We start from the raw sequence: 144,179 nt of genomic DNA, 5'->3' as shown, positions 1-144,179 counted from the left end.
CAGAAGAAGCATTGGCGCTAGGCCAAGACATTAAAACACTCGAAGTTAGGTCCGCCATTAAGGCCCTAAAAGACAACAAGGCCCCAGGACCAGACGGATACACAGCACCATTCTACAAATCCTTCTAAGACCAGCTAGCACCGGTCTTAACAAAAGTTTTTAATCACTGCGGGAGGGAAGGAGAAGTAACAGAGATGATGTCATAGGCCAACATCGTAGTCATCCCCAAGGAGGGTAAAGACCCACAATGGCCGGAAAACTACTGGCTAATATCACTCATAAACCTAGACTGCAAAATATACGCCAAAATCCGAGCAACAAGACTCAACAGAATGCTCCCACAGCTAATAGGGAACACACAGGTAGTATACATGAAAACTCGAATGTCAAGTGACAACACAAGACTCCTCTGTCAAGTCATCGAACACTGCTCGAATTCGTACAACGCGGCAGTCACAATCACGCTTGATGCAGAAAAGGCCTTCGACAGAGTCTCCTGGCACTTCCTAGAGAAGTGCATGCAGGCATACAACCTGGGAGACAATTTCACAAAGAAGGTCATGGCCCTTTACAAAAACCCCAAAGCACAGATTGCTATCAACGGAACGACTTCGACCCCTTTTAACCTCCAAAGAGGGACTAGACAAGGCTGCCCACTATCCGCCACTGTTATTCCTACTAGCACTAGAACCACTGATCAGGGACATCCTAGCAAACAAGAACATAGCTGGCATAACCATTAATAACGCCACAGCTAAACTAGCTGCCTACATGGATGACTTACTAATTACAACAGAAGATCCTGTCAAGTCCATACCGGCTCTCATGCACACCATTGACACTTACGCATCTCACTCCGGTTACAAACTAAACAGAGATAAATTAGAGTGTATGCCACTGAATATACACACAACTAAAGAGGTATTGGGAGACTCAGGTCTAGCTTGGCAAACAGGATCTGTCAAATACCTAGGAATCACTTTCGGGAGGAACCTAAGATCCACCCTCGAGCAAAATGAGAAGAACACCCTAGACAAGATAAAAGGGCTGCTGGAAAACTGGTCACCCAAATGTATCACCTGGTGGGGCAGAATAGACACAGTTACAATGATGATCACCCCAATAGTTAACTACCTAGTTAGCATGCTTCCCCTAGCACTAACGGACGACTTCCACAAGAAAATAGACCAAATACTTAACAAATTCATCTGGAGAGACAAAAAGCCGAGAATAAGCCTCCTGAAACTGAGATTGAAGAAAGAACAAGGTGGCCTCAATGTAGCAGACCTGAGAACCTTCCAGACAGCCTTTGTGGCCAGACAGGGGATGCACTGGGTACTCCAAAATCAGCAATACACTCCTACCTGGCTATTACTAGAGAGGGCCATCCTTGACAGCACAGACCCATTAGCCCTCCTCACCACCAACAAACAGACACTAAAAGGGAACCCGATATTCAAGATAACAAAACATGCTCTTCTCAAGGTAGACCAAAAGTTAGAGGTAAGCATCAAAAACTCACTGTGGGTAGCACTCCGGGCAAACCCCAAAATCAAATACAGAGGCAGACCACTAGACATAATATTGTGGGAACAATTAGGCCTCTCGCACCCAGCTCAGCTGGAGGAGAAAGGTATGCCCCTCACGTTCAACAACATGAAGGAAAAGCATGCCCTCCCAGACTTAGAGCTATACAATTTTCTGGCTATCAAATCAGCCATCACAAAAGCGAGACTTAACAAGCTGACTCCCTCAATCTTCCAATACATGGAAAACATAAACAAAACTGGTCACCAAGTATCCCACCTGTACAAACTCCTCCGCCCAGCATCCTCAAAGCTCAACGCTAAAAGTACAGACTACTGGGAAACACAGATAGGCTCCAAACTCACAGAACAAGAATTACATACCATGTGGAGGTCCCCAACATGTAACATGATATCACCGGTACTAGCCCAAACAAAATTCTGGCTGCTGCATCAAGCATACTGAACACCAGTTCGACTAGCGAAGCTAGGTCTGAGAGAGAGCAACCGCTTCTGGAACTGTGATAGAGACCTAGCTCACCTCATCTTCTATTGCAGCAAGGTCAGCAAATTCTGGAGGAAGGTGTTCGACTTTACTAACAAGGCCCTAGGCTGCACCCTAAAACAAGAATTCGGCACTATAATCACAGCACACTTCAATACAGACGTTACCTCACAACAAGACAGAAACCTTCTCGACTTCCTCCTGACAAGTGCAACAAAAACAGTGCTGACCAAATGGAAAGACACCACAAGGGCCACTTTCAAGGGGTGGCTTAATTGGGTGACGTACCTAAGAGGGGCCGACATCACCGCACTAAGATACACAACCTAGAGAAAGCCCAATAGAGAGATATGGTCATCTTTAGATAGTTTCCTAGACCCGTACAAACCGCCTTAAAGAGCTGCGGGCAGGCAAAATAGCGAGAATCATCCACAGTGTTTGACGGTCGATCCACAACCAGCTGCCAAACGCCTTTGTGTTATATATTTACGTTATATGTTAAAACCAGGTACAGGGCCGAAAGACAAGGGGTGCTTTGCAACCAAGCCATAAAGGCCGCAAGCTTACCGGTACAGACATTCTAACAGCCACTCAACAACCACCTACCAAACGCTTTTTTTAAATTTGTGTATGCTAAATGAAACAACGAACAGTGTTAATTGTTATATGTATGTGTTTATCTTGTTAAAGAAAAACAATAAAAATATATTTTTCAAAAAAAAGAAAGTTGCCCTCTCGGGGTATTGCCTATATCCTGCCCCCAGGAGGACAGAAAGCCCAGTTCACACCAGGTATTTCAAAATGGCACCAAAACAAAAAAGGAGCTGGGGCATTCAACCTTGGCATTGGGCCAAGCCCCCATCCCAAAAGGGGGGGGAGAACGTCTTTCTGCCCACCAGGGTGCATATAGGAGGGTTTCTCTGATTGGGGTATTGGCTCTAATCTGCTTCCTGTGGAGTAGAAAGTCCATTAGATAGCAGAAATCTTATTTTAAAGAAAGGGGTGGGGCAGCCTACTTTGGTATAGTGCAACGCCGGGACTCCAAATGGGGCAATACAGTTTCTACACACACCCAGGAGACAGTCTGGGATTCTGTTCCACCTCTGGTGAGGGTTGAAAAGCTCACTAACACCAGGAATTTTACACTCCCCCAAACAAAATGTGCGGGTGACCCATCTGGCACCGGGCCATACCCCCAACCGCTGAAGGGGCAAAGAGGTCTTTCTGCCTCCCATGGGCATATAGGATGTTGGGATGTTGACCTTGATTGGGTGATTTCCCGTGATCTGTCTCTTGGGGAGTTCAAAGGCCCACTAGACACCAGGTATTTTACACTGAGCCCAATGTCAGGTGGGGTGACCCACCTGATATTGGGCTATGCTCCACACCCAGAAAGAGCAATACAGCTTTTCTGCCTCTGAGAGGCATATTGGCTGTGCTCCCCACCAATCTGCTCACCTGTGGGGATAGAAACCCCACTAGAAACCAGGGATTTCAAATTCTGCCCCACCCAAGGAGGTAGAAAGCCTACCAGACTCCAGGGATTGGCCATGCTGCAAATCTGTTGTGTGTGTCAGATAAGCTAATACTTCTGCCCAGCTGTCTGGTTTGCCAACATCATCTTAGGGACATTCAGAAAGCTTCCCTGGGTATGCATTCCACCCATTGGCTTTGCAGTTTGTTATTTACATTTGCTTACTTTCTATTTGCTTCTTTACACAGGACAGTGGTCCCTAGACAAAAGGATATTCTGCAAAATAAATATAGACTAAATAGCAACTATATTCATTGTCCAGCCGGACAGTATTTAATTTCTGATAAGTAAAATGTAAACAGAGTATAGTGTAATACTAGCAGGACACCAGCTGATGCCCAACTGACACACTTAAGGAAAGGACAAACAAGAATTTACAGGCAATTCAGGTAGTCTGTGTATCAAAATTCACAGACAGACAATACAGTTAGCACACTATTGTTTGCGTACATTAGCATAATTCATATACATATAGTGTGACAAGGTCGACGACGTTTCGAACCCTATACATATTCAAGGTTCATCTTCAGGACAAACAATGCATGCCTTCTTATTGGAAAGTCAAGATTAACTTTTTTAGCCCATACTACGGGCACCAATTGCCACAGCATATATTAATACAAAAGCAAGAAGAAAGGGAGGGAAAAGAAAAGAATGAAACAAATTAGGGCATTTTACAAAAGATCACACACTTAAAAAACAATTGTATGTTGATTACAAGCCATAAAGGAAATGTGCCAGCCGTCTAGAACCACAAACACGCATTCAAGTATGCCAAGATGAATAAGGGTTCCAGGTACCGTCGTTAGAAAGGGTTTAACCAGAGAGAGTTAGTGAGTGAAGTGACATAGCAACAAGAATAAAAAACAAAATGACTATATCCCAGGTGAAATTAAACTAACACCAGTGCTGTGATAAACAAAAGCTGCGTGCCAGCGTGTGTTAATTGCACGCAAAAGAGTGTGACGAACCATGTGACAAATGCACTTGACTAGTAAAGACGCCATGCGAAGCACTCTTTGGCAAGTGCCCTAAACTAATTAAGGGGATACAGAGTACTCGGTAATAAGGTGAGGAATACCTGCAGGGCTAGTATGGAGAGCCCAAAGCCAGAATAATACAGTGGTAGTCCGCCTAAAACAGGCACAAATGTAACCATTAGTTGGAAACATAGCGTATAACCGATCTACCAAAAGCAGAATAGAATTGCATGCTTACCGGATATATAGACGGGCAGCAATCAACCGTGATAGGGGCAGTACTGAAAGAAAATAGGCGAACAATACTGTAAATTAAGGGAGGTCCAAGGATCACGGCGATCAAGGCAGATTACTGTCTTAATCAAACAAGATTCTTACCGGTAAGAATCTTGTTTGATTAAGCTTTTGGTAGATCGGTTATACGCTATGTTTCCAACTAATGGTTACATTTGTGTGGAATTAACACGCGCTGGCACGCAGCTTTTGTTAAGTGTGTGATCTTTTGTAAAATGCCCTAATTTGTTTCATTCTTTTCTTTTCCCTCCCTTTCTTCTTGCTTTTGTATTAATATATGCTGTGGCAATTGGTGCCCATAGTATGGGCTCAAAAAGTTAATCTTGACTTTCCAATAAGAAGGCATGCATTGTTTGTCCTGATGATGAACCTTGAATATGTATAGGGTTCGAAACGTCGTCGACCTTGTTACACTATATGTATATGAATTATGCTAATGTACGCAAACAATAGTGTGCTAACTGTATTGTCTGACTGTGAATTGTGATACACAGACTACCTGAATTGCCTGTAAATTCTTGTTTGTCCTTTCCTTAAGTGTGTCAGTTTAACTGAAGATGTGTTGTTTGTAATGGCAGGTCACACCATGCACATTCCACTGTGCGCCAGTGCACTTTACTCTGCAATACTCCACTCTATGCCACTTCACCCTAAGCCTCTCTATTCCACATCACTCTATGCTATGCCAGTGCACTGTACCCCACACTACTGTACAATACTCCACTGCACTCTATACAACTCCACTCTGCACCACTCCACTCTAGGTACTCTACTCCGCAACACTACACTCTATGCAACTGCACTCTACACCAATGCACTCTACTCTCTACCACTGCACTCTGCATCAGTGCACTCTATGCCAATCTACTCTACACTACTCAAATATAATCTACACTCTACACCACCACACTCTACCATGACCTACTACACTTTACTCTGAAACAATCTATTCTATGCCACTTCACTCAGTGCCACTGCACTCGACGCCATTGCACTCAGTGCCACTCCGCTCTGCACCATTCCACTCAACTCTGTGCCACTCCACTCTACTATGTGCCACTGCACTCTACTCTTCATCACTGCACTCTATCCCAACACACTCTACACCACTTTACTCAAAAGCAATGAACTCTATGCTACTGCACTCATCACCAATCTACTGTACTCTGCAACACTTTACGCCATTACACTCTGTGCCATTGTACTCTGTCACTGCACTCTAAATCACTCTAGTCTACTCTGCACCAATGTATTCTACACCACTGCTTTCTATGACACTCAACACTGCACCACTCTACACCACTGCACTCCACACAATGCACTCTATGCAACACTGCTATACACCACTGCACTTTACAACTGCTCTACTCTGCAACACTGCACTCTCTGCCACTAAACTCTACGCCACTTCACTCTACGGTGTGCCACTCTACTCTATGCCATTGCCCGCTACACCCCTCTACTGTAAACTACAACACTGTAATCCAACACACTAAACACCACTTTACTCAAAATGATGCACGCTCCACCACTGCAGTCTTTGCCAATTACTCTGCACCACAGCACTTTACGCCACTATACTCTACTCTACTCTACTCCACTCTGCAACACTCTATACCACTGCATGCTACACCAGTGCATGCTAAGCCATTCTATTCTACTCTGCACCACTGTACTCTACGTCACTGCTCTCTGCACCACTCTACATCACCCTACTTTGTGCCACTGCACTACTCTACATCACTGCACTCCATGCCAGTGCACTCTACACCACTTTACTCAAATCCAATGCACTCTACACCACTGCACTCTTCACCAGTCTACTCTGCACCACTGCACTCTATGCACTATACTCTACTCTGCAACACTTTACACGCCTGCACTCTACGCCATTTTACTCTACGTCACTGCACTCTATGCCACTCTATTCTACTCTGCATTACTATACTCAAAACAAATTCACTCTATGCCACTATACTCTATGCCTCTATACTCTACTCTGCAATACTCCATGGCACTGCATTCTATGCTACTGCATGCTAAGCCACTATGTTCTACTCTGCACCACTGTACTGTATACTACTGCTCTCTAGGCCACTCAACTTTGCACCACTCCATGCCAATGCACTCTATGCCACTCTACTATACACAACTGCACTTTACGGTCATTCTACGCTGCAACACTGCCCTCTCTGCCACTAAACTCTATGCCATTCACTCTACGCTGTGGTACTCTACTCTACTCTGCACCACTCAACTCTACCCCATTGCCCTCTATGCCACCCTTCTCTAAACCACTGCACTGTATGCCAATGCAATAAACACCACTTTACTCAAAACCAATGCACTCTACACCACTGTCCTCTATGGCAATTACTCTGCACCAGTGCTCTCTATGCCACTACACGCTACCCCACTATACTTTACTCTCCAATATTCTACGCCACTGCATGCTTCACCACTGCATGCTAAGCCACTCTATTCTACTCTGCACCACTGTACTCTATGCCACATGCTCTCTGTGCCACTCTACGTCACTCTACTCTGGGCCGCTGCACTGTACTCTGCATCACTGCACTCTACACCAATGCCCACTACACCACTTTACTCAAAATGAATGCAATTTATGCCACTGCACTCTACACCAGTTTACTCTGCACCACTGCATTCTACACTTCTATAAACTCCCCTGCAACAATTTACACCACTGCACTCTATGCCATTGTACTCTACATCACTGCACTCTACGCCACTGCTTTCTATGCCGTTTAACTTTGCACCACTCTATGCCACTGCACTCTACGTGAATGCACTTTACAACACTCTACTGTACACCACTGCAATCTAAGACAGTCTACTCTGCAAAACTGCCCTCTCTAACACTGAAGTCAACTCTGCACCATTCTATGCAACTTTACTCTACTCTATTCTACTCTACCCCACTGCCCTCTATGCCACTTTAGTCTAAACCACTGCACTACATGCAAAGCACTAAACATCGCTTTATGCAAACCAATGCACTCTATGCCACTATACTCTACTCTGCAACACTCTATGGCACTGCACTCTTCATCACTGCATGCTAAGCCACTCTATTCTACTCTGTGCCACTGTAATCTATGCCACTGCTCTCTGTACCACTCAATGCCACTCTTCTCTGCACCACTCTGCTTTGCGCCACTGCAATTTATGACACTCTACTGTGCGAGACTGCACTCTCTGCCACTGAACTCTGCCTCTCTGCTTTGCACCACTGGACTCTAAGCCTCTGCATGCTACGGCACCCTATACCATTGTGCTATGTCACTGCACTCTACGCCACTCTATTCTACTCTGCGCCACTATTCTCTGCACCATTCTACTCTGTGCCACTCTACTCTGTACCACTCTACTCAACTTCAATCTATGCCACTGCACTCTACTCTGCAAGACTGCACTCTCTGCCACTGAACTCAACATTACTCTACTTTAACCCACTGCACTTTATGTCAATGCACTAACTACCCTCTGCCTCAAAAACAATGCACTCTACACCAATTACTCAGCAACACTGCACTCTATGCCTCTATATTCCACTCTGCAACACTCTACTCCACTGCACACTATGTCAAACTAAGCCACTCTATTCTACTCTGCACCACTGTACTCTACACCACTGATCTGTGCACCACTCTGCGTCTCTCTGCTCGGCACCACTGCACTCCACCTGCATCACTACACTCTACACCAATGCACATTACACCACTTTACCCAACACCAATGCACATTATGCCACTGCACTCTACACCAATCTACTCTGCACTCTATACCAGTATGTTCTACTTTGCAACACTTTACGCCACTCTTTAAGTCACTGCACTCTAGGCCACTCTATTCTACTCTGCACCACAGTACTCTACACCACTGCTCTCTATGCCGCTCAACTTTGCACTACTCTATGCCACTGAACTCTGCACCAATGCACTCCACACCACTCTACTATACACCAGTAAACTCTAAGACAGTCTACTCTACAACACTGCACTCGCGGCCATTGAGTGCTACACTGCACAACTCTATGTTGCTCTGATCTACCCCACTCCACTCTATGCCACTGCCTTCTATACCCCTCTACTTAAAACCACTACAGTCTACATCAAATAACTAAACACCACTTTACTCTAAACCAATGCACTCTGCGCCAATTACTCTGCACAACTGCACTCCACTCCACACCACTATACTATACTCTGCAACACTCTACACCAGTGCACTCTACTCCACTACATGACAAGCCATTCTATTCTACTCTGCATCACTGTACTCTATGCCACTGCTCTCTGCAGTACTCTACACCACTCTACTCTATGGTACTGCACTCTTCAACACTTTACTTTTTGAAATTGCACTCTCCACCATTGAACTCAATGCCTCTCTACTCTGCACCACAGCACTCTAAGCCATTGCACGCTACAGCACTGCGCACTAAGCCACTCTACACCATTGTGCTCTTTCACTGCACTCTATGCCACCCTATTGTACTCAGCGCCACTGTTCTCTACGCCACTGCTCTCTACAGCACTCTACTCTGCGCCACTCTACTCTGCACCACTCTACTCTGCGCCACTCTACTGTGCCCCATTCTACTCTATGCCACTGCACTCTATGACACTGCACTCTACTCTACAAGACTGCACTCTCCGCCACTGAACTCAAGGCCACCCTACTCTACATCACTGCATTCTATGAAACTGCAAGCTACGCCACTCTACATCATTGTACAATACGTCACTCTACTCTACGCCACTCTATTTTACACTGACCACTGTATTCTATTCCACTGCACTCTCTACCACTCTACTCTGCACCACTCTACTCTATGCCACTGCACTCTATGCCACTGGACTCTACTCCATTGCACTCTTCTCTGCACCATTCAACTATACTTCACTCTAATGCACTCCAGGCCAATGCACCCTATGCCACTACAATCTGCATCATTCCGCAAAACTCTAATCTATTCTGCACCACTGCACTCCTTGCCACGGCACTCTACATCACTCTACTCTATCCTAGTGCACTCTACGCCACTTCACTGTAATCTGAAACAATCTACTCTATGCCACTGCAATCTACTCCACTGCAATCTACTCAGCACCACTCGACTCTACGCTGCTACACTGTACGCCACTCTGCTCTATGTCACTGCTCTCCACGCCATTGCACTCTACACCACTTTACTCAAAACCAATGCACTCTACGCCCGTCTACTCTGCTTCACTGTACTTTATGCCACATTACTCTAGGCCTCTCTACTCCACTTTATGACACTACACTCTATGACACTCTACTCCATTAAACTGAACCTCACTCAATGACACTCTATCCACTCTTTGCCACTCCACTCTACAACACTCTATGCCACGCTACAACACAATTCCACTCTATGACACTCAGTGCAACTCCGTCTAAGCCATTCCATGACACTTTACTTCACTCTATTCTATGACACACTACTCCACCCTGCTCCACTCCACTCCACTCTATGACACTCCGTTCTATGACACTCAACTCTACAACACTCTACTTCCCTCTAAGCCAATCCACTCTCCTACTCTACTCCTCTCTGTTACTCCATGTCAATCTACTCTGCTCTAAGCCATTCTCCAACACTCTACAACACACTCTATGCCACGCTTCTCTGCTCTAGACCATTCCATTACACTCTATGCCACGCCACTCTACAACACTCTACTCCACTCTACACCCTTACACTCTACAACACTCTACTCCCTCACGCCACTCCATGACACTCCACACCACTCAACTCTTCTCTACACTACTCTATGCCACTACATGCCACTCCATAACAGTCCACTCTACTCCACTTTATGACACAACACTCAACACTACTCTCCGTTACCCATTAACTTTTAGCCATGCTAAACAGCAGCCATGCTGGTGTACAACATAGCTAAAATATAGTTGCAAACCAAATAGCTCTTGCATAGGCGAGACCTATTGGCTTTGACAATGCTAGTTAATCCTTGTGGTGGTTATGTAACAATGGAGAAACGTAAATGAAGAAATAACATAAAGATAAAATTAATTGAAGAAAACTGAAAATTGCAATTTAAGGTAAAAACAAAGTAATTGCTTGGACAACGTGAACATTTTAGCCATTATTACATTAAATAATGTGGCATTCGTTAAAATCGGCAAGAGTCAGAGATAGTGTTTTGGTTCGTTTTTGGCTTAGTGTTAAGTTTTCGTTACGGTAAGTGAGGGTTAGGGTAGTTAATATTCATTAACATTTTAAGGAAATTATCAATAAAGGTTACCTCATTGTAGACAATTGAATAGTTGATAATTATTGGTTTGTCATCATTATGGATTATTTCTCTTTGATATTTCTTTATGGTATTCTTCAGTACACACGTGTGTGTGTGAGTGTGTGTGTGTGAGTGTGAGTGTGTGTTTTTGTGAGTCAGTCATGACACGCTCTTATGCTTATGACTGTGTTGTAAATGCCCCTTGTATGAAAATAATCTTTTATTTCTGCTGCCTGGACTATTCCACACTTTACAAAGTCCTAACCACTGGCGTTACTAGATCTTGTTATTATTTGTTCAGACTTAAAGTAAGAATAACATTTATTTAACGTACGCTAAAGACCAGTATATTGGGGTTGATGTGACAGGGTTTTAGTTTGTAAATAGAACGCCTTTCATTGTGCTCTGTATTTCTGGTTTTTTCTGTATCAAAATGTTACATTTTCCCTCAACAATTTTATTTTCGCTGTCGGCTAACGGCACGGCTCAGTTCGGCCTGTGCTGCCAAAAGACCAATTAGGGCAGTTTGACCCGGAGGTGCCTTGAAGATCATTTTCTGCTATCTCGGCTTCACCTCCGTGGGTTAGAAGCGGTTGTTTAGATTATGGCCAGAGATTGGGGACAGCCCCTTTCCAAAATAACTGGGAAATGTCAAGGGGTCGGCTGTGTCTGATTCTCCCCCAGGAGCCTGCTAGGAATGCGCATCTTTATCAGGATGCAGTCAGGGGCCGTAAAAAATGGAAGCGTCGAGGAAGGCGCTGTACGTGCGGCCTCCTAATGGTGATCGTCTGTCAAGCCGGAGATAGCCGCCTCTTCACGCCAGCCTCTCAGGACTGTCACAGGCAGACGAAGAACCTCTTACGCTGTTCGCTCTGAAACCCTAACTTCTCATGTGACGATACCCGAACGTCAATGATTTTATAAATCGATTTTTTAAAAGTAGTCGCAGATCCCATGTCATTACAAAAACTGTTTTGCACTGTTGTGAAGTTTTTTTTTTTAAAGGAGGCAATGTGAAATTGCTGAAAGGGCAACATTTTCATACATGCACATCATAATTATGTTAAAGAGTGCCTAAAAAAACTCAGCTTTATTTTCAGCTTCTGCTTCCTAACTCCCCTTTGACGTCATGAAATAGGTTTAAAAAATTGAGATCTGAGCAAAATTATGTAGCCTAATCAAGCCGACAACAAATCCATCCAAAGTATATAGATGACGAAAATAAAATACAGAAAAACAAAATTTTATTGTGATTAAGATAACCATATTGGCCTAAATCAGGACTATGCACAAAACAAAATGGAGTCATGTCTGTCAGCCTGCATCTTCTTGCTAACGCTCTTCTCACCTTTAACACAAGTCTCTGGAGACCTCAGCACTGGCCAGGTAACTAGGCAGAGGAATCACCCAGTGACGTTGAAGAAATGTTATGTTATGTTATTGTAGTTACTAACCTAATATAGTTGAGCTTTTATGTCAAACAATCTATCTTTGAAACGAAATCTACAAGCATCCCTTCGACAGCGTTGCGTCTTGATTGGATAGCATGCTTTCAACCAAGGGCCTCACCCTCATGCGATTCCATCAAGTCTTCCCCATCAGGTATTACGAGTTTATGGGCTTGAAATAGGGGAAACATGTGGGTCTTGTAGATCCCTGAATCGGAGCCCCATACAGTGCACAGTTTCTACCTACTTCTAGCAGGTTGAAAATATGCAGAGTAATGCAGTGATTTTACCTAGTGCATTCCTGCACCCAGTAAAGGTTGCAATTGGGTGAGGTGCTATCCCTCAGGGGGACACTGCTCCACCCGAAATAATAAGTCCTAAATATTAACTTTTGAAGTTAATGAATGGGAAATAGTGTTTTTTTTAAATCTATAGTCTTTATATATTTTTTTGTTTTTGTTTGTTTTCTTGTTTCTTGAACATCCTGGTAAGAAGGTATTTCAACCCCCTTCTGGAGGTTAACATCAAGGTAAACAAATGTAAAACATTTTGCAGATAGTGATTTAGGCCTAACTAAGATTAAAGAATATAATAGAAACTATGTATAACATTTTCTGGCAGGTTTGCTGGTGTTTAGAGATCAGCTTTGGACAACAATAGAGTCCCATCTGACAAAAGTATTACTGCTGTTAGTTAACTGTGAAGTTACTTATTCTAGCAAAGACACTGATAAGCCCATTATCTCAATCCCATATGTGATAGCATGTCAGCAATTAGTGGTGATATTGAGTTAAACTATTCGTTTTCTGATTCAGGGACAGATTTTACTCCTATTCCAATTATAGCTGCAGGTCTCTGCTTTTTATAGTATTTCGTCAGCTCTACTCTCGCCGTCGTTTTCTAGATGGAAACCCCAAGAGTATTTTCCTTTACATTGGTTTACTTTGATTTACATAGTATTTTTGTAATATGTGCATGTTCTTATTTGAAGATCCGTTTTGCTACTTTTACTTCACCGGCCATACATTGTGGGAGTTACATCAGGAGTCAATACATTGGAGGTAAATTGTACTACTGTTAATTTGCAGGTTTTTACTTTGCAGCTACATTACTTAATTAAAGCTTTGAAAACCCGAAAATTATATAAGTGTTTGTACATGTGTGTGTGTTTGACTATATCTATGTGTATGACTACACATATACACACACATTGTTTAGGCTGTGTGCATTTATTTAATCAGTTATAATGGTATTAACTAAATTTAGTACATTTATGAGTTTAAAAAAGCATAGTACAAATATTCAAATTTAGTTTAGGGAATATTAGAAATAGATTACATTAAAATATAGAATTATTGATTCTTGTTAAAAACAGCTATTTAGAAAATGAATTTACATATAATTAAATAGTATTTTATTTCAAATTAAAGTGTACATATATTTATGTATATGTTTTGGGGTTTATTTTTAAGAATTGCACCCACATGCATCAAGTGATTTTGGAGTCGCAAACGGTGCGATTCGGAAAAATCGGCCGTTTGCGATTCCAAAATCACATTTTGGTATGCATTAAACATTTCCACAAAATTCGTAATTGTTTGCCATTCCTAAAAATGCGATTGCATTTAAGGAATCGCATTTGTGCGATTCCTTAAATGCAATGCATGATTTTTTTTTTTATTGCGAATTTGGAAATAGTAGGTGCAAATTAACACGAGGTTGACCCTTGTGTTAATTTGCGAATTCTTTCAAAAATGCATTTTTGAAAGTGTCATGTTACACACACACATGTCCTTTGGACATGTGTGTGTGAAACTTGCACTTAAAAAAACATTTCAAGGGTGCAGGGGGGGGGGGTCCTTTGGACCCCCCTCAGCACCCTTGCAATGCATCAACAAAATTGCGAATTGCAAAAAAACAAAATGCAAAACGGTATTGATTCCTATGGGCCTCTAGGCCCATAGGAATCAATGTAATGCCATTCCTTAATTGCAATTCGCAATTAAGGAATCGCAAATTCCGAAAATTAAGAAATCCTAAAATCTTTTAAGATTTCTTGATGCATAGGATTTTGCAATTCCTAAATTGCGATTCCTTAATTTTCGCAATTTAGGAATTGCAAAATCCTACAATGATGCATGTGGCCGTAAGTGTCTTTAGGGTTCATAAATAGGTAGATATCTGGGGTGGTAAGGATTTTGTAAGGTTCAAGGGTTAGCAGTCTTGGGGGTGAAGGCGTTTTTAGGGTTTAGGTCTGGGTAGCTTTTTAGGGATTGGCCAATATTTTGGGGTAGAGAGGGGTTTTAGGGTTCCGAGTTTTTTAGATTTTTTGGAGTTTTCAAACTCAACACTGGTTCTGCAAAAAAAGAGATGGTTTGCAAAAGATTCAAGGCAACTGTCTGAGAGCTTCTTTGTAACCAAAGAGGTGAAAACATGTTAGAAAGACAATATGGATCGTAGTCTGAAAGAAGGAGTACACACAATGCCTATTTGGCAGCTAATAGTGATCTGAATCCAGAAACTAAAAATACTGCCACAAGCAAAACAAGATCTCCAGGAAATTATATTAGAAAGAGAAATTGTAAATAAGTAAACTATGTTTCAAAAGTCATTTGACGAAGATAGCAAAATAGGCAAATATAACGTAGATAGCTAACCAAATTAGTAAATTAATAATTACCCTAAATGTACAAAGTGACACTGAGAAGACTGTACTCGTTCTTATTGCTTTTTCCAAGATGTATATTAGACCATCTGAATTAAAGATTAAAGAGGCTTTAAATAAATTACAATAAAAAAAATTACGGAGGAGGAATTTAAATCTCTATCTTTTCATGATGGAAGAAATGCTATTAACAGTCAGGTCCCTCTCTTCCGTCAAAGCTCCTAGGATGGATGGCTTACCGGATGAGATGTATAAGATCTATGCATACCTACTCGTACCTACACAGACCATACTTTTCAAAGTTATATTTCACACACTGAATTTTCGAATTATTTATAAATCCAGAAATATATCGTTTTACTCTAGTATTTAAATATCTGGACGGTGGTGGGGGTGTCCGTCAATCAGTGCGAACAGTGATGTCCCAGGGTTGCCTGAATCTGTCTGAGCTGATATTGACCTGGATACGGAAGCCAATGTCGGAAAAAGGATCCAGCAGTGGAATCCAGCAGTGGAATCAGCGAGCAAGACCATGGAAAGCAGGCTCGTGGATGTCCGAGGTGAATTCTCCCCCCACAGCCGTCCATACTAAACTTATTATTGCCGGGCATCAGCTACCAGATATGCCACGGGCACACCTTCCCCTGTTCTACCAATGGCAGGCCCTCCTTATGTACACGGATGATCATTGACCTACCCAGTACTATCGTGGCTTTACCCAGCGCATATTCTGCTTGACAAGTTCAGCAGGCATTCTTCTCAAGCAACACACCCTTTTGTCCTGATGATGATCCACTATCCGCTATGGGATCGAAACGCCATCAAATTTAGCACCTTGACACAAAATTGTTGAATATAGCTACTGCAAATTGGTGCTATGGTGCTCTCACTATGTTTTTTAGCCTAACTAATGATTATGTCTTGGCAATGTTTGTTTGCTTTTGCCTGAGTTCTTTTAACCCTATTTCTAGACACTACTCCACTTTCTTTTGTGTTTTTTCCATGTTTTTATGATATAAAATAAAATGTTTTTTCTCTCACAAGAATTATATTACACAGTCATTATTATATCACTGTGTTGATTTGTTCTACTTATATGTGTTGCAAGAGACCACTGTTCCTTTGTAATTACTCGTACCCAATGTCCCTCTCAGATCCATTGGGTTCTAGTTCTTGAAAACACACATTATTGAGAGACTGACAAGAGGACCTGTAGACCTGTAGACCTGTAGAACTAAGCTATAATGACAGGGTCACATACACTGGGAGAGTCAGGAAAAACATGGGCACTGAAACATGAAAGCATAGCTAACAAGGCTGCAGCCCAAACCATACAGCTAAATAATAAAGCCCTAACAATGACCATTACTCATTCTCTCAGTTCTGTAGGGCAATAGCTTAGGACAGGAGGGTCCTATGGACCTGAGTCTGCAGCATGCAATCTAAAGTGCTTCTGAAATAATGTTGTCTATTCCACACTTATTCATTCACTTTCTGATGCTTATTGAGACGTACCATTGCGTCAACATCAGCCAATCTAGTTATAGTAACCATCTGCTTCAAAACTGCTGAGAGTTGTATGCAAATGTATAATGGGAAAAATCTAACAAAAGCACGAAATCTAAAGAGCAGAAATCACAACAGGCAACCTTAAGGTAACCTTTATGACATAGGGCCAGTTGTCAGCTTCAAGCATCCACAGATTCTTGGGCAGAATGCCAATAAATATATTTTCGCCCGCCGCTAATTGATAGTAACGTCATCTCATCAAAAAGTGTTGCAGCGCTGCTGTGACATGCAAATGTCCAATAAGAGCATGGAAACACTATTATGATGATTTTTCGTGGTTTCACAAGGGCGCTGGAGTCAAGCCATAAATATCTTCCTAATCCTTTTCCATGCTTACATTAATTTAGAACAATTATGAAAAATAATGTTTTATGTGGAGCTTTTCATGAATGTTCATGTGTTTTTGTGCTTATTGTTATTCACTAGGAACATGAAGGCAATTTGTTTATTTTAACTCAGCATTTTCGAATGTGCTGTTTCGGTGCCTTGCGTTTACATATTTAATAATTTCGCTTTGTCTTGGTGTGAGCTACACATAGCCAGCTACAGCTGCACAGTACTCGCAACAGGTACACTTACTAAATAAATACATAAGGTCAAGAGTAGGAAGGTCATGGGGTTCGATCCCAGTAATGTCAGCCAAGAGCGCTCTGGCCTAATGGGAGGTCTCGTCTGCTCCCTTACTTCTCATTACCCATGCCATATATGTAATAAGAGCTGACTATCTTGGTTACTGACCCCAGGTCCATGTAGCAGTAGTAAACTAATACAATGATATCACTGCGACATAACCCCGTCTCTCCCCTCCCCCGTACACGTCTAAAAGCCACTCTCTCGACTAGTCAAAGATGTCCGCTTCCCAGCGTTCCAGCTGCGCGCGCCACAAATGAACCCCGGAAGGGCTTCTTGATTCTACCACCAACCCTCTATTGGTTTTTGCATGGATGGAGATTTACGCAACCGGATTCTATGTCTCTGTCAGAGGTCATGGCCAGAAATAATGGGGGTTCATAAAGCAACGTGTAGCTCGGTGGGACGCCCCGGAGAGGGGATTAGTGTTTCTGTTTACAATATCATGGCCGAGCAACGGGGGATTGGTCCTGGGAGCTCGAGGGCAGAGGCTCAGCTTAACCCAATAAAAGGCACCACACCAGCAGTGAACCCGCTGTTTGACTGAGCGACTGGCAATCCCATTTTAATGATCACCGACACCTCTATTAAAAACCTTAGCGCCCAAAGTCAAAGCTTTGCAGGAAGAAAAGCAAACAGAAATGAGTTAAAAGGAGAGGCGAGTTCACATGCACGGCACATTCGGTTCCCAGCAGAGGAAGGCATGTTTCTTGCAAAGTCTGCTCAGGCAGTGAAGGGGGCATTCACATTTGAATAATAACGTTTTGAATACAAAATAATAGTATTAACCATACTAGTGCAATTGACAATAACAGCAACAACAATAAGAATAATAACAAAGTAATAATAATAATCCCCTTCACCTCTTCTTACCCATTTTTTCTCCTACTAATAATACAAAACATTCCCGTTCATAATCTTCACTGCACTTAGCACTCAGTCGAATCTTTATCAAGGAGCTTTACGCCGGAATGAAGGCAAAAGCAAAACCTCTGATTCAGGTGAAGCAAGTGCACATGGTACCTGTAAAATGACACAGGCACCCAAAATGAAACCAAACCTAAAATAGTAACTAGATGAGATCCTATCGTGCAGATAGAATCTCTGCGCAGAGAAACTGGCAGCTTTTGTAAAAATAAACCATCAACACCCCATTTCCTTGTACTGGTATACAATGTGGGTTTGTTGCAGTAATTCTGCCGGATTTCTTAGTTCTTTGTGTGTGGGCATTCTACTACTTGTATTCCTATTTATCCTCTGGTACATTTAGTACCACAATAAAGTAGTTAAAACAAACCAGGACCACATGAGACACTCATGCGTAGAATCAGGAAACCTAAGAAATTCGATGTCAGGTAGGCACTGTTGGTGTTGCATGTGAAACCATACAAAACATAGGACTGGTCCATAAAAGTAAATAAAGTGTTTACTTTCTCTTCCAGGCTTGCATTATTTGCACCCTGGTCAGTAGTGTATCTTGATGGAGGCCACACATTTGCAATGCATATTCTAGGGGTGACAGCCAGGTCCAGGGACTTAACTCCTCCCAAGCGGCAAGTCACCTCCCCCGCCCTTCAATCTTTCCTTCCAACTGCATCCCTCTTAACCTCTGACATACACCAGTGACCACGTGCTTGGTGCCTTAAAAGGTCGCAGTTTATTATAACATAACATTTATAAATATTGCTAATTTCCTGGGCCATTGTTTACCCGGTGTTAGGCTTCAACTTGCTACCGCTTTGGTGGGTGTCCGTCAGGACCAGCCCAGACTGCAAGTACTGTCCCGCTTGCCTTCGACCCCATTCTTGGCCTCTCCCTGCTCTTCCGGGTCCCTGCCAGTGGCATTCCAAGGACCCTGTGTGAGCACTTCATCTATTCAGCTGGTGCTGAGTTCTGATATCTCGCTCCTACTGGTACCCCTGCCGTAAGGCATTCCAAGGGCCCAGGGGGAGCCTCACCTCTACTCTGTCTGTGGCTGATTGCCACCACTGTCTCCCTCAGTGCACCTGCTATGAGGCATCCCAAGGACACTGTGAGCACTTCATCTATTCAGCCTGGTACTGAGTTCTGCCATCTTGCTCCTTCTGGTACCCCTGCCGTGAGGCATCCCAAGGGCCCAGCGGGAGCATCTCATCTACTCTGTCTATGGCTGATTGCCACCACTGGCTCCCTCAGTTACCCTGCTGTGAGGCATCCCAAGGACACTCTGTGAGCCTTTCATCTACCTCTATCAATGTATCTCCTTCCTACTATCATTCTAGGGTTTTCTCCGCCTCACCTCTATCCCTGCGGTTGTGACACTCGCCTTTCATCTGGAGTGAGTGGGTGGGATTCATGTTTCTTTATCTTCAGCGAGGGGGAGTATGGGCTCAAGGTGACCTTTCGCCCCCTTCTTAAACTCCCTCATGCCGGCTTGCTATAGCGCCCCCTGATTGGGGGGGGTCGTCACCACCCTTGGGCGACCAATACTGGTCACTCCTGGGGTGGGGGGGGTTTGCTGCCTCCGGGCGGAGTTTGTTCCGGACACCATTGGGTCTGGGTTCGCCTTCCCCGACCCGGGCTCTAGAATAAGTTCTTGTAGTGTCTGTGATAGAGTTTCAACAGGGATCAGCAGGGATCACTACATAGGCGCATATACCAGAACTTTGTATAGCTTGTTTAGACCAATCCCTACGCCCTCTCCCCCATACCACAAGGCATGAGAAAATAAAAGAAAGATGAATGCATAAAAAGTACTTGTAGTTCAGTAAACAAGATATGACAGAACAATTCAGATTTAAAATCTGCTTTTTACTCTTCCTACTTTCACTTGCTTGCTTTTTGATGAGCTATTTGGAGGTTCACTTACACACAATGTCATATCTTTGCTGTAATGGAAATGGGATAGAAGTAGAAATATGAATGATCTTCTGTATAGACTGTAGTTCTTCAGTTTTGTTGGGAAAGATAAAGAGGTTGAATATGCGAGCAGAAAAATACACTATTTTTTTTTAATTGTTTTTATGGAGGGCTAGGAAGGGTGCTTAGATCCATTCATATAAGCTCCTCTAAAGCAAGGAATCTCACACCATTACTTTCAGACCTCTGTTTGGTAAATGTGAATTTTTCACTTTTTTTTACTTCTTAAAAATAATAGCAGCCAAGTGGACTTCATTTGGCGTCATCAGACATTACTAGTCTTTGACCGAATTGCTCTTTAGGTCTGTTGTTAGCCAAGACCTTTTGATTTTACTAAACTATTTATAATACACTTTCATATAGGGGCTTTCAGCCACCTCTCTTCATCCATTGGTCTGTTATTGTGTCAGTTGCTTCCGCAGCATATAATATGGGGCAGTGGGTCAGCCTACTTAAGCCTCTAGTTGGATTCACTTTGAGAGACTGCATTTTGTTCTCTAACAATGAGCACATCCACACACAAGCTAGTTCCCTTCAGTACTAGTGTTTTGTTTGTACTTTATAATTACTTTAGTGTAATGTTTCTGTTTAGAGCCTGATGTGATAGCAGGATGCTTCTGAAGCACATTCCTTAAGCATATCCCATCTCCTGTCAATGCTGTTGTAAATTATTTTTGGAGTGTTTTGCTCTTCTGGCTGCTGTTATTCAACAGCATACCAGATTGTTTCCATTTGAAACTGTTATGAACTAAGTAATCTTTAAAAAAAAAACTTTTTTAGGTCAAAGCCTAAAGATTTCTGGACATTCTGAAAGCTTTCATGGGAATGCATTCCACCCATTGCTTACCATTGGCTTTGTGGTTTTTACCTCACATTTTCTGGCTTTCTATTTGCTGGCTTTATTTGTTTTAGGCTCTTCAGTATGTATTAATTCCTTCCAATGAGCATATCCTGTGCACCATGGCTCCTTGTATTCTTCCATAAGTGGTAGCTTTTGGTATACAGCCTTTACATTTTATTCTTATCTTGTCACATTTGCCATGCCTTCAAAGACAGAGGTCGAATGTCAGGCTCTGTATTCCGAGGAGCTTGGTGTTTACTTTTCTTTTGCTGACTTCAAATTGAGAGGAGTTGCTTGACAATCTTGCTGGGTACTGTGAACTAGCACAAAACAGAATTTAAATATCTGTAAATTAACTATGCTAATATTTCAGAATATATCAGAATTCGGAAAGCACAAATGAAGCATATGTGTTTGTAATTTTAAAATGTGGTGGACACTTATATTTTAATACAATCAAAACAAAACAGTACACTAAGTGATGCCAGCTCCACACCTTATCGTTTGTGTGCAGTATAGTTTTATCAGTAAAACTCTATATACAAAAATAATGGTAATTTCAATTGAAAATCTGTTGTCTATGATGGCACTGCGCTAACGCACCATGCACTCCACTGTATGCCACTCTGCTCTATGACACTCTACTCCATTCCCTCACACCCTACTATAGAACACTCTACTTCACTCTACAACACTCCACTCTACTCCACGACACTCCGCTCCAAGACACGCCACTCCACTCTAAGCCACTCCACTCTACTCCACTCAACTTTAGGCCATTCTAATCCACTCTATGAAACTCCATGCCACTCCTCTCTACGCCACTTCACTCTACATCATTCTGCTCTACGCCACTTTACTCTACATCACTCCACTCTATGACACAACTCTCTACGACACTCAGTGGCATTTTACTCCACTTAATGCCACTCCACACAACTCCACTTCACTCTGTGAAACTTTACTTCACTCTATGCTAGTCCACTCTACTCTACACCACTCCAGTCCCCTCCACGGAACTCCGCTCTACCTCACTCCTCGCTACTGCACTCTGCACCCCTCCACTCTATGCCGCTCCACTCTTTGCACCTCCACTCTATGACACTCTCCTTTACTCTGCTCGACTCCGCTCTACAAAACTCCACTCTACTCCACTGTATGCAACTTTACTCTACACCAGTCCATTCTACTATGCTCCACTTATTACACTCCACAATACGCAACTCCATTTTACACCCCTCCACTCTACGCCCTGACATTCCACAACATGACTCTCTACTCCACTCCTCGCCACTCCACTCTATGATATTCCATGCCACTCTCCTCTACGCCACTAACTTTCAGCCAAGTTGAACAGCAACCACACTGGTGAACAACATGGCTAAAAGCATTGGTGAAAGCCAATAGATCTTGCATAGGAGAGACCTATTGGCTTTGCAAATGCTAGTTTCTTTCTTTTTTTTTATTTCTGTAATTTTTTTATTGTATAAAAAATATATATTTACATGGAGCATAGAATATACATGGGTGGAGGGAAAAAGGAAAAGAAAGGAAAAAAGGGGGGTGAGAAGAGAAAAGAAGAAAACGCCCGGGGGGGCTGGGGGGGGAGTTGAAGTTCGCTACCTGCTTCCAGTCTTATTGGGGTTAGTACGATTGCCAGTCTTTCAAGTTCTGCTTGTCGATGTCGTCCTCCGCCCCTTTGCTTGCTTGGTTGACGTCCTTGGTCCCACGCCCCGGAGGATAGAAAGGATAGAGAAAGGTCGAAGAAGAAAACAGAAAGGAGCGTTGCAGGTTACATTCCTGTTGTGTGCACAGAGACCGGCGAGGTGTACCGCTTCGCTGATTGCCTAGCTTCGCCACCTATGGGGGTTTATGCGATGATAGGTAGTTGTCTAGGGAACCCCACATATTCGACTGCCTGTGTGTTTTCGGTGAGTGTATCGCTGTAATGTTGTCAGCCCCTCGTAGGAAGGTGATCCAGTTAAGCCATGCTTTAGGCGTGGCTTTCGCTGTGTCTTTCCAGTTGCTTAGGACTGTTTTGACTGCCGCAGTCAGCAGTAGGTCGATGAGGTCGCGGTCTTCTATGGTTGTGATTGATGGGGATGTGAAACCCAGGACCAGGCTGTGGAAGTCTATGTGTATGGTTACCCCTGAGATATCGTTAATTAGTGTTCCAATTTTGTTCCAGAATTCCCTAACCTTAGAACAGCTTAAGAGTAGGTGTTCCAGGTCTCCCTTCCCCTTGTCACAGGTCCAGCAAGAATCGCTCTCTCAGATTCCCATGGATGCTAGGCGGGCTGGTGTCCAGTATGCCTTATGTACTAGCCAGAATTTGGTCTGGTTTAGAGTTGCCGTTACCTTTTTCCTGGAGGTGGATCTCCATATCTCGGCTCTCTCGTCCTCACTTAGCACCCTACCCGCTATTGTTCCCCAAAAATTTGTGACTTTGTCGTTGAGTTTGGTAGATTTGGGGCGCAGGGCTTTGTAAAGGTGTGCCACTTGGTGTCCCAGAATGTTGAGGTTGGCGGCGTGTTGTATGAGTGATGGTGTTAGACCGTTAAGGTTTGCCTTTCTTATTGCTACATTGATCTTCAGAAAGTTGTACAGTTCAATGCTCTGTAGGTTGTGCTTTTCCTTAAGGGTGTCAAAAGTTAGGTGCGTGCCTTGTTTCTGAAGGTCGTTGGCAGTGGAGATGCCGTGTCTATACCATGAATGCATGTTCAGAGTCTTATCCCTGTATTTTATTGTGGGGTTGTGCCAAATGGACTCGAATTGACTTTTCCTTATGCTCGTTCCCATTAGTTTGTCAACACTTAGGAGCGCAGTTCTTGTGTTCTTTAGGACGGGGTTGTCCTTGATTGCTGGGTGTCGGGTGGCGGTGAGAAGGGTGACGGGGTTCATACCTTTTAGTAGTCCCCGCTCAAGTGTCAGCCATGCGGGGGTGTATTCCGGTCTCGGGTCGAGCCAGTGGAGCCCTTGTCTGGCTAAGCATGCCTTCTGGAATCTTTTGAAATTGGTTAGGTTAAGGCCTCCCAGGTCTTTTGACAGTCTAAGCTTGTGTAGGCTAATTCTGGGCTTTTTCTCCCTCCACAGAAAGTTATTCAGCATTTTGTCAAGTCTCTTGTGGAAGTCTTCTGTGTTTATTAGTGGCAGCATGCTCAGCATGTAATTAATCATTGGTGTGAGCATCATTTTAATCGCTTCCACTCTCCCCCACCACGTTGTGAATTTGGGAGACCACCCTTCTACTCTATCCTTAATTTTCTGGAGAGTGGCTTGCTCATTGTGTTCCAGTGTGGCTCTTAGGTCCCTCTCGAAGAGAAGGCCTAAATATTTTATGGGTTTCTGTTGCCATGTTAGGCCTGACGTGCCTAACACCGTTTTTGTTGTGTGGACGTTCAGCGGTTTGCATTCGGATTTGTCCCTGTTAAGTTTGTACCCCGAGACCTGGGCATATTGTTCTATCGTATCCATCAGTGCTTTGATGGATCTCTCTGGGTCTTCTGTGACTATTATTACGTCGTCCGCATATGCCGCTAACTTGAAAGTTTCTCCCTCTACAGGTATTCCTGCTATGTCTTTGTTGGTTCTGATCATGGTTAGGAGTGGTTCTATCGCTAGTAGGAATAGGGCTGGTGATAGCGGGCACCCTTGTCTGGTCCCCCGTCCTAGGTGAAGTATTTCAGATGTACCGCCGTTTACTACCACCCGTGCTTTAGGGTCGTTTTAGAGGGCCATTACCATCTTCCTATAGTTGGGTCCTAGCCCACATTTTCCCATGCATTGGTCAAGGAATGGCCATGACACTCTATCAAAAGCCTTCCCAGCATCCAAGGCTATCATGACTGCTGCGTTGCTACTTTTGGAGGAGTGGTTAATTATGTGGCATAGCAGCCTTGTGTTGTCGTGAGACATACGGTTTTTAAGGTAGCCTACTTGGGAGCTGTGTATAAGCTTAGGTAGGTATGCATTGAGTCTGGTTGCTAGTATTTTTGCGTAGATTTTACAATCTACGTTTATGAGTGAGATTGGTCTAAAGTTCTTTGCCTGGTTTGTGTCCTTCCCTTCCTTTGGTATTACTATTATGTTTGCTTCCGCCATTGATGTGTCATGCGTCCATTCTGGACACACTTCGTGAAGACTTCTTTCATGGTGGGTTTGAGAATGTGCAGGTACTGCTTGTAAAATCCGGCCGTGAAGCCGTCTGGCCCTGGTGCCTTGTTGTCTTTCAGGCTTGCCGTTGCTCTCCCTATTTCGTCCTCCGTTATGGTTAGTTCGAGGATGTCTCGTTCCTTGTCTGTTAGCGTCGGTGTGGATATGCTTCCTAATAGTTCTTTGCCTCCATCATCTTTTAGTGTTCCGTCTCTCGTATATAGACCCTCGTAGAAGTCTCTGAAGACCTCCAAAATGTCTTTGTTTGCAGTCTGGGACTTGTTATGTCTGTCTTTGATGGCCCCTATCGAGTGCTGTTTCTGTTTCCCCTTTAGGTAGGATGCTAGGTTTTTCCCTGCTTTGTTTGCGGTGCACAGGTTAATAGATTTGTATTTATTAATCCAGGTCCCTGCTCTCTCACTCAGTATTCTGTTGAGTTCATACTTCCGTTTAGTTAGGCTAGTGAGGGTGTTCTTATCTTCTAGGTTGGCTATGTGGCCGTTCTCAAGGTTTTTAATTTCTTTTTCTAGGTCTGCAATTTTTTTGTTTCTTTCTTTGTTCAGCCTGCCCTTGATTGTCATAGCGGTCCCCCTGATGGTGGCTTTTAAGGCATCCCATAGCAGTTCTCTGTCTGTCTCTGGGGTGTCGTTAATTGTCAAGTACTCTTTTATTGCCGCTTTTATCTCTGCTTTCGCTGAGATGTTGGTGAGCAGATTGTCATCAAAACGCCATCTCCGAGTTGGCTTTTCGTTGTGCTTCCCTGATAGGGTTAGGCTTATATGTGAATGGTCTGAAATTGTCCGAGGCCCAATTTCCGTGTGGTCTATGAGGTGGGTGTGTGTTTCTGACATGAGGATGTAGTCTATTCGGCTGTAGGAGTTGTGTGGGTTGGAGTAAAAGGTATATTCTCTGGTGTCTGGGTTGCTTAGGCGCCATGGGTCCTTCAGGCTGAGTTTGGTGCATAGGTTCTTCAGGATGTTGCTTTTGTGTGTCGCTTGGCTCGGTCTGTGTGGGTGCTTATCAATCGCTGGGTCTAGAACCTGGTTCATGTCGCCAGCGACGACAAGTAGGTCACCTAGTGGTAGTGTGTGTAGTTGTGCTCCCACCCCATCCCAGAAGGGTCTGTCGTCAGTGTTCGGGCCATATATGTTGGCCACGTGGAATGTTTCCCCGGCTCTTCTTAGGCTAGTCACAGGAGTTCTCCCCTGGGTGTCTGCCTGTGAGTCTACCACTATTAGCTTGGAGTTTTTGCTAGTTATTATCACCACCCCATTTTTCTTGTTCTGTGCTGGTGACCCTATAACATCGCCTACCCAGCTGGCTCTGAGGCGCTTTATGTCCTCGGCTTCTAGTCTTGTCTCTTGGAGTACGTATATATCGCTCTTCAGTTTCCTGAGGTGTTCGAGCACTTTCCTCCTTTTCACCGGACTGTTGAGACCTTTGACGTTCAGGGATACTATCTTAATGTCAGTTGAGAGGTTTGTCTGGTTGTTGTGTGTCATTTGTGTTGCTTTGCATCTCGCGGTCTGTGTGGCCTTGCTCTGTGTGGATTGCTGTGTCCCCCTATCTCTGGTCCTTGGGTTATTTGTCGGTGCCTGTGCTTATGCCTGCGTTTGTTGCTCCTAGATGTAAGTGTGGAAGTTATAGAGAAAGAGTAGTAGAAGAAGAGATAGTGAAAGAAAGTAACCCCATGTATGTGCTCCCCGCTCCCTCCTCCCTCCCCTGCCCCCCTGCCCTCCCCTCCCCTCCCACCCCCCTCCCTCCCTTACTTGCTGAGTGGGTGTGCGACGACAAAGTTCCTTTGCACCGCATCGTCCCTGAGGTAGAGTTTGTGTTCTTTATTTAGTAGAGCCTTGAAAGTGGAAAAGGCACAGTCTGTCTCGGTCATTCTTGCTAGGTCAATTGTTCCGGTTGGTTTCAGACTTTCCTTTCGCGGTCCTTCACCGTGCTGAGGTGGGTTTGAACGAGCTCATAAGCGTGGCTTTGCTCCTCAGTTCTGCACTCCGCCACCCTGCTCGTATGTCCGAGCTGAGGTAGATTTTCCAAGCCTGTGAGGCTATTCCTTTCTCTTGGTGGTCAAGGATCATTTTCGTATGTCACTTGGTTGTTGTCACTTGGTTGTTTGAGGTAGATGTGTTGTCTGTTGCTTGTGGTGCTCTTTACTCCAATTGTCCGGTCACGTCAGGGGAGGCGCTTCTTTTCGCTGCACCGGGGCTTTTTGTTTCCTCCATCTCCTCTGCCGGTGAGCCTTGCAGATACTGTCTCAAATCTCCTGGGCTTTCGAACACCATTGTTCTCCATTTGTCCGTGACCTTGAAGCGAGCCGGGCCAACGAAACTGAAGCTGGCGCCTCTTTTCCGCAGTGTATCTCTGAGGGCTAGAAACCCTTTCCTGGTCTCGACCGTTGGTTTTGAATAATCTTGGGTCAGCACGATCTTGCAGCCTGCCCATGTCAGGTTCTGATTTTTTCTGGCGAAAGCAAAAATGGCGTCAGTTTGGCTCGCTCTCAGCGGATTGCATATTATTGGTCTTGTTCCTTTGCCCGTCGTTGGTTTCCCTGCCGGCACTCTGTAGGCCTTTTGCACCTCGAACCGCCTTTCGTAGTTGATGTCTGTGAGTTTGGGGATCATCTCCTCAAGCATGGCTGCACACGAGCCTGCTTTATCCTCTGCCCCCTCCGGTACGCCCAGGATCCTTACGTTGCCTCTCCTGGCCCTGTCATCCTGCTCAGCTAGTTGTCTCTGTATGGCCTTCGTGGCCTTCTGACATTCTGCTATGGCCTTAGTATTCTCCTTGGTTGCATCCTCCACAGAGCTGATTCGACCTTCTGCTGCTTCCCTTCTTATGTTGGTTTTGTGGAGATCAGCTCTTATTGCCGCCAACTCAAGTTGCATGTTCTCCACTTTTAGTTTTGTTTCTTTCGCCACCTCATTCCCTTCATTGATTCTCCTTAGGATGGTCTCTAGGGTGGCTGTTTCGCCTTTGGTTTTCACTGGGGATCCTTGATTGTCTATTTTTGGCTTCTTTTGGTCTCCTACCGTTTTCCCCTCATTGCTTGCCATAGTTCCGATGCCTCTTCGCGACAGAATGTTTCCTATGCGCCCTCCCTTTTGGGCCGCTGCTGGGGTGCCTGCTAGGGTTGCTTTTGATGTTAAGGCACAAGATCCTTGAGATCTGTATCTGCTTGGCTCTCTAATGTGCCTTGTTCTGGTCTTGGCTTTGGGACCTGCCAGCGTGTGCTTTGTCTCGTTTGCGGCTTATGTGCCTTCCGCTTTCCGAAGCTGTGAGTGGGTGTGTGGCGTGTGTTGCTCTAGGTGTTGTCCTCGGGCCCCTCTGGTGTCTTGTTATCCTTATTAGACACCTACTGCTCGCAGGTAATGGGGCCCACGTAGTTGCCTTAGCGGTCTTTATTCGCAAAACTTGAGGGCTCAAAGATTGAGCTGGTTAGCGCTTTCTTCTTGCGGCCATGTGAAGTGTGGCTATGTGCTTCCGCTTTGCCTCCGCTTTCCCCCTCGCCGTAGGTGGGTTGATGTTGCCGAGAGGTGCAGGTTGGCCGCTTCTGTTCCCCTGCTTGTGTGCGTGCTCGTGTGCTCTCGCGTCTCCCTTTGCCTTCCTGCGCACCTGCCTGTGGGGTCTCGGCGTTTGTGCTCTCGTGCGTTTCCCCTTGCGTTCTTGCCGCTATTCCGCACTTGTGCACTCACGTGGGCAGTTGTGGAGATCTTTGAGCCCGCCCCGCCTTCGTGCCTCAGCTCCTCTGTGCCCCCGCATTGGCCAGCCGCCGCTCTCGAGTATTGTCGCGGTGAGCCCCGCTCTACCTGCACACCTTCCGCTACTTAGTGTAGCCTCGTAGCTTGGGTCTCTGATCGTGGTCGCGGTGTTTGCTTTTGGTGCGTCCTACTGGGCGTTCACCACTTCCGGCGTTTGTTGTTTACTCCCAGCTCCGCTTCCGGTGATGGCGGCCCCCATGAGCGGTGATGGTTTCGTTTTCGTTACCGGTCTTCGTTGTTATGGGGTGTTTTCGGTAAGTGTCAGAAATTGCTGCCGTTTGCCACCGTTAGCCGCTTTACTGCTTGCCGACTCGCTCTGCGGACCCCTCCGTTTGTTTACCGTTGCGCCCGTCCTCTTTATGCCCTGCAGCCGCTCCGCTCCGCATCGCCCCACTCCCCCGCTCACCTCCGGTTTCTCTGCTACTGCACCCACTGGTCGCTGTGCCAGGGAGCCTGCTGGGGGTGTTCGTGCGCGGCTCACCTCCTTTCCTTCTTCCGCGACTTCTCCGTTTGGGCTGCAGTGGCTTCTCCTCCTCCTTACTCGCTGGGCGCCATTTTGGGGTCTGCACCTTGGCTGGGTCCCGGGAGCCTCGAGGTCCGATATCTTCGTTTTGCACCGATTCTGTCTGGCAATTCCTCGACTCGCTTGTAGCCTTGCTCTTCCCCTACATGAAACTTGTTCACTGGGGCTGCACAAACTTGTTTGGCGGGTAGTTATGGCCTTAGTTTGCCTCAGGGATGCGGAGCTAGTGGACTCAGATGACCGTCCACATTGCCGTCCAAGCCACGCCCCCTGCTTCTTTCTTTTCTAATTTCTTACCTTTCTTTCTCTCTCTTATTTCTTTTAGTTTCTTTCCTAATTTCTTTCTTTCTTTCCTTCCTTCTTACTTTCTTTCTTTCCTTCTTTCTTTTTCTTTCTTTCCTTCTTTCTTTTGTACCTTCTTTCATTTTTGCCATCTTTCATTGTTTTTCTCTCTTTCCTTCTCTTTGTTTCTTCTTTTTTGTTCTTTCTTTGTTTCTTAGGTTGTTTCTTTTTTCTCCTTTATTCTTATCTTCTTACCTTTCTTTGTATTTTATTCATTTCTCTTTCTTTTGCTCTTTCTTTCCTTTCCTTCTCTTCCCTTCTCTCCTTCCTTGTTTCTTTCCTTCTATCCTCCCCTTTCTTTCTTTCTTTCTTTCTTTCTTTCTTTCTTTCTTTCTTTCTTTCTTTCTTTCTTTCTTCTTTTCTTTCCTTTTTCCTTTCTCTTTCCTTATTTTTCTTTCTTTCTTCATTGAAGGCGAGAAGTTTGCAACCAATGCCAGAGTGATTAACTTTTCTAGTTCTTTGTTATCCAAGACCTTTTGACTTTACATAAATTAGGGTTATAGCGTATTTGCATATAGGGGTTTCAGCCAGACTTCATCTATTAGTCTGTGGTTGATGTCATTCACATTTTTCTTTCACCTACTTCGGCAAGTATTAAGGGGCACTCTATCAGCCCACTTCAGCCATTGGCAGACTTCACTATGAGTAATGGTTTGTCGCCCTTTCACAATGAACACATCAATACACAAAGTAGTCCTTCAATCCCAGGGAATACTATGGTAATGTGTGTGATTTTTAGACCAAAAAATGTTGTTGCCAGTAACAAACATTTTGTTTTATTAGAATAATGAGGGCCTTGCATATTCCCAATCAACAAAGTCTTGCAAAAAACACGACAAAACAAAACAATAATTACCTGATGGCTAACACCAGACTTATTGGCTTTCCCAAGGCTTGTTTTGTAGTGGTACCTAAAAGCCAATATTTTTAATGTAAAAAGAGCAACTAAAAGTCAAAAATCAAAGTGCACCTTGGGAGAAAAGGAAGGACTGGCCAGGTGTTCTGGAGGAAAGGGGAACAGGAGATGCTGCAGCATCCCCAAAATAAACTTGCAGGAATACAATGAGCAAACAAGCATTGGCATAGCCAATAGGTCTCGCCTTTGGGACCTTATAAGTGTTTGGTTATCCAGCACAATATCCTTGGTGTAACAACATCAACTGGTGCATGGCTAAACACAAAGGCGAGACCTATTGGATAGGCCAATGCTTGTTGGTTTTTGCAGGAGGATTTCACACTTATGTTTTTTTGCATCCTAATATGATTATAGGGCACCCTTTAATGAGTGGTTTGGTAAAGATGTACTGCTTAAGCCGAATTTGAATAGTGTGTGACGGAGAGGCAGTTAGTTATTGTCTCTGGGTCACACATTTTGTGTGAAGGATTCTCCTGCCCTGGAGTTAAGCATTGTGCAGTGTAGGTTGTTGATTACATTGCGGTTTTGGGTAGAGTGTACATAGTTTCTTTCACAGGAGTAACACTCATATGCTTGTGCAGAGCAAACATGAACACACATGCCATGGTCCTTAGCACAACGCTTAACCCGATGTGATAAAAACTACTCCCAGGGTCTTATTTGCACACAAACTCTATATACACACCCAAATACTAGCAGCACCACCCCAAAAGTATATATGGTCATTATGACACACACACATATTTACACTCAAGTCAACTCCCATCTACATAAAATTCACACCAGACATATACCGCACACTACACTAAAATGGAAAAAATAAGACCAAATATACCTACACAAACAGCGCAGATACTGATGCCCGGAACAGGACAACACACAAGCGCACAACGTTTTCAAAGCGCTGTCTTCTGAATGCAGTTCAACTGCTCCAAACATTGCAGATTTTGAAACAGCCCTTTCAGTTTGCCTCCTCGTCGAACTGTCACCTTATATAGGAAAGCAAAGCATGGGCCAAGAAAGGTAGGAGTGGCCCTACCGGAGGTCACACAAGAAAACACAAGGACCCGGTCAAAGTGTGTGGCAGCACAATGCCTTAATTACACCATCTGCCACAATCATAGCAGACTTGATGCTACAAAAGGAGATGTTTGCCTCATTTGCACAGCCTCTGAGCCCAGAGCTGCAGGGCTGTGTGGTGTGCCGACCTCAGCATGCAATTCGTTTTTTCTTTTTAAATGGTGAAAGAACGCACAATGTCCTTGACGCGTACAACCCGTTCTTAGAAAAAGTTATAATAATAATTTAAAAAAAAGCTTTGCCATAGTGCCCTGAGTGCAGTGGGCTCTACAAAAAGCGGTGAGCGCACTGCAATTACAAACAAGCATTGGCCACGCAGCCATGAAAGCGACGAGGCCGCGCGGCCATGAAAGTGAAAGCGATCGCGCTAAGAAGCCGCAGATGTTTTCAAGCACATTGCACAGCCTCCAAGCCCAGAGCTGCAGGACTGTGTGGTATGCCTACCTCAGCATGCAATTTTTTTTTTTTTAAATGGTGAAAGAACGCGTGGTGTCCCTGAAGCGGACACCGCGTTCTTCAAAAAAGTTATAATAATGATAAAACATTTAAAAAAAGCTTTGCCATGAGTGCAGTGGGGTCTAAAAAAAGCGGTGGGTGCACTGCAATTACAAACAAGCATTGGCCGCGCGGCCGTGAAAGTGATCGCGCTTAGAAGCAGTAGCTGTTTTCAAGCACACATGCTTGTGGCACCATCCGCCTTGCGGGAGCGAGCAACAGCCAATTAGCATGCACGTCGCTGCTCGCTCCCGCAAGGTGGATGCCGCCACAAGCACTAGTGTGTGCTTGAAAAGTAGCAGAGCGATGTCTACAGGCCCTCATATGCAGCGCATGCGGCTGCCTGCGCGAGACCTAAAAAGAGGTATTTTGTTTTTGTCATGTTGTATTTTCTCTGTGTTCAAAGTCAGAGGTCAAATGTCAGGCAAAACCTTCTGCCAAACTGCTGCTTAGTTTTTTAACACAGAGATTGCTGTTTACTTTTCCTTTCTCTAACTGCAAGATGACGGAAATTGGTATTGTGAACCACGGACACTTTTGCTGGGTCAAATGTTTTATTACACAATAGAACATATAAATAACAAAACAAAACATTACATTTTACTTGTGTGATGTGCAAATAACAAATATGAGTTGAAACCCAATTTCCATGTTATCCTTTATGCGTTATATAGGTTTATCAATAAAATGAAACTGCAAGGCCAATGCAAAGTTGATGCCCATTTCAAGAGGCTATTGTAAGGGAAAACTGGATTTTTATAAATGGCAGTCCCCTGTTACACCATGGGCCATATTTATGGCAAAGTAACGCAACGCAGCACAGCAAACAACCTTGTTGTGCTGCGCTACAAGGAAAGGACAGGAATGCGCCGTATTTAAAATGATATGATGCGTTCCTGTCCTTGTTCCTGCACTGATGCTGTTTTGCTTGCCTAGCGCCAATGCAAGGCACCCTTGCACCATGGTGTAATGGTGCCTGCGTTGCAGACTAGATTGATTTTGTGCAAGATGGGACACCTTCCTGCAGAGTTGAAAACATACTCGAGCAGCAGAAAGAAGCAGCGTCCGCTGGTGCTCCACCTGGTGCCATTCCTACTGATTTTACAGCACATAACAAGCTCCTGCTGCTAAACATTAGCACGAGCAGAGCGATGTGCTGAATTTCACCCAATAGCGGAACTCAGTGGAATCTCGCAGAGTTTTTATGTAACTCAGCATGTTCCGCCCACCCCATGTAATCTGTAAGGCTCCTGTAAAAGGGGTTCCACTTTGTAATTCAATCTGAAATCATGTAAATATTTCTGATTTTGATTATAGTATTTAGTCAGGTGTACATTAAAGTACTTTCCCTATATGGCCTAGTTGGGCGTTGCTGTGTTATGAGTTTCTAGTCAAGAACCCCTTCCTGAGTCGGACCTGGCATACTCTTCCTAGTTATCCTTGAAGCTAGTGCTGAAAGGGGCAATTGGACTGCAGACCCCAGTTTAAGGAACTGGTATATTAAGACCCAGAACTTTACAGCTGATTCCTATAGACACCATTGTGGTTATTAACTACTGAGTGCCCTGGGACCTCCTGAACAGCATTTCTCAAATACAATACAGATGAGCATTACAGTTTGAACTTACCCTCAGAGAGGATATTAAGGGGCTTACATTGTTAACGTGGTGACAAACACCATAGGAAGAGACTTATATTTTGAAATATTTGACAGATACACTAGGAATGGGTTTTACGTTGTAAATACTTTGACAAATGCAATTGGAAGGGCTTAATGACCAATGGTATATTTTTAGTTCTGGCCTCAGTAAATGTTTGGTGCCTTGAAGAATGCTTAATGTTTATGTCAACGTATACATGGGGTGTATGTAAAATATTTTGTCTCTCACTAGGCAAATATCACTCAGAGTCACATTTATATTTATGTTAAAGCCAATATACTTACTTTATTGACTTTTAAATTTGGTTATAATGGCAGTATCCCTCTCATTTTACATCAAGAACAACTCGACAAAGCCTGTAGACTTGCATTTTTTGATTGTGATAAGCCTCATGTGTTCCAACGAGTCCTCATAGGACCATTGCTGCTTTTTACAATTAGAGCCTGCTGGTATGTACATTGTCATGTAGAACCCCACAGATAATGGTTGCAGACTACATTTACAGTGTTTGTTCTCACAGTGCTATTGTTTAGTATACATTACTGACAATCATGTTATTCTGCAAGGTCTCTACAGGTAGGATTCTAATTTTTAAAAATTCCACCTGAAATCTTGTACATATTTGTCATTTTGATGATAGTATTGGGTTATGTGTGCATTAAAGAGCTTTTCAGTTTTAATTAATTGATTGACTCATTGTGTTAATATTGTGTGTTGCTGTGTTCTGAGTTTCTAGCCAAAAGCACCTTCCTGAGGCAGCCTAAGTCGGCTTTTCTCATTTTACTCTTAAAGGGGAAAATTGGTCCATAGTTTGAGGGTCTGGCCTACATATGCCCCATGACCCCGGCAGTGAAGGATCCACATTTACACAATTGGAGCAAGGAACTTCTGCCTGCCTTGGAAACTCAGGGGCATATTCCAAGCAATAGCGATAATTATCGCTATTGCTTGGTTAGAGAGAATATTTTACCGCTGAGCTGCGGCGATTTTTACCGCAAATAAACCTTGGTATTACCAAGGTTTATCGCAAATGCGATAAAAAACGGCCGTAATGCATGAATATCGCTGAAAAGTCAGCGATATTCATGCATTACCGAGCTAATGCTCTTAGCCATGTTATCCACCTCCCATTGGATAACATGGCTAAGAACTGCTCAGAGCAGGTGTTAGCTTTTGGAGATATTCGCGCTTAGCGCGAATATCTCCAAAAGTTGGTAATAGGAGAAAGCGATGTTAGCGACTGTTTCCAGTCGCTAACATCTTGGCACGCCCACTTTGCATATCATTAGAGATAAATATCACTAACATGCAAAGTGGGGTCCAAGATGGTCGCTATCTCCTACTAGCTGTCGCTAACTGGTGTTAGCGACAGCTAGGTAATAGGGAGATAATTTTATCTCCGCTTTCTTGGCTTTTAAAGCCAAAAAAGCGGAGATAAACCCCCTTGATAATATGCCCCTCAGATTTTTCAAATATGTTGAGAAACCTGATTTCCCATTGTAAAAGACCTACAAAGGAATGGCCTTTACATTTTGAACTCTGACAAATACAATAGGAAAGGGTTCTACATTGTGAATTTACTGACCACCACAGGAAGGGGCTTTACATTATGAAACCTTTAACAAATGCAATAGAAAGAGGTTTTAGATTGTGAACTCTTTGTCCAAAGCAGTACCATGGGGGTTCTACATTGTGACCCAGCTGAAAAATACAATAGCAAGGGTTTTTTACATCGTGAATGCAATGGCAATTACCACAGGAAATTATTTTAAATGTTGAACTATGTGACAAATTCATTATGAATGGGTATTCTATTATAATTTCTCTAACAAAGGGATTAAGAAGGGGGTTTCTGCAGAGGTCCCTTTTTAGCTGTGACTACAGTAAATGTATAGTGCCTCAGAGGAGACTTCATGTCCATGTCAATGTGTACTTTCGGTCAGCCTAACATGTCTGATGGGCCTCTCAACAAAGAGGGGAAATGAACATATTTAGTATCTGATTTGCATCATATATAATCTGACAAGCCCCTAAAGGAGAGGGTCCAAATTTGTTATTCCACCTGAAATCGTGTAATTATATGTCATTTTATGTTTAGTATTTTAATTGTGTGTGCATTAAAACACTTTTCCCTTTTAAAGAAAAACATTGTTTAGGTATTACATTATTGTTTATGATTTATGGTTGCTCTGTTCTGTTTTTCTAGCTTATAATAAATTGCCTGGATCATTCTTGAACTTATCTGGGTCAATACCATGACAGTCAGTTTTTACATTGAGTACTCTTTGACAAATGTCACAGAAAGCGGAGGAGGCTTACAATGTGAACTTTTTTGAATGCACGAGGAAAGGGTTTTACATTGAGGGCTCAGTGATAACTAAACTAAGAACTTTCTTGGCAAACATCATTGAGAGGGTAATCATTGTTTAACTGTAAGAGCCCTACTGAAACAAGCCTCTAGTTCGGGTGGTGCTACTGCGTTTTTGGTGTATTTTTGTAATTGTATGTTTAGTATTTAGTTGTGTGTGAACAAATTTTTTCTTTTTTAAAGTAAAACTCTGGACATTGATTTAGTTATATTTAGTCTGTATTTTGTGGTGGTCTTTAATGTCTATGCAGGCCCTTTAGTTGCTTTAATTTTCTGTTATGAGTTTGCTTTTTACCTACACTGCTGATATTCAATTCCTGATACCAGAAAGTGATAGTAACTCTGACCTTTCCCTTAAACATTGAAAATGTCTTGCTTTAGTAATGTCTTTGATGACCAAGAACCTTTTGAAGGAGGTGTTAGTTGCAGTGAATCTTCCTTAAACATGGAACTCAGTTTTCTGGCTCTTGGGCTACTCTAAGCCCCTGCTACTATAACCAAAAATGTTGGTGTTAATTTCAAAGCTCATCTTGCCTTCTGCTTATTATGTCAAGATGTTTGCTGGTCCATGTTGTTCCCTTTTGAAGAGCATAGGAAAGTTGTTCCTTGTCTCTGAGTTGAAAGAAGATGGTTGGTGATCCCAATGGCTACCACATCCTGTGTAAATTATAGGAACAAGTACTTCCTTGGCTTACCTAAATATCTTATTTGTCACCATCAGATTGCGCAAAATGTAGCTGTCACATCTGTAGCTTAATTGACCTCAGTACACCACTATTGAATCCAATGTTGGACTTCTTCTACAGGTTACTAGTGAATAAATGGATCAATTTTTACGACACTTTGCATGATGCTCAAGGCACTTGCTGGCACTTGTCCTGAGCATTTCGATGTGTGGCTTTAGCACTACATATTCTTCCCATGTTTCTTCCCTGCCTGTAAAAACAGGGAGGGTATTATATATCCGTGCAGCATACCCGTAGAAGGATTAGTTCATAGTACACCCTTCTTGTTAAGAGGGGCGTGTCAATAAGAACTGTATTGTTGCTTCGAAACAGCACAAAGCCTTTAGATATATTCAGCTTGTTTTTCAAATATGTGGGGCTACTTAGGTGTAAAGCTTTATGTGTTAGATGAATGTTAGATGGTTAAAAGAGAAGTGAGCCTCAATGTCTAATTATTCAAGTGTCAAGAAGAAATGGGCATCAAATGTGTGATCAAAAAGTTCATTAAATAATTCTTCTTGTACATGCTTCTGTGGCAAATCAATTAATAATATTACTTTTACTGAAGAAATCCTTCAACGACAGGGGCATTCGAACTTGCAGATCAGCCATTATCAAAGGTCTAGACTAAACAGATTCTCAATTGAGCTGTAAGTTGATGACATTCTTGATACTATATGAAAAGACAACGCACCACAAAGAATCCCTAGACTGCACTTAAAAACGTAAGCTAACTGTAAAAATGCACTTTATATTGAGTACTGATGTGATAACAATCCTTCTGACAACTTTTATGATACTTTCTATTTTAGTTTGTTTTACGTGATATGAAATTGTCTTCTAAATAATTCAAATACTAGTTAATTAAGTTAAGCTCATATTTAGGATATTGTTATGGTTTTTATTAACTTAAACAATAAAGTATACATTTGAATTTGTACATTTTTTAAATAATATTACATCATGATAAACATTGACTGTTAAATACACATGCAATATAACACAACAAAAGTCCTTCCAATAGGCCGTGCAGATGATTTTGAGTTCTATAGAAAGACATACATGTCCGCAGACTCTGATTTTAGGAAACAGAATCTGGGAATAACATCTGTTTCATGCATCTAAAAATGGCCAACATATATTTTCCGCTAGAATTTTTTAAGATGCTTTGGCCCTAATTATGAATGACCTATTAATTCCAACAGATCTGGTAAAGCTAGTTACTCATCCTATTGGAATTATGATATGTGCAGAAACATTGCAGATTTGGTTACTCCCTCCCCCGCCCCCAAATTCCAGCAGCAGAAAGATGAAAGTCTGGGTCAAAATGAGGAATCATCCTGGGAAATAATGAAATAACTGTTTACTTGGTAATTCCTCATTTTTAGTGTACTCTCAAGTCCAATTTTTATTAGTCCACATTTTCCCCATTCTCTGTGTTGTAATCAACATTTTACTACATAAAATAAAACATTGAATTTGTTAAGAGGAGATCTTTATTCAGGTTTGAAATATAATCTTTTTTAATGGATACATTTCATGTTAAGATTCAAGAAACAATACCAAATATATGACTTATGTTTGCTCAGTGTTCCTGCTGTATGTAAAACCCTACAAGAAATAGCCTGTTTAAGTATAGAAAAGCCTTTCTAGCTTGCTTCTTGAAGTTTTCCACAAAATCTATAATGTGCCCATAGCTCAACATCATAAGGATATTGTAAATGACGGAGAATGTTATGACCATACAGAGGCACAAGGCATCCAAGCCATGGGAAGTCATAGAACTCCAAAGGGATTCAAAATATCATTTTCATTTACAGTTTGGGGTATTTTCTCTCTTATAACATATGTGCTTCCTCTGCCGCCTGTTTCTGCCTAGGACTGAGGAGGAGGGATGACCCAGATCCCTGGCTATTTGTGACGTTCAGGCGTAATCTTGTTAATGTAGGGATAGGTATGCTCTCATACACAAGAATCTGACCAGGAAAATGGGGCATTCTTATCTTCCTCTAGGCTTAAACCAATAGGCCGTTTTCCACCCTGGTTATGGTTGCTTTTTATGGCCAATTACGGGATGCAGGACATTTAGAGGGAGCAGGGGCGGCCTTAGGCATGTGCAAGCTGTGCACCTGCACAGGGCCACCAAACCCCAGGGGCCACCAAGCCAATATATATCCTTAATATAATAATCCTCTAAGGATGGATACATATTTGCGTGGCGACTCCTGGCAGGGATTTGGCAGCCTCTGGCTCTGTTCCACTTCCAAACACCCTGACCCCCCCCCCCTCTTCACTGGCCTCCTCGCTCCGCCCCGCCCGGACCCCCTCTTCCGGGGCCCCCTACCTACGCTCCCTGCCCAGGGCCCCCATGAGCCTAGAGCCGCCCCTGGAGGGAGAGACAGCAGGCCAGAGTTAATGATTCTAGATGGCATTGTGGGTTTTTGGCCCTGGAATGGGGAAAACATGCGTGATTCGGAATGAAGGGGTCCAATTCATCCTGTTTTTTTCAGGAGGAAAATGTCATGGTAAATCTTGAAATTGGGCCGGGTGATATGCCACAGGTAATACTGTCTGACTTGTGCTGTAAAATAGCATAACCCATCAATTCAGAGGCATCCATCCTTCTGCATTATGCCCTACATTTGGTTTGATATGAATCAGACAGACAGCTGGCATCTGGCAACTGACCAAGTCTTCAAGCATCTGTATGACTCACTCTGAACAGTATCGAGGGAGTACAAGGAAGTTGGGACCAACACTTCCCCTATGTAGAGGATGTAAGGTAACCTGATTTAGACAAACTGGAGCTTTGAATCCCTAGAGAGAGGGGGGTATATTTACAATGAAATTGAACAGCACGGCACCTCAAGCAACTTTGCTCCGCCGAGCTGCATAATTTAAAAAATGCAGGGTTGCGCTGTATTTACAAGAATACAATGAACCTCTGTGTTCTCCCTTTTGGCAGTGGTAAAACAGAAGCTGTGTGCCAATGCAGGCACCCTTTGAACATGGTACAAGGGTGGCTGCATTGCAGGGATGATTGTTGTGCAGGAAGAGACACCTTCCTGCACAAAAACATTATTACTGTTTTGCTCCTTCTATGTGTGCTGCAGAATGCAGCACATATACAAGGAGCAAAAAACGAGGAGAAGAAAAGTATTTCTCCTTGTTGCGCCACCTTAATGCCTCCCCTGGAAAGGAGTTCTTTTTTGGCGTTGCCTCAGATTTATGAATCTTTGAACATCTGGGTCAGTGTTAAAAAGCCATGGATGTTGCATGGGAACACCCACAGCAACACCCATGACACGCTCCTTTGAGGCATAGTACTGTGTGAAAGAGGGCCATATTTACAAGGCCGGGTAAACCCACGCAAAGTGGCTATGCGTGGCCTTGTAGATATGGGTCAGCACAGAGCGTCAACAGAGCATCAAAAAAAGTGATGTTCTGATGGTGCTAGGGGCGTGTAACTATGCCCCAAGGAGTCATGTGGAATCACTATATAAGGGCAACTTTTAAAAATGTTGTTTTTAATTGGTCCATGAATAAGCTGGACACACATTTGAACAGCACGCAGTTATTTAAGGTAACTATCGTAAATGTACACATTCTTTGGAACCTGACTACATGTAAATTTCCTTGCATAAAGCATTATATAAACACACGGAAACGTATTATGCTTTTCCAAAAGATGTCATAAAGAACAGTTAGGGGGTGCACGTTGTCCTCTTTCAAAATAACGAATGTAATTTTCAGTTCTCAATCATTTGCTCTCAGCAAATGTAATTTTTGACGGAAAGGTTTGCTGCAAAGAAGGGTGCAAAAATACAGGGCAAGGGCACAATGCATGAACACCAGTCCTTGCATTTTCTACTATATCTTATTTTGGGTTGTGAACTTCCTTTATACAAGACACTCACTATATTAACTCAGTGTAAAATAAAAATAGTTTCCTTAATATGACCTTTCACCTTTGCATTGTTAATTGTATGTTCAAAGTAGAAATATTCCACATTGTTCCACAAGGAATGGATCACGATGTCCAAATTAGATACATTGACATACAATAAATCTAAACGAAACACAATTACACCTTTCTGGGTATCCTGAAAAGCAATCCACCGATCACTTTTTTGTTTTCTTCAGTCTCCAACAATATGTGTGCGCTCACTGTGCCACAGGACTCATATCATACATCACTTATCAAAAACCATTTTGGGGTTGCATTTGTTTCCTACTCAGAACTTGGCTTGCCAATTTGGGCCAGACTGTTCCTACTTGAGCAGAATTTGGGCTGATCTGCATATGGTTAGTTCATGAGGTGGCATGGTGGGCCCAAAAATGCTAGACTGTAATGTAACCTGAGTAATTACCAGTGGCTGAAAATAATTTAAGCATACCATCCATCACATTTTTGTTATCCTGAAAACATGTAATGTATCTGATCATCCTGAACCTAAGATGGACACTCCTCATCTTACGGGAACACGGCAATGACAAACAGAGGCCTTGATAGGCTAAAAACCTTAATTTCATAGGAGACAAATGTGTGCTGAGGTGCCAGGAATTTCGAATAGCACATGTTGTGAAAAGTACATTATCTGGGCTGGAGCTTCTTTGGTGGTTATTCAGACTAAAGCCCTTACTAGGAGTGGCCCTGCTGCAGGAATTGGATCTACCATGGGGATACCCACGAGTTTCTCCCAGCATTCCACCCAGAAACCTCACTGGTTTTAGAAGGTGAAATCTATAGGTGGAATACCACGGATTAACGGTATTCCTGCTGTATTTATAATTCTGATGAGCTAGATAACTCCTGTTTCCGGGTACATCCGAATCGACAGGCCACTTCTAAAGCAGGCCTATATGTGCTCAGTGATGCTTATTGCAAGGTACCTGCATAACCAGTTTTGTTTTCAGTGGCTGTGAGGGGATTTTCACTGCCCAGCTAACCGCACCCTATCCACAGTTTCCTATGCTTTCAGAGCGGCCATCTTCTCTGTGGGTTACGTCACAGCCTGCCTGTCCTAATCTCTGGCTGTTATTTATATCAGCCTGGCAGAGCTATAAATCCAGCACTGACACTGCTTCACTGGTGTGAACCTCTAGATCTTGTGTAATCCCCCGATTAGATACTGAAGTGCTGCTTCAATTGTGCAGTATTATCACGTACTATCACTTGGCGCGGTTTCAAACTCTACCATTTATTGATAATACTTTCAAAGCTGCTGCTAAGTTGTGAGCACTCAGCTTTATCTGCTGCTTCTTTTTACTGCTGTGGTTAAGCAGGCTACCTAACAGGAAAGGGAAAGCTAATAATACTCGTGCCTGAGTAAAAGCCCTGAATAAATGTGTGTAGTTTTACACATGCGAACCCTCATACACATGCATGCCTAGAGGGTAATAGCTTCAGGAGGGGTGTTTGAGGTTTTACACCTCTCTAAAAATGTATTCTGTAGTAAATAGTTGGGTACAAGGGCTTTCAGTCCGGTATGATGAAGTGGCTGTCGGATTTCACTTAGGTTTTTTAAATGCCCACACTGCCAAAACACACACACACACACACCACACACTATCTTGTCCCTGTTTTGAAAGCCTAACATTTTTTGATTAGTTTGAAAAATGTTTTAAGTGCCCCCACAATCCACCCTCCTCTCTTTTTTCTCTCTTTCTACTGCCCTTTAAGGCCCCCCCACCTTATGTCCTGCTTCTCATATAATGCATTTCAACTTGATAGCCCAGTGTGACAGTTGGGGAATCTGAAGCTCCCCCCCCCCGCCCCCCACCCCCACCCTCACCACACCATTTTGTTTGTCCAAGCTACGCCCCTGAGTATTTAGTCACAAGCCCTCCCTCAGACTGTAACTGTGTATCATCCAAGACGTATGTATGTTAAGCAGCATTTCATGCAGGAAAATGTTTCTGTGTTCCCAGTTGCATTCTATAATAAACAATGTATCATCCTAAGATGAAAAATTATAAATGTAACCTACAGCTTCAAAGTATGGCTCAGTCACTCGGAGAGGCCGCCAAGAATGGCACCGTTTTTCAGTAGCTGTGACGTGCATTCATTTGAACATTTCATCAGGCACAAAGAATATAATAAAAACTTTGAAAATATCCAATTGGACGTGCTTCGCAATTGTGTTGTTCAATTACATAATTAAAAAATGATATCTATCTATCTATCTATTTTTCCGTCCGTCCGTCTGTCTGTCCGTCAGTCTATCTATCTTTCAGTCTCAATACTTCTTGCACTCGTTATACATCAATTCTTTACCCTCTTTCTGCCGTTCTATGTCCCTCTTTCTACTCCTCCCTTTTTCTCTTTCTCTTTCCCTCTCCCTCCCTGTTTCTGTCTTTCTTGGTACCACTGTTCTTCTTTCTGCACCCACATTGGAGAGTGGTAAGCAAATCAAAGAGGGTGGAGAGATGTAAGACAAAAAGGGATATAGTCGAGCATAGGCAAAGGGAGAATCGGGAGATACAGGGAAAAGCAAATGGAAGGATGGGGATGTATAGGGAGTAGGGTAAAAGATAATATGAACAGATGCAAATGAAAATAGAATAGCACCGAGGAGATGGAAAGGGGAGAGAAGGAGGGGTGTACAGATGCAGGGAGACTGACATGAGAAGAACATGAGCTTAGAGGTACAGTAGGAGAGTGAAAGATGGAAGCGATGCAGGAGAGAAAGGAGGAAAGCTGGTGCGAATGAAGAGAAGGGGTGAATACAAGGAGTAAAAAAATGACTTGATTGATGTAGTAGAAAAAGAGAGATAAGGAGTTTAAAATGGGAACATCAGTGGAAGGCATAGTAAAGGGAGGGAACGTGGTGAGATACAGGTTAGTGTTTGCGAGAATGAAAGGTGGAATGTGGCACAATGGAGAGGAAGCAAGAGGAGGGGAGCATGAATACAGAAAAGGATGGATATATACAAATGATAACAATGAAGAATAGCAGGGAAGTAAATATGTATGTGGCAGAGGAGGGATGGTGGAAGACAAGAGAGGAGAAACGCAAAAAAAAAGGCAAGGGAGAGCAGGTGTGTAGCTATAAAGGGTGCGGAAGGTGCAGTAGCACTGGGGCCCAGGGGTCTGATGGTGCCCACTAAATCTTGATTAATGCTGTACTCTGCTACACAAACAGCATTCATTGGGAGGGACGGGCTTTTCTTTGCTTGCACTGACATCCAAGGCACTCTTGCTACATCACTGCTGTCCACCTGCTCATTGATACCTGCCACTTTTTGGCTGCATAATAGTAGACTGACATTTATGCCATTTTATTTGGACGATTGCTCTGGAATAGTCTTTTTCAGGTCCATCTTTTATAAATTGCATAGGCGAAATTAATTTTCAGAAGTCTCTCACCATACACTTGTTCCCTATGTGGAAAATGGGCTGAAATGAAACTGAAACAATGTTCGGCGACTCTAGATCCTAGTCCAGGATTGTAAAATGATTAACTGTTATGATGCAACCAGTCAAAAATAAAAACAAAAGAAACAAGTGGCAGGCCTCATATTGACAGTTAAAGGCTTTGTTTGACCGAAAATAGAAATGTAGTCGGACACCAACACCTAGTAAACTGCTTTGGACTTGAAAAGCCATAATGAGACAGTTCACAGGACCTCCCCTCATTGACGGATTGGGCTGCGACCCCAAGCGATTGCTAGTGGCTGATATTAATTCAAGCATTCCATCCATCACATTGTTGCATTTGATACCCTAAGTGCAACGGGTATGCCCAGACGTGGGTCCCGTTCTCGCTGTGACGCTGGGACCAGGCTATACCTGGCTGGTGAGCTTTAATCAGTGTGAATCCGTTCCTGGGTTACTTGTGTTCTTGTTGCTGGAGGACTTGACCTGGAAGTTCGAGATGAACTCTACTAATTGGAGCAGGGTTATGACTGATTTGCATATGGCTGGATTAAAACTGAGGTGAGTGAAGAAGGATGGAATGGGATGCTTCCTTGATCAATTGCCAGATTAATTCAAGCATTCCATCCATCACCTTGTTGTTGCAGTTGACTCCCCTCATTTACAGCATCACACCTCACCAAAGTAGCTACACCCTCAAGCACCACATAACATTCTTGTTAATTAAAAAATCAAAGAATTGTGGTGCAGCAAAGTAAGTGCCCCAAAGACAAATCAAGAAAACTAAGATCAAAACATTAGCGAATGGGAACAGTTGCCTGTTCCCAAAACCCCCTTATAATGCCTTAACCATTTCTTGATCTAGAAAAGGATACTCAGTTGTCTGGCACCCACGTGTAACCATGGTATTTCATCATTCAACCCATGGATGTGAGTGTTCGGGCGATTCACTCACTTTTGTTCTTTCATCAGTCATAGCCTCTGAGTGGGGATCCAGTCATTGCTGTTATTAACCTTCTTTATGACAGCCTGTTTAATATAATGTTCACTATGTTTGAGATTAAAAAAATGGGCAGTCATTCTGGTGGTATTACCAGGAGGGGTCCATGCAGTTAAGAGTGGTGAGGCGGTGGGACGGGTGGGGAGGAAGTCAACAGACGATGACGAGGGAAAATAAAAAAAAATAAAAAAAGTAAAACGCTTACCTTGTGCTCGCCGCATTAAAGTGTTTTTCTTTTTTTTTACATCTAATTTTCCCTCATTGTCATCTGTCGACTTCCTCTCCGCCCGCCCCCACTGCCCCAAAGCTAATACCTGCTTGGGCAGTTCCTGGGTATTACTAGGGCATTTAATGTTGCTTCTACATTCCCTAATCGTATGCTGATTTTCCTGCCTGCCATGCCTATATAGAGGAGACCACAAGGGCATGTACAGTTGTAACCTAAAAATAAAAACAAAACAGGAACATTACAAACACAACTTGATGTGACAAACAAGTAGGACCAGGTCTGAGAGAGAAGAACAAAGAGTTTCTACGCAAAAGTGGACCATTAGACCGCATTCCAAAAGTCAGCAACACACTAACCAGTTCATGTAACTTTTTGTTCAGTAAGGTTCTCTAATGGTACATACCATGCTTGACCAGGAATTACTTGGTCAATACCACATTTTATTTGTGGGGAGTAGGGGGGGGAGGTTTTTTCTGTTTCTTGTGCATTCCTACACCTGGTAAAACTTGGAATTGTATGTGACTGTGTGTCCCACCTAGATAGCACTTTACACACCCTTGGATGACAGCCTAAATCCATTACAATGCACTGGGTGAGGATAGTGCTGCTCCATCATCCTGTAATGATATTTAATGCCTCTGAGCCTTCAAAGCCTTTGCAAAAGAGCCGGCTCCAAGCACTTACCGCACCTCCAGCTTGAGACTGGTATTAAAGATGCTAGTGTACATCTGTGCATTTTTAAATATCAAACAGGCCCATGCCTAAGTGCTGGAGAATGATAAGTAACCTACTTGCCCTTTAACTCTTACTTTAAAAATATGTGAGCATTTCCTTTCGTGGGATGCTGTGTGAGCTGACTGGAGCAGATGATTCATAGCCCAGACATCAGCAAGTGTGCTGTGTTGCCTCAGGTTGCTACTCCTGCTTTACATCAACGCCCTTGTATCCCACTGACTATGGATACAAACATGGCTGCACTCACCTCAAGTGAAATATGTTTTTTTTAGTTATGAAATAAAAACTCAAGTACAAATCTTTGGTGTTATGTTTCCAGGTGAAGTAGTTTATTGAAGTCGTTCTTGGCGGCTTCAGCAGAAAACAGCAAAATGTATTTAGAGTAGAAACTGCAGGCCTGACTATCAGTCAACTGAAAAGAAAATTGAACATTGTTAGGGCAATGGGATCCATCCCTTTTTCCGAATTGGACAAAAACATATGAGTTTTCTTGCACAAATCCCTGCACACCCACGCTCTTAGTTATGCTCAGACACCTTGCAGTTGGTGCATATAAACCATGTCAAGGTCGTTACTCAACTACACAGCCCCATAGCTCCCTCACAGTCAATTTATTGACTGTCTACGTGCATTTCAATGCATCTTATTCCCAGGCCCGAAGATAGTACTTTCTGACTTGTGCCACCCCCTCCATTCTGGCTGCAAAACTATGTTAAGAATGTGTCTGACATTCTTGCTCATTCATGGCTTGTGTACTTACTTGATTTTAAAACACTGAACTCATAAAGCTACGAGTCTATCTACTATTTGTATATATATGTATATAGAGATAACTCTAACCACTAGTATATGTAGTAGACCTTTGTACTCACTACCATTCCTATGTGATTCTTAGAGTTTATCCATTTGTATCTCTTCCTTGAGTGACTTTACAACTTGTACATTTGCAATTTTTTTCTATTTGTATCTCTTCCCTGTGTGACTTTACCAACTTGTACATTTGCATTTTTTCTATTTTTATCTCTTCCCTGTGTAACTTTACAACTTGTACATTTGCAATTTCCTGTTTGTATCTTTTATGTAACTCATGTAATCCTAAGTCCTTATGTATCGCAACTGGTTCTTTTGTAAAGCGCTCTGACACCTTCGGGTAATGTTCGCGCTATACGAAAATCACATTAAATAAAATAACATAAAAATAAAATAGATAAAAAAAGAAGCAGGAGTATAGTGTGCAGAGTGTCGGGGACAGCAAAAACGGGTTCAGCATAGAAAGTCAAAAATCTGGGGGGAAACCACGCACACCACTCTACCCACCCCACCGTTAAAAGCCAGAACAGCCTGGTGATTTGTCTGTTGGCTTTTTTTTCATGATGTTTATCGCTTTGGAGTTGCTTTTCAGTTGTTATAGTAAGATGAGGACCGTAGTGATCTTAAAATGAAGCGAATGAGTAAGGCTGAACTGATGCTGGTTCATTTTTACTCCAGTTAGTTGTCTCCAGTGTTAAAGGTTTGAATATGTTTTTGGTTTGTATTAAGCCTAACTTTTGTTCTATGTGTGATTATTGGGAATACCAATCCATGTTTTTTCTAAAATTGTGTCTTTATAGTCAATACATTTTCTATTCAGCCTAAGTTGGTCATAAAAGCACATAAAACAATAAAACATCCACAATTCATCTCATATCTTAATTACACTAGCAGACATATCTAAATTAAAATACAGCAAATTGTTAAGGTGTAACCTTTAAAAATATAAAAATGCATTGCTAAAAATACATACATACAGCAAAAAAAATCTTTAAAATATATTGTATAAAAGGGCACTGCGCCTTATCCTAATAAAATCTAACAAGCAAAAACCTCCTTATAACGGTCCGCTGTGTAAGTAGAGAATAATAGGAGCCACCTAAAACCATTACTGTAGTAAAATTTTAACCAATTTAAATGAACAGTAGATTTACAAAACGTGTGTCTTTATTATTTATTGTGGATGTGCAATCAAATAAATGTTTTAAGACTTGTCAAAGTGCTATTCAATATGCAAAGGATCTTGGGGGAAAGATGCTTTTGATGATGCACAGTGTGGCACAAAAACATGTTTTTAATATTTCACACTCATCAGCTCTTATTAATTTTAGAGCAGGTTTAATTCGAGACTTTCCCCTACAAAATAAATGTCATGAATATATTAACAAAGAGACTAACTAGAAATGGGATTGTCAGGCCAACCGAAATTATATTAACTATTTTATATAGTCAGAATTACACATTGGAAAAAGGGACTGTCTCCTGGTGGGTTCACATCTGGATTCCGCTTTCAGCACCAAAAACATAAACATACATAAACAACAATTATTATCTGTTTGTGGAAGGTTTTCAACTCAATCTTATTTCACTGGTTGTACAGTGCATAATATGCAATACCTAGAGGAGAATAGATGTTGTTTACTTAGCAGCTCTCCTTGTAATGATTCTGGATTGTTAGTGATCACATCCCAAGTGCTGACCTTTGGTAGTTGCAAAAACCAATTTGTTTTTTTTCATAAGAAAAAGGGTCAGAAGTCCCTTCCTCCTTTGTGCTATGATTTTCTCTATGACCCAGAATGACTCCATATTTTTCATGCTCACCTCGGAGTTGCTTACTTAATAACATTTCCTTAGAGGTGGTGCTTTTGTAGTCATGTGTAGCGAACTATAGAATTCTGAAGTTGCTAATGAAATAGTTTGTATCACTACAGGCAGGAGGAAAGATTGTACTTGGATTAAAAGTCTTCAAGTGTGGAGTATCTGTCTTGCTGACTATGACTATACCAGATGGGTACATATCATGGCTGCGCTTATTGTATAATGCCCCAACAGCATGCAATAGAACGGGGGGCTACATTTCAGAAGAATACACCATACGTAAGGGGACCAGACAGGGATGCCCCTTGCCGCCTCTCATCTTTATTTTGGCACTAGAACTGTTAGCCATAAAATTAAGGCAGGACTTCCTAGATTGGGGGATTCTGATAGGGAATACGACCCCTTTATTCTCGGCATATGCCGATGACATTCTTATGTACGTACAAGATCTCCGACGACCCCTGACCCCACTGTTTGAGACATACCAAAACTTTGAACTGTTATCAGGTTTGGCTTTAAACACTACCAAAACACATGTATTCTTTTTTACGGACCATGAGGACATTTCTGATGCAGAATTCGGGGATACCAGAATTCAAGTCACACCGTCCACGTTCAGGTATTTGGGCATCCAAATATATAGGACGCATGAGGATATGCTAGATGGCAATTTAAATAGAGCAATCAGAGCTTTACGATCGAGTGTCATTTTTTGGACCGCACTGCCACTATCTATCATGGGACGAGCAGCAATTTGGAAAGTGGTCGTCTTGCCAAGACTACTATATTACTTTACAAATTTACCGTGGATAGTGCCACAGGCCACTTTTAAATTAGTAAACACCATGATCACAGACCTTATCTGGGGAAAGGGTAGGAGACGTAGCAGTCTGAAAAAACTGCAAGTGAGTACTTGTGCAGGGAGTCTGGGCGTACCGGATTTCCAGGCCTATTATTAGGCCTGCCAATTGCAATGGTTGTCATATTGGACGGCAGGACGTAATTTGCAGGAAATAGACTACACAGACACAGACATTGCCAATGGGGCATTACACATCTTGATGCTGCCGGGAACTAGAATCCCGAATGATCTACCCCCCTTGTAATACACAGCACTGAAGTGCTGGAAAGCAGAACTACAATATACGAACACACCGTCTGCATACACAGGCAACATACCGCTGTTGGGTATCCCTTTGGCAAGCGGTAGACTCACCAAACGTAAACTGGCCCCCTGGACAGAAGTGGGTGTTGGCACAGTGGCGGATTTATTTGGCGAAGAGACGCTGCTTGACCATGATACCTTTACAAATGAAACGGGAGCTCCAGCACAATTATATATAACACATGCCGCATTAATTAGATACGTAAAGGCACACTGGGCACCACGGAGGAGAGCACCTCCCGAAAACGAACTGGTGAAAATGGTACATTATATGGGCAGGGGCCGTCACTTGATCAGATGGTTATATGCTGGTATTAGCTCCCACACGCGAGTATCATTAGACATGCTGAAGGCTATATGGGCGGAGGATATAGGTAGAGACCTGACTGACAAGGAATGGTCAGCAGTGATTGAACACCCCAGGAAAGTCTCGAGGAATGCTAAGTTCAAATTTATTCAGACGATGGTCCTACACCGCGCATACCTGACTCCGGGTAGGCTAGACAATATGTTTCCCCAAACACAGCACCCATACCCCAGATGCATGTTAGAAGGGGCGGATCTACTGCATATGTTATGGGAATGCCCGAAGATACGTGGATACTGGGATGCAGTTAGAAGAATAACTGGGATGGCCGCACATCATGTCATCAATAATACAGTAAAAGAATGTATTTTAGGGCTTCATGTTCATTTATCTAAACATAAAGTGTAATACCGGTTTATAGACCTTGCGTTAATACTGGCTATCAGAACCATTACGATGCGATGGAAATCACGTAAACCCCCTGACATACATACCTGGTACACAGAGATGTTGCGATGGAGTGGGGCAGAAGGTGCTGCACTACGCAGGGAAGAGATACGAGGGCTGCGTACAAAGCCATTCGCACTGGACTGGGAAGTTATGTTAGAAGAGTTGAGATCATTGGATACAGATCAAGAAGGTTAAAACATGGTACACTGTCACAGTGAAGGTTGCCCATACCTTAAATGTGTTGCATAACAGGAGAAATTGTGTAATTGTGTAACCATATGTGCATGATTTACGAGTATGTACTACCAGGACTGGTTTATGTATATATATTATAGACAGACTGAGACCGGGAATTGAAGGGTGGGGGGTAGTTGGGCTACTTTTTATAGTTAATAAAGATAATATGTACAGATACATCCTGAATGCACGGACGTTCCGTAATGTGCCGCAGAATGGCGTATAAATATTATGATTTGTACCACTGATATCATTGTAACTCGGAAAAGAGAATATTGTACGTTGAAACATTACGGGATGGATAATGTAAACTGGTTATTTGCACTCAAACAAGAAAGGATGTATGACATGCTTTGCAAAACCTCAATAAAAAAATATGTTTAAAAAATTTTTTTTTAGCCATTCACATTGAGGCATATAGGATGATATCTGCCTTGCTGGTTTATTGTGTGCACCCTGAGATAGGTGTGTGAGACTGACAGACCAAGATGAGTAGTTGAAAGAAAGACCTAGGACTTATTTGGGAGGGTGAATGTTCCCCATTTCCAAAATATAGATTAACATTTTATCTAGATCCTCGCTCCCCCAAGGTACATTGTGGTGATGAATATGCAGGCTTCCTCATGAGTTTGCAATATGTTTTGCTAGACCCGGCAGCCAGGTTGGTCTCAGTCATTCCTAACTAGCCTTGCATTGTCCGATAAGTAGCACCTGTCAAATACAATATTTCCCCAGAAATACTACTTAATCTGGATTCATTCATATACTTTAGGGAAAAACTCTGAAGGGCTTGCTTCTCTTTTTGGTGCTATTATGTGCTTCTGTTGGTCTTTTGTCCTACCATAACATAAACAAGATGGTATTCTGGTGAATGAATGTTAAAATATCACAATCTAAGTATTGTGCTGAATGAATATCATAGCAAAACTATTGACGTCCAAAATACTGTGGTGTAAATGTATATTGCTAAGTAGAGATTTACTGATCTCAGCTCCACTTCTACGTACTTTGAATAAATATATATACAAATATTGCAGATATACAAGTTTGTGGAGTATAGTAAATGATGCTTTTCTATATTTCTAAAATTATCAATTGTTTGGTTGATGATATACATTCTTGTATCATAAAACTCTGAGGAAATCCTTGAGGAGAAACATTCGAAGGCTAAAGGGATAGAATATTTATAGAAATCACCACAAAATGGGCACAAACATCTTATGAGAGCTGCAATTCCTATGAAATCCCCATGGGAAACAACAGTTTTCCCTCCGCAAACAGACAGCATTTGAGGGCTCTTCTTTTTTTATAGGTTACCACACTGGAAACATATGGAAATCCTCAAATAGCTTAATTTCTTTATCTAGTTGATCTTTTCTTTGACAAACATTGACATTGTTAATTTGACATGTCTCATCTTTATGTATATTTTAATAAGTTGCTTGGTTTCACCATGTAATTTCCTATATAAAGCATTTTGAAATTTTAAAAAAATCCTTTTGCCTCAAATGAAGGTTATATCACATAAGAAGTTCCCTGAAATACTCATGTTTTAAGAAGTAATAGATGTTTCAGATGTTAGCATGTTGTTAGCCACACTTTTTTATACTATGATAAAAACAAGGTAACCTAATTCTAATTTAGTTGTAGAAGCCATGCTGTGATGCACAATTAGACTGAGGCACTGAAGCTTGAAAATGTATGTGCAAAGGTTTGCAAGATAGGTTTGAAAGATGACCCTCTCAAAAAGCCCTAAAAGATGTAGAATTCGTATTTTTTTCGGTGTGAGGGTGTCATCGATTATCTGAATAAATGTTATTGCATTGTTACATCTGCTGGATGGCGGCAGCTTGATGAGTTAAACGTTTTGAGGATGAATGATGGTGTCAATGAAGTGCTTAATGTAACACTGAAGAGGATTCACAACGCTGGGAAAGGGAACGGAAATGAAGGGGGTCGAACTTGTAAAAAGAAGGCTGCCCCCAAAAGCTCGTTCCACTCTGTCAAGCACAGGAGTAGTAGTCCATAATGGGTAGCCAATCTGATGCGTCTGCTTGGCTGGTGATGGAGCAAGGTTTTCGTGAAATAAAACCTGCTCAGATTGACCCCTCAGTAACACTTACTAAAGGTGTGCGGTGAAAATTATGCGGTAAACGGGATAAAGTGAGGGAAAATGCTACTGCGCAAGATCGTACCAAAGTACTGAAGTAGGCCGCAAATGCTTTTGGACAAAATGAAAATAAAAGACTAATGCCACTTTGTGCACGTTATTAATGTTTGCTAGGAAAATAATATTTAATATGGGTTGCGCATGGATAGATGCAGAAGTGGGTTGGTGCGTAGTGAAAAAGCATTACAAGTGAATAATAATGCCTGTGTTTGTTTTCCATAGAAGCATGGTTTTCTACTCTGCATGAAGTTATGGTGTTGATGGAATAGAAGAATAAATGTTTCAAAAATAAAAATTTGAAGGGGAAGGTGGAGAAGGAATGTCCTCAAGAATCCTGAGTGCCTACCAAGAAGTTTGCATGAAAAGACGATTTGATTAATCAAGCGGAGGAAACGCTTCCTCTGAAAAGGCAAGAGTGGCACAAATGATATACAAAGTTTGCTACATAACCGGCACGAAGGAAGAGAACATTTTGATAGTGGCTTGAATCATATTCCCTTGGGTGGAAGCTGACGTGATGAATACATAAAACAATGGGACATTTAGTTAGATGGACATGCTGTAAGTGGTGTGACAATACACCCCCTTCCTTAACCAATCAAATTTAGAGTAACCCTTCGTTAGTTACAAGTGTGGATTGGACATTTGGGTTTTAGGGTATAATTTGTAATTTTCTCTTCTGATGCTGTTTGCCTTGGGACGATCTATGGTTTGTACTATGTGTTGGTACTAATGAGCATTTATTTCACATTATTTGGATAAAACATTATAAACATACAAATGAGTCTGTCTTTATTAGAAGTGTTTCTTTAGATTATGAGATTTATTTTAAATCTAAGTATTAGTTTACCAAACCCTGTCAACTATAAAAAGATTGCATCGTCATTTGTTAGTATACTAGAATGTAGTTACAAATTGGAGATTGGTAAGTTTGGTAAACTTTTGGAAATGTACTAACCCAGCGTGAAGGGACTTGGGGCCATATGTATCAACATTCCCTTTTGCGATTTCTAAATAGCAATTTTTAAGGAATCGCTATTTAGAAATCGCAAAATGGTATGTATGTAGAAATTCGCTTTTTTTTAGCGATTTCTTAAAATTCCTTAATTGCGATTAGCAAATTGCTAATCGCAATTAAGGAATAATTTCCCATTAATTTCTATGGACCAGGAGGCCCATAGAAATTAAGGGGAAATTTGCGATTCCCAATTTGCTAATCGCAAATTGAGAATATTTTCAAGGGTGCAGAGTGTCCATAGGACACCCTGTTGCACCCCTGAAATCTGCATGGGTGCACATGTGGCGCACATACATGCCCTAAGGGCATGTATGTGCGTCACATGGCATTTTGAAAAATGAAAAAATATGCATTTTGAAAGGAAATCGCAACTCACCACCAACTAAAAGTTGGTGGTAATTTGCGATTCCTTAAGGCCAAATTGTGATTTTTTTTTGGCTTCTTACATTGCATGTAAGGAATCGCAAAATTTGCGATTCCTTAAATGCAATCGCAAGATAAGGATTCGCAAATTTCGGTGTTTGCGAAGTCAATTTGGCTTGATACATATGGTGGGTAATGAAATTGGGCCTTGTCTTTAGAAATGTATTAGTCCCAGCTCGCTGGATCACTGGCTAGGATACAAGGAACAGAGGAGGCAACGCAGGACCCCAGGGGCCAAGTCATCAAGAAAAAAATATGGGTTTTTTTTTTTTCTCAGATTTATAAGTCAATTGTTTTCATCAATGTTTAAGGCTCTATTAAACAATATATAATATTTATGGCACGAAAAGCTGCTTTATACCTACATGGACAGAATGCAGAACAATGTCATACATTCACCCTAGTACAGAGATCTGCGCATAAATCCATGGTTTTTTGGTTACCGTGCCATTCCAGTTTGGACCCAGCCATATGCAAATCAGTCTTGACCCTGCGCCCAATGGGAACAGTCCAGCCCGAACTGCCAGGCCAGGTCCTCCCTGGACTGAAAACAAGCATCCTAGTACCGGTTTCGGGCTTTCAGGCCTCATCAGCCAGAATAGCTTGACAATTGTGTGTCTTTTGCTTGGAATTATTTCAACATCAACTCAACATACCTGGTAATGCACTGAACCCTGACTGTTACAATTCCTCATCTAACTTTTTCAAAAAAGTGTTGCGACATTTTCTTCTGTGAATTTTTTTCGAAGGTCAGTTTCTTCTATAATGTGTTATTTTACTTGCAGATGTACTTATATTTTTCTAGTTGTCTCAGATTATAAACATACAGACATATCTATGTTTTATAGCCAAAGTTAATAGAAAACAACGAACATTCCAAATTGAAGCAAGCTGGCAGGAATGTTGCTTAAATGCATCTCTGTATTGGTCGGTAAGCGCAAGCAGGTATGTATATTCCTATTCTTAATCAATAGAGCAAAAAGCATTGATAAAAAGAGACAAAAACACTGATAAATGGAGGCTGGAACACAGAGGCTCTGTCACAGGGAGCTAACGGGTGAGCGTCAGGGTCATTACCCCCAGGTCCCTACGTCCTCGACACCTTCCTAACTAATGAGATGATACTATCTCTGTCAGAAAAAAGAAAAGGAAGGAATGCTGGACCTACCCTCCCCCTCCCGCCGGGAGTACATAAGGGTACATGTCCCAGCATTCCCCCTGTTTTCTTTTTTCTGTCATTCTGACAGGGATTGCTGGGGCGCGAGGAGCTTGGAATAGGCTCCTGCGCCGAACTTACCTCCGCTGGGGCTTCGTTGTCCTCGGCGGCTTGGATGTCCTCTCCTTCCCTGCTGGGCTTGGGGGGAGTGGCGCGGGCTGCGTCTGACGCTCCTCTGGGCCGCGCGTGGATGTTGGACCGCGTGGGCCCCGCGTCTGCCCGATGGCCGCCCCTCCTGCCTGCCGGGCTTGTTAGGGGGCGCGGCCGCCTTCGCGTCTTTGGTTGGCTGGGTTGGGTATGCCTTCCTGTCATGGCGCTGCCTGACTTCCGGTATGGACGTAGTCAGGCGCTTCTGTCCGGTCGTTTTTTCTGCTGGTATAAACGAGGGCAGCTGGTGAGTACCGCGTAGCGGTTTTTCTTTCGTTGTGCTGTTTGCTTTTGATACTGCAGCCTGTGTTGTTCCTCTGCTGTACAGGATGGGGAAAAGTTCGAGGAAGAGGCATCACAGGGAGAGGTCCTCTTCTTCTTCTTCTTCCAGTGACTCACGTTCTCCTTCTCCTGCCCGGTCCAGACGCCGTGGTAGAGGTGGGGATGCGCGCTTAAAGCGCTTGATCAGGGAGACCCTTTCAGAGATGGGTTCTGGTGGTGCAGGTCGCAAGGCTCATGCTGCGGATTCCGGTTCTTCTGCTTCTTCTGCTGACGAGTCGGCTTTGACTGGGGACTCTATGCTGAAGGGGAAGTATATAGACAAGGACGCTCTTCCTGGTATCCTGAAGCACGTGAAGCAGAATATGGGCTTTGCTGATGACGCTGTTCCCAGTACTTCGGGCGGTTCTTTGCTCCGCCAGTTCCAGAGTTCTGCCACGGTGGATGTTCCTGTTCATCCCTTTATTAAGGATGTCCTGAAGAGGGAGTGGGCTGATCCAGATCGCATTCTGGTTCCACGCTTTATGGCCCGTCTTTACCCCCTCCGGGATATGGCTACGGATCTTCCTGATTCGATCCCCATTGACTCCTTTGTTGCAAGTTTGGTGGGTCGCACTTCCTTGTCTGAGGACGCTGTGCTGAAGGACCCTGTGGATAAGAAGGCTGACGGGGCTCTGAGGAAAGTTTATTCTGGCTCTCATCTGGCCTTGAGAGCCGGGGTTTATGGTACTTATTTGTCGCAGTCTCTGCTGGCGGACATTAAGTCTCTTTACCAGTCGATGGACGATGCCACGGACTGTTCGAGTCTTCTTGAACACATTGAGCGACAGGTTGAACTTATGTCCGATGTGTCTTTTGATGTGGTGCGCGCTGCTGCTCTTTCTGGTGGGGCCTGTGTGGCGGCTCGTCGCAGTCTTGTTCTTAAGGACTGGAAGACTGACTCTGCGCAGAAGGCTTGTGCCTTGCGTTTGCCCTTTCAGGGTTCTATGCTGTTTGGGGGGGAGTTGGAGACCAAACTGCACAAGCTGTTTAAAGAGAAGAAGCATTCCTCTTCTTTTAAGGGTTCTGCTTCTGCTGCTGCTTCTTCTGCCCCCTATAAGTCTAAATCTTTCTTTCGGCCTTCCTTTCGTGGGAAGTTTGGGAAGGGCCGAGGGAAGTTTTCTTCTGGCGGTGGTCGGGACCGTAAGGCTAGGTCTCCTCCTCCCCCGAAGCCTCGCTCCTGACTCATTGGCTGTGGTTCCTGGGTTGTTGGTAGGAGGGCGGCTGCACTTCTTCCTGGATGCCTGGGTTCAGTCATGTTCAGACGTTTGGGTGTTGGATGTTCTGCGGGAGGGTTACGAGGTGGAGTTTTCTGTTCCCCCTCCAGATTCCGGCCTCCGCCCGACTCCCTGGCCTGCTTGCCGGTCCAAGAGGGCCCACCTAGTCCAAGGGGTGAAGGATCTTCTTCGGAAGGGGGCTGTTCAGGCAGTTCCTCCTTCGGAGGTGGGGTCGGGCTTCTATTCCCTGATTTTTCTGGTGCCCAAGAATACCGGGGGTTTCCGCCTGGTCATGGATTTGAGGGTCATGAACCAGGGGGTGTTGCGGATTCCCTTCCGCATGGAGACCTTGCAGCGGATTATTCCTTTGGTGCTACCGGGTCACTTCATGTGTACCCTGGATCTGCAGGACGCCTATTACCATGTTCCGGTGCATCCCAGGTCCCGTCGCTTCCTGAGATTTTGTGTTCAGGGGTGCCACTTTCAGTTCAGGGTTTTGCCCTTCGGCCTTCGCTCTGCCCCGAGGGTCTTTACGAAAGTTGTCGCCCCCTTGGTTGCCTGGCTTCATCTCCAGGGGGTGATGGTGTATCCCTATTTAGACGATTGGTTGATCCATGCTCCTTCTCGGGTCCTGTTGTTGGAGGCGAGAGAGTTGGTGTGCGCGGAGTTACGGCGGCACGGTTTTCTGATCAATCTGCCGAAGTGCCAGCTGACTCCTTCCCAGGATCTGGTGTTCATTGGGGCTCGGTTTCGCACAGACCTCAACCGTGTGTTCCTGCCGGATCCTCGGGTTGTGTCCCTGTTGTCCCTTGCTCGAAGGTTCCGAGCGGGGGGTTCCTTTCGGGTGCGCCTCTGGTTGCGTCTTATGGGTCTGATGGCAGCGACTGTCTTTACGGTGGCTTGGGCTCGTTTTCACCTCCGCCCCTTGTGGAGTTACCTTCTGTCTCTCTGGGATCCGTTGTCCCGCGATTGGGAGTGTCTGGTGCCCGTGTCTCCTGTAGTCCTGCCTGCTCTGCTTTGGTGGTCGGATCCGGTCCATCTGTCTCAGGGGCTCCCCTTGCAGCCCGCTCCGTCGCTGGTCTTGACGACGGATGCCAGCGCTTTGGGGTGGGGGGCGACCTTGGGATCTCGGTCCCTTCAGGGTCGTTGGTCCCGACTGGAGAGTCGCAGGTCTTCCAACTGGCGGGAGTTGACGGCTGTGTCCCGTGCCGTGATGGGTTTTCGGGCGTGTTTGCTGGGCAGGAACGTCCTGGTGAGGTCGGACAATATGGTGTCGGTGGCCTATCTCAACCTTCAGGGGGGGGCCCGTTCGGCTTCCTTGAACGCAGTGGTGGTTCCCTTGTTTTGTTGGGCGGAGGGTCATCTGCTGTCTCTGGCTGCGATTCATATCAAGGGGGTGGACAATTGTGCGGCGGATGTCCTGAGTCGCTGCTTTCCGGCACCTCTGGAGTTGTCTCTCACCCGGGTTGCGTTTCGGCTTGTGTGCGGGAGGTTTGGGCTTCCCTTTCTGGACCTCTTTGCCTCCCGGCTGAATGCGCAGCTTCCCCGCTTCTGCTCCAGGTTTCGGCAGGAGGGTTGTTGGGGGGTGGATGCCCTGTCGGTTCCCTGGCCTTCCCGCCTGCTCTATGCCTTTCCCCCTCTGGCTCTGATTCCCAGGTTTCTGTCCCGTCTGTGTCTGGAGGATCGGGAGGTGGTTGTGGTTCTGCCCTTTTGGCCTCGGAGGTCTTGGTTTCCGACGGTTCGTCTTCTGGCTGTGCGGGGCCCTTGGTTTCTCCCTCTTTCCCCGTCTCCCTTGAGGTCCTCCCATCCCCTGTCTCTTCTCCGCTTGCGGCTGTCGGTGTGGAGGTTGAGAGGCAGGGGTGGCGGCGGCGTGGGTTCCCGGAACATTTAGCTGTTGCCATTCAGGGTTCCCGTAGACCTTCTACTCTCCTGTCCTATGATCGCCACTGGGGTAATTTCAGTCGTTGGTGTTCGACCTTGGACCTTTCCCCTTTGCACTGTTCTTTGCAGGCTGTGCTTCAGTTTTTGTGGGAGGGTTTTGAGAAGGGTTGGGCTGTGTCCACCTTGCGTGCCCAGTGGGCGGCTGTCCGGGCTTTTCGTTCCCCGTGGGGGAATCTGTCTGATGATGAGGACTTGGTCTCCAGGCTGCTCCGTGGTTTTTCTCTTTCTCGTCCGGTTTCCCGGCCTTCTTTTCCCCTGTGGGATTTGCCCTTGGTCCTGCGGGCCTTGGTTGCTCCTCCTTTTGAGCCATTGTCGGAGGTGGATTTGAAGTTTGTGACCTTGAAGGTTGTGTTCTTGGTGGCCATCACGTCTGCCCGGCGCCTTGGCGAGTTGGGGGCCTTGATGTCTCGGGAACCTTTCCTGTCCTTTTCGGAGGACGGGGTGGTGCTCCGCCTTGATTCCTCCTTCGTGCCTAAAGTCGCTTCTCAGTTTCACCGGTCCCAGGAGTTGGTCTTGCCTGCGTTGGGTTCTGTTCTGGATTCCCCGGGGGGTACCTGTTGGTCCTTGTTGGATGTGTGCCGGGCTTTGCGTGTTTATCTTGAGCGCACGGCGGCTATTCGGTTGACTGACTCCCTGTTTGTCTCCTTTGGGGCTGCTTCCCGTGGGCGTAAGGCTTCGTCTGTGTCCATTGGTCGCTGGCTGAAGCAGGTCATTTCCTTGGCCTATTCTCTTTCTGGGGCCCCTCCTCCTGTGGGTGTTCAGGGTCGTTCTACGAGGGGGGTGGCGGCCTCCTGGGCTGAGGTCCGGGGTGTCCCTCTTTCTGAGATTTGTAGGGCGGCCACTTGGGCTTCTTCCAATACTTTCATCAGGCATTACCGTCTTCTCAATTTGCTGGGTGATGAGGGCGGTTTTGCTTTGGGGGTGTTGGGTTGTGTTCGCCCATGATTTCTGTTCTGTGCACATTAAATGCCTGGTTCTTTGCTGTACTGGTTGTTTTTTGTGTTTTTTGGGATGAATGCCGGGTTTTGCTTTGGTATGTCTCATTAGTTAGGAAGGTGTCGAGGACGTAGGGACCTGGGGGTAATGTCCTATTACTTACGGTAATCTTCATTACTCCGGGTCCCGTAGTCCTCGACACCTTCCTGGCTTCCCTCCCTCCCGCCCTGTTTGCCGGCCTTCATCCTTTGGCTTGGTATTTCAGGGGGAATGCTGGGACATGTACCCTTATGTACTCCCGGCGGGAGGGGGAGGGTAGGTCCAGCATTCCTTCCTTTTCTTTTTTCTGACAGAGATAGTATCATCTCATTAGTTAGGAAGGTGTCGAGGACTACGGGACCCGGAGTAATGAAGATTACCGTAAGTAATAGGACATTCCTAAAAGGGGTCGAAGGAAATGCATTTGTACAGGAATTCAAGGGATGTTGACACTGATGTTTACTTTCGCATGGGGTTAGGTCCAGTACACCCAGGTGTTTTAAGATGGCCGCCGGTATCACAGCAGGTGACTAATATGTAGCTGGGTGCGCGCGCTTTGGCATAGTTGATTAGGGCTGCATTTAGCACCCACTTGAACCTATTTGGTGGGCTCTGGATATTTCACACCAGTGCACGGGGGGAGGGGGCGGCCAGCCTGCACGCATACCTCCCTGAGAGTTACCCTGCGTCTGGAAGCGCTCATAATGATTTGCAAAGAATTTGCGCTTCAGCACCTATCGTTGGAGCAGAATCCCATGCCACGCGGTCATTCATGTTGAACCCTGTGGAGAGCAAACCTTCTATTCTTAGTCTGCCGAGCCCTGGGAGTGTTAAAAGAAATAAATAAACGAAAGCGGAGTTATCATATGCATCAAAGGAGCTAGAATGCATAGGCCCCGATGTGCTATGTGTGTGAGCTGGTGTGACGCTAATCGGTGCTATGTGATGGAAAGCAGCGAATACAGTGTCAATCTACCTAAAATATATTTGTGACAAGAAGAAGGCATGAGTGCTTTAGTATAGCGCAAAATGCCTGATAATAAATTCAAAGGCGTGTGAACTTTTTCAGGAGTCCCAGGTGAGACATGGGTTACTGGGCTCAGATTCTAAAAAACAATACCTTTTACTAGTGGTGTTATGTGGCTTTACCATACTATTGAGCACTAAAACGGAGCGCCAAGCAAAACCCTTCAGATCTTGACCCACAAGGTAGCAAAATTGAGCTGTCCAAGGCTTACTGATGTAGCGAGGGTAGGGTAGACACTGAGAACTCATAAAATGTATAATGCAATCAATTAATCAATGTCCAGCCAGCTCTTTTGCATAAAGAAAAAAGTAATTCACTTCTAGCGCACATCGCAGTAATGTTCATTCTTTGGTAACTTTATTTCGGTCGGATGACCATAAAAGTGCACATAAAATACATCAGCACAATCAATAAAACAATAAATAGTCATAAAATGTTAAAACAGAATTAAACTACAAGTTATCAAGATAAAAATAGAAACAATAAATAAAACAGTTAAGTAAAAAAGTTTGTCTTCTACGCCACATGCTAAGAAGATAACGGGAAAGCGCAAACACAATGGGAGGATGGGTATCATAAGTCAATATCCTGCAGGCCTGTGTAAAATGCAGGAATCCCAGATTCTTACAGATAGGGATCAGCCAACATTTTCTGATTTCAGAGTAGGCAGGGCAGAAGAACAGTACATGGGTTACATTCTCATTTTTGTGATTACATGCAGGGCAAACTTCATTTTTATCTTTTAACCATCTAGATGTAAAAGACCTGATAGGTAAAGTGCCGTGTCTTAGCTGGAGATATAACTTTCGAGCAAACGGCAGTTCAATTTTGTCCAAAAATTCCTCGATCTTGGTTCAGATTTGACTAAGAGGAATTCAGAAGTCAACCTACCCAGTGATGTAGAACTCGATAGTATCTGAACGTTCAGCATGCGTATGTGAGAAAGAAGTTCCTTCTTTGATGTCCCTAGGCAATAATTCTCGGGGTTTTCCCACAGTCCCAAAAGGCCTAATCGGGTACTAACCGCACGAATGTGCTGAAGCCAAGGGATTTTTTTATATACAAGAAGAGGCAAAATCTCAGAGAACTCCGCTCTATAGGCGGCCAGTTCGGGGACTGACCACAACCACTTCCAATACATAATTGGCCTTGCACTGATGATCTCTTCTATTGGGACCATGCCAAGGTCCAATCTAAGAGGGATCAGAGGCGTACTAGGCGGTAACCCAACTAGATTTCTCACAAAAGAGTTCTCTACCGTTTTAAGGTTCATTATCTGCTTATGCCCCCAAAGTTCAGCCCCATAGATTGCCGCCATTCTAGTCTGGCGGCAATATATTTCCAGAGCAGGGGACACCGGCTTAAAGGTTGACTCCCTAAAAACTTTGCTTATACCTTCTAGCGCACATAGCAGTAATGTAAATATACCATTCAGAGAGTAGGCATATGTTAAACAGTGGTCAAGTGAACAATTGCTAAGTGAGTTAGTCAGCCAGTATTAGACTGGGTTGCTGCTCAATGATCAGGTCTCGTAGGAACGTGTAGTCTAGGTAAGATAGGACAAATTATCAACATGGAGGGTCTGGGTATGACTCCCTAAAAGCCCTTGTTGTTGCCTTCTATCTGGATAGGTGCTTGTAAGCACATGACATTGGTCACAAATATTTCACAGTCCTCCTCATACCTTGTCACCAGATAACATGGAATCTTGTTGCTCAGTTCATAGTGGGTTGCTTCAACTGACTGCGAACATCAGCTGTGCTGCTCCAGGTGGTGTAGGCATGCGGATTTGGCCATAATCTGGCATACAGGCGCTTAGCTCTGGGGGTCCATGCGCCAGGGATGGAGGACATGCTACGCAGAAGCTGCTCAGGATTCGGTTAGCCCTTGCTGGTGGTTCTTCCTTGGGCTCAAAAGCAAGCCCAAGAGTGCAGAGTCTTGCCGACAATAAAGCTGGCCAACTTGCTGTAAATGTCAGTGGACGGGTTCTGACCACTGATGAAAATGGCCGCCTCTTTGTAAAGCTCTTACAGTTCGTGAGGCTTACGGAGACCCAGAGCCAGCACCTGGTGGAACAGATGGCTAGGAATGTCAGGACAGGACAGGTGAATTTTTCGAGGCTCAGGAGCGTGAATCCTATTTTTCAGACAGTGCACAAGCAGGATCCACTGTGGGGGCTCTTCCAGCAAATAACTGCGGCTTGTCCAAGAAAGTGGAGCAACTGCCCTCAGTCCCCAGGTACCCATTGCGCCCATATATCTCACCAGTGGGAACCAGCACTCTATAGATGCCGCTGACGGGGAAAGAGACTGAACGATGGGACAGAGTGGTTCGCTGTGCCCCATGTATGGCCTCAGAAGGTCTCCGGAACTGATGGCCTGCACCACGGCATCATGGCCTTCAGCAGCTGTATGCCACTGGCACATGTGGCTTTGCACACCCAGGCCTAACAGTGCAATCTTCTCCTCGCAAGCCCCTCTTCTGGGTTGGGAATTGCTGACACCACCCTCGTGGGGACTGCCTACGATCACAAGAGTGGTACCCCTTAACCTAGAACCCTAAAATGTGCAGAGGACCATGAGACCTCAGATAACTCCCCAAGCTCTGGACGTTTAAACCACATTATTGTCCAGCAGCTGGTACCAAGGTGTAATTGACCCGACTTATTATGTAGAAATGTACCTTCTTACCACCTTTACCCACACCCCCACCTCATCTTTTTTATCACCATTCCCACTGCCCTTCATACGTGCTGGCCCCATGCTCTTGGTTCGGAAAACTATATGAGGCCTAGAACGTTCACAGTTTTTTCATCATTGAAAAGGATTAAATAAATGGAGAGGCAATGTCCCACAGTCAATTCCATATTTCACAAATAATTCAATAGGTCCAAAATTAAGGCTTTGGTCATTTTTATTATTATTCTAATTCTCCTCATAAAATACAGCCAAGCATCCAAGTTTCGCTCATACATCTCGAGCTTCATCACGACTGCGATTTTACAAAATTACAAACCATTAATATCACAAATCAATTACACATTAAAAACTAGAGTAGACAAATCTGCTAGAACATAACGGACACTATCCAACGGGTCTGAAAATAAAATGGCTTACAGAACGGAAGTAATGAAGAGTTCATTTATAGTTAGAGATGACAATACATTTCTTTTTGTTTAATACATTTGGACTAGGAACTGTAACACCAAAAGTTCATGAATTGTATTCACAATTTCAAGTTCAAGTAATGCTGATAATATATGTCTCAATATGCCCCAAGTATATGGTAATCAGTGTACACATGGCCTGTAAATTAAATGTCACTAATGGATTACAGCACTTAATGTGCCACCGCTGCAGTGCAAAGGATAAAACATGACTCTACGTCTGCCACTGCAGTGCAGTCAGGAAGCTTTTTAACCACCAATTTGACATGGCAAAATAACTCTTTTTGCTAAGTCTGAAAAAATCCCTTTTTTAATATGTAGAAGTAACCCATAGAGAAGGCCTAAGACACCCATAAGGCAGGGTGCCAAATATTAACAAGCATTTGCAATGCAATCGGTCTCGCCTTTGGGGCCTTATATGTATTTAGCTATGCAGCACATTAGCCTGGGTGCTGAAACATCTACGGTTCTTTAACATGGAGGGAAAATAAGCACCAAACTACGTGACACAGTAGGTATGGGAACATATGGACAGAAATATTGCCTTTCAGCGGGAAATGGAATAGTTCAAAGCTCTTTTTCTAATTTAAAATCAGGGCCTTCAGTGGTCATATTGAGAGCACTGCATGGACGGATCTCTCAGTTTCAAAGCATGGCTGCGCCCCCAATTTGCAATGTCTGAGTATTCTGGTGGCAGTGCACACCAGGATTATGTGGCTGCACTGCACAGTCAGATTCCCTGGCTACACTGCAAGGCTGGCTTCCCGAGCTGCACTGCAAAGCGCCTTCGCTTAATTACTGCCAGCAACTTAATTCCTGAGTCTGTGGCATGGCTGGGTTATTGAACAGCGCTGGATCTCCTAACTGCACCGGACAGCTGGGCTCCCTTGTTGCGCTGCAAACCTGCATTAATTACTTTGGACATCTGGATTGCCTCACTTTTGAGATGAAACACCTGAGCGTCCTGTTTTCCCTGCCTGCACCAACAGCTGGATTCCCTCACTACACCATACATATCCCGGCTGCACTTGATTCCACTGTCACACTGGATTCCCTGAGTGCACTGACAAAATAAATAATTCATTCACCAGACCGGCTTCTTTTAGACACATTTGATGAGGCAAATGTCCTACACTCTCAGGGCATGAGAAACCTATGACTGAAGTTGACTGACGCATTTGCCGTTGTTCTTAGCAGCAAGACCCCTGTGCCTGCCTGCTAAGAGTTCTAGACAACAGGAGTTACTATTACGTTATACTTACATCGGAAAAATGAACAGCCCAGCTGACATTACCTGACTTCAGAATTGCAACTGCCGATCACAAGGTGGTCAACAGCATTGCTTAGCTGGTTGACCCCTCTTGGTATTAAAATTAACAACAAATTGTCACCTTGTTGCACTTCTCCCTCGAAGGAGGTAACTGGTATCACAAAAGATTACGAAATGTGCGCAGAACCACAAGACGTTCAAGTGAAGCTGGGATACGAACCCAGCTCTGTATCCAAAATGATCCATTCGGTGGTTTGGAAATCCCGCCATGCCTTTCTTATAAGCCACCCCGTAATATTATCATTTATTAAAGTTTTAATTGTGTGTATTTTTCTTTTGTTCATAGCGGCTCAGGTTGGAAGTGTTTGGAAACAGGATAAATAACAGCGCTATAAATTGCTGCCACTTGAGGTACAGTAGAAGCTGGAAGGAGTGGCGCTCATGACGTCCTCCTCTGCTTGTATGCATTGTTTTTTCTTTGAGCCCTCGTAAAAAGCTAGTTTGTTCAATGTTTTTTGAAAACTCGCCCGTTTTTAGCTTTTTGTGTGCCGAGTGGCAGCATGTAAAAGGCTTTTACTTTCTGGGGCATATGTTTAATTGAATGGTTTCAGCACTTCACGTCATATCAAAGCATGACATGATGCGCAGACCCATTTCTCTAGGTCCAAAGAGCCGGCGCCGCCTTTTCACACCACCCAAAATATGATTTCATAGCACTATCACCGCCACCAAATCGCCCGAGCCGTGATTGTTAAATGTGTTCTGCAGAGGTAACTAACTAGCTCTGAAGTTTTAACGTGATTAATGAGCTAACAGCACGATGCCAGGATGTGTCACTTGTGGGTCAGGGGTTCGGTTCTGCAGATTAAAAAATAAAACACATTATTACGAACAACAAACATGTTATACCAAACTGAAAACTGAACTTGAAACCAAACTAAAACTAACTTGAAATTTCAACTCCCTTAACGTGGCGTATTGCATCCTACTGAGGTTTCGGCTCAGCTGGGATCCGGTTGCTCTGCTTTGCAGACAACAATAACAAAGCGATGGGGAAGGGGCGGTTGCTGAAGATAAACAGGCACGGACAAAAGCATAGTCATCATCAATGGATTGAAATAAATATAACATTTCAAAAAAAGTCACTGAAAGTCTGCGCTTTCATTTCTATGGCACTCCGCAAACCAAAAACCAGACTCGAGAGATTATGCGCAGGAACGGCTGTATAGCGACTGCTGGACGCATGCGCAACATAGCCATCTGGACAGGTCAGGCTATGGACGTCGTAGAAGGCATGATTGGGAGTGGGGGGAGGGAGTGGTGGTGGACTGCGGGAGGGAAGGGGGCGGCAAAGGAACAAGAACGTTTGGAAAGTAAAGGGGCAGATACCTATGGAAGGAGAACAAGCCGTGAGTGTGCACGCTCCCGAACTTCCGGTTTCGGGATGTGCACGCTCCCGGCTGTCTTGAGGCGGGAGCGGTGGCAGCAGGAGTGGCGGCGGGTGGCAGCAGAAGTCACGAGTGGCGGCTAAGGCCGCTGATGCGGTAAGTGGGGCATGGGGGGGGCGGTGTGTGTGTGTGTGACTGTGTGTGTGTGCGTGCGTCTGTCTGCGCGTCTGTCTGCGCGTCTGTCTGTGTGTGTGTGTGTGTGTATGCGTGTGCGCGTGCGCATGTCTTCAGCTGGTCTGCATAAGCGCGTCCACAGACAAGAAACGCCGCGCGTTCCCTGCTGTGTCTCCCTTCAGAGCCAACTCCACGACAATAGGTCGAGAGAGCTCGACCTAAAAAGAAGGTCACGTTTCTTTTATATTTTACATGTCCTGACGGTGAAAACTTGCAATTGCCCTTTTCACTGTGGCAAGGCTGGTAATCACATTGGCTAACATGGGGTTACGCTAGCCCAACCAGTAATTGCTAACTTCCATTTGGGTCCATCAAATATGGTACTTTGCGGTATTAAATTAATTGTTACATTAATTGTTACATTAAACCTGACATACAGGCACATGAATCAAAGCCTTTTGCGATCGCAAACGGTGAGATTCGCAAAAATCGCCCATTTGCGATCACAAAATGAGTGTTTGCGATGCATCAAGTGTCATGGCCCTTGCAATTTGAGAATTTGCAATTAATTACGAGTTCTCAAATTGCGATTGCGTTGAAGGAATCGCATTTTGCGATTCCTTAAATGCAATGCATTAAAGTAAAAAAATCAGCGATTTCGCTAACAGTGGGAGCAAATTACCATGAAGTTGAACTTCCTTGTAATTTGCAAAAACTTAGAAAAATGCACTTCTGTGCATTTTTCAAAGTTTCATGTTGCGCACACACATGCCTTTAGGGCATGTGTGTGTGCAACATATGTGCACAGATCAATTTCAGGGGTGCAACAGGGTGTCCTTTTGACACCCTGGCACCCTTGAAATTGCATTCTCAATTTGCGATTCTCTAATTGAGATTCGAAAATTGAGAATGTCTTCCCATTCATACCTATGGTCCTCTAGGCCCATAGGAATGAATGGGGAGGTATTCCTTAATTGCGACTCGCAATTTACGACTCGCAATTAAGGAATGTTTAGAAATCGCTATATTTTAAGCGATATCTACATGCATAGGCATTTGCGATTCCTTAATTGAGATTCTTTAAAAATCTTAATTAAGGAATTGCAAAAGCCAACATTGATGCATGTGCCTGTAAGTGCTGAAGTCGGATTAAAGTGAACTTTAATATAAAGGTGACTTTAGAAAGTAACCACTTTCTTGCCCCCAAAGCTCTAGTAGCCATTTCTGATTAAGGATGTGGTGTAACAGCTAGAACAGTCGATTTCGAAGCTGTGGAACCAGGTTCAAGTCTCGGCAGGGATGCTCAACATCCTGTGATTCTGGGCAAATCACTTAATTTCCCCCATGCCTAACAAAATGAATGTGCCCGTCTGTAATGCAAGTGCTGTTCATGTAAAACACTCTGATACCTTGGTGTCGAGTTTGCACTATATAAAACGCAACAAAAAACTGCAGCAGTTGTAATAGCCAGCTACCCTTCTGCCAGAAGGCATGAAGTGTTCCCTAGAACGGTGAACAAAGGGAATGATAGGATGGCAAGGGAGCTGTGACTGCAGATGGCCCAGTTTCAAAGAAACAGCCTCCTCTGATAGGCAAATGAGAGTCACACTGTATTCTGCCCTTTCCTTTGTGTAGGAAGACAGGCTGGCATCTCTTCCAGTGGGGGAAAACCTGTTGCAGAACCTGTTTTCCACTGAGGGGTGGTTCATTATTCTGGACACACCTCTAGGTTGTGCCCATAGCTCTGACCAAGGGAGGACGTGTTCTGACATCTTGGATTTTGGCAGAGAGATGCACTATGGGATTATGTAATGCCAATCCCACAGAAGGTGATGTAAGAATGGGTAGGGTTGCCCCACGAGAATTTTGCCTTCATTGATTAGGGAGTGTTCCCACCCACAAACTGAAAATTGGCATAAAAGTGGCACCCCTGGGTGCCAGCCTCAGGACACTAGTGGACTCAGAAAGTACTGCACCTGCTGAACCTGTGGACCTCAGAAACACAGACTGTACAAAACCAAGACAGGTTTTCAGAAAGAGAAGGGTTGCTCCTGCTGTTGACTTCTAGAAGAGAGAGACCCCAAGGGCTGGACCAGCTCCCACTTGTGCCAAGGACCAGTAAATGGACTCCAAGGGCTAATTGGCAATCCTCCTGTTAAACTTCAGTGACAAAAAAGCTAAGGAAGTCCTGAGCCTGAAAAGTGCCTTAATGACCAATTGTCACTGGACTTGACCTGGACTCTGCTGGTGCAGCCCAAGAGATCAAGTCCTAACCTGAAGTTGTGCCTCCCACAGGTCATGGATCCTTGGCCAGACACTTTGTGGTGGAGCGGGCGCACAGGGTTCCAACTAGACCGCACACAACTGGCTCTAACCCGCGCCCATTCCTCATCCGGATTCTGAACTATAGAGACCGGGACGCGGTCTTGAGAGAAACCCGCAAACTCTGCACAATACGAGTGGATAATGCGAACGTAATGTTTTTCCCGGACTACACGATTCAAGTGCAACGCCAGAGACATTCCTTCCTGATAGTAAAAAGGCGGCTGCGCCAGCTAGGACTCACGTACTCCCTCCTCTTCCCAGCGAAACTGAGAGTAATAGCTGATGAGAAAACCCACTTCTTCAACACCTCGGAAGAGGTGGAAGCCTGGCTGGACAACGGGACGGACAAAAATACAAGAAGACAAGGAGACCCACCTAGATCGAGGAGACGCAGGAGATCCAGAAGGAGACGCGGGAACAGGTCGCCCTCACCAGCAGCGAGTAATTCACATCTCGGCACAGGCCCACCTGAGGAGGAAATACGCCGGGAGCAGCAGGAGGCCCTGCGGATGGTCGCGGAACTCGGCGGTTCTCCGTCCCATCGCACCCCGCCTGTCACCAGCCCCAGGATATCACCGAGCGATGATGAGGCGATCTATGGACTACCTGACTCACAAATCTCAAGTGATCTACCTGTTGTCACGCCACAAACATCGGATTTATTCGGCTGACGGAGTGTCGCGCCCTGGCACTCTTTCTGCCTTGCTCCACTCTCCCTCCCATTCCTTGCCCTCACACCTGCCGACCGGTGGGACCGGAGTACCAGAGAGAGGCGGCCAGGAGGCATCGATTGACTGCATGAGACGAAGGCGGTGAGTCGGCTCCTCCCTACGGAGACGCACACCTGAGACGCAGTAAGTAGACACTGTGACACATATGTCTCCTGCCACCGTACAAACAGCCCGGAGAGCCTACTCCCCCCTGGGTCATGATGAGGCGGGGGCCCCTCTCGATGGGCGGGACCTCCGATATACACTGAGAACAGATAGCAGTGGTGCTGCATGATTTTACGGTTGCACGGCGCTGCCGACGATGTGGCCCACTTGATGGCCGCCCAGAACTATATACTCCCCCCCATGAGAGGTTGTACATGCATTCATGCTCTGCTGGAAGTCATTATCCCATTCGCTTGCGTGATGGACAGCAACCCCCCAGACTGGAACGTTGGTTGTCTCAGTAGAGTGTTTGGACGGCTGCCCGTTTGGCAGCCGACCCTATGGTATTTCCCCCAGTTTATGTTTATCCTTCTCCCTCCTTTTGCAACGTGCTGCATCCACGATTTAGTGGCGACCTTACTGAACTCTTTATGGTGTCCCACAGGTGTGCGTGGAAATGTTGTGAAGCTGGGTGGTGGTGAGCTTCCCGGGAGGGTGTGTGGGGCGGGGGGGAGGACAGATGGGACCAACCTGATAGATAATGATGGCTGAGGTTAAACTCTGTACTTGGAATGTACGTGGTATACACACACCATCGCGCAGGTATATGATATACTCATATTTGAAGAGACACAAGGTACAAATAGCGCTCCTGCAGGAGACACACCAGACAACGCCTGAAGTACACACACTACGCAGGCGATGGCGTGGCCAACTGTACGCGACTGGGTTTTCCTCCTACGCAAGGGGTGTCTTAATATGGGTGAGACCAGGACTACCGTTTGACATTGAAGACTCACACATAGACGGGGAGGGGAGACTGGTGGCGGTCAAGGGGCGCCTGGATGGGCGCCCGATAGTACTAGCATCGCTTTACGCCCCCAACACGGACAACCAGGGTTTTCTTGCGACAGTGTCCACGGCCCTATCACACTGGCATGGGATCCCCTGGATACTGGGGGGGGACTATAACTGCGTGCTGGACGTCGCACTAGACCGTTCCTTCCCGCCCTTACCCCACGCACCGGTAGTGGGCGCCATGAAAGCCCTTGTAGCTTGGGCTGACCAATGGAAACTACAGGACGTGTGGCGACACCGAAACCCAACCACCAGGACGTACTCATACTACTCAGGAGCTCATGCCCTACACACCCGATTAGACAGATACATGCTTACCGACGACTTACTCCCATTGGTAAGGGAGGCACACTACATGGGCAGGACACATTCCGACCACAATCCACACATGCTGACAGTCTCATGGGCAAACGCTCATTCCCCTATCCCCACCTGAGGCTGCAACCGGACCTCCTGCTAGACGCACCATTCCGGGACTCACTGTTTACACATATAGCGCATTACTTCGAGGAGAACGCGGGTTCTGCCACCACCCCACAAATAGAATGGGATGCGTTTAAAGTGGTCATACGGGGACAGTGCCTGGGCACGCAGGTCAACCTTAGACGAAGTGTTGAGAAAGATCTTCAGAGGGTCGAAACTGAGTTAATCCGACATGAACAGGATTCGGTTAGGGGTGACGGCAACGAGTTACAATCTGCGCAAGCGAGCCACGAGAAATTGCTGGAGAGGCTTAGATGCTTGAATTATGCGGCCCACGCGGCACGCACCCACGATAGGGGGGACAAGCCAGGTAAATTGCTATCGTGGCTCATTAACAGGGAGGAAAAGACAAAACCGGTCACGAAAATACTGGGCGCCGACGGGACACTCTTACACAATCAATTGGAGATCCACGGCGCGTTCACCACCCATTATGACACGTTGTATCGCTCTTACCTGCCCATCCCCGCCCCGGACACGGAGGGATACCTCCGCCAGATACCGTTACCGGCACTCCGCGACGCCCACCGCGCAGACCTAGCAGCGCCCATCGCATCTGACGAACTCCGGGTGGTCATAGCAGCGCTGTCCAATGGTAAGTCCCCTGGCCCTGATGGACTCCCAGCGGAGTTCTATAAGGCGTATCCGGACCTCCTGATCCCCGAACTCATTAAAATGTATGAGGCAGCACTCGACGACTCCTCCCTACCACCCTCTCTGAATGAAGCCACCCTGGTCTCCCTTTTAAAACCGGGAAAAGATGGGACACTACTGGGCTCGTATAGACCACTCGCCCTCCTAAACACCGACTATAAGATATTAGCATCCACGCTAGCACGGAGACTGGCCCAGTACACACCCACCCTGGTCCACACAGACCAGAACGGTTTTGTACCCACGCGCAGCACTTCGCTCAACATCCGTCGGTTGTTTCGGGTGCAGGAATACGCGAGGGGACCTTGGCCACAATCGGGTTGCCTTGTCCTGGATCTGGAAAAGGCATTCGATTGAGTAGAGTGGCCGCATCTCAGGGCGGTACTGCAGAAAATCGATCTGGGAGATGCTTATTTGGATATGGTCGGCCTCCTATACCAAACACCCAGCGTACGGGTCCGGACCGGGGGCCTCCTATCGGACACTATACGAGTCGGACGGGGCACACAACAGGGTTGCCCATTGTCGCCTCTGCTCTTTTAGTTGGCGATGGAACCACTGGCGGAGCTGCTGAGGGGACAAGGTGCAGAATGGGGCATCCCGTTGATAGACGGTACGCACGCGGTCTCGCTGTACGCTGATGACCTGCTTCTCTATATTAGGGACCTCACACAGATACCGCCAAGGCTTGCGGATACCCTGCGTGAATTCACAGCCCACTCTGGATTGAGAGTCAACTGGGGGAAATCTGGGGTCTACCCCTTTCACCCAAACATGCAGGAATGTGCGGTGCAATTAGGAGGCACGACGCTGACCTGGTACGCGGGCACCTTTAAATACCTCGGCATTCATATATACCGATCTCCGACGGACATACTGGGGGCAACCTGATCAGGGCTATATCTTCCCTGCGAGCCCAGATAACTTTCTGGAGCACGCTCCCGCTGAATGTCCCGGCTAGAATCACCCTGACGAAAATGATTGTTCTGCCGAGACTCCTTTATTACTACTCGAACATACCGGTGTACGTCCCCGCCCGAATATGTAAGGACCTGGAGACCATGATACGAGCACTCATATGGAACACAGGGAGACCCAGAGTCGCCCTGAAGAAGCTATACTCTCCGACGTCCTCGGGGGGATTAGCGGTCCCCAATCAAGAACTTTATTACCTCGCGGCGCAACTTCAGTGGGTGGTGGCGTGGCTTGCGGGAAGGAACCTAAATGACACTGCCTCGGCGACCCCGGCCCTGACCCATGCGGGGGCTCTCGCAATGTTCCACCCCCTAAATAATGCGGCCCGCGGAGCGCAATTACACCCCACGGTGGCACTCAGATGCTACAAACGAGCACTAAAACTGACAAAGGGGATTCCACCCTACGCCCCAGCACTCCCACTGGAAGGTATGCCCAGGCCTGGGGGAGTAGTTACTGCGACACAATTACACAGCTGGGAACGCGTGGGAATAGAATCACTAGCGGACCTGTATACCGACGGCACCCTAGTCCAGTTCGAGAGACTGGTAGAGGACTCTCGTCTACCGGCAGGACAATTCTTGCTCCACGCCTCCGTGGTCCGGGTACTCACGAAACACTGGGGTGATATGTCGGAGGAACCTCAGACACACCTGTTGATCCAATACCTGCACATCATGGGGAGCGGGTCTCACGTGATACACTGGCTGGCACAGGCGTTACAATCCCACGCCACACACACACTCCAGCCCTTGAGAGACAGGTGGACGACTGACAGAGGGAGGGTCTGGACGGATAAAGAATGGGAGAGAATCCTGGAAAGCCCACGCCACATACCCCGCAACTCGAGATTCAAAATAATACAATTCTACATAATACACAGGGCATATCTGTCCCCGGACAAGATCAATCGTTACTTCGCGCTGGATACCTCCAGCTGCCCACGATGCGCGCTACTGAATGCTGACCTCCTGCACATGCTGTGGGCGTGCCCCAGACTACAAACATACTGGAAAGATGTCACTACACTCTTGACAAAATGGACAGACACAGAACTACGACACGATTGGGACGCCTGCGTGCTGGGCCTGTTCAAAAGAACAAAACACAACACGGCTCATACAAGGTTCTGGGATCTGGGACTGATAACCGCCAAACGACTCATAACGCGGCACTGGAAAGACGCAAACCCACCACTGACAAAGCACTGGTGCGCCTCTCTCAATTATTGGGGGACGGCAGAGGGTACAATTTTACACAGGGAGGAAACCGCGGGACGGAGAGCCACTACAATAGCCCAGATCTGGAATGACATCCTACAAGCATTCAACAGGGCCTGCCATGACCGAGGGGTGACGTAGGCTCGGCGAAGACGCTCCCCCCCCCCCAGTGACGCGCAGATGTACGATTGGGGAAAGTAATACACAGCAACGACACGCAGTCGGAGCCACACATATATAAACATGAGCTACCAACCGTATGGTCTCTCCCTCCCCCTTCTGCTTGCCACCCCCCCTTTTCTCCCTCCCCCCCATGCTCCTCTCCCCCCCCTGATGGGGGAGACAGACCATACGACCGGCACACACGGAGTGGCACCGCCCCAAAGCCAGAAGCCTCCGCAACTAGCCCATAACAGTTGGCCCACATATGCTAAGCACCCCCGCCCGCATTGACACACCACCTGACCGTGGACCCAGGACAACAGGAGCCACACTGCAGCACCTCCCTCCCTCCCTTGAATTAAGGTCCACTTCATCCCCAATTTCTCTTCTATCCCATACCTCAGTTCGGAGGTTGTTTTTCTTTTGCAGACTGTCACCCCCCAGTTGACTAAGCTGCACTTTCACACCTGACAAGCAAGCACGTGAACATTGACCACACGACGACCCACGCCACAGCCCTCTACCGCATCACGACAGGGGACCAAGGTGCACTTAGCACCGATGGCATTCACACACTACGCTCAGTAATAGATCTGGTCGGGGAGACCCACCCTTGGGAAACGATGCATTACAACACCGAGCGGAGGGTTGTGGACGGCACAGGGAGAGTAGACCGGAGGCACACCTAGTCTGACAGGATGGGCCAAACACTCTGGTGGGATGGATAACGCAAAATACATTGTGGTGTAATGTAAGAGAGTTATTAAATGCGGACGCCGGGACTATTCCCACTGCAGCCGACTGCACCGCTCATTGATGATTGTACTTATTGGGATTCCGGTTGTCGTCAGCATTATCACGGACATTGTAAGAGTTGACTAACTCTCTGTTTCCCTACTGTACTATGCACACAGAAGTGTACTTGTATGTTAATTGTTTCAATAAAACATATTTAAAAAAAAAAAAATGGATCCTTGGCAGTGCTAGAGTGTACTCATTCTCCCTACAGAACTGCAAATTGTGAGCCTAAAGCTAAAAGATAACCATTTTCAGGCACAGAATCAGAAGCTCATATACTACCACTACTTTGCCAGTTTGTAGGTAGCCTTGAACTCTGGTGGAGAACCAAGGCTCTAGACTAGACTAGACTTTGCCTCTCTATTGACATCAAACCCAATGCCCGACGCAAGCTGCACCGGACGACACTAATGAGCCTGTAAACAAGAGAAAGAACCACAGAAATTTTTAAGTTCAAAGGCAAAAAACTGACCGGAACCAGCATGGCCCTTCTATTCGACCTGCACTCTATCACGGTGATTCTGAAACTTTGACCTGGACCTTTGCGTGCAAGGCTCATAGACTACCACTACAAGTGAAAAACAGTGATTAATACAACTTTTTGAGTGAATTGCAGTGATTTATGGAAATCTTACAAAAATTCTAACTCTGGTTCCCTTCAGCAGATGTTTGTTGTTTTGGTGTCTGCTCAAAGATAAAAATATATACTATTTATATACATTGATGTGGGATTTTTATTGTATCTTGTGCCTGTCCAGGGTCACAGCGGTGATGCAAAAGAGGCTGATAGAACCACCAATTACTATAAGAAATGTTGAAGTATTGCCACCTTAGTGGAGGAGATTCTCTTCTGCTGATTTGACCATTGAAATGTGGTCATGGTCCTTCCGGTCCCAAGAAATCGCATAGGCTTCATCTGCTTACAGGGAGACTGCAAGAAGCTGTTGTGATTTCCATGATTGATAGGACATCACAGGCCCTCAGTTTCCATGCATACAACAGAGGCCACAGGATTTCACCTTAGCTGTAATAAAACTGTGTGTGCCATATGTATGCACTAATCCTTTGTCAACCTCTTTACTCCCTTAACAAACTCCTCATTGCTTGGAATTCTTTATCTGCATGAGTAAACCCTTCAGGCAGAACTGAAATTCTCTGCTAAGATTTATCATCCTTTAACCTAGAATGTTGAACTTGTATACCACAATCCACATCCTTACTGATAACTCCTCAACTCTTCCATATCCCAAATACTCATATATTCAAACCTCACTTCCACTTGTCCACTGAAGTGCATATTACTCCTTTGTGCGTCCTGACTACTATTAATATTCAATTTTGTTCTGTGTTCAATCCTGAGCTGCCACTACCAATGAGGCATGGCCTAACACTGTACGATATTTATATTTCTCAAAAAGTTATTAAATGAACACAGATACAGTCCTGTTCCTCCTTATCGCCTATGTTTCTTTTTCTATGTCTACTTGCTGCACCAAGTTCTATGCATCCTTCATTATTACTGTCGATTCCCACTTTGCAACCCTGATCTTTGGAGTTCTGATTTTGTATTTGTACAGATTGTCCTGGTCTTTCAGGATAACAGCATCAGAATAATTGAAACTATTTTAATGAGTATTAAATTGTGAGGTGAGAAAGTGAGTTTTGTTATAATGTTGGAAATAATAGCAGATGCTTTTGAAAAAAAGAGATTTTTAGATGCTCTGTGGTAAATTATCTAATTCCAAGAAAATCTTCAGTGAAATATTATAAACTATTAGAACCATTTGAATCATTGACTTCCTCTATGAAAGGCTTTCTTCACGTGCATACTGTGTAAATATATTTCAATCTCAATGTGCTTAAGTTCTTTATTACATTCCCAATTAATGTAGAAAGAAGGGCATACATTGTTAACACATGAACAGCTCGGTCCGTGGGGGGCATGGCCCAGGAGGCTAAGATGGCGGACGTGAGCTGAGAGATCTCTGTTCTGCTTTTCCTACTATCCTACTATTTCCTACTATTCCTACTATGCACTGAGGGAATCGTAGAGGACCTGCACAGACTGAGGCAAATGGCCATTGACCATCAAGAGGGCTGATTGCAGGGCACTCGAGGCGGCCTCGGAGAGCACAAGGCACCTGGACTGCTCCTGCCGCTGCCACCCTGTGACTGAGGCCTTCGTTTATGGAGCCCGCAACTCCTGGTAGAGGTGAGTTGGGAGTGCTCTGCCCCTGACCTGTACCACATTTGGAGAACGTTGGGGCCATTTACAGCCTGTGCGCGGTCCCCACTCCCTGCCCTGCCCTTCCGATGCGTCATTCACTAGGGCTCCTCATTGGGCCTACACGGAAGCTGCTGGGTGCTTGCGGGCCTCTCAGAGCTGCCATGGTGGGACCGAGGTGGCTTGGGATCACTGGTGCGGTCTTTACCTAAGCGCTATATGTGGGTAGCTAGGCTGAATCTTATGCACGCTGGGCCCTCTGCTCCCCTCTGCCATTGGGTTGAGCACATGAGCCTTCAGTGGGTGATGGGAAATGGTGATTCACCCACCCGATCAACACGCCTCACTGTGGCCTAGGGCTCCGTCTACAGTTATGATCTTCCTGGCCTCCCCCGACACTGTGGAATCACTGTAGGAGACTGCTTCCATCATACACCTGCCTCACCTGACATGAGGGACACTCCCTGAGGGGTATGCTGTTGCCTTGGAAGTGAGGGCCTAGGGTGGCCTTTACACATACATATTTCCTTGACCACCATTGGGCTATCAGTGGTGAGACATCAGGAGCAGCAGCCTGCTGATACCTCGCCGTTTTGGTGCTCTTCTGCTGTACTGCACATAGCCTGTGCAGTGTAGCCGAAGAGCACCATGTCGGCGATGCGGCGGACGCAATGTAAGTGGTTTTCTTTTTTTCACATAGTCGTCCATCATCCCCCCACACAACCCCCAGGCCCCACCGCTACCACCCACCACTGGTACAGAGTGCAATGAAGTGGAGTATTAGATAGACACTTGGATTCGCAGCTTTGTCCCCGTGGATCTTCTACCTCAGTTTTTGTCTGTGGAGCATGCCCACATGGTCCCGCATGCCAGCCCCCACCAGGCACCCCATCCCGCCCACTGTTTCCACGTTTGATGAACTACAAAGACAGAGAAATTGTCCTGAAAGAAGCACACAACCAAGACAACTTGAGTGTCGAAATATTCAAATAATGGTGTTCCCAGACTGCGCTCTAGCAGTCCAGAATCAACGACACACATTCCTGGAGGTGAAACGCACACATTAGGAACACTATGTCCAGTACTCTTCCTGGCATGCCTTCACATCCAGTGCAACTGTACCTTTTTCTTTACTGACCATGCAGAAGGTTGATCTTGGATGGAACAGTGCAGAATGGCTGGTGCGGGCCACTCTTTGGACACTCACAAGCAACCACAATCGATGAGGACAAAAAGCAGGAAACGCACCCGACAATTAAGTCTAGTGGCCTCTCGGTCACATGGATCCCCCAACTTAGAGCAACTCATCCAGGATCACCACAGTTCGCTGCAAATGGCAGCAGCCTTCAGAGAACCTGAGCCATCCTATAGCGCAGATGACAAAGACTCTGGATCCTCAGTTTGCAGTGACTATCTCATATCCAGCATCATTCCCCTGAGCACTGATGGGATGCCAGAAGTGACCCCACAAACATCAGGGGAAATCTTTTGAACAGTTGTGTGTCTGTATATCCATGCCTTGTTCTTATTTGTTCTATTGCTCCCCTGACTTCTTATTGTGAACTACCTCCTGTGTTGGGTGGGGAGAAGCACCATCCCAACAGTTTTTTCCTTTCCCCCTAGTATTCTTCTGCTGGACCCCAGCAGCTGCCTGATATGACCCCTGGGCCTGACTTCTACACTATCAAGGGGGCCTGGGAAGCTGCCCAGACCGTCTCACCACTCACTGTTTACTATGGGAAACAGCAGCTCTCTAACAACTTCCCTCTCTTGCCCACCCTCTAGACAGGCTCCTTCCTACCGGTTTTCTTTTATTCAAATGGTTTGGGCAGGTACTTGTTGTACTCCTGCTCTCAATGGAACTCTCTGTTTGTTACAACGTTGTTCTGTTACTTAATTTGTATCATAATGGTACACACTTGTTCTTCTTGCATGCACCTTATACAACACATGGGTCCATGCCAAGGGATGCTGGACCTCTCTTATTCTCATACAACACTTCATTGCTGCCACTAACATTGTCAGGTGGAACATGAGAGGAATTCATACTCCCTCTCGACCGTATGCAGTGTATTCCTACCTCTGCCATAGACAGGCACATATAGCTTACATCCAGGAATCACATGTCACAAACTTAGAAGCTTCCAGACTTTAGAAGAGGTGGCGAAGTCAGGTGTTCTCCACAAATTATTCTGCCTATGCCATCAGAGTATTGATTTGGGTTCGTGCCGAGGTTCCCTTTGCTGCCACCCACACTGTTATTGACCCAGAAGGACGGTATTTATTTGTAGAGGGCTGCCTGGACAGTACGCAACTACTCCTCTGGGCAATATATGCACCCAATGAAGACCAAGCTCAATTTCTTCACTTCCTAACCATACATCTGGCCTGCTGGAGTGACATCCCCTGGGTGCTGGTGAGGGATTTCAACATTCTATTGGATGTGAGGCTTGACCGCTATTTCCTACCCTTGACTCACACGGAGGCTACGTCCAATGCATTCACTCTCACAACTTGGCTATGCCATTGGGAACTCCTAGATGTTTTGTATCACCAGAACCTCTACTATAATGTATATTCCCACTACTGACATGGGCATAAACTCCACGTCTTCATAGACAGATTTGTTTGTACTCAAGTCATCATCCGACATGTCACAGATACTAACTACCTCAGCAGCACACATTCGAATCACAAACCATTCAAATTGCAACTCCGCTGGGAACACCTTCCACTGCCCAAACCCACTGGCAGCTACAAGCCTCCAAACTGGAGGATCCCCCATTCCGTGCTTCCAGTGCTATAGTGGAATATTTTGGAACCAGTACTGACTCAGCCTCCTCACCCCTGATAGAGTGGAACACATTCAAAGTATCCATTCAGGGACATTTCCTGGGTACTGCACTCAAAATGCACCCCCGCCTCACCACTGACATCACTCTCTTAGAGGGTAAAATGTTGAGCCTTGAGGGACTAGCCTGCTCTTCTGTCGCTACCCAAGATCTGCTACTTCTTCAATCTCAGCGAGACCACCTTGTGATACTACAACGACTTTGATGTCTCAACTATGCAGAACACACCAAGCGCACACATGCAGATTCTGACCGTACAGGCACTCTACTGGGTTGGCTGATACGGCAAGAAATCGACAGACACCCTATCCTGACCCTTTGCTTCAACTCCTGTCAATTACTCTACACACAGACAGACATATATTTTTCCTTTACATGCCACTACATGCAACTATACACGTCTGCACCTGCGGCACTCCGGGAGCCATCAGTGACTTCCTATTCGATTTCATGCTCCTGCAATCTCGCAGGAATCCTTAGAGGAACTCAATAAAAAAATCCCCTTTGAGGTACAAAAGCGATGCATGCATTAGCCACTAGCAAAACCCCGGGGCCAGATGGCCTACCGGCTGAACTATTCAAAGTATATGTTCCACTGTTGGTGCCCCACCTAAAGACACTGTATGATGCTGCTCTTACCACCCACAATGAGCAATGCCCTACTAATCTCAGTATCCAAACCAAGCAGACTCCCTCGATCTGGGGTCTTAGAGATCACTTGCACTGTTGAATACAGGCCACAATATCCTTGCAAAAATATTGGAGGACCGTCTGGCTCCTTTAGTTCTGCAATTAGTCTATTCTGATCAGAACAACTTTGTGCCTGCTAGGAATACCTAATTGAACCTCTGTCATTTTCTCAGGTATTCACTTATGCCCCACAAAGACATCCCCACTCGGGTGCCTGGTCTTAGACCTACACAAGGCGTTTGATTCCCTTGAATAGCCCTTTCCACTTGAGGTGTTACACAGATATGGACTCGAGACCCCCTTCCTCCAACTGGTCAACCTATTCTCTACCAACCCCCAAATTAGGGTACAACTTGGCTGCCAAACATAAGTCCCCATCAGAATATTGGGGAGAGGAGTTGGTCTAACGACTAGGGCGGCCGACCTCGAATCTTGGGAACTGGGTTCGAGTTTCTGCAATGACGCTGAACATCATCTGATTCTGGGCAAATCACTTAATCTCCTCGTACCTAACAAAAATGAATGTGTCCTCATGTGATGCAACTGGTGCTATGTAAAGCGCTCTGATACCCGATTCGGGTCAAGTTCGCACTATATAAAACTATTAAAAAACATTTTAAAAATACAATGAGGGACCCACCAGGGCTGCCCACTAACCACCTTTCTTTTCTCTTTGGCACTCAAACCCCTGGCACTGCATCTGCATGCACAGGTCAAACATTGGGGGATCCCCTCGGGGGATGATACACATTATTTCACCCACTTGCCAGGGCTCCTCCACCAAACATTATTGATGTGCCTGTGCGGATGATGATTGGCAGGCTATGTTGTCAAACCCTTCCTTGGTCTCTTGCAACACTCGTTTTAAATTGATTCAATTTTACATTCTGCATCGAGCTTACTGGACTCCCAGTAAAATCAACCACTATTTTCATCACATTGACGCAACCTGCCCCCATTGTCTGGCACTGGATGTGGGCATAGTTCACATGCTCTGGTTCTGTCCCTTCTTGGCCACATACTGGCATGCTGTGACAACACACTTAGCACACTGCACGGGAGCTGTCCTTCTTTACGCCTGGGAGGTCTGCATCCTGGAACTTTACCGGGGTTCCAAAAAGCAGAAAGTGGCAATGCGATTCGCTGACCTGGCCCTCCTTCTGGCGTAACAATTGATTACGCGAAAATGGAAAGCGTTGATTTCTCCCATGGCCTCTGTATAGGTACTTTCTAAGGGGCATATTTTCTAGGGCTGGCGATAGATTTATCGCCGCTTTAGCACCCGTTTTCAGGCTAGCGCGTGTATCCTTGATTTATCTCCCGTTTCTGTCACCACTCGCTACGCATCGATAATGAGATGCAAAGTAGGCGTGGCTGACAGAAACAAAATGAGAAAATATCACAAAGGCAGCTTCGCGATATTAACAAGGAGGGGTAGCGATCATAATAATTGCGCTACCTCTGCCGTAACGCAGGTATTTAACGTCTGTTATATTCCTGTGTTAGGCATACCTAACATGGGAGGTGGATTATTGGGTTAAGGCCACAGGGCATTATCACCAAGATCATCGCCGTTTTGGGAGGGACATCGCTGTGTTTTAGGCGATGTTTGGCCATTTGCCCGCTATCAGTGGAATATTTATCGCCATAGCGCTGAGCGTTGGTAATACAGAGCTAGCTTGGCGAGATATTCCAGCGATAGCTGGCGATAAAGAAAAGCGCCAGCCCTAGATAATATATCCCTAAGTTGGCTGGTGCTCAGGCAGAGAATACATTGCTGTGGAGGGAGGAGGTAAAGGGTCTCCGCAACTACACTACCTCAGAAACGCTGGATGCCCTCCTGAAGACGTTTCGCAAAAGGACCCAGGCCACTCCACCCACCCTTAACATAAGTGCACACCATATTCTTCTCCCTCCCCTCTCCTTCCCTTCTTTGCTCTGTTTTTGTCGCTCAAAACAAGTTTTGCGCTGGAAAGTGAATTTAAAAAAACACATTTTGCAGTGGTTTGCGTCTCTTTTGTGTTGCAAAACAAGGCCAAAATATTTGTAAATCTGGGCTCACGACTCGCCTGATGACCGCACAATAGCTGTCAAAGTTAACAAGTCCCTTAAATAGGGTTATATCGATTTTATAAATATGCAACCATGACATAGTGAGAGTTGCAAGCCCGAAAGCAGAACAGCAAGGAAAAATAATTTCTCCTTTAAGGACTTTATATGCTGAATATATCTGTTGGTTGCCCGACCAAAATAATTTCTGTTTAGTTTACCATCCGCAATGTGGGGAAACAAGCTCTGGACTTTGTAAACAAGCATTGTTAAAGGTGAGATGCAGCAGACTGCGCATTGATATTCCTGTCGTAACACGATATGAAGAGCTTATCACGACTTTCTGCCAATGCATGTTAGTGTTGTAGGATATCACATCCTATTGGGATGCTATTTGTTTTCCCAGTTATCCCACTGCTGGCTCACAGCAGCACGGCTGCCTCTTAGGGTGCACTGGTAAACTCCATTCTGGTTTCTCACGGTCGCGTCGCCACTGCTTATCGCTGGTCCTGGGCCCAGGCAGAAAGGAAAATAATTTCCATTCCAGAACCTCTTAAAATTCGTGACTAACTTGTAGTACTGACTCATTGTTTCATTATATGTGTTTTTAAAGTTTACCTCATCTGCTTGTGCTGCCCGCAGGTGACACTGCAGACTATATGCAAAACAAAAGTCGAAATATGTGTTCAAATTGAAAAACATACTCTTGGCTAAATAACAGTAAAGGGTGATCAATGTAAATATTATAGCACATAAGGAATATGTGTGAAAATAGAGTCAAATTAGAGGAATATTTTGCAAGTCTGTGGACTTTTTACATTAAGTATGGATTGGAAACAAAAGAAAGACTGAACTTTAGAAGAAAGAGGGTGATGGACTCCAATATCTAGGACCATGAAGAATAAAAGCACTGGCATCACCATGTACTCCCTCATTGTTTGGTCACCAGAGTTCAGTATGGTAATCCCCTTTCACACCACGCCTGGGGTTACCAATACTGGGGTACTTGTAAACCTGCGAACGGGGCTGGCAGGGACTACAGGTGGGACCTAAAGGCCTCCATTAGAAATGTAGAATTACCACAGGAATCTGGAATACCGTACCAGAGGGGCATATTAGCAAGCCTATTATCGCCGCTTTAGCGGCTGTTTTTGGCCGAAAAGTGGCGATAATGGTATCGCAGTATCAGCAAGGACATGCTAGCTCGTGTTTCCTTGTCATAGCACCGGTTTTGCTTACGCCTTGCATTGCATCTCTAATGAGATGCAAAGTAGGCGTACCTGAGCAAAACCACAGGGAATAAGTTGCTAACCACACATTGCAGAATTTACAAGGCCTGCTCTGACACACATAGTGATGTCAAAACCCGCGCTAACCGCGGTTATGGCTGAAAGCTAACGTCTGCTTTAATTTAGATTTAGCTATATATGTAATGGGGGGTGTAATCTCAGGCTACAACCACCATGGGCTATTTACAAGTAATTCCCTATCGCTACAGGAATATCTCTGGATATCCAACGATATTCCTGCATTTTGCTGGCTATCGCTGGATTTTTATCGCCTGGGTGATAAGCGTTGTTAATAACGTGCTACCCGGGCGTTAAAATCCTGTGATAGCCGGCGATAATTAAAAGCCAGCTACTCGCGCAAAGCGATATTTAGCGCCCGTTGTTGGTAATATGCTCCCTAGTCTCCCAGCAATGCCTCATTTTCCACAAGAGTAGGAAATAGGAAGGAATATCAATCACTCTTGTAACAGTGGTTGTGGACCAGATTAAATTATGTCCACAAAACTTCCAGGAATTAGGACTTTAAAATATACAAGAGAAGAGAAAAAAAAGAATACCTCTATATGAGGATATTTGTGAGCCAAGTAAGAATCAATTTTGCTAAAAAAAATACCCCATAACAGAGGCAGAGAACTGTGGGATTCGCATTAGTAGGCATGCCTAATGGGTGAAAAGGAGGACATAATTTAAAGTGGAAGACTGATGGCATTTAAGTGGAGCAAAATCATGAAGCAAGCAGAATCTCCCATATACCTGTATTCCTTACCATTTGGAGGAATCGTCCATCAGAGATGAGTAAATGCAACCTGACACAGAAACCTAATTTAAAAAAAGAAAAGTGACAACACTTCCTGAAAGCCTATTGTAACACATAGAATTAGCAGAAATCAAGATTATCATTGCCAATGTAAAATGAACTGAAAGAAATCTCTCCTCTGTGTGACCCTGTTGTACACAAACCATGTAAACATGAGAAGAATAAGATTAAGAAAAGCAATGAGTATTGCAAGATTTTGGACCCCAAGGGAGGTGCATAAAAAGGTGCCTAAGATACTGGTGTAAGGGCATGGCTGTACACAAGGACTGTGCTATATCTTAATATATTCTCCCCAGTGGTCCATGTCCCTGATGCTCAGCCAGTGTGTGAGGTCATCTAGAATGTAAAATGTTTGTGGGATAGAGTGTCAGTTGGAGATGGGCTAAGCAGCAGGATGCTGCCCCTGGTGAGGCTTACCTAATGGCTTACTTAACAGCTTAGCTATTTACTTATCTACAGGAAACTAAGATCTAATAAACCTACTTATAATCTACACTATGGCTTCTGTACTTTGATTACAACTGACCGGTTGCTGGAGAGGCTGCTAAAATACAGAGTCCTGACTTCTGGCCTAATGGCAAGACTGATTTACATGACTTGGCATGTCATGAATAACTAATACAACCATGCTGTCAGACGGCTGGGTATAACTTAGGTAGGTTTTCTACTAATAGAATTAGGGATATATGAGGAAATATGAATGGGGCCTAGATAACCTTTCTGGGTTGTTTATAATATTTACAGCCATTCTGCTGCACATGATTTAAGAATGATTAGCACATCATAAAACACCATAGAGTGGAAAATACGAAACGTGTGACTATACTGATTTCAGGTATCGAGGTGTGGCTCCATGCATTTCACCTGCACATGAGATATTCTGACAGGTATGTCTGGCTCCTGGTACTCCCAACTACCAGAGCATAACTCAGTAGGGAGGGGTGAGAAATATTTCTCTGAAAAGTTCATAGTTTCCCTTTCTGGCGTATGAGCTCTAATGGGTGCAAATCCAATAATCTGCATGAAACATGACACTTGACAAGTTATATAAAAGATGTCCCTTTTGTGTCCGAGAGGGAGAGTATGAGATGTGTGTCATCGGGGTAGGAGACAATTTCGATGGTGTGTGCGTGGATGACGTTGGCAAGAGGAATCATGCATGTGTTGAAGGTGGTCTGGCTGAGAGATGAACCTTGAGGCACTCCAGAGGTGAGATTGTGGGCTTCTGAGGAGAGGGGTGTCATGCTTACATCTTGCGTTTTATCCACTAAGGAGAAGACACAGCTGACAGCATGTCTTTGGTATAATTGCGGACCAGAACAAATCCCAAAGTGTTTTCCAAGAAAGTATAATAAAGAGAGACCAACAGTGGGCAGCTAGTAGTGTTAGAAGCATAAGTGCCTGATTTAGAGGAGGGAGTAGTACCTGGGAACCAGATTCATGTGTCTGTGTAGCCTCAACTTCCTGTGATTATGGGAAAATCACATAATCTCCCCCCTCTTTAAAAAGACACAAATTACCGTGCCCTTGCATAATGTAGCTGGTGTTCATGTAAAGCTCTTCAATACCTTTGGTTTGAGTTTGTGACTAGATACAACTGAAAAAATAGCACAATCTCTGCTCCTTTAGTGATCTAATTAGACTCTGAGAAAGAAGTCCCTTTAGTGAAAGGTTTCCCACTGGCTCAAATATAAGTACCTGATGAGGATGGGTTGTAAGATTTGTTTCAAATGCTGCAGATAGGCCTAAGAGAAAGAGGGCTGCTGTATCGCCCCTATCACCCATCATGCATATGTCATCAGTGGCAGCGATGAGTACTGTTTCTGTGCTGTGGTTATTCCTTAATCCAGACTGACTGGCATCAAGGAGTTGGTGGTAGCTGAGGTGGTCGGTAAAGCGTTTGTTGAATAGCTTCTCAAAGACCATTGCGGGTTTGTAGGAGGGAGATGGCCCTGTAAATGGCAAGCCCAGCTGGGTCTGTGAATGGCTTGTTGAACAGGAGTGTGATGGTGGTGTGTTTTAACAGTGGTGACGGCTGTGTCATGGTGAAGGCACGCCATGCTTCATATTCATTAATTATTTGTACTCTAGATTACCCACAAACAAAAATACTTTAAATGTAAATGCATACATACATTGAGATTACATGTAGTGGTTTCAAATATGACAGTTCCAGTCAGTGCTTTTTCATTGTTTGTCACACAACACAAACTGTGGACCACAACAAATTCCAAAGTCTTTCCCAAGAAAGTATAATAAAGAGAGGCCAACAGTTGGCAGCTAGAAGAGTCAGAAGCATAAGTGCCTGATTTAGAGGAAGGAGCAGAAACAATTTTTCTGCCAACAAATGGCGAGGATATGGAGTAACAGTCAGAGCTGTCGACTTTGGAACTAGGGAGCCAGATTAGAGCCTCAATGTAGTCTCATATTGTGATTGTTGGCACATCACTTAATCTTACTGTGCCTAAAAAACACAAAAATGAATGAGTCATTGTGTAATGTAACTGGTTCTCATGTAAAGAGCCTCAATACATTTGGGTTGAGTTTTTGCTACATATAACTGAAAAAATGGCATACTCTCTGTCTGCTCTTCTGAAGACCTAATTAGAGTCTGAGAAGTCCCTTCAATGGAACGTTTCCCACTGGCACAGCATTTTCAGGCCCTGCCACAGCATCCATTAAGCTGTGGTGCCAACTCTGCCAGAAACGGGGAAACAATATACCTTTAATCTATGTTGACATCTGGTCCGGATGATATTTTTCTTGTGGAATTAAATGTGACAGCTGGAACGAATTAACACATAATCATGAATTTTTAGTACTCTAAATTACACACAAATAAAGATACTTGAAATGTAAATGCACAATAGAATAAACCGAGGTTAGATTTATTAGTTTTAAATAGGATGGTTCCAATCAGTGTCTTTTCATGGTTTGACATATAACTATGAGAAAACCCCTACACATTAAGAAGATTAACTATTTAGTTACTGCAATTGTAACCACAACTTTCACAATATCAACAGTTGGTAATAAACACTCCACCATTCACTGTTTGCACTAGTGGAATTTGTGCCAAGATTTGGACCAGAAATGTCACTCTTTCATTGGTAGAGGCAGTCACTTATGTGGCGAAATATCTGCCGCATTTCCAGAGAATTCATAATGAGGTGAAATTATACCTAAAGTGTCGCCATTAAGTTACATCTGGCACACTGACAAAGGGAGATCCGGTTAGCAAACCTCGAAATCAACATTTAAAGAGGCAAGTATCTGGTGACAAAAGACTCCTTTATTGGAGCGATGAGCCCCTATTTCAAACCCAGTACATCTGTTCTTGGCATCACAGTTGCAATTAGCTATAGTCTGCAGACGCAGGAAAGGTTTAGTAATGATGGATGATAATGTGGTATGGTCTATATGGCCTTTCAATTCCTCTGTAGCAAGATTTTAAGAGCGATCCGTGTATGGAATGTTGCCTCGATAGGTTTATGCTCACTCGCCCACATATACCAGCTCATTTTTTAAGCTTGCCCATAATTCCAGGCAATGAGTTCCCTCAGATTAGGGGTAAATGGTAATGTCTTTTGAATACTCATTTTTGGTCTGCAGGGATATGTTGTGGGTCATGTTTACATAATTGGAGTAGTCCTTAAGCCAAGTAGATAATTTGTATACTTTAGCCATTGACTTAATGGACATTTTAAATTAGTGTAGCCTGATGCTTCAATGAAGTAACAATTTTGTCAGAAAAGCAAGACAATGGTAGATCTTCCCTCCCAGTCTCTACGCATGCAATATCTTTCATGAACATTTCTTTGGTGCCTAACAATGTACGAAAATAGCAAAAACAATGTATAGAAATGTACAGATTTCCCTCAGTTTAAAAAGAGAGCCACAGTTATCATAGACATTTCAATGCATATCAGCAAACCTTGATTGAAAAAAGCCCTCTTCATACCAACAGGAAGCCCAGAATCTTGCTTACCAACAAAGAGTGGTTTACCACATTCCTGATAGTAACTTTGTTGGCAACGGTTGGAACCTTTGAAAGCATATATAACCATCATTAGGATGTGATTTTCTTCAGGTATGAAATCGCACTCTATTGCCAGGGTACACTTGCAGTTTCATGAGCAGCATTGGGGAATAATGGTGTCACAGGGTGATTGACGTATACATTTATGATTCTTTACAATTTTATTGATACATTTGTTTACTAGAATACAACCCAAGTGGGAATTCTAGCCTTAGTAATCAATTTTGGTTCCACCATCTTTTAGGTCAGGCACCAATTTTGCTTCAACCAATCACACTTTTGAGTGCTGAAGAGATCTGACAGGAAAAAACAAATATATTTTCTTAAGGAAATGTTTCGAAAATAGTATCCTGGTGGTTTCAACAAACACAACTACATTCTTCAGAACGTAATAATTCACCATAGAGCTTGTAATTCACACCATGGTGAGTCTCACAAATACATCCTGGTGGAACTCCATTGGCTCCTGTTGCAAGCCCACACCATCTTCAAACCAGCGGGATCATTTATATATCAATCAGTCATAGCATTTGTATAGCGCGCTACTCACCCGGAAGGGTCTCAAGGCGCTGGGGGAGAGGGGTCCATTACTGCTCGAACAGCCAGGTCTTGAGTTGCTTCCTGAAGGAGAGATGGTCCTGGGTCAGCCGAAGGTGGATGGGGAGGGAGTTCCAAGTCTTGGCTGCCAGGTAGGAGAAGGTTCTTCCACCGGCGGTGGCTCTGCGGATGCGTGGTACGGCGGCGAGGGCGAGGCTGGTTGATCGTAGCTGGCGGGTGGGCGTGTAGAAGGTCAGGCGGTCGTTGAGGTACTTGGGGCCCAGATCGTGGAGAGCCTTGTGTGCGTGGGTGAGGAGCCTAAACGTGATCCTCTTGCTGACGGGGAGTCAGTGCAGGTCTCTCAGGTGGACGGAGATTTGGCTGTGTCGTGGGATGTCCAGGACGAGTCGTGCGGAGGCATTCTGGATGAAGTTTGGCTGTGGTTCCGGCGTAGAGGGTGTTCCCGTAGTCCAGTCGGCTGGTGACGAGTGCCTGGGTGACGGTCTTCCTGGTCTCGGTGGGGATCCATCGGAAGATCTTACGGCGCATGCACAGGGTGTTGAAGCACGATGAGGAGACGGCGTTGACTTGTCTGGTCATCGAGAGGGAGGAGTCCAGGATGAAGCCCAGGTTGCGTGTGTGGTCTGTTGGCTTGGGAGTGGTGCCCAGGGCAGGGGGCCACCAGGAGTCGTCCCAGGCGGAGGGCGATGATCCCAGGATGAGGACTTCCGTCTTGTCTGAGTGCAGTTTCAGGCGGCTGTTCTTCATCCACTCGGCGACGTCTTTCATGCCTTCGTGTAGGCTGGTTCTGGCGGTGGCGGGGTCGTTGGTGAGGGAGAGGATCAGCTGGGTATCGTCGGCGTAGGAGATGATGTTGAGGTTGTGTTGGCGTGCGATGGCTGCGAGGGGGCTCATGTAGACGTTGAAGAGGGTTGGGCTGAGTGAAGATCCTTGTGGTATGCCGCAGATGACTTCGGTGGCCTCGGATCTGAACGGGGGAGGCGGACTCTCTGGGTTCTTCCGGCGAGGAACGAGATGATCCACTCCAGTGCCTTCTCTTGGATTCCGATGTTGCTGAGGCGCTGTACTAGGGTGCGGTGGCAGACGGTGTCGAACGCTGCTGAGAGGTCCAGGAGGATGAGGGCCGCTGTTTCCCCGTTGTCGAGCAGGGATCTGATGTCATCGGTGGCTGCGATCAGGGTGGTCTCGGTGCTGTGGTTGGCTCGGAAACCGGACTGCGAGGGATCCATTCGTCTCGAGGAAGGCGGCGAGCTGTCTGTTGACGGTCTTCTCGATGACTTTGGCAGGAAAAGGGAGGCGCGAGATGGGGCGGAAGTTCTTGAGGTCGGTGGGGTCCGCTGTTGGTTTCTTCAGGAGGGCGCTGAGCTCGGGGTGCTTCCAGCTCTCCAGGAAGGTGGCGGTGTGGAAGGAGGTGTTGATGATGTCCCGGAGTTGGGGTGCGATGATGGAGTCGGCCTTGTTGAAGACGTGGTGGGGGCAGGGGTCGGTTGGTGATCCAGAGTGGATGGTGTTCATCGTGCGGGTGGTGTCTTCGGTGCTGACCGGGGTCCAGTTGCAGAGGGTGGTGGTGGTGGGCGTTGGTTCAGCGGTTGGGTGCATGGTTGGTGCGCCGAAGCTGTTGTGTATGTCGGTGATCTTGCGGTGGAAGAACGAGGCGAGTGAGTCGCAGAGGTCTTGCGAGTAGTGATGATGTTATCGGCGCTGGGGTTGGTGAGCTCTTTGACAATGCTGAAGAGTTCCTTGCTGTCGTGGGCGTTGTTGTTCAGTCGCTCTTTGAATGCTGTCTTCTTGGTAGTGCGGATCAGCTGGTGGTGCTTGCGGGTGGCGTGCTTGAGGGCGGTCATGTTGTCTGTGGTCTGGTCGTGGCGCCAGGCTTTCTCGAGGGTGCGGCAGTTCTTCTTGGAGTCCTTGAGTTCATCGGTGATCCAGGGGGCTTTCTTGCTGCCGGGCCTGATGGGAGCGTTCTTTAGTGGTGCAAGGTCATCGGCGCAGGCGGTCAGCCAGTGTGTGAGGTTGCTGGCTGCTTCGTTGGGGTCCGTTGTGCTGGCGGGGGGGTTCTGGCTGAGGGAGGTGGTGAGCTGCTCGGCGGTGATCTTGCTCCAGCTCTGGCGAGGAACCTGTTGTGGGTGGTGGTGGGTCGTGTTTCTTCTGAAGCTGAAGTGGACGCAGCTGTGGTCAGTCCAATGGAGTCCGGTGGAGTGGCTGAAGGAGATGTGCTTGCTGGAGGAGAAGATGGGGTCAAGCGTGTGGCCGGAGTAGTGGGTGGGGGTGTTGACCAGTTGCTTGAGTCCGAGGTTGGCGAGGTTGTCCAGCAGGGTGGTGGTGTTGCTGTCCTTGTTGTTCTCCATGTGGAAGTTGAGGTCCCCTAGTAGGATGTAGTCAGCGTAGGGGAGGGCGTGTGGGCTGATGAAGTCTGCGATGTCTTCGCTGAATTGTGTGCGTGGTCCCGGGGGTCTGTAGATGAGGGTGCCTCTGAGGGTCGTCTTGGGGTCGGTGTGTATCTGGAAGTGGAGGTGTTCGGCGGCGGTGAAGGTGTCGTTGGAGTTGGTCGAGATGCGGATGGTGTTCTTGTGTACGATGGCGATGCCTCCTCCAGTCTGGTTGACGCGGTCCCTCCGGGTGATCTTGTATCCGTCCGGGATGGCTGTGGCGATGTCGGGCGCTGAGGAGGCGTTCATCCAGGTTTCTGTGAGGAAGGCGACGTCTGGTGATGTTGTGTCGAGCAGGTTCCAGAGTTCGACAGCGTGTCTGTGGACGGAGCGGGTGTTGAGCAGGATGCACTTGAGGTGAGTGTTGCTGGTGCTCGGCTTGGCGGGTGCAGTGCAGGTCCGGAGGCAGGTGAACTTGCAGGCTTGGCAGTTGAAGGGTCTGTGGGTGCGTTTCAGGGTGGCTCGGTAGCAGGCGGGGTTCCGTCCGGCGTTGAGTGTGTTGAGGGTGGCGGCGTCGTAAGTCCGTCATGTGGGCTGGTATCTTCGGGGGCCAGGGGTTTTGGCGCTGGGCGCGGTCCAGGCGCGGACGGGCGTAGACGGGCTTGCCTTTGGCGCGCCTTCGGCGCACAATCGGCGCGCCTGCTGCGCGCGTACGCTCTGCGGCCTCCATAAGAGGGGCTGAGGGAGGGAGGAGCAGCTGGGAGGCGGGAGCGGGGTGGCGAATGGGAGCGTCGGGGGGCGGGGCCGCAGGAAGCAGCAGCGGGGAACGAGGGGGAGGTAGACCTCACAACCAGCAGTCATACTTATCCTGCTGACAAGGTCACCATCTCTGGTGGTTCTCTGAACACCTGCACCAAAGATACCATCTGACTTCAGGTTAAGAAGTGTAAAAAAGAAAAACAAATGCTGCGCAAGTCTTTTACATCTACGCGACCAAGATCTGGAAAAACATTCCTGTATCCATCCGAACCATTCAAAAGCTGATCCAATTTAGGAAAGAGTAGAAGACTCACCTCCTTAAAGAACATACATCACAATGCATTAACAGTCCACAACTTAGCTATTACTTGTTAAATGTATGCTTGTGTTTGACCCTCTACAGCACTCTGTTGCCTTTTGGCTAGCTTTGTGCCATAGGCATACATGCATCCATATATCCTTAAAAGTTGCACCTGAATTGACATCACAAACAATTTCTGAGAATTGTGCACTTTTATACATTCCTCACATATGACATAATATTAGGTAACAATTATTAATGCGTTATTTTGAACAAATACATTTCTTTTTGTACCAGGATACAACATATTGGGAGATAAATGTATTTAAAAAAAGAACATTAACAGTTATTTTTACAGTTTTTTAATTAGTAGATTTTAGCTGTGACATATACAGAACAAAATACCAGTGAAACTAGAGAACAGTCAGACATTTCTTGATAGGAAAAGTGCACTCTTCCCTTTGTTAAGTGTGGTGGGTGTATATAAGAATAACAAAGGATTGTCTTTTCATGTAAGTAAGTAAGGGAGTCCAGACGCTCTCCTCCTGGATGTATCCGTCTTGAATAATCATTGTCATGCTTTTCCAGGGCATATAAGTGGTGATTTAGCCTACTACAAACTCAAAGTTGGTAGATCAGATGTTTTCTACATCCGGGCTATCAAAAATGTAGTTCCTTTATCAACCACATTTCCCAATAAAACTACTAGAGGATTGTGGAGAACTGGATATTCGTAATACTTCTAATTGAGGACATGAAGTCACTCCAGAATCCTTCACTGCACACACACAACCATCACATGTGGAAATATGTACCAAATTCCCTGCAACCCCTTCAAAAGGTGTAAGAGCTCCCAAACATAGCCCTTACGTTGACTGTTGTTAGATATCTTTGCATCATTATCTTATATGTGTTTCCTTACATTTAGATCAAATAATGAATTTAGATGTTCTCCGCCAGATTTGTGTCTAAGAGCTGCTGTCAAGAGGTTCCAACTTGAGTTCTGCTGACCATTGCTTAACAACCTTTCATAATTATAGTGTCCCTACATGCCCCTTCTTTTCTTTTTGTGCACAGTGAAACAACATGTATAGGTTCCTCAGCCCCAACTGGCTTCCATTGGCACACTGGCCTCTACTTTTCATAGCCCCATCCTTAAATAGTGCTTCCTAGGGGGTATCCAGTATATTATAGGTATCCCCGATCTGACATGCTTGGCAACAAATTTGGGTCATTCACCACTGAAATCAGGGGAGACAGATAGTTGGTTATTTAGTAGTTATTACTGCCCTTTTCCAGTGTGAAAATGTGAACTTTGTAGACGCAGGCATCCACTGGAGTTTGCATATGGGTGATTTACTCTTTTGTTGTGTCACTCTGTATCAGGGTCTAGCTTGAGGGGTCCGCGTCCACATAATGGCGGGTACCAGTTGGGTTGCCAGACTATATCCACAAACCTCTGGAACTCCCAAGCCCCATTGTACTGATTTGGCTATTCATGGAAATACATGCATTCTTATGAACCTAGTAAATTTGTATGCACTTTATATCCTATATCCTTCCAACAAGCACAACTGTATTCCAAGATATTAACAACTCCTACTCATGAGAGTTGAATAACTCTCTAGTGCGTTGTATATCTCATCTAGATATATCTCACACACACTGTATCACTTAAGGTGGTAGAGAAATTCTCTTCCTCCCTTATAAATCTGTATTTCCCTCTCAAACAGTTGATGGAGCAAGGATTAGCACGTAGAGCGACTTGCTTGTACTCAACCCTCTCAAATAACTCATAACGTTCTAACTAACATGTCTTGTCTAATTAATATTGCATTACATGACATGTCTACCATCTAGGGGAAACTTTCAAATGTGCTTTTACTAACTATAATTCGCTTGCATTAAAATGGCTGCTGCTATGCGGAATTTCCTACTGCGTATGCGTCTGTCATACTCACGTGACATGACGTACTATCTTGCTTGGAGCAAAACTTTTGCTTCTGCTCACTAGAATTAAGATGGCTGCTTTGTGTTACAGCATGCATGAAGCTTGCACTGCTGCTTTTTGCTAAGCTGTTCGTTTTGCCTAAACATTAAACGCAATAGTTAAAATAAATTAATGGGAATAGAGTAGAGATAAGTGGTATACAGTGCATTCATTTATTCTGTGTTCTAAAACTGTTTCTTTTCTATTTTTTGATGTATTACATTTCGGGCCTGGGAGGTGCTGTTTCTCCATTTTGAAACCCGCACTGCGCATGTCAAACTCCAAGATAGAACTAAGTCATTTGTCATTGAACTGAAGCCAAACTTTCATCACACTGGAAGATGCGCCTGGGAACCTAACCTGATGACCTTAAGCAGAAGACAAACTGTTAACATTGTATTTCTATAAGAACATTTAATTGTTGGGTGGAATAATAACGCATGGGAAAATAAATTGATGGGCGGGAACGCTAATTTCAATATCCAGAAGAAAAGTTTCATTTGGTATGGTGTGATGACCTCTCCTCATCCTTTTGCCCAATCAAAATTGTGGATCCTTACACTTGCAACATTGGGGGGTGGTACACTGCCCAGGAAAATAGTATAACTAGAGTAGGCTTAGCTAGTTAATTTGTCCGACTTGTCCGAATAGCTGACCTGTCACTGACCCAACGCACTCAATAGGCCTGTGGTTCCCAAAGTGTGCGCCGCGGCACCCTGGTGCGCCATGAAGGGAAGCCAGGGGCTCCGCGCTGCTGTGCAGGATGTGGGTCTGAGAAAAAAATATAATTATCCTGAAAATGCAGTGAAACTGCGAGCTGACAATTTTGGAGCTGAGGAACTGGGTTTGACCCTCGACATCAGCTCAGAATCCTGTGTCATTCTGGGCAAATCACTTAATCTCCCAGCGCCTACCAAAACAGAATAAATGAATGTATCCTTGTGGAACGTGACTGGTGCTTTTCGGGTCTCCTAGTAACATGGAAATAAAAAAAGTAATGTCAGCTTTTCTGCAAATGACTTGAGATTTTCAGCTCAGCACTCCTGCTGAGTACAACTTCACTATAATAGTTAATCATTTTGTGTAAACTCCTTCTAACCTAATTTTGTTGGTACGCATATGTCATTCCTTAAATAGAACAAGCACTAATGTTTTCTCTAGCAGTGCGTATTTGCTACATTGTCTGGGACCGTTGCAGGTATTGTAAATAATGGTTTAAGTGTTCATGGAACCAAACACAATAGTACCTGTTTTTATTGCTAGGCAAAATAGCCGTAAGTGTTTTCATTACAGCACTGCACTTTTTATTTTTTTGCCATATCAGAACATGATTCAAAATGAAACCTGACGCCTTACGCTTAAAGAATGCAGTAGGAGGAGCATGGGGCCATGTGTTAGGCAGTAAAATAGAATGTATTACCTTCGTATTGTTGCTGCAATAGCTTCAGTCTCCACTCCATGGTAATTCATGGTTATGCTCATCAATTCAATTATGTCTATGCGGGACCTGGGTGCTTCGTCCTACAGTGCAGAATCATACTTCAGATTCTGAGTTGAGAATTATTATTTCTTTGGATGAACTAACTGTTATCTGATTAACTCTGTGTGGCAACTTGTTTGAAACTGGACTCTAACTAGTAAGAGACTAGTAAGTTTAGTAAGGTTATTATTGAACGTATTCCATTTTTTTTCCGGCTATGTGCATTCAACTTAATCGCTTTGGATATTTATTTTGGAAACTTGCTGTTGTATTTGATGTATTGGGTGGGTGCATGATCAGGGGCCTGGTGGAGAGCTTTGGGTGGGTGCAGGGTCAGGTACTGGTGGAGAGCATTGGGTGGGTGGGTGTAGGGTGAGGGGCCTGGTGGAGTGCGTTGGGTGGGTGCATGGTCAGGGGCCTGGTGGAGAGCGTTGAGTGGGTGGGTGCAGGGTCAGGTCCTGGTGGAGAGCATTGGGTGGGTGGGTGCAGGGTTAGGGGCCTGGTGGAGAGCGTTGGGCGGGTGGGGGCAGGGTTACGGGCCTGGTGGAGAGCGTAGGGTGAGGGCAGGGTCAGGGGTCTGGTGGAGAGCGTTAAGCGTGTGGGAGCGGGTTCAGGGGCCTGGTGGAGAGCGTTGGGTGGGTGGGTGCAGGGTGGGGGGTCTGGTGGAGAGCTTTGGGTGGGTGGGTGCAGGGTGGGTGCAGGGTCAGGGGCCTGGTGGAGAGCGTTGGGTGGGTGCAGGGTCAGGGGCCTGGTGGAGAGCGTTGGGTGGGTGCAGGGTCAGGGGCCTGGTGGAGAGCATTGGGTGCGTGCAGGGTGAGAGGCCTGGTGGAGAGCGTTGGGTGGGTGGGTGCAGGGTCAGAGGCCTGGTGGAGAGCGTTGGGTGGGTAGAGGGTCAGAGGCCTGGTGGAGAGCGTTGGGTGGGCGCCTGATGCAGCCGCACTCTGCCAGCTTCTGTCTTTGCCTCACTCCTCGTTGAGCGGTCGTCACTCGTGACTAGTGCATGTTGGAGTGTGGTGTGTTGTCTTTCAGTTTTGTGTTCCTGCTCTGCTCCCTCGAGGAAATCCTCCTGTGAATCCCTTGTGTGGCCTCGTCGTCCTACATATATGGTCCTAGGCGAGAGCCTCAATCTGGTCTCATAAATCCCTCCCAATCTCCACTGTTTCATGTAGGCACACTGTGCACCGCGGACCACACACAGCTTCATATATAGCGCTGTATAAAGCGCCTACTGGTTATACGTCTTCAGAGGCTGTTTATGAATTTATGGTGATGTGAAAAGCCTCTTGCACCGTGCTCTTTGTAATTTTACTACGTCATCTGATTCAATGCTCCCCAAAAGCAGCACAAGGCCCCCTACCAAGTATTTTTTCGCAGTTTCTTATGGCGCAAACTCCACCCGAAGGCATCAGAGCACTTTACATTAGCACCAGTTGCGTTACAGACGGACACATTCATTTTTAGGCACGGGGAGTCCATCATGCTTTTGAAATGGTTCCATTGTTCCAGGTGGCAGCCCCCTCCATTGGGTGGGAAGGGTGCAAGGGGGTGGCCGAGAAGGGTGCAAGGCAGAGGGGAAAAGGGTGCAAGGCAGAGAGGAGAAGGGTGCATGGTAGAGAGGAGAAGGGTGCATGGTAGAGAGGAGAAGGGTGCAAGGCAGAGAGGAGAAGGGCGCAAGGCAGAGGGGAGAAGGGTGCAAGGTAGAGAAGGGTGCAAGGAGGAGGGGAGAAGGGTGCACGGCAGAGGGGAGAAGGGTGCAACGGGGAGGGGGAGAAGGGTGCAAGACAGAGGGGAGAAGGGTGCAAGGTATAGAAGGGTGCAAGGCAGAGAGGAGAAGGGTGCAAGGCAGAGGGGTGAAGGGTGCAAGGTAGAGAAGGGTGCAAGGCAGAGAGAAGAAAGGTGCTAGGCAGAGGGCAGAAGGGTGCAAGGCAGAGGGGAGAAGGGTGCATGGCAGAGGGGAGAAGGGTGCACGGCAGAGGGGAGAAGGGTGCAAGGCAGAGGGGAGAAGGGTGCAAGGCAGAGGGGAGAAGGGTGCAAGGCAGAGGGGAGAAGGGTGCAAGGCAGGGGGGAGAAGGGTGCAAGGCAGAGAGGAGAAGGGTGCAAGACAGAGAAAAGAAGGGTGCAAGGCAGTGGGGAGAATGGTGCAAGGCAGAGGGGAGAAGGGTGCAAGGCAGAGGGGAGAAGGGTGCAAGCAAGAGAGGAGAAGGGTGCAAGGCAGAGAAAAGAAGGGTGCAAGGCAGTGGGGAGAATGGTGCAAGAAAGAGGGGAGAAGGGTGCCAGGCAGAGGGGAGAAGGGTGCATGGCAGAGGGGAGAAGGGTGCAAGGAAGAGGGGAGAAGGGTGCAAGGCAGAGGGGAGAAGGGTGCAAGGCAGAGGGGAGAATGGTGCAAGGTAGAAAAGGGTGCAAGGCAGAGGTGGAGTAGGGTACATGGGGGAGGGGGAGAAGGGTGCAAGGTGGAGGGGAAGAAGGGTGTAAGGCAGAGGGGACAAGGGTGCAAGGGGGATGGTGATGAAGTTAAAAATGTGCCCCCCCTCACGTAAACTTCCTCACGTAAACTTCTTGTAACGCCACAGAGCTCCTTGAGCCTTTCTCTAGCCTGGTTACTTTTAGTGGGAGTGCTTTATGCATTGCGATGTACTTTATAAGATCTTTGTGATTGCAAATAAAGTTTTATGACAGTGATGGCTACTCTCTGAATCCTTCATCACGTCTAGACTTGATTCTTCATGTAGACCAGTGGTTCCCAAAGGGTGCGCCACGGCACCCCGGTGCGTGGGTAAGAAAATGGTGGGGAGCCACGGCCAACTGCCAATTAGGTCAAGGGAGCCACGGGTCAAAAAAGTTTGGGAACCACTGCAATAGGCGATCGAGAGCAGAGGTGTAGGCGGAGCACTCTGTCAGTATAATCGATAACCCAATCGGGGTTACTGGGAAGGGAGATTCGAAGACCCAATCGGGGTTTGGCTGTTGGCTGCAGAGAAGGTGCAACGCAGGCGTAGCACGTTAGCTGTGGGTGCCAGTCTTAGCCTGAGGTGGTCCTGTACTGATCCAATTTGGTCTGTACCTGTCCTGATTCTGGTTTGCACCTATTCTTTCCTGCTGGCACCTGCACTTTGGGGTTCTGTTCTTTGACCCAGCCCGTGGCCAGGGTTGGTCTTCACACCATTCTAGGTAAATATAATTAATGTGGGTTTGTCATTGTACTGTTTTCCTTTTTCTACCTTCCCTATGTCTCAATGCTTGATGAAAGTTTCTCATTCTATCTTACCTTAATCATATTTTTGTTGATTGATCAAGTTTCAGTTAATGTAGTATGGACACTGACATTTAATAATTTACATAGATAAAGAGTTTAAACTTTTCCCGAGTCTGTGGTTATTTTTATGAGTGCAAATTGTTTATATTACTACATATTATGCTAACACCCTTGATCCTTTAGGACTCTAGGTACTGATGACTAGGATTGGTAAGTCAAATGGTATAGATCCTGAATGGTAAAACAAACATTTTGATATGAGTGTAGGTTTACCTGTTCATTTGGTATATAGTTTTAATGGGCCTAGGTGAGTATGGTAAGACGGGCAGGTGAACCTGCGCTCTATCACAGTTTAGGGAACTTATTTATTCTATTTTTTCACTTTTTTTGTAATTAGCATTGCGTTGGTCACACATTTACATTCATCCGATTAAGCGGGTGGGTGTATGTAGACCACAGTAGTCACAGTGCTAACTAGGGGGCATGAATACCCCATCTCTTCTGACTCTCTGCTAGTCTAGCAGAGCAATGTTGGTCATATATAAATATTTAGGAGTTTTATAAATGGTGGTCCCACTGGTATGGCTGGCATATTTCCCAGTGTGTGGGAGTCATTACTAATTGATAGGTTTCGCATGAGACAGCACACATGCTCTGGTACTTGAGACCATCTATTGTTTCTTTAAAAAAAGACCTCTAAAAAGGGGCGGTTAGCCCATTCATTACTTACCATTCTTTACTTCATTGACGCTCTTATTTTCTTCTTTTTCATTGGTGAACATGTGTTTGCTCATGTCTGTTTCACTTCGTCTCTGTGTTTTTGTTTTCCTCCCTGGAGCATAGACCAAGTACTGATTGATTTCTAGATTAGTGTTCCATGCTGTGTGTGGTACATTTGTTTTCTAAGGATGTATTGTTTGTTTGTATTTTCTTTTTACACATGCCTATGCTATTCTATATCATTATTTTAGCTGCTTTAATGCCCCTTCATTTTTGCTTTTTCAACTTGAGCCCTCTGTGCTCCTCGCTCATTGTGTGCTTTCCAGATTTTTCAAGACTTCACTTTCCAGTAAGAATCTTTTCTCTGGCCAGTCTTATCGAACCTGCATAACAACACAACATCACAGTTTATAAAATGTTAATAAAGTTGAATGTTGCAGCATTCAATAAGGCTGTGTTTGTTTATGTCTCATCCTCATGTTGGTCGCATTCCATGCAATGCCCTTTTCCTTCCCAATTTTGGGAAAGCCAACGAAAGTTACATGTTTTAAGATTGTACCTACTGGTGACATCCGTGCTTACATAAATGAATGTGTATGCGTTCTGTTAGCAGTTCATATGTTCTACGTCTCAATAACACTCCATACCAAAGTCATACTATAACATACTTTACAATAAGACCATTACATACCACTCTATACTGTTCTATACAGCAACAGACCATAGCATGCCATATTATACAATAAAAAACCCTACCACACTATGGCATACCATACCATACTATACAATAACAGTCCATAACATACCATACAATATAATGAGAGTCCATACCATATAGTACCATATTATACAATAATAGGCATGCACAATAACATACCATACAATAACAGCCCATACCATACCATACTATAAAATGGCAGACAATAGCATACTATACCATAGCATACCATATTATACCATACAGTACCATACTTACATACCATACCATACTATACCATACAATACCATACCATATAATGCCATACCACATAATTACAGGCATATCAGACTATCCAATCAAGTCACCCTCGCCTCTTTTTACCTCAAGTGACTCTCGGCTACCTTTACCTCTACCCTTCCCTGAATCCTCAAGTCACCCTCACCTCTCCTTACTTCTACCCAACCCATCAAACCTAAAATAGTTTTTTTTAAATATCATAAAATGTATGTTTAATAAAATGTATAGTATTAAAAAATAATACGTACCTGCATGGTAAAGTACTGGGTGATAAAGGTCCTGTGTGGTAACGACTGCAAGGTAAAGGCTGTTTCTCCTCAGACAGGACACAACTGTTTTGGGGCCCTGTTGGTTGTACATCCTTCAGTATGTGTGCGAGCACCTTCACCTCTTTGACAGCCTGCCCCCTCCTTCCCTACACCTTATACTTTAGTTCTCACCTGTGATAGCAAAAGCACTATCACTTGCAAGACATTATGTTTGGTGAAGAGTCAACCGAGCCTATCAGCAAGATCTCAGTCTTGTGATATTTACATTAAAGACATTGCATGTGCATTTAGTGCCAGACGTATGTCAGGCAGGTAACCTTTGACGGTGAGGTAGATTAGGGTATTAGCCTTACGTAGATGATGAACCTATGCTGTCCGTGATGAACCTATGGTGGTGGTGATGAACCTATGCTGTCGGCATGTAAACACAGATCAGAGGGGCATGTTAAGTTGAATAGGACTGAGGAGAGAGTTGCTACTTGATAATTGCTGGGGGAGATTGCTTTTGAGAGAATATGACTTAGTTGCATTTTCAGTGAATAACTGTTGAACAAAGACACAAACCAACCCTGCAGGTGTGTGTTCTGAATATCGACCCCTGAATATCGATAGGGTGCAATATTGATGACTACATTTCGGGGGGGAAAAATAACGACAGGTAAGTCTAGAATCCTTCTACCTAAGTACCTACATGGTACACATATCTTCAAGCTATGTAGCTGTAGAGATAGCAATAGTAAATCTAATTTCCCTATATTCACTTTCCATTAGGTATTTTGTCTATCGATTTCGATATTCTCCAACAAATACTTTGAAGTGTCGATCATGATTTTATGTTGATTGGGAAAAACGGTGGGGCATATTATCAAGGACAGGCGATACATTATCAGCAGGAAACTGCTACTTCTATTGTTGCTGAGTGGATCATGGAACCATGGTGCAAAAATGGAACTCTGCATTCATACAACACCATTTGCAAAGTATCAGTTTAAAGAGAAGATGCATGCATTGATGCTTTAATGACCTGATAACTCATGAAAGCGCTCAATTCGGGTAAAATAGCTGCCAATTATCCCAGTGGAGATGGGTGGGAAAGCACTTAACTTAAAACCTCATCAGACCTTAAATGTAATAGTATTATCATTAAAAGTAGTGATTGGCATCTCGTATCATTATTAATGTGGACACATTTAAAAAAAACATACAGTTTCATTTGCACTCATTTCGCTGAGAGAAAACCATAGCTTTAATACACGAGGCCTGAATAGGTGACTTCACGTGAATAGGGACCAAGTTGAGAGCCAAGAGCCCCTTTACAAAAGCATTTTTTTTCTCAATAAAGCAGCGTATTTGTACAGTTTCATCACAGCACCTTGAGACCACAAGCACCCCTCCAACACATGAATAAAGATGATGTAACCATATATTAGACTTCAAACATAGTTGCCGATCTTAGAGTGCCCGTTTAATGCAATGTGGCAGTTATTTAAAATTACACAGAGGTTCTTCGGTCAGCAACAGCCTCAACTCAGTTAGATTACATTTTTCAAACAGTAGTAGAGTTAACAGGGAAACTGATTTGCTTGTTCCGTTTTCAGAATGTGTCTTACATCCTGGCACTGTGAGCATCATTTGGGTCTAGTAGCCTTCTGTATCTCATTGGCAGTCCATATGATGATGTCACTGCACCAATTTAAAAAAAGCTGGGGAACAGCTTGCAAGAATATTGACAATTGTACAGACATGAAGCGCCTCATTTACAAGAAATGACACATCGCCACATCAGTGATGTGTCAAAGTAACTTCCGAAACGCTACGTCATTTTTAATGACCATGTATGCACCATATTTACAGTATGGCTGACCATGGTGTGAGCTTTGGGGCTTCGTGAAAAAAGAATTATGCTGGTTGCGGGCGTTCTGGCGCAGCAAAAACTAACATGTCAGATGGAAAAGTGTTGTAAGGCAGATTTGCGTCACGAAACGTGACCCAAGGCAGATTTGTGTCACGAAACGTGACCCAAACCACTTTAGCATCACTTTTCACTGTGTGTGACTTGAAAAAAGTATGAAAAAGGACGTAAATTAACCTCTTCCAAGTTCATGACGAGCTCAGCTCATCATGAGTCACAGTGGAGCTGTGCTCATAACGAGCTGAGCTCGTCATAACGGCCGCGGCCCGCCCACGTACGCCTAATTCCCCACCTGTGCGGGAGAATTAATGAGTGGGCAGGTCTGTGACGAGCTCAGCTCGTCATGAGCACAGCTCCACTGTGAGTCATGACGAGTGGAGCTCGTCATGAGCACCGCTGGGCCGCGGACCCCGCCCCCCCGCACCATGAGGGAATTACCCCAGCTGCCAAGGGGTTAAAAGAAAATTGGCACACTTCACAGAAGGCAGCCATGGAGCGGGGAGAAAAGACCAGCAGCCAGAACAACAAGCCCAATAACCTCAGCACCAGCCAGGATGTCCAGACGACTCCCAGACGAAGAGAAAGAGGAAGTGCAACTTCTCTGAGGAGGAGAATGAGATCCTGATCAAAGAGGTGACAGACTACCAACACCAACTATTTGTCACCTCAATATTGCCTTTAGGAAAGAAAAAGGCAATTTTGGCCAAAGGCAACAGCGTGGGACAAGCAAAGAGGACAGTAACTTACTATGAAAAATGCTGGCATTACATAAAGCGCAGGACGAAGGAGAAACTGGCCAACAAGCTGAAGGTAGCAATACAGACCAGAGGAGGAAGTTCAGGGCAACAGGAGGAGCTGGATGTCTTTGAAGAGCTGGTGCAGCTGTCAACTCAGAAGGGTTGGTGGCACGAGTTCCAGGATATGACAGTGCAGCCCATGAGGAAGAACATGACCTACAGGGTAAGTCACCACAAGGGGCAGTGTGGGCAAAATGGTCATGTCCTGCAGTGCAGCTAGCTAAGCAGCGGTGCTCCACTGCGCTGTGTGCAGGGCAAAGAACAGGTATGTGGGTCATGTACCATTAAGCATCACATTAATGTAAGTCCCATTGCCCTGTTACATTTTGTACATTTTGCATAACTCACTCAAGCTCCATCATGTTTCTCCCTTCCATGTGTGAAGTGCAGTCACCCCTGTAGGCTGGGACTTGTAGTTGTATGTACAACATGAGTCACCAGAACTACAAAGTTCCACAATATCAAGCAAAAAAATGGGGCCTCGGTTACAAGAGGCCTGTGTTGCCGGACCCTCACTTTTAATGACACTCCAGTGGCACAGGCCTATCATTCATGTTCATGAGGAAACGAAAAGCCACCCTGCATAGCCTTAAATGGCCTCATAGGTATGGATTAAGGCAAAGCAGTGCTAAGTGCTGCCTTGCCTTACACTACATCCACGTGGCTTAGCATAGACTCACAGAAATGGGTTTGCACTGTGAACCTCCAGGAACGTAATGAAAAGTGACATTCTGAGGGCACACTGGACATGTAAATAACCACCTGGGTGTATTGGGTGGGTCAATGCAAGTGATGCACACCAGAGGTCTATGTGTGTTGAAACTTAAGATCGTGTGTGTGACCCTGGTGGGCCTCTGGTGGTGCAGTGCATTTTAGGCACTGGCTGAGAACGCACTGAGCACCACCAGAATGTCAGTAAAAGTGACGTTCCATGGCGCACAAAGTCTTGTAAATGTGGGCCAAATGTCTCACCATGCCATAAATGTCAAAGCCGGAGGATGTGAAACAGGGATCGGTCAAGACATAGGAAGAACTAGTTTCCCACCACAAAGTCCTCGAGTTAGGGATGGAAGAAGGCTGAGGTGTATGGGCCCAGTTATGTGGCAAACCTGGGTGCATGAAACCAATTACAGCACTGCTACCATGTGGGGTTCAGGTTGACCCAGAGCCCTAGAAAACAGGCTGGCATGTCAGTTCATTGGATATAGGCACACATATTGTTGGTGTTGTAGGCACATGTGGGATCTGGGTTCCATCAGTGTGTGGCAGTAAGTTGTATCCCTAGTTCAAAATAAGAATTGTGCATAATCAAAAAAGGGAACGCCACATCAAAAAAATCACAAGAATATATATAGGTGCTGGAGAATTGTGGAGAACTTTCAATACACATGCTGTCTTATTGACGTCATTTTGATAACATAGAGGTTATTATTTTTGTGCTCTACCAGCTTGCCACAAAGAAAACAAGCTCAGTTGATTCCATTTTGGCTCAGATCTTTCCATATTTATATCAATGCAAGCTGGCCTCTCCCACACATTCAGGGAAGAGAGAGAAAGGGATAACTGCTACTGATGGTCGGCAAATAAGCAAGTTAGCCATGAGTGGGGAGGACTTTCTTCCCATTGCCCGTGCATTCATTTTTAGGTCTCGGCTAGTAACGCGCTGAAAGCGCGTTCTCTCCAGAGAACTATAGTCGGCGTCTCAGCAGTCTGAGAACGCAGAAGGGAGACAAGACCTGGCCGCGCGCAGCGTTTTCCCATAGGATAACGTTGTGCGCGCGGGCATGTCTTGTGTCCACAGCTGCATGGCATACCGGATCGCGTCGCGCGCCTCTCTGGAATGCAGGGGGAGTCTGCAGAGAGGCGTGCGGCGCTGCTAAAGAGGCTGACGTCCGACACAGCTTAAAGTGCACAGCTACGAAAACGGTTTACTTACAGTTTTATAACATGAATGATTTTAGAACATGTATGCAAATATACCTGTAAATACAAACATAACTCCGCATCAATGTGCAGTGAGTAACAGTGCACGTGATCATACAATGCCAACGAGGCATTCTGGTGACAACCAACACGTCTGATTGCAAGTAGGTTCCATCTTTCTAAGACAGCATCAGAGGACCCTGACACGCAGTATCCTTTTGGTGAGAACAAAAACTAGCGCCCAATTTAGCTGTGCCCAGTTTAAAACCGCAGAAGAATTGAAAAGCCACACTGGCCCTGCCAGGAATCCAGTTTGTCACTTTCAGCTCGCGCAGATGTGATCTGACACGTTTAACTCGCTGAGCACACATATATAAACTTTGATATATAGACGCCTGCACCCTCTTCTTGGCACTAGACCGCTGCTGCCCGTATAGCATGGTTTGTGTACTGCCTCCTTCCAGTTAGCGGCCAGAGGCTCCAGGTTGACGATGGCTGAGTAACATTGCCGAACTCAAGGGACAAGGTCTTCGATTAAAAAAACCTCCGTTCGGAAAAGTGCACCTTGAAGTCCATTTCGACACCACCACTCCCATGCACACACAGACACCACCACTGCCATGCACACACAGACACCACCACTGCCATGCACACACAGACACCACCACTGCCATGCACACACGGACACCACCACTGCCATGCACACACGGACACCACCACTGCCATGCACACACGGACACCACCACTGCCATGCACACACAGACACCATCACTGCCATGCACACACGGACACCACCACTGCCATGCACACACGGACACCACCACTGCCATGCACACACCGACACCACCACTGCCATGCACACACGGACACCACCACTGCCATGCACACGCGGACACCACCACTGCCATGCACACACGGACACCACCACTGCCATGCACACACGGACACCACCACTGCCATGCACACACGGACACCACCACTGCCATGCACACACGCACACCACCACTGCCGTGCACACGCGGACACCACCACTGCCATGCACACACAGACACCACCAATGCCATGCACACACGGACACCACCACTGCCGTGCACACACGGACACCACCACTGCCATGCACACACCGACACCACCACTGCCATGCACACACGCACACCACCACTGCCGTGCACACACGGACACCACCTCATTATGCAGGAGCTGCGCCTCTCGCCCCGTTATGATGTGTCGGGGGCGTAAAAGAAAAATGTTATTACATCGCAACACCTGCCCGTATAGCATGGTTTGTGTACTGCCTCCTTCCAGTTAGCGGCCAGAGGCTCCAGGTTGACGATGGCTGAGTAACATTGCCGAACTCAAGGGACAAGGTCTTCGATTAAAAAAACCTCCGTTCGGAAAAGTGCACCTTGAAGTCCATTTCGACACCACCACTCCCATGCACACACAGACACCACCACTGCCATGCACACACAGACACCACCACTGCCATGCACACACAGACACCACCACTGCCATGCACACACGGACACCACCACTGCCATGCACACACGGACACCACCACTGCCATGCACACACCGACACCACCACTGCCATGCACACACGGACACCACCACTGCCATGCACACGCGGACACCACCACTGCCATGCACACATGGACACCACCACTGCCATGCACACACGGAGACCACCACTGCCATGCACACACGGACACCACCACTGCCATGCACACACGCACACCACCACTGCCGTGCACACACGGACACCACCACTGCCATGCACACACGGACACCACCAATGCCATGCACACACGGACACCACCACTGCCGTGCACACACGGACACCACCACTGCCATGCACACACCGACACCACCACTGCCATGCACACACGCACACCACCACTGCCGTGCACACACGGACACCACCTCATTATGCAGGAGCTGCGCCTCTCGCCCCGTTATGATGTGTCGGGGGCGTAAAAGAAAAATGTTATTACATCGCAACACCTCGCAAGTTGTGTTTTTAAAAATATTTTTTATCCTTTTTACGGTTTGTGGCATATTGAATTTTACATTGTGTTATTTTATTAACCTATGTCCTGTCCCGCCCCCCCCCCACTTCAAATAAGGCATACAATCTACAACATATCACTCTGCACTGCTACAAGTTAAACACTTGTGGTCATTGACTATGTCTGTTGACTTCCATTACAAAGGCGTAGCGAACAAGGCCTATATTTATTCAGCACAGCAAAACTAGCACTCTATATTACTGGCAACTTTGCTTGGCATAAGCAACAGCTAACCATTCACAAACAATGTTTATATACCAATTGCAAATAAAAAAAAAGTTAATGCAAAGCATTGTCATTTACAATTCCAGTAACTCAAACTTTAATGCTGCGAGACCTATTGCATTGCAAATGCTTGTTACTCTCCTAATCTTCCTGTTTCCCCCTGATTTACTAAATGTGCACAGACCTGACGGTCCTCTCTATCCTGTTAGGCTGTACCTCCAACATAACAAGGTACTGTGACTTACATTGTTTTGACTACTGCCCCCTTTTTAAATTCATAAAACAATGCGCTCGCTACAGTCCACCTTGATAACTTTTTATAAGTACCTCACAATACTGTTACTAAATGGACTATAATATTAGCAAGACAGTTACAGCCATTTTTAACACTTTTTCCATATACCTTTACCTCAGCATTGACAAAATATATGCTTCAGTAGGTGCCTTTTATCATATTGCTCATAGGGTACAATTGGAAGGACACAACTCTATTTGTATGATGAATGATGCCTTGGCATACCTCCGAACTCTCTGTACAAGATTTCTGATAATTTGGTATGCCCCTTTTTTGCAATTCTGTCTGTTTTTTCTTCTCTTCTTTTTAGGCTACTTCATTGGGCCCCAATTGTGTTACATCCAAATAGATTAACCACCTGAGCAACATACATGTAAGTTAATTACTTACCTAGGCTACTAACGGCTGAAACATGTTGACTTAATACAGTAAATGAGTAGGATTACTAACACATCCTAGTAGCATCGCCCTCTTTTTAACCTTACTTCATGCACTTTTTACTTTCATTAAATACACTTTTTGGTACAGCAGATCATTTTAATTCACCTACACCGCACTATTGTCATAGCAACTTGGTTTACCTCCAGGATGAGGTCTTTCCACCTGAAGAATGGGACACTCAGGTGGAATAGGTCCCTATGAGTATGCTAACCACAAAATCATTCTAGCAGAGAATAAATATGCTGCTTCTGAGGTTGAATACATGGTTGAGGGTCTTCAACTGAGTCCTCTGCAATTTTCAATCATATATATATATATATATATATATATATATATATATATTATTTTGATTTTTTGGGTTTGGGGTTCACTTTTTTTGATTATTCACACTTACGTTGGAGGTGAAGTGAACTACTAATCCTTACCTCTGCCTCCCAAATTGATTAATGCCACAATATGAATTGCCAGAGGAGACATGTACATATACAAGTCAGTGGGCCTGAGTCAAACAATGTGTGATACTCTACTCTTGCAATAATGAAATGGGGCGTGTGTCAGTGCTGGCAATCTACATTGCTTGACTGAGCCCACCCCCTCAGAGTTGCTACACTGTGCTCACTGTTCACTAATATGGAGTCAGCTGTGTGTGTTATGAACTCACATGAGTATACACCAATAGAATAAACATAATAAGAACATGCACTCACACATTCCTTCAGTGTATCAAGGTTGGAAGCTGTGAAGGGGTGTGCAGGATATGTGTGAAATACAGAACCCCCGGCCAAATGCATTCACAATGTGCATGCAAGACAGCACAACAAGGCAGAGTGCCATGTTGTACTGTGTGAAAGGCAGACTGCAGGTACATAAATAATTGTGTCCTAAGCCACATCACTTTCGCTAGAGAAAAGGGCTGAATACAGGTGACAGGAAATGCAGGCTCCCTGGGGATTAGGTGCATAGTTGTGGTGTCAATACGTCCAAATACATTGGGACATATTTACAAGCCCAGTGCACCACCAGTACTTCACTTTTAACGATGTTGTGACCATTCACTGGGCTTACCCATATCTACAAGGCCATGTAAAGCCCTCCTGCAAGGCTTTTCATGGCTTAGTAGATATGGAGTGAGGCAACGCAGCGCAAATTGCTGCATTGCCTCACACTGCGATCGGGAGGCATACCATGGGCCTTATGGTGGGTGTCCCCAGGTAACACCCATGGCATTTAGCACATTCCCAGACTTACAACAGGCTGGAAACCTGGGAATGCATCAATATACGATGCATCCCCAGGGGAGGTGTAGAGGAGGTGCAACGCAGGTAAATAGCTTTATTTCTCCTTGTTTTTACCTCTTCCTATGTGTGCTGCATTCAGCAGCACAAACAGAAAGAGTAAATTGCCTCTATAGATTGTTTTTTTGCAGGTACGTGCCCCTTCCTGCACAAAAACATTAATCCCTTCAACGCAGTCATCCTTGCACCATGGTGCAAGGATGACTGCATTGGTGCATGACAGACATTTGTGACCCACGCTATGGAATAAGACAGGAATGTGCTGTATCTCTTAAAAATGTGGCATTCATGCCCTTTTCTTTCAACATAGGGCAGCACAGCAGGAAGGCTAGCAATGCTGCCCTATGCCAAAAACTTGTATAGGATGCCCGGAATGTCAACCTTTTAACTCATGTAAACAACTAACAAGTATCACCATCAACATAAATATTTTCAATTCTAGAGGATGAAACACCAACTCCTTACCAGCTGCATATCCTGGAAGTGGATCCTGATAAGGATGACAGACTGCCAACCTTCGACCAATACACCCTCTAGCAAATCCTGGACTCCATTCAAACACCATCTCTGGTTGCCAGAAGGGACAACAGCATTGTGGGGTCTCCAGAAGATCTGTGTCTCACCCACCAAACATCACTTTCCAGTCCACCCTGAGCTCAGGACTCCGAGGACCCTCAAACAGTCTTCCAACATCGTGTGGTTGGAGTCCAGCAGAAGCTGGTCAATAAGGTGTGGGCGGCGATGGAGACCGTGGCGGGCACTCTAAAAGAAGTCTGTAGGTGCCTCAGTCCCAATAAGGACACCTCAGAGACTGAAGAAGGCACCTACCCTCCATGTCTGACATTGCTGGTGTCATGAGGCAGAGGCATGAGCAAATGTCCTGACAAAGTGGCACCAGCAAGGTTGTCAACCAGCTAGGGGCAATACACAACATCCAGGAGTCCATGGAGCGGAGGCAGGTCTTCTACATAGCAGCAATGGGTGCCTTCCCCTGCAATGTTCCTAATGTGCTGGCAAGCCAGTAGGTCCGTCTCAGTGCTTTTCTGCCTTACTTGTTGGCACAGGGAAAAGATGCTGGGAACAGGGATATACATCTTCAGCCCCTGATGTGTGTGCGCTTCTGTCGGTTTCAGAACCTTCAACAGCACCCTCATGGGAGGCAACACACACCTCAGAGGAGGAAGATGTGGACTGCAGCTCTTCACAAAGAACATCTACCCTATAGCCTATATCTGTGCCACATGGCCAGTTTCTCCAATGATCTGTGCTTATGGCCATGCCAGTGTACCTCTCAACAGGTACTGTCCTCCGTTTTCTTGCATACCTGGTGATTTCATCCATGTGTGGACTGTCAATGTGGACTTTCTTTCCTAATGGCAATTTGATCCTCCTCCCCACTGTAACACTCCTCTCCTCAACATGTACCATGACACGTATCCCCCATGGCCTCTGTCTGGACATCCAATGGCTCACACACTATGCTGGGGTTGTTGCTTCAAGGACTGCCACTTGTTCCTTGGTTCATGTGTGAATAAAAGCACTTTCTGGAATCAGCATGTTGTATTTCTGGATATGATTGGATTAAGTAGACTATGGTGGATGTGCAGATTCTTAAGACACTACATAACATCTAAAGGAAAATGGGTTTGTGCGACTCAGGGGTAAACATGCACAGTCCATGCGAAATAGTTTATGGATTCCCATTGTGTTACTAAACTAGCAAGTCGTTTCCCAAGGTCACATGCATGAAGTGCAACAATTGTCAATCAGTCAATGGTAAGTCTGGTGGTTGTTTTTACCCAGGTGGGTGATACTTCCATGCATACTAGCCTACAAACACCAATGATGCAACTACAAAATGGTGCTATGGAGAGTGTGTAAGTGGCTGCCATCAGTGTGTCAACAACACATCCTAAATCAGTCACAATGGTTTGACTCTATCATACGTACAATACATTTAGCGTCACATACACACACGGTGCTATGTTAGATTAATACCTGTTTTGGGCTGTTTGTCCATTCACAGCAAGAGGGCCACTTACAGTGACCAATCAGGTTGGAAGATCCTTTAAGTGACTCCATTGCTAACTTGAAATGCTCTACTCCTTAGTAACACGTGTATTCGAACAATGGCAGGAACTCCTAAAGCATGTGCTTAACCCAACCTAAGCAGATGTCACAACTGGCAAGATGTAAATTAGTTAGCAGCAGATTTTATTTTACATACACTTTCAATCTTAACATCTAAAAACTAAAACCTACACTAATTATATCTATCTAAACTATGCATAAACTGACCTATTTTAACTTACCTACACTATCCTACCTTAAAACTAACCTAACCTACTTACCCTTAACTTAGCCTAAACTATACATATAACATAACATAACAGAGAGGTTAACATCGAGCCCCCACCCCCTTATAACACATTTGTACATGAGACTGACATAAACTACTGCTATACACAAACTACCTAAACATTAAAATCTAAACAAATATATTTTTTGTATTTTTTTTACGCATACTAAACATTAACCTCCCCATCCACTAAACTATCCCCACCTATAAACATAAGCAGTAAGCACATGTAAAACAGTAAAATTACACTAACCTACAACTATGCTAACCTCTCTCTTATCCCATGCCAAAAGTCTATACTATAAAAACTATGAAGGAGAACATGGGAGGGCCAGAAAGTTGGAGTTTTGGCATAAATCTTGTACTCAATCTGGTCCACAGTCTTCTGTAAAGTTTCCACAATTTTCTACATACTTTAGTAGAAGGGATGCTTCCAGTTGAAAGTTTGAAAGTACTCTTTCCTGCACTGACTAATTTAGCTTTGCATCCAATGCGGGCTAAATAAAGGTATTCCTTAATGACCTTCTCTCCTTGAAGGCAATTATGGTTACTACTTCCAGCGTCAGAGACGCAAAAGGGGAAAAAGGGAAGAAAGGGAAAGAGGAAAAAAAATAGAGAGTCTCAAATTCTGAAACGTGCAGAGTTACAGGTGTAGGTTTATATAAGAAAAAGAAAAACAATAGTGTACTTCACAGTGAAATTTCACTCCATCCCCGAGTGAATGGTGACTCCCCTGTCTTCCGTATCGTCCGAGGATACGTTCCTGTACGTGGTGAATGGTCTCCAACCATTGGTTCTGCTTCTCTCTCTCCTCTGCTTGTCGATGTCTCGACGTCCTTTGGGGAAAGTTCAGAGGAAACCTTCTTTCTGCAGGTCCCACTTGGTCTCCGAGTCTGATCGTAGTCTCCGTCTTCTTCTCCTCCTTTTTGGTTACTGGCGTCTTTTTTGTCTCTTTCACTCCCAACAATGCGATCGGTGTAAGACGTCAGCCCTTCTAATGACTGAGATTAAAAGGGGGCCTGTCCCGCGACTTCCCGAGGGATGTCAACAAAGGCGGTGTTTCCTGATGTCTGTCCTTCAGGTGCCTGACAGTGCTGCCCGGTCTGTGGAAGAAAGACAGAGGTCTGAAAATTGTTTATCACTCTGCCGGGAACGTGCCACCGGACATCCTACATGGGGTCCTGTTGTGTTAGGTTATCCTCCCCATCCTCTTGACAGGTTGAGAGACATGATAACTAATTACCATCAGTAGGTTTTGGGGGCAGAAGATGGTACATGTGCCATAAGTATCCACACCATATCTGCCACAACAGTAGGACAGCATATTAAGAATCATCCATCATGTGGGCCTGCATACTTTGCTGATGATTCCACATGGCAATTTGGCCCTGACATTTTCACATGCAACTTTGTCCTACTTCTGTAGTAATTCCTTGTGCAGCTTCTTTCTGCTGAGTGATGATACCACTTGCACATCTCACTAAACCCATTTCAGCAAACACACACAATCCTTACAGATACCAGAAACAATGAGGTGACACTTACTGGTAGCATTAGAATCTCAGAATGTCACTACCTGACTAATGGTGTGTGGGTTTGGTCCACCTACAAGACAAAACACATGGTACTTTGCTCTCTAAATGCTGAACATGTACACTGTGTACATATGAAGAACAGTACAGTGGCATCACAAATGCCTGGTATTGTCTGTACGTTGGATTTGTAGTATAAGGCACAGTTGGAATGCCCTCAGGATGGACAAATGTATGCCATGTTGCAGTGTATTCAGATGATAGCAGATACATCACTTATGAGGTGCACAGAATTCAGACAAGGTACAAGACCAGCCTAGCTTGCAACAAAGGGTGCCAGATGTTGATGCCTATGTGCACAGTACAATTTTATTGACCATACTCTGTATAGTTTGACAATTCAGGGGCCTTCTCAAGTTCATACATGTACTTTACCATGCTACATACATCTGACAATACCCATGCTTGCTTCTCTCCTTCACTCAGCTACTTACATGTGACCAGTGCACAGTAAATAAACAGCGACCAATCAAGGCCCATACAGGCTCAGAGAGTGCAACAGTAGAGAAAGTGCTGGATAGCGGAGGCGTAAAAATTACTATTACCACTCCAGTGAGTGCAACAGTAGGGAAAGCGTTGGATAGCGTAGCGGTAAAAATTACTATTCCCACTCCAGTGAGTGCAACAGTAGGGAAAGCGCTGGATAGAGGAGGGGTAAAAATTACTATTCCCACTCCAGAGAGTGCAACAGTAGGGAAAGCGTTGGATAGCGTAGGGGTAAAAATTACTATTCCCACTACAGAGAGTGCATCAGTAGGGAAAGCTTTGGATAGCGTAGGGGTAAAAATTACTATTCCCACTCCAGAGAGGGCAACAGTAGGGAAAGCTTTTGATAACGTAGGGGTAAAAATTACTATTCCCACTCCAGAGAGTGCAACAGTAGGGAAAGTGTTGGATAGCGTAGGGTTAAAAATTACTATTCCCACTCCAGAGAGTGCAACAGTAGGGAAAGCGTTGGATAGTGTAGGGGTAAAAATTACTATTCCCACTCCAGAGAGTGCAACAGTAGGGAAAGCTTTGGATAGCGTAGGGGTAGAAATTAGTATTCCCACTCCAGAGAGTGCAACAGTAGGGAAAGCGTTGGATAGCGGAAGTGTAAAAATTACTATTCCCACCCCAGTGAGTGCAACAGTAGGGAAAGCGTTGGATAGCGTAGGGGTAAAAATTACTATTCCCACTCCAGTGAGTGCAACAGTAGGGAAAGCGCTGGATAGCGAAGGGGTAAAAATTACTATTCCCACTCCAGGGAGTGCAACAGTAGGGAAAGCTTTGGATAGAGTAGGGGTAAAAATTACTATTCCCACTCCAGAGAGTGCAACAGTAGGGAAAGCGTTGGATAGCGTAGGGTTAAAAATTACTATTCCTACTCCAGAGAGTGCAACAGTAGGGAAAGCGTTGGATAGCGAAGGGGTAAAAATTACTATTCCCACTCCAGAGAGTGCAACAGTAGGGAAAGCGTTGGATAGCGTAGTGGTGAAAATTACTATTCCCACTCCAGAGAGTGCAACAGTAGGGAAAGCGTTGGATAGCGTAGGGGTTAAAATTAAGATTCCCACTCCAGATAGTGCAACAGTAGGGAAAGAGTTGGATAGCGGAGGGGTAAAAATTACTATTCCCACTTCAGAGAGTGCAACAGTAGGGAAACGTTGGATAGCGTAGGGGTAAAAATTACTATTCTCACTCCAGTGAGTGCAATAGTAGGGAAAGCGCTGGAACCCAAAACAATTAAAAACAAAACTATCAAAATTGTTATTAAATTGATTTTCTAATATAAACATAATTAATATATACATTTAAATATATTATTAACAAAGATAATAAAAAATAATCAATTACACATAATTCAACACTATTATATCCACCACACTCACCTTAAATTAATGACACAATTACATGTAATATTTACTAATTAATTAATGAAAATTAATGTATTCTTTTTTATTAATTAATCAATTAATTACTTACCAGCTTTCACGCCATATACACTTATAAACACCACAACACACACCTAAAATTAATTACACATTTACAATTAATAATTACTAATTAATTAATGGTAATTCATTTAAAAAGTTTTTAATAATTAATCAATAAAAAATTAATTACTTACCACCCTTCACACCGTTTACACGTATAAACTCCACAACACACACCTAAAATTAATTAAACAATTAACATAATTAATTATTAATTGACTAATTGAAATTAATTAACAACTAATTATTAAACTATTATAAATAAATTAACACATTAATTAATCAATTAATTTTATATAATTAAATTACTTCCCACCCTATTCCCCTATAAACCCACAACCCGCTACGGAACTAATAACACAAAATTAAACATAAAATACATTAATAACTAATACAATTCCAAAACATATAATAAAATGACAAACAATTCTCATTAAAAACACTAAAATACATAACATTATTAATAAATCGATATTTTTGTAAACTATATTTTTGTAAACGATATTTATTACAACTATATTATTGTTATCGATATTACTTACCTGTCAGTCGATATTCTGGTCAAACTATATTTTTGTTGTCGATATTTCTTCCAAACGATATTTCTGCGGAGATATTAATGTCCCACGATATTTCTCCATCGATATTCCTGCTCTGCACCACTTGGCGGGTGGCCCCCACAGTTCTGAGTCAGTAATGACCTTCCAGGCCGGGTGAAAATACTCCCTGAGCAGTGCGGGATGTGTCCCACATCACCTATGGCCTCCCATGCACTGCATGGTCTGTTTTGGCTATTGCAATACACATCTGAACAGGCCCCTGTGGCATGTTCAGTTTATATAAGGGTGTTAGCCCGCATCCTACCATCGTAACCTATATCCATACCCAGCCCTTCCAGAAATAAAACGGCTACAGTCACACAGCGAAAAGCTCATGGTATATAGAAACTTACTGATAGCCCCACCAACTTCTATTTCGAGGTGATCCAGGAGATCCTACTCCTGGCTGAAGATATCTGACCACCGGTGCTTGCATTTTTGGATGGCCTTCTCAATACCTAAAACTCGGGTCATCTGATACCGCACCTTTTTCCACCGGTGCTGCCTCTCATGGGTTGGATAGCCCTAGACAACCCTGCCTCCACTTCCCATGTCTGGCAAGTACTTGACCAACAGCCACTGCAGGCTCCCAAACTCCTCCTCCATCAGGGTTCTGGCCCTGCCCAACATCTCCTTACACCCACTATCAAACCTAAACCCAACATTAAAAAACACTATTCCTTCCCCCTACCCCTAAATCTATTAACCCCTATTGAGACAAGCACTCCACAGTTCACTACACAAAACAAAATAAAATACAATTACAGGCAAATGTGACAGTATTGGGATATGACAAGGACAGCACAGACACCAACAAGACCAAGAAACAGCACCAAACTCTCCAGCAAACAACAAAACACCTCCACCAGCCAGCACAGACCACAAAATAGAAAGTGAAAGTGAAAGGACCTTCACACTTCCTGGTTAGTAGGATGACTGAGCCATTGCATGATTTCCTCAGTGGATGAGTCATGTTTCCAACGTATTCACCAAGTGTCCTACTAAAGTGCTGTTTTTTTCTGATGCTCCGCTAGATAAATAGCCACGTTTCACTATGCCCAATGCATTGTTTTTGATGGTTTGGTGTTGATGGATGGTTTCCGCCCTATGCTTTTCCACTTTACTACTGAAAAGTCACCTTTCCTAGAAAAGTGTCACCTTTCCTACTCAAGAGTGTTTTTTTACAATGACATTGCTATATAAATGGACACGGTGCAATTGACATGCAACACATAACAATGCATAGTACATTGTTTTTGACTCTTTGATGTTGATGGCTGGATTCTAACCTGATAGTAAACTTCTAAGGGCTACTTCTAGTTGATGAAGTGTGTGTAAGCAGATGTTTCCTAGGACTGTGATATAAACCTAAAGACAAGTAATGGTTTCAAACATTTAATGTTATGATGAACCTTTATGACATGTTGGTTAATGTTCCATTCCAGAGCATGTGGTTCAAGTAAATAAATGTTGGACAATGTGCATGCGTCAAGGATTGAGTGTTTTGGATGTCTCCACCATCTGCATCCTCTTCCTCCTCCATTGGGTCCTGCTGGTGTCGGTCCCCGTCCCAGGGGACATTAGTGTGCGTGCATATATTGTGCAGTATGGCACATCCCAGTATTATTTTGAAGACCATTGGGGGGCAGTAGAACATTCTACCCCCTGAAATGTCCAGACAGTGGAACCTGGCCTTGAGTAGTCCGAAGATTCTCTCAACAATATTCCGTATCTTGCTGAGTGTCTGGTTGTAGGGCTTCTCCGGCTCAGTATGGGGGTGTGCATATGGGGTCATGACCCTCGGTTGAATCCTATATCCCTGGTCAGCTGAAAGTGAAAGCACAACTGTCAATACTTTTGTTATCTGCTACAGATACATGGAAGGCTATATGTGTTATGTGTAGTTACATTGTCTTACAGATTTCTGACATTTTTTCACAATATGTGTTAGTCATACAGCTGTTCATAGGTTGACACATTTCTCTTCCATTACTCTGTGTTTTAGCGAATGCTGAGCATGGTCTGATACATTGTATACTTCTACATCCTGACTATCATGTTGATCCTGTAGTTTTATGTGATGTCAATTTGGAGATGATCCTGACCACTCTATGCTATGTGGTCAAACTACGTGTGTGAAATGGTAGATTGTGGATCTAATATTTGGGTAGTTTGTCCTCCCTAGGTAGGTAATGACATATGAGACATGCCTTACACTGACACATGCATATGTCCATGGTAAACCACAGATGTCTTGAAATTGGTAACTTGTGGGTTTATGTGGCACATGTACCATGGTGCATGGTGTACGTATGAGCCACACACCTCTTACTTATGTTCCTATCTGCATCAACAGACACAGTGATAAGCATTATGCCATCCATTTCTAACTGTTAGAGGGTGTGTTAGGTATTTGAGTTTCGCTTACCTACAAGCAAGCCGGTCCCCTATTGTTCATTCTTGAAACGGTCATTTATGATGAAGTTCCTGAATATGTATGCCTCATGCACACTTCCAGGGTATTTGGCCCAGCAGCACATTAGTGAACAGGCCCGATGGTCCACGATGGCTTGGATATTCATGGAGTGTGCATGCTTCTAGTCCCTGCAGAGGTGTGATATGGCTGCAGGGGGGACCAGTGGCATGTGTGTTTAGTTCATGGCACCCAGCATGTGTCCGAACCCAGCTATGGCATAAAAGGCTTGTTTTGTCTCCTGCTCCAGTTCTTGGGTGTTGGGGAAGAGGCTATGGCGGGGTGTCAGGCAAATGATGGCATCCAGGACAGAGGGAAGGAATGATCAGAAAGATAGCAGGGAGTTTCCGGCCACTCAGGCATCTGTTATCTGTAAGGATCCAGATGCCAGCATGCATTGTACTGCTATGAGATTTACCAGTGAAGGGATGTTGGTAGACCTGTCAGCTGTTGACTGGAGCCTTGGCGCAATCAGATGTAGCAGCTATATAATAGACTGCATCCTCAGCCATGTAATAGGTGATTACCTCATCCTCCCTAAGTCCTATCAGAGTAGTCTGCTTGCAATAAACTCGCTCTCTTCTGCTGCGTTACCTTTGTTGTGGTGAGGGTGGGGTGCGTGGTTGGGGTGGGGTGTAGTGGGTGGTTGGTGGTGGTCATCTCCTTGTGACTCACAGCTGAGAAATGTGTAGTTAGGGTTTCAACACTATCCTTTCCAGCTTATCTTTATGTAGCAGTCAATGCATCATTTCTTATGCTTGGGTTTCACAGTCTGAAGATTTTAAACGTTACCCGACCTCTGCGCAACTCAAGCCACCGCTGCATCCCTTTAGTAATATATCTTAAATATCCATGCATCAGTTTTACGGTGGAAATGACGACAGACCACATACCCAACATATATAAAAACTTACAAGATGCAGGCAGTTCCGACGCCGGTTCCTCCAAAAAGTGATTCATCCTCCAAGATATGCCACCTTGTAAATATGGAGTAGTGACAGCGCCGCCAATGCGTCAAAATCTTTGATGGATTGGTGGTGTTACCTCCTTGTAAATGAGTCCCTGAATGTGAGCAGAAACCAGTGGCTAGTCTTCTGTATATTCCAAAATGGAATTCTTATTTTAACTTTGAACTGTATGCCAGCAAATTTGTCTGGCTTTTATTTTACAGAGGACATTTTGGGTAGTGTGACTAAGCTGTATTTACGTTTATGTGTTGGTAACTGACCTTGTTTTAGCTAGATTACATCTTGCAGACATTAAAAGAGAAGAAAATCTGTTCTTGGATTCTTCTTTTTCAGATCCGGGAGAGCTCTGCTTCTTAGCAGTACATTGTGGGTGTTGTTTTACTGGTTGGAATTTCAGGCTGGTAAAATTGGGAACGATGTTCCTGCAAACGGAAAATCTGTGTGCAGGAACACGTGTCCACTTATAACTGTTTGCAGTGGAATTTCACACAGTAATTCTGCTCTGCACCAGTGGCAGCTGGTGACATTTCAAAGTGGAAGGGCGTAAAAGTTAGAGATGAGCATTATGTTGTGAGCAAAGCCAGCAAGCCCAACTGACATATTGGGGTTTGGGGCATTAAAGTAAGAAAATGCTGCATTTAGAGCAAATTTGAGCAGGCATGAAAGTAAATATCATGTCTAGCTATGTTTGCATATACATCACCATCATTGCCAAACATGGATGCAAAGATACATTATGTGCTAAGACAATAGAGGAGACAAATAAAACTCGGTGTCCTTGTATTCATCTGCAGTGATTAAAATGTTTAATGAGCTGAGTGGTATGCAGTGGTTTCTAATCGCTGCAGATTATGTAAGGGCGCCATGTGGTATGTAGTGGTTTCTAAATTTAGCAACTACTACATAATTTTCAATTCCACTGGCGGAGCAGCAGAATTTTAATTTATCAGTAAATCCGCATTATAAGAGTAATGCAGAATTACCAAAGCTTCTACGATTCCACTTGCAGAATTGAAAATTCCTCCAAATATGTCCATGTATCATGTCCAGAATCACAGGACATTAAACCGATGTTGAGACTCCAACCCATTTCCCCAACTCCAAAGTCACAGCCCTGGCCACAACACCACATCATCTCCTTTAATTGTTCTCAATTTTCTTTTTAAATGGTCCATGAACTATCATTATTTCCTTCAGATAGCCATGTGTATGGATTTCATGATCATTTACTTTCCAAGTATAGTCGAACATATCCCAGTTCCTATGGGATGCTATTTGTTAACAGCATGACTATTTATCCCAAAAATTGATTCAGTGGCGTAGAACGGGTTGCACAGGCCCTATTGCAAAATTACTTAAATGGGTCCCCCACATTTCTAATCTCAACCTCAGAAATAAGTCGAGAGGGCGAGGCAGCTATGTTTGCTCTCAGGCCAGATCTCCACCCCAGTGCAGACATAAAGATAGTACTCATAAATGCCCTTTGTGAATTCTCAAAGTTGTCAACTTAGACGCCTAGGGCTTTATTTATGAAGGCTTTGCGCCTCCGGTGCGTCACTTTTAACATGGCAAAAAGTGACGCACCGGTGGCGCAAGGCTTTCATAAATAAGGCCCCTAGTCTTAGATGTTTAGTCTAAGTTTAGACCAAATGTCTAAGTTTACTTTTGTGAATTGGGCCCTTGCTATTTATGTTAGCCAACAGCATGAGAGCAGTGTCAGGATTGTCTGGGACAGGCAGAATTAGCGCTCATTAGGAGACCGGGGGGCTGCAGCTGTGACTACTCCAACTCACTAATTGCACAGTAAGAGAGAGACTTAAAGTGCGCATGTCGGGCTGATTAGAGAAATGCACCCGTCCAACTCGACATGCGAGCATCACTTAAAAAGTAAGTGACTCCATTTGCCTGTCTGCTGTCATTGAAGCCCCAGCCCTGCCACCCTTACTCATGGACAGTAAGATAAGGCACCCATGAACCAGCATGCATGGCTAAAATAAAATCACCATGGCACCCTGAAAAAAACAGCATTTTTTACATTTAATACAGTGGAAGAGGGGGCAACAAATAGAGGGGGGCAACACCCTTACACCTCAGAAGAGGAATGGCCCCTGCTTTGCACAACCCGTAATGAGGGACCAAGTAAAATCCATTGCAATCCTCCTCTCCCATCAAACACCTGCAGTGGTAAACCACACAATTGCGTCATGATGAATTATGGCAGGCAGAGGAAATACAAGTCAGTTGATTCTGAGCTGCACGTATTGGCAGATGGAGTAGTCAAGAACCATGACTGTTTGTTGAGTCAGCCAATGTTCAAGACCCCATATAAAACCCACCAAGGCTGTCCAAAAAGATCACTGAGAAGGCAAACGCTGTATTGTCCTACTTATGGTATGTGCAATGCATGATGAAGAGACAGTACATCATCAAAACAAGGGTGTGGGATATCACCTACCTTAATAAGTCAGACACTCTGGCCAAAGCTGATGGACCCCCACCACTGATGCATCCCGAGTCCAGGGAGGAAAAAGTGCTTGAGACAGTTGACATGTTAGGACTCAGGGGAATCAATAGATAGATGGAGTGTGAAAGCACTTAACAGCACTCCAGTGTGTGAAATCATTTACACATACAGTTGCAGAAATGTGGCCTCTGTGAAATGGGTTAATAGACACAAATGACATAGGTATATCAGGCAAAGAGCAATGTGACTATGTAGGTAAAGAGTGGGGTTGGCCATAAGCCAGTCATCATGTAGTTTTGGTTGATTTTGGGTGGCCTGTGCAAGACAGCATTGCACTGCTTGCACGTAACTGATGACTAACAGGCCCCATTTTCAATGCACATATAGCCTCTACTCAAGATAAACATTTAACAGTCAGGAACTTTGAGCAAAGAAACAACAGAAGGGCTTCCTAGTAAGCCACTCACACAGAATCTATGGGACAGATTACTATGGAAAGGAAAATGTGGAAAGAGTAATAGTGCCAACCCAAGATAGTGTTTCTGGCTAAGACATTGATGGTAGAATTTGCAAGGGGAATGGGGAAAGACTTGTTGATACAAGGTGTAAAGTTCACTTAGGTGGTAACCTTTCAGTTGTGAGGCCTACTGATTTGCATGCAATGACACGGACAGCCATCAATAGAACACCCTCAGAGCATGTACAGCACATTTATAGTAGGTTGTGTCAGGCACCACATGATCACTTGCTGCATTATCTTGGCACCACTACCACCCTACAACTTATTGATCCCATAGCAAAGCCCTGGAGGGTGAACTCAATCTGGAGGAATTGAAAGAAATGCTACACTTATTACTAAAAACACAAACACCTGAGAGTGATGGGTTGCACCAAATGTTTACCCACACCTCACTATAAAATGATTGGAAACCCTTTGGAAATCTCTCCGAGACCAGATCCTGCCCCTTATATGAGAGAGGGAGTCATATGTATGACACTAAAACCTGGAGGGGACTCGATGGACCCGTCTTCCTATCACCCCATTGCAATGATTAACCTCAGATACAAAAATACTTTGTAAGGCCCTGGCAATTAGATTTGGTCAGGTAATTGGAGGTTTAGTACATGACGGTCAGTTTGGCTTTGTTCCTGGCCGAAATCCTGCCATGAATATCAGATGCTTGACACACATACTTTCCTCAATAAGAGACAGACAGGAAGACATGGCCCTAGTGGCCATATATCTGGAAAAGACCTTTGATACCCTCAATTGGAAATACATGTAGGAGGTCCTTCGTTGCATGGAGTTTGGCCTGGGTTTCCTTAAATGGGTGAGTCTATTGTATTCAGAGCCCACTTCTAGAGTGCAAATAGGGAAACTTATGCTGAATAGCTAAACAGTCCATTGGGGAAATTGGCATGGGGCCCCCCTCTGCCCCTTGTGTTTTCACCCTGGCTAAAGAACCCTTGGCATAAAACTTTGGTCAGAATTGGTAGAAAAGAAACTCACCATCTGGAATGTCTTCCATCTCGTCTCTCTCTATGCAGATAAAGCCATCTTTTATCTAAGACTCTCTCAAGTATCTGTGCCACTATTACTAGAGCATCTGAAAAGATTTTAGGAGGTCTCAGGACTGAGAGTGAATCTCCGGAAGAGCCTACTTTTCCCCATGGGAGCACTGGTGTCCAACACCGCACTGGAACAACCGGACTAAGGCCTCCGATGGGAAACAGGTACATTCTGTTACTTAGGGAACATGGTGGCCTACTCGGAGGAAAAACAATATGAATACAAGATGGGGAGAGTGATATGGCACCTGCGAACCTTGACTGTATTCTGGACCTCGCTGCTGTTATCTGTTATGGGTCGGGTGGCTATAACTAAAATGGTTGTTCTACCGTGATGCATATAAAAACGGCAAAACTCTCTTTGCCCCCTCAAATTGTCATATTCAAAGACCTTGATAGCATGTTGTTCACTTTTATTTGGGCTGGGAAGAGAAGCAAAGTGGGCCTTGCTCTCCTCAAGACCAGCATGGAGGAGGGAGGACTGGGGCTTCCGGACCTGGAAACCTCCTATAATGCGTCTTCAGCATGCAACATGACGTGTGGCCTAGGAAGATAACTGGGATAAATGATTTGATTTTGAAAGGGCACATATGGAGATGCCTCACTACTGCTGTTGCTCATGAGAGGGAGTCGCATCCCGGCAGAATATATGTACATACTGTGAAAGGTGTGGTAATCTGGGAGCAAATCACATAATGCATGCTTCGGAGACCAGCCTTTGTCGGCCATACCTCTCTTCAAATGAATAACTGAGCGATGGCGATGACTCAGTGGCAAGAAGGGGTTTGTGATTCACAAAGGGATCTATATCCTGGGGGATTGTTTATTTCATTCCAAGAAGCCCAAGTAACATTTGGAGTGGGGCCAGGCCAATTCCTACAATGTACAAAATTAGCAGGAAAGGCAAAAAGCATTCCTCCCAAGTGGACACTAGGAGCCATTCTCTAATTAGACACATCCCAACACATTATAACCCACATGTACAAGCACTAAAGCAGGAAAATCCCAGTAGAGAACAAAAGGGCAAAGCTGCATGGGAGGTGGACATCGGGAACCAGTTAATTTGCGCGCAAATAAAGCAGTTCTACAGCAATGTACGATTTAAATTGCTACAATTCAACTTTCTCTACCACACGTACATGACCCTGGTAATCCTTAACAAAATATATCCTGACAGGAATTCTTCCATACCTTAGGACATAGGTGCCACGCAGTCCGGGCCACCTTTCTTCACTTAGCCTGGCAGAGCCCACCACCTCGTCAATACTGGGAAACAGTTGTTTCTACACTGACAGTGACCGGGGTACTGCACTGGAGCTAGGTCCAGTGCGGGGCATCCTAGGAGTGATCCCCAACATAAAAGGAAAAATAAATTCACCATAAATTTCTGAGATAGACATTAGTGTTAGGGGTGGATGGACATCCAAACTCTCAAGCCATCCCTGTGACTTAGAGATGTCCTATAATAGCACAGGCAGAGGAAAAACATATCAAATTAACTAGAAGACATGACTAAGTACAGGAGATCCTGCAAACATGGAGGGAGCTGCTTATCGATTTATAGAGGGTGAGGACTTAAACGCTGGTTTAGGCATGGGAGAATACCCCCACCCTGGTCTGTAAATGGCTACTGGGGACAGGCAATCCTTGGTTGCTCCCAACCTCTACCCCCTCCCGGTAACTGCTACCCCCTACTACGGTCTAGAGGTACAAAACAATTGTGAGCATGGACCTGAGACTACAATTGATATCATGCTCATTTACCAGTTGGTATATAAGTGGTGGACTGGAGCAAAGGTGAGCAAAATCTTGGGGCATTGGCACCTATGTCCTGGAATGATGGAGTGATTATAATTGTAATTCATGGCAATGCTTGTGAATGACTAATATCTTACTGTTACTGTTGTTAACTGCACACAATGACAACAAGCATTGGAAATGCAATAGGTCTCGCAATAGAAAAGTTGGAGCTATTGGTTTTGTAATTGACACATTTCTTTTAATGTGTGGGTCTTGAAACTTGCAAAAGTAATAGCTTTGTCATTTACAATGGCAATACTTAATACTTTTTCAAATGTGAGACCTATAGCATTTGTAATGTCAACGATACATACAATCCAGACCCTACTGCCTTTGACAGCGCTCGTCATTTGCCGAGAGGTACAATGGCAGGCAGGGTAGGTGTCTGTAAAGGTGGAGCAGCCAAGGAACTGAGTTAAGGAGCCGCCGTGCTAAGAGAGAAGAGCTGTGTGACAACAGTCAAAGCAGCAGGGGACGAGCTGCATTTTTGCCACCCACTAAAAACAAGCCTTAGGCATTGTGAGGGGCTAATTGGGGAAAGTGGGGAAAGGGCCTGAGGTTTCAGTGGGGCGGAGTTGGGCTCGCAGTTTGGATGGGTGAGGGAGGTGGGGGGTCGCATGGCTCGGGAGGAGGCGAAAAGGGAGGGGTGGAGGAGTGCAGGGGAAACGGACGTGGGGGGGTGAGGGGGTGTGTACAGGCAAGGCGGGACTAGCCCAAAATTACAACTTGGTCCCGAGCATGGGGGGAACTGGAGAGTGCTGTTCCGTGGTGCAGTGAAGTGCACCGGAGTGAGCGGGCAGTCAGCTCACTTACTATGGTGGTCCCAGCATGGTGACCTATAGGTGTGAATGGGTTACCAAGATGGTGTATGCGCTTGGAGTGGTAATTAAAAAATATAGATAAAAGGTATGTGAAAGAGCACATACAGAAACAAGATCATCACATAGAAATGCAATAATTAGAGCTTTGGTTGTGCGGTGTGCAATGTCTTAAATACCCTTTACGTAATTAGGCTTTTGCCCCCCAAAAATTGTTTTTTGTAGATAATTGCCTCCAGATAGCAGTTTGCATAAAACAGAGGCAACATCCGGCCAAGGTGATATTGAATGCGGGTGAGGAGGAGAAATGTGTAAAAATTAACCTCAAGCGGGCAGGAAGAAGTGCACAGGTGTGAACGCATGGGTGGGAAGTACAAAAGGACAAATGCTACATCGAGAGGGAGGGGAAAAGCACATAATGACAGAGTTAACAGGGAGCACCTCGGAAAATAAGTACACGAGGGAGACAGTTGGAACAAGTCGGGCGGCACAAAAACGCGGCCGATAGTACAAAAGGACAAATGCTACATTGAGAGGGAGGGGAAAAGCACATAATGACAGAGTTAACACGGAGCACCTCGGAAAAGAAGTACACGAGGGAGACAGTTGGAACAAGTCGGGCGGCACAAAAACGCAGACGAAAGTACAAAAGGACAAATGCTACATCGAGAGGGAGGGGAAAAGCACATAATGACAGAGTTAACGCGGAGCACCTCGGAAAAGAAGTACACGAGGGAGACAGTTGGAACAAGTCGGGCAGCAAAAAAACGCGGCCGAGAGTACAAAAGGACAAATGCTACATCGAGAGGGAGGGGAAAAGCACATAATGACAGAGTTAACACGGAGCACCTCGGAAAAGAAGTACACGAGGGAGACAGTTGTAACAAGTCGGGCGGCACAACAGGGGCAGAAAAAAAAAATGCAGAACGCATGGGTGGGAAGTACAAAAGGACAAATGCTACATCGAGAGGGAGGGGAAAAGCACATAATGACAGAGATAACACGGACCACCTCGGAAAAGAAGTACACGAGGGAGACAGTTGGAACAAGTCGGCGGCACAAAAACGCGTCCGAAAGTACAAAAGGACAAATGCTACATCGAGAGGGAGGGGAAAAGGACATAATGACAGAGTTAACACGGAGCACCTCGGAAAAGAAGTACACGAGGGAGACAGTTGGAAAAAGCACACAAAGACAGAGTTAACACGGAGCACCTCGGAAAAGAAGTACACGAGGGAGACAGTTGGAACAAGTCGGGCGGCACAAAAACGCGTCCGAGAGTACAAAAGGACAAATGCTACATCGAGAGGGAGTGAAAAAGCACATAATGACAGAGTTAACACGGAGCACCTCGGAAAAGAAGTACACGAGGGAGACAGTTGGAACAAGTCGGGCGGCACAACAGGGGCAGAAAAAAAAAGGCGGCCGCGAAATGAAAGTAAAAAAAAACGCGGCCGCGAAATGAAAGCCTTTGATGCAGCAAGGGGCGGAGTGGATACCTTTGAAGAGCTGCTGGAGGCACCAAGCTGGGGAACAGATGGCTGGCTTTGATGTGCACGCGCGTTTTATGTCAATGCGCTTGCGCATTGAGCTTGCTTTTCACGGGCACTGCATGAAATCGCCAGTTTGGTTAAGCTCTGGATAAGCCCCTATATTCTCACAAGCTCAATGCGCAAGCTCATTGACAGGCGAGACCTAAAAAACGAATAAAGACATTTTTTTTAAAACAAAAACGTTCCTTTGTCGGGCATGCAAATATGCGGTCATGACAGTACTAATGATCATGTGATTTTTTCTTTACACACAGTATAAGTAAACCTCTATTTTATGTGCAAGCAATAAGAGGGCACATAATCAAAATATAAGGTTTCAAGAACCGGGTTTTAGAACCCAGCAGCGCCAGGGGCACGCCCAAAGTCTTCGGGTTCTCCTCTCTTGGTATACAGAGACACGGAATACTTCTGGATGGCGTCAAAGATCAAATTTATTAGCTGTAGCTAGTAACAGTAATCCCAGCAATACAACACGGTGTACAACTCAGGAAAACGGCTCAATTTTCGTAGAGCAAGACATCTCTTTTTATGTGCATTTTACTCATTATAAATGCACACCCACTGTGACAAATACTGACGAATGAAATACATTTTCCCACACATTATCACATCATAAAAAGCTCACTTTACATTGTACCAATCCACAAGTTAATTATTAGGAATGTCCCAAATTCGATCTCCACAAGCCGGACAAACCCATAATTGAAAGCACTATCCATGAAATGAAAAGTCATAAGAAAAGGAAATAGTTCAGATGCTGAATAGGATAAGATATGTACAAGGGCACTAAAGTTAACGATATCCTGAACATTGATTGGCAATCTCAGACAACGATCAGCCAGGGAAATTGGCTTTGCAAAGGGTCAGTTTCAGGTGACGGGGTCAGCGTCATGCAGTTCACTCACAAGTCAGAAAAGGCCTAGTTAATATACACATGAACAACGAAGCCCATGCAACTTGTTCGTTCGGTTACTTCCATAGGCCTATGTGAGGGCAACACAAAATGGCGTCACGAACAACTCAAATAAAATGGAGTCCGGTTCGAGAATCACAGAACCTCAGACCCTCCTTTTGCCTTTACGTAGGCAATAACCTAAACTCATGTCAATCTGAATCCAGGTCTATATCTATTCTCATCAGGTCATCAAGGTGTTGCTGTAGCATCATATTATTATCCTTTACTTCTCTCGGGACAGGTCTTCTCACACAGATTGTAGCAAAAAGACTACAAATGGCGGGACCACACTGGATGCACAAACAACACGAGAAAAGGATAGCTAAAGCCATACCAAGGAACATCAGAATCTTCCATCCCCATTTAAACAACACTTCCCAAATCCATCCAGTAAATGACCAGTTCCCTTCGTCTACATGTATAGACTCAGCGGACTTATATAACTTCATGATGGCTTTGTACACTGTCGGGGCATTATCTGGTATGAAAACACAGCAACTAGACCCCATCAATTTACATACCCCACCTCTATCTGCTAATATGATATCTAAAACCATACGGTTTTGTAACATCATAAGATGATCCGCCTGAAGCTCAGCTGTAATATTGCTAAGAGCACCTGCAGTTTCATTTATAGTGGCCTCAACTACTCTTGTAAGCTGTCGAATATTTCTACTATTGGCCATAGGACCCCAAAAGGGCACGAAACCCTTGAAGAAGTCTCCAGCTTCTTGTGCGACAGTATCTTTCACATCGATAACACCTCTACCATATCTTGTCTTATGGTAATTGAAAACAGCAGTGTATGTAGGGGAAGCAGAAATGCCACATAACATGTACCTGAAAAATCAGGTGGCAACCATGTATAGGCTCTATCGTGACAAACAAAATATGTGCCTTTAGCTGGCACAAACGGTGGAGAACTCTGGGATGCATAGACATAGGTGTGAACACACACACTCTTACCAAGCTGAGCTCTCGGATTCTGACCATTACCTTGCAGACAAAGGTGACCTCGGTGGGGTACAATCCAAATAGGGGAGACCTTTTTCGTCTCTCCTTCTCTGTCAGACTAATGCTATATCCAGTCTTGTTCCAACGAGTATATGCTCGTACTTCATCCTTAGGGATAGCATTATACGCATCGATATCTCTGATCATATCTACTATTCCCTGTATCAAGGCATTATTACTCGCATTATCTTTGATGGAACGTAAAGGAGATGCTTCATTCGCATAAATAAACATTGCTTGGAGTGCCCACACTGACCCGTTAGGCGAAAAAGGCAAAACCAAATATGGCATTCCCTTATCTGTCGTATGAGGCATAAGACTTCATACCCAGCAGTTTGTTGTATTTACTACTAGCTGATGCTGATGCAACAATTGTATAAACGAATTGTTAACAAATTCTGATCTTCGTGTATGCTCATGTTCAGGCAAAGTGTGAAACTCATACGAAGGAACAGTAGGAAAAGAAAGAGTAGGTTGGGACGTAGGTACAAGCGTCTGTTGTGTAATATAGACAATCCAACCCACACAAGCCAATGTAATATTCAAAAGCATCAAGAAACACAATATTAAAAAACATTTGCTGCGAACCAATGTACACATTTTCATTTTAAAATCAATTCTCTCAACACTTTTCTCAGATACAAAAGACTCCATCCTCTAACGTGCTGCTTGCGGCTATTAGCTTCTTCACTTAAGTGTGCGTCAAGATCGTGCTAACGACCAAGAACCACAGACCTTTCGTCAATTCGCGGCTCACCCCTTAAGGCTGTCCCGCGACCCTGCAGCTGAGTCCGGATGGTGACTCGAAAAAGAAAAAGAAAAAATAGTCTCTTTGTCTGAAAAAGGTGTAACTCACAACAAAAAATTCAGATTTTATTTGTCCATTTATTTTTCCTTTCTCGGCCTTAGGTTGTAGCGCTCTTTACCAGGCACAGTTTGCTCTTGAAAAAGTGTTTCCGGATCCGTTGTGCCCAGTCTTAGATGTGGAGACACAGAAGCTTGTAAGATATCATCATCCTCACGATCTGACTGAGTACATTCCAAATATGCGTCACTAAAAGGTACGAATCTAGGAATTCTTTCACATTCAGAATCTGCTATACCTCCCCTTACCCACTTGTCATACGGTAAGGGCAACGGAACTTTCTTACAATGGGTGGCATGCACCCAGTTCTTTTTACCAGCTACCCTAACTGCAGTCCGAGTCACTAGCAAGACTAAATACGGTCCAGTCCACCTTGGCTCCAAGTTCTTAGTTCGTTGGAAATTCTTGGTGAGGATAAAGTCACCAGGTTGAATTGTGTGGCCTGGATCCGCAGTCGCTGTCGGTAAGCTGTCATAGACCTGTTGGTGGAGAACACGTAATTTAGCAGTCAAGTCATGTAAGTAATCCACCAACATAGGGTACTTAATGTCACTATACTTCTTAGGCCTCGGCACACCCCAAACATTGGCCGGACGACCAAAAACAATTTCATATGGGCTAAGTCCCACACGAGAATGTACTGTCGTCCTTGTTGACAAAAGGGCCAATGGCAAGGCATCTGGCCATGTAAGACCAGTGCTCGCTTGTATTTTAGCAAACTTCAGCTTCAACGTGCCGTTATAGCACTCGACCAAGCCTGCTGACTGGGGGTGATTCGCAGCATGGAATTTCTGATTGATACCCAAACCCGCACACACTTTCTTCATGATCTGGCCCACGAATTCACTCCCATTGTCGCTCCATACAATTCTCAGCAAACCATACCTAGGGATATACTCTTTGAGCAAAACCTTGGCTGTAGACAAGGCAGTATTATCCTTTAGGGGGTAGGCCTCTATCCATCTGGAAAATGCACAAACAACCACAAGGACATACTTCAAGTTATTGCATCTCTCCATGTGAATGTAATCTAGCTGTATCACTTCAAACGGATACGTTGGGGGTACAAAATGACCAGCTGGAGTTGGAGTTCCCTTTCCAGGATTATACATCAGACAAATCATACAATGCTTCACCACATTCTCAGCACATTTAGGAATTCCAGCATTCTGCCATACTGGAGCCAACAACTTGCATATCCCTTTCAAGTTAATGTGAGCCATTCCATGAGCCATAGTAACCACTGGGAGCACATACGCATCAGGCAACAACCATCTCTGGTGCTCCAACAACTCAACCCAACAACCTGTCGAATCCAACATACCCGTAGCTAGTAATCCACACACTAACTTCTTTGTCAGTTGCTTCAGCCTGAATCAACTTCACACTTTCTATTGTGTCTTCACACATTCCACTTTCCACAACCCATCTTGCAGGACCCGCAACATACATTCGACTTGTCACATCCTTCGCTGTTTCTTTCGCAACTTCATCTACAAACGCATTCCCTCGACCCACATCGTCCACAACCCTTTTATGCGCACTACACTTCACAATTGCAATCTGCTTTGGCAGAGTTAGTGATTCAAGAAGGTCATTCACCAATTGCCCATGCTGAATTTTCGTACCATGAGAAGTAAGAAATCCTCTCTCTCTCCACAAACGGCCGAAACTATGGGCCACAAGAAATGCATACTGGCTATCAGTATAAACATTCACTCGCTTTCCTTCTGACAATACGCACGCTCTAGTCAATGCTATTAACTCAGCTGCTTGCGCTGAATTCTGTGCTATACGTGCTGTTTCAACAACTGTATGTAAAGTTGTGACAGCATATGCTGCAGTCGACTCTCCTTTCGAAAGCTTAAAACATGAACCATCTACCCATAGGGTACCATCAACATTCGAAAGAGGAGTATCTTTTTAATCAACTCCAGCCTTTGTTTCCTTGAAGAACCGGGTTTTAAACCCAGCGGCGCCAGGGGCACGCCCAAAGTCTTCGGATTCACCTGTCTTGGTATACAGAGACACGGAATACTTCTGGGTGGCGTCAAAGACCAAATTTATTAGCTGCAGCTAGTAACAGTAATCCCAGCAATACAACACGGAGTACAACTCGAGAAACTGTTCAATTTGTAAGGCGAAACATCCCTTTTTATACCCAATATTCACATTACAAATGGACACCCACTGCACAAAATTCTAGCCAATAAGGTACATTTTCAAACAAAGTATCACATGACAGAAACCTCAGTTTGCAATAACCCAACCCAAAGTAAATCATTAAGAATGTCCCAAATCCAGGGAGGAGCTACGTCAGCAAACAGGATGGCTGCTTAGGCTCCCGGCTCCGCCGACCTCCGTATCCCGCCACAATATCCTGTACATTATCCTGATTTTACGCCAAGCCACTGTGTGCATGAACTGTTCCGCACTCCGATGGTGCAATCCGGGAACTTTTATCGGCTGGTTTGACGAAGTTCCATCAAGTTGAAGATTGTGGCCTACTCCAGCGGTGAAGCCGGGGCCTCGAGTACTTTCACAGCCGGGCTGCAGTGCAACAAAATCGCCGGGAGACCCAGGCTGGGTCCGGTCAATCGGAGGGGAGGCTTTGTTTAAGCCCGAATTTGGCGGCAATTGTTTCTATTGCTCAGCGTCGATGGAGGAGTGACTCTGCTTGCTGTTGGCTGCGGGTGGGGGTCCCCGTCCCGCAGACCCGGTATTGGGCCCACCGGGGTTCGGTGAGTCGGGGTCTCTGGCCTGCGGCCTTAACCGGGTTGACCGTGGCTGCGAATAACGACTGGTCACCCTCTGCATCTGCACGTTCGTGCTCCTGTTTGTCCCACCTGAGGATGCCAGATTCACCCGGGGAGGTGATTGTGATTGGTGTCGGGCGTGAGATTATGGATCGAACGGTGCTTGAGTCATCGCTGAGGTCAATATTGGCGGAAATTAGGGCGTTTCATTCACATGTGGATGTCTTATTGTGCAAATTGGACACGCGCCTATCTGAGATGCTCCTGGTGGAACCGGACCCAGCCTTACTGTTGGAACAGCAATCTGCAGCCATTCAAACCGTGGCCATTTTGACTCCGTGCGAGAACCCCGTGAGGAAGCAAGTATCGAAACCATCGGATGGTGCCCTGGAGGAAGGTGTTTCCGAGGTCGTCAGTGTATTGCCGAACCTTCCACTACTATCGACTTTGGGGGTATCGAAAGGCGTTCCCCTCCCGGAGACTTTTGTTCTTGACTTTCCATTCATTTTGTGGTCGTCTTCTCCTTTCTTGGTGACTTTACGACTCTTGGGCAAACTACATTGTGACTGTCCATCTAGGAGGGAGAGTTCTTCTGCGTCTGAAGTTCTTGTGGACTCACTGCCTACGAGTCGCCATAGATTGATTCTTGATGACTCCCTTCTCCCCTATTACTCCTTTGTGTGCCTTTGGGTCTGGCTGGGGGGGATTCGTGTGCTGGTTCGGAAGGGCCAAGGTTAAGATCAACTAGGTCGGGATGGGTTGGAGTGGCCTTTACGGGTGTTCGACCTGCAACTCTTTGATCTAAAAGGCTGGGCGGTGTATTACGGTGCCCCCTAATTTCTTCTATAAGTGTTGTCATACGTTGGTCTTTTAGTGATAGGGGGTGTCTGTTTCTGGCGGGGGGACTAAAGGGGCTGGGAGCCCAAACGGATAAGCCCTCCTCCATTCTTTTTCCTACTTTTAGGGTTTTAGTTATTAGGGGCAACAGGCACGCTGCTAGTGGGGTTAGGCTGTAGCCATTTGCAGGGGTGCAGGGTGAGGGGTTGGAAAGGGTTTTTTATTTTGCCTTTTTTTTATTTCTATGGCCTTTTTCTTTCCTTCCCTTTCTCTTCCTTAAAGGATCAGTATAGCTTGTGAATCATTCGGATTCTTATCGTGTACTTGTATTTAGTGCTTATGCTTTTTATGATATCCTGATTCCCGGGTGGGCAGGCCCTGAGAACTGGCGCTCAACATTGAATGTATATTGTCGTTTGCACCGATCCATATGCTTTGGAGCCAATGTTCCATTATAGCGGTTCTTACGTGCATATCCTGTCTCTTGCCCTGTCCCCCGTATTCTTCTGTTTGATTGTATGGCACCTGATCCTTTCTTAAATAATATAAAATGGAACCTCTGTCTCATCCTGGGACTCAGTTGTGCATTCTAATACAAGTTCTATCCTGAATCGCTGCCGGACCTCAGGTTGTCGGCTGATGAGCTGTGTCGTACTGTGAAATAGGGGGTCTTAATTTTGTTTAGCGTCCGGCCCTTGCGGTTGTAGGCCCATGCTTGTATTTTTATTGAATGCTACAATAAAGGTTTTTCAAAAAAAAGAATGTCCCAAATCCAATCTCCACAAGCCGGACAAACCCATAATTGAAAGCACAATGCATGTAATGAAGAAACATAGAAAGGAAACAATGACAGATAACGAGCAAGATAAAGCATGTGTAGAGAAGCTAAAAGTTAACGATGTCCTGAACATTGACTGGCAATCTCAGATAACGATCAACCAAGGAAATTGGCTTAGCGAGGTCAATTTCAGATAAAGGGGTCAGTTCCTTACAATGCACCTTAGAGTCAAGAAAAGGCTTAGTTAATAAGTGCATGAACAACGAAGCCCATGAAAATTTGTTCGTCTGGTTACCTCCACGGGCCTACGTGATGGCAACACAAAATGGAGGCACAGACAAAATGGAAACCATATTCGAGACAAAGTCTCTGAATACGTAATAAACTCGCTAATTAACGTGACAAATTCACTCCATATTAGCCGCACTTACTAAATACGGTACAACATCACCAAAATCGTGACGGAACCATAACCTCACAGGACAAGGCAGAATTTTACAGAACCTCATCCTCCTCTGTCCGGAGAACACAATCATGCTGTTCCTGAACATCTGTCTCTACAGAAATCGGTAACAACGTAGCTGGATTCAACACATTGCACCTTTTAATGTGCACATGGCTAGCCAAAAGCGTCAACTCATATCCTGACAGACGTGCACTAGTAAGGTGCTGAGTCTTCATCCTGTTCAATAGAGTATCCACTGCATGTGGGACCATCACAATCAATGTATGATCCAATACCAAACCAGCAGACTGTCGAATAGAAACAGCCGCTGCCGCTGTAGCTCTCAGGCAACTCGGCAACGCTCTAGCTACTGGATCTAACGTCGCTGAAAAATACACACATGGGCGTTGCTTGTCTCCAAATTGTTGTGTCAACACTGATAATGCACAACCTTCTCTCTCATGTACGTACAGTGTGAAAGGTTTACAGTAGTCCGGGGTACCCAACACCGGAGCAGAACACAATGCATCACGTAATTCAGAAAAACTTTTCTGACAATCATCAGACCAAGGGAGAGGATACGGAGTATCTTTAAGAGTCAGCGTCAACAGAGGTTTTGCTAGCAGGGAAAAATTGGAGATCCATTGCCTATAATACGAGGTGATACCTAAGAAGGCACGCACTTCTCTCTGTGTGGATGGTACAGTCATTTGGGCAATTGCTTGAATTTGTTCTGGGGTCAAACGTCTTCCCTCCTTCGACAAGAGATGACCTAAGTAGGTTACTTCTTGTCGGCAATACTGTAACTTTGAAGGTGACACTTTATGATGAAGGTCAGACAAATGTCGTAACAAGGAAAGAGTAGCTTCTTTACAAATCTCTTCATCATCTGCAGCGACCAGCAGATCATCAACATACCTGATAAGAGTAGCACCAGAAGGCAACGCAAAATTATCAAGCTGAGTTTTCAACGCCTGACTATAGATGGAGGGACTTTCACAATAACCTTGAGGAGCTCTCTTAAACCGGAAGCTGCAGCCTCCTAAAGAGAAGCCGAAAATATCTCTACTTTCCTCAGCGATCGGAATGCTAAAGAAAGCATTCTTCAGATCGATAACTGAAAACCAAGCAGCTGAAGCAGGAATCAGAGTCAACAAATCAGTGATATCCGGGACAACAGGAAACTGTGGCACCACAATCTTATTCACTTCTCGAAGATCAATCACAAACCGATACACAGGTGGCTGAGAAGCATCAGTACGCTTAAGGACAGGTAAAACAGGACTGTTACACACATTACCTCTCGTTTCTTCAACTACACCCTTCTCAACCAAATCATAGATAATCGCCAAAAAAGCTCTCTCGCCATCACTAGAGATTTTATATTGGGGAATACGAGGTAGCCTAGCATTTGACTTAAGGGTAACAACATAGGGTGGAATTTGCAAGAGACATCATTGGGACCTGTAGCCTAAAGTGTATCAGGAAGAGAACGCAATTCCAGTGGAAGACAATCTTTAGACAAATACATCGGGGAAATCACTTTCTTACCCATCGTAAGATGTACTCCCGAAGGAGAGCAATGTAAAGTCGCATGCAATCTTTTCAGCAAGTCCAAACCCAACAGATTCTCACCACAACCAGTCGTTAGAATAAGAGGCGCTTCCAGAAAATCCTACTGAAACGTTGGTCAAGCCAGACAAAGGTGTGCCAGGAAGTTTAGAGTGCATGATAGAACTCTTCGTCGCACCAGTATCCAAAAGAAAAGGTTCTGCCACACCTAATGTAATCACTGCAACATAAGGTCCACTCTGGTCTACTGGAACTGACACTACTCCCTCTCTTTGCCCATGGCTGTCCTAACTATCATTATAACCAGCACTCTCACTCTCGACATAATAATCATCAACGTAGTACTGTGCAGACTGAACGGTCGGAACATTCTGTCCGTCAAAACAATTCGTAGAATTCTGAGGGGGAAAGGAACGCTCATTCCGGGGAAACACACCGTGTCCCCTACCCCTAGGAACTTGTTGAAAACCACCACGACCTTTCTGACCAGATACACCATTTGCACGCTGTAACAGAATCGGACAACTACTCTTGAAGTGACCTTCTTCTCTGCAATAGGCACACTGATTAGGTCCTAGCGGCAATCGCGGAGCCAAATACTCGGGCTTCTGTAGCAATCTCTGAAACTGTGGGGGTTGCTGAAACTGAGGATGATTCGAACGAGGCGGATAAGCTTGCTGCAAAAGAACTTTCGTCTTTAATTCTTTAGTCTTCTTCTCTACTTTATCCTTTTCATCTTTATCCCTATTCTCATAATATTGTGCAGTAGCCAATATCTGGGCCGACGAAGAAACAGCCCATGAACTCTAAGAATCCTTTAACTTATTAGAAAGTTCGGGAAGCAAATTAAAGACAAATTTGTCTACGAACAACCGTTGACCACCTTCAATGCTCATGTCCTGACCACTATGATCCATAAACGTTTCTTCAAACCTCGTGAAGAAATCAGACACACTCTCGTCTTTCTTTTGTTTGCATGCTGCTAACTTGTCCCAATTCACTCGCAAAGGAGGCATCATAGTTTTCATTAAATTAATAATCCTACCAGGTAATTCTGCAACCAAGGGCTCAGGTTTGGCACCTCCTACTTGCTGACCATCTGCAGCAACAATATTAGCCCATGTATCTCCTAATTCTTGCGCATGATTCTCATGACGAATCTTCGCCCACAAAGGTTGAGGAACTACTTTACCCATCAACATATCTATGTCAGCTAAATTCATAACACACGCATCAACTGTCTGGGACAACTCTTTGTAATAACCAGCAGGATTCTTACGGGGGTCAGGCAAGGTCTGCTTAAGAGCCAAGACCTCTGCTCTCTTCCAAGGAACATGTACCCATACTCGCTGAAAATGAGCCGATTCAGCTTGAATACCCTGATTAACATTAGCAACAACTGCCTCTCTCCATACAGGGGGAACCTCTCTAATAGGATACTGCTTCACTTTCCTCCTAACAGAAGAATCAGGTTCGTACAATGTCTGAGGCGATAATCTAGACCTAAAACAAGTATCGTCTCTACGGCTTCCTCAACATCAGACTCCACTATCGTCCCTTTAGCAAATTCGGACTGAACATCAAGCACTTCCTGCGGAATCGGACCCAACTCATTATCTTCCCATTCCTGACGGAGAAACGTACACATTACATCAAAAACATACCTTTGCTTAGTCGGCTCCCACTGTAAGAATACATCCATAACCGCTTGTAAATTATACCTGGAAGCATTTAAAATCCATCTACGAGCCAAGAGATCCAACACTGCCCGTTCTTCGGGACCAGGAAACTGACTACGATTCTGCTAACGTTCCAAAACAGGGGTCATATTTAATGACCCAAAGAGTGGAGACAAAAGACCAGCAACAGTCTCAGTCATTCTTTGTCGAACAGAAGGAGAAGAATTTATCATAAGGACAGGAGAAAGAGTGTTTTGAGGTGACAAAAACATAGGGACAGAAGTAGCAGGAGTCGGAGATACAGGAATGGAAGGTACAAGAACTTGAGGCAAAGCTGATAGCAAAGCTGGCGACCCTGGAGGGGGTTGCACCGTAGGAGGGAGAACCATCTGTGAAGCAACGGGTGGCTGAACAACAGCAGGGGGCTGAACAACAAAGGGTGGAACAACTGGGGGTAATGGAGGTGCAGTAGCACCCTGCACATAAGGGGGTGGTAATCTCAGTAAATGAGAGATCAAAGGATATTTTTCAAGGTCTTCATTCACTTTTGAAAGGGAAGGCGGCAAGGCCGGATAACATTTATCAATGGCCATGCAACGTTGTCTATCTGAGACTTCACTCACTCGATCTTCTTCATCTGCCTTCAACTGCCTAGCAGCTTGTAGTACTGACATATCTTTCCTATCTCTCTTTGCTTGCTTAATTTCTCGCTGTTTGGCTTCCTTACGCCAGAGGCGGAAAGAGTCAAACATTGCCGGCCGGGCTTTCTTCTTAAATAGCGCAACTTCCAGATTATCTAAAATATTTAATTCGAAACTACCATGTTGGGGCCATCGTAAAACACCATCTTTCTTCGTATAGCAGACCCATACTTCATTATAAGTAATAGGACCCACTCCGTGTTTTGAATAGAGCTCATAAGTCGGAGTTCCAACCGGAGGTATCGGACACGAATCCTCCAATCGGGAATCCTTGTTGCAACCACAACTAAACCATTTCCCAAATCTGCTAAGACCAGGCATCTTATAGCTCACTAGTCTAGCTTCAAACTCCAAGGGGTTATCAACTATCGATACACTCGTAAATATACGAGCCCCTCGGCTTCGACTATTGCAATAACCGAATCAAAACCAAGAACCAAAACAAAGATCGTGGGAGCGACCCACTGATACTTAACCAAAGTATCTGTCACGCCACCAGAAGACCGTCTATCGTCTCGCTCTACAAAGGATCAATCGAGGGTCCAAGACAGGGTGACAGTCAGGGCAGCAGTCCTTCGTAGCCGTCGGAAAGCGGGAGGCCTCGCAGTAAAAACTTTCGGTCCACGTCGACATACAGGGGTCGATGAAGTGGTTGGCCTTCCTCCAGAATTTCCTCACGTGGCCCCTCACGATTCTCGGGCTTGGACCGGTACCGCTGAAGTCGCCCCGCCGTTGGGCGCCAACTGAAGAACCGGGTTTTAGAACCCAGCGACGCAAGTCTTCGGGTTCTCCTGTCTTGGTATACAGAGACACGGAATACTTCTGGATGGCGTCAAAGATCAAATTTATTAGCTGAAGCTAGTAACAGTAATCCCAGCAATACAACACGGTGTACAACTCAGGAAAACTGCTCAATTTTCATAGAGCAAGACATGTCTTTTTATGTGAATTTTACTCATTATAAATGCACACCCACTGCGACAAATACTGACGAATGAAATACATTTTCCCACATATTATCACATCATAAAAAGCTCACTTTACATTGTACCAACCCACAAGTTAATTATTAGTAATGTCCCAAATTCGATCTCCACAAGCCGGACAAACCCATAATTGAAAGCACTATCCATGAAATGAAAAGTCATAAGAAAAGGAAATAGTTCAGATGCTGAATAGGATAAGATATGTACAAGGGCACTAAAGTTAACGATATCCTGAACATTGATTGGCAATCTCAGACAACGATCAGCCAGGGAAATTGGCTTGCAAAGGGTCAGTTTCAGGTGACGGGGTCAGCGTCCTGCAGTTCACTCACAAGTCAGAAAAGGCCTAGTTAATATGCCCATGAACAACGAAGCCCATGCAACTTGTTTGTTCGGTTACTTCCATAGGCCTACGTGAGGGCAACACAAAATGGCGTCACGAACAACTCAAACAAAATGGAGTCCGGTTCGAGAATCACAGAACCTCAGGTTTCCATTGAATATCATAGCTATTCGCCCTATGAAGCATATGTGATGTTTGCAACACACACACAAAACCACAAACCACCATTATGAAGTCAAATCCACATTATAGACAAGGTTTATTTGCCACATGTGCGGTGTCTCGCACAATGCCCACAGGATGCACACACACAAACACACAAAAACAAGCTCCATATTGATCTCATGGTGACACTACTGATAGCTGTGCCACACATAACTTCATTTATGGCACATCTGTGCCACCTCAACCAAATGTTCAATGCTAGAGCTCTCATATTTCACTCTATTAACACCAGGACTGCTTCAAGAGCTAGTGGTTTGTACTGACTCCCCACTGAACCTATTGCCTCCAGAATATCTGAACATCTACTAAGTTATAGATAACTAGCACATCACAACCTAGCCACCTTTAACTGCTATCTTGCTGGTGGAACACTACCTTTTCCTCTAAAATGTGCATCTCAATCAAAATAATCAAGCTGTTGGTGTCTCTAAATCACAATTATCTTTGTTTCTTGCATGAGCAAAAGTGAGACATGAATGTATACAAAGTGTAACCAAATGTATAGGGTCACTGAATGGTGAACGTTAATCAGGTTTTAGTTACAAAAAAATATCCAAACAATGTCCAATGAAATGTATTATATGTGGGATAAAATACCCCATGCCTTTCATTATAAGGTCATGGAACTCCAAGGTGGTTAGTAAAGTCCTTTTAATGTATGGCAGAGCTTATGTTTTTCCTTATAATACATGGTCACACCATCACCCTTCCCAAAACTGCTTTAAACCTTAGTGTGATTGAGAGTGCATGGCTGCAGACATGAAGAACAAAAACAGAACATGTGGTGTGAAATTAAACACACTAACAAGAGTTGTGTAATGTATTGCAAAAGGAATTAGAATCAGTATTCTGTAAGCCAGATTATAAAATGGTGTAGCTCAGAATATGGAGAAACATGCACAGAGATTCTACCTTTCCTGCACTGGCTTACATTGTGCAAAAAATAAACCTGTTGCCTTAAATATCTCCATTCTGTGGGTCATTGTTCGGGGTAGAAAAACAGATCAGAAGAAAGAAAAGCAAAGTTCTCATTTTCATGTTTTAACTTCAGCTGTAATTAGGCTCTTTGACCTGTTTTTCA

At 44.9% G+C, this 144,179-nt stretch overlaps 1 long non-coding RNA gene across 1 annotated transcript; it reads left to right on the top strand.

Moving 5' to 3' along the window:
* Nucleotides 1-67,627: 67,627 nt before the first annotated feature.
* Nucleotides 67,628-113,313, top strand: LOC144819684 (uncharacterized). The gene is made up of 3 exons (XR_013607511.1): nt 67,628-67,791; nt 110,346-110,408; nt 112,214-113,313. It is a non-coding gene; the product is annotated as an uncharacterized LOC144819684 (long non-coding RNA).
* Nucleotides 113,314-144,179: the final 30,866 nt, after the last annotated feature.

Source organism: Lissotriton helveticus, chromosome 2_1, assembly GCF_964261635.1.
Source record: "Lissotriton helveticus chromosome 2_1, aLisHel1.1, whole genome shotgun sequence".
NCBI lineage: Eukaryota > Metazoa > Chordata > Amphibia > Caudata > Salamandridae > Lissotriton > Lissotriton helveticus.
This window is presented reverse-complemented; position numbering and strand designations above follow the sequence as displayed.